The sequence below is a fragment of the Girardinichthys multiradiatus genome, chromosome 6 (genome assembly GCF_021462225.1).
Source record: "Girardinichthys multiradiatus isolate DD_20200921_A chromosome 6, DD_fGirMul_XY1, whole genome shotgun sequence".
NCBI classification, from domain to species: domain Eukaryota; kingdom Metazoa; phylum Chordata; class Actinopteri; order Cyprinodontiformes; family Goodeidae; genus Girardinichthys; species Girardinichthys multiradiatus.
The window spans coordinates 22,355,507-22,480,203 of record NC_061799.1 but is presented as its reverse complement, the minus strand read 5'-3'; the positions used below and the strand labels follow the sequence as shown (position 1 = coordinate 22,480,203).

The 124,697-nt window shown below is 39.5% G+C and overlaps 5 protein-coding genes across 11 annotated transcripts; 3 read left to right on the top strand and 2 right to left on the bottom strand.

The window, feature by feature from the left end:
- Positions 1-4,559: 4,559 nt before the first annotated feature.
- rc3h1b (ring finger and CCCH-type domains 1b) lies at positions 4,560-24,923 on the top strand. Of its 2 annotated transcripts, XM_047368846.1 has the most exons (21): positions 4,560-4,755; positions 6,698-6,733; positions 6,904-7,121; positions 12,189-12,309; positions 13,728-13,967; positions 14,101-14,276; positions 14,482-14,682; positions 14,823-14,955; positions 16,670-16,788; positions 17,183-17,295; positions 17,387-17,629; positions 17,772-17,977; positions 18,179-18,579; positions 18,692-18,850; positions 18,989-19,144; positions 19,407-19,629; positions 20,150-20,240; positions 20,397-20,493; positions 20,764-20,982; positions 21,095-21,198; positions 21,625-24,923. In XM_047368846.1, the coding sequence occupies exons 2-21, from the start codon at positions 6,730-6,732 to the stop codon at positions 21,779-21,781; spliced, it is 3,381 nt and encodes a 1,126-aa protein (XP_047224802.1). In that variant the 5' UTR covers positions 4,560-4,755; positions 6,698-6,729; the 3' UTR covers positions 21,782-24,923. The 2 variants fall into 2 exon arrangements, with proteins under 2 accessions (XP_047224802.1, XP_047224801.1); XM_047368845.1 differs by having other exon boundaries at positions 6,698-7,121.
- A 1,127-nt stretch (positions 24,924-26,050) lies between these two features.
- zgc:110366 (uncharacterized protein LOC550476 homolog) lies at positions 26,051-30,463 on the bottom strand. Of its 2 annotated transcripts, none has more exons than XM_047368362.1 (8): positions 30,312-30,463; positions 30,100-30,197; positions 28,988-29,236; positions 28,715-28,816; positions 28,443-28,534; positions 27,825-28,007; positions 27,685-27,744; positions 26,051-27,103 (listed from the first exon to the last, which is right to left on the bottom strand). In XM_047368362.1, the coding sequence occupies exons 2-8, from the start codon at positions 30,173-30,175 to the stop codon at positions 27,008-27,010; spliced, it is 858 nt and encodes a 285-aa protein (XP_047224318.1). In that variant the 5' UTR covers positions 30,176-30,197; positions 30,312-30,463; the 3' UTR covers positions 26,051-27,007. The 2 variants fall into 2 exon arrangements, with proteins under 2 accessions (XP_047224318.1, XP_047224319.1); XM_047368363.1 differs by having other exon boundaries at positions 30,317-30,458.
- A 30-nt stretch (positions 30,464-30,493) lies between these two features.
- extl2 (exostosin-like glycosyltransferase 2) lies at positions 30,494-36,884 on the top strand. Its single transcript, XM_047368361.1, has 5 exons — positions 30,494-30,630; positions 34,982-35,430; positions 35,722-35,792; positions 35,919-36,034; positions 36,122-36,884. Exons 1-5 carry the CDS (start codon positions 30,626-30,628, stop codon positions 36,522-36,524), a joined length of 1,044 nt encoding a protein of 347 aa, XP_047224317.1. The 5' UTR covers positions 30,494-30,625; the 3' UTR covers positions 36,525-36,884.
- A 1,410-nt stretch (positions 36,885-38,294) lies between these two features.
- On the bottom strand, positions 38,295-46,495 carry parla (presenilin associated, rhomboid-like a). Its single transcript, XM_047368360.1, has 10 exons — positions 46,357-46,495; positions 43,345-43,531; positions 42,956-43,060; positions 42,748-42,880; positions 42,556-42,651; positions 42,297-42,446; positions 39,373-39,443; positions 39,194-39,295; positions 38,833-38,930; positions 38,295-38,574 (listed from the first exon to the last, which is right to left on the bottom strand). Exons 1-10 carry the CDS (start codon positions 46,434-46,436, stop codon positions 38,424-38,426), a joined length of 1,173 nt encoding a protein of 390 aa, XP_047224316.1. The 5' UTR covers positions 46,437-46,495; the 3' UTR covers positions 38,295-38,423.
- Positions 46,496-53,978: 7,483 nt separating this feature from the next.
- Positions 53,979-117,508, top strand: fgf12a (fibroblast growth factor 12a). Of its 5 annotated transcripts, XM_047368750.1 has the most exons (6): positions 71,504-72,624; positions 73,976-74,023; positions 79,173-79,283; positions 95,265-95,368; positions 112,411-112,609; positions 114,808-117,508. In XM_047368750.1, exons 1-6 carry the CDS (start codon positions 72,429-72,431, stop codon positions 114,921-114,923), a joined length of 774 nt encoding a protein of 257 aa, XP_047224706.1. In that variant the 5' UTR covers positions 71,504-72,428; the 3' UTR covers positions 114,924-117,508. The 5 variants fall into 5 exon arrangements, with proteins under 5 accessions (XP_047224709.1, XP_047224708.1, XP_047224707.1 ...); XM_047368753.1 differs by lacking the exons at positions 71,504-72,624; positions 73,976-74,023 and adding an exon at positions 53,979-54,124; XM_047368752.1 differs by lacking the exons at positions 71,504-72,624; positions 73,976-74,023 and adding an exon at positions 64,780-65,398.
- The last annotated feature ends 7,189 nt before the right edge of the window (positions 117,509-124,697 follow it).

Below are 124,697 nucleotides of genomic sequence, written 5' to 3'. Positions count from 1 at the left end.
TGTTCTATAGGAAATGTGTTATTTTTCCTTCTATTGTGAGTTTTTTGTTGTTGTATTTTCTTCATGTTGTGTCTCTATGCATAATAAACAAATTATTCAGTGGGTATTTCAGCAGATAGTCTCTCCTTTTCATTTATCATTATGGGTATCAGTATTTTCTTCTCTTCCATATAATCCTTTTTGTTTCAGAAAAAAAGTAATGGAAATTGGATTTTTGTATTTTTCTTTTTTAATTTGTTCTGGGAGTTAACTGAGGGCAGTTTCAGGGGCCCGTCTAAAAAGTTTTGGAAAAGGGTGGCCAGGAGGAGGTCACATTTAATGTAGAACATTAAAACCAAAGGCAATGTAACATTTCTGGAGTTTTATTATGCTCTGAGCATATACACAGGAAGTCACAATTTGTGCTACAAAGGACCAGAAAAGGGGGGAGCTGATGCAAAACAAAATAAATGTTATAACTGACTCAAATTTGTCTCCACCACGCTTCATATTCAAAGCATATTCAGAGAAAACATATTCTGCATATAAGACTTTTAATTACAGGCATAATGCTGCATTTGACTAATAAGGCATATAGTTTTGTCATGATTAGGTATAGTTTTGCATGAGATTTTGTGCTCTTAATGTATTTGTTACTTGCTTTTCTATTTTATTGAGATTTATTCACTTATCCAACACACCATATTTTATTTCAATGATGTCCTCTTATCCTCCTATTCTTGTTCCTTTGGTTGCTCCCTTCAGGGGTTGTCATCATTTGTCTCCATCTCACTCAATCCCGACTGCATTTCCCTCTGCCATGCCATTCTTCTGCATATACTCCTTCGCTAAATCTATAAACGTTCACTGCATTCTTCCTCTATTCATCCACTATCCCTCCTCTGCACATGTCTAAGCCACCTCCTCGTCTCTCTAACTTTGTCTCTTTTCAACTTAAGCTGTCCCTCTGATGTGCTCATGTCTAATCCTGGCTTTTTTTGGGTCACTCCTAATAAAAAATTTAGCATTTCCAGCTCTGACACTCCCAATTCTGTCTTATGTGTTGTTGTTTGTGGCATCTAGTTCAAAATTTACATCATAGCAAATCTCACTGCCATTTTATAAACCTAACATTTAACTCTTGCAGTTATCCTGTCACAAATCATCCCTGACACCTGTGTCGTTCCATTCCACCCTGCCTTCACTCTCTTCTTCACCACTCTCCATTGCTTTGGATGGTTCGTCTTGGCAACTTTAACTCATCCATGTTTAATAGCACTATCCTTAGAGCTTCCCTGTTCTTCACGTGTCTCCCTCTTCTTCATCCACATGTATTCTTTCTTGCTTCTACTCACTTCCATCCCTCTTCTCTCCTGAGCATACCTCCACCTGCTCAGACTCTCTTCTACCTATTCCCGACTCTAAATACAGATGACAGTGTACTTTGAAAAAAATCTAAGTCCATGGGGCCTACCGCCTGACTCCATCTGTTAACATGTCCGTCACCACTGCAAACTTGAAAAGGGCTCATAGCTGATCCCTGATGTAATCCCACCTCTGCATTGAGCACATCTGTAACTCCTACTGCATACTTCACCACTACCTTGCCTTTAGAAGTCACCTAATTATTAAACAGGGTCTGTATATGTAATTCCATTTCATTAGAAATACAGGTTAAGGCCTCAGAGGTAAAAAAAAACAAAACAATATTCTGACGATCAAGGAACACACCGGACAGGTCAGATGTAAAGTTGTAGAGAATTTAAAAACCTTGATTGGGTTATAAAATATCTTCCAAGCTCTGAACATCTCACAGGGCACTGTCCAAAAATGGAAAGTGTTTGGAATAACTGCAAACCACCAAGAAATGGTTGTCTGCCTAAACTGACAGTACGGGCAAGGATAGCATTATTTGGAGAAGCAGCCAGAAGGTCCATTGTTACTATAGAGGAGAAGCACAGATTCACAGCTCAGGCAGGACAACTATTGGTCATGCATTTCCCAAATATGACCATTATGCAAAAAGATAACCATTGCTGAAAATTGTCCTGTCTGTGGTTTGCCACAATCTATGTGTTGGACACAACAATCATGTGCAAGACGTTACTCTGGTCTGATAAGACCAAAATTTACGTTCCCGGCTTTTATATGAAACACAGTGTTCCAGAAAACCACATCACCCCAATAAAAGTGAAACATGGTTGTGACAGTGTCATCTTGTGGAGATGTTTTTTAGCAAGTGCTGTGAAGTTGGTTGGAGCCTATGGGAAGATGGGTGAAGCTAAGTACAGGGCAAACCTGTTAGGGTTAGGGTTAACCTGAGGTTACAAAGGACTCAAAAAAGGACTGGGATAGATGTTCACCAGCACACAACCATACATAGCCATCCAATGGAATGCTTTGGATCAAAGCACATTCATATAATGTCCAGACATAAATTTAATTGAGAATCTGTGTCAAGACTTGAAAATTGCTCTGAAAATTGCTCTTACAGGGACTCTCCAATCTTATCTTTTCTGTTTGCCGAAGGCAGCAAACAGAGATTTTACCAAGTGTTGACTCATGGTTGATGAGTACAAATCATGCTTTTCAGATTTTTGTTTTTATAAAAGAAAGGTTGAAAACCATATATCAGCTCTCTTCTACCTAACAATGATGCTCTATTTTGTGTTGGTCACATAAAAACAAAATATGCTAAAGTTTGCAGTTGGGTAAATGTTAAAATTGTGAATGAACTGGCTTTTGGGAATCAATGCACATCTCCTGCAAGGCACCAAGGCCAAGTGAAAGCCATTTTTACTTTATCCAAAAACCATAAAAAAAAAAAAAACCTCTCAAACAAACATCACAGCTGTAGTGTTCTTTCTCAGTATGAAAGCATATTACTGCTAATTGACTACCAGCTCTCTTCACATTAACAACTCTTTCCCCTATGGCATGGAAAACAACTTTATTCCTCTACATATCTGCACATCACCTTTGTTCTTTAAAATTAGCACCAGTGGACTTGATCTTAATTTCTCAGGCATCTTATCACTCACAATGATTAAGTACTAACCTGGTTAAAACCTCCCCTGCTCTGTACTATAGACCTCCATAGGCTCTAGAAGTACTCTCAGGGCTGAAGTTAGGATATGGGCCCCTGGGCTATTGCCATTTTTGGTGCCCTCTCCACACCAGTTTTCTTTATGCATACAAATTAGAGTCGATTGATGGTTAAATTCACTATAATCTCAGGGCTTCAAGGTATTGCCTACTTCAAAATGATCCGTCCCTTCATTGTTTACCCGCTTATTCGTGCAAGGTTGCGGGGGGCTACTACCTATCTCCAGCTACCATTGGGTGAGAGGTGGAGTACACTCTGGACAGGTCGTGAGACCGTCAGGGCAGCACAGACAACCATGCATCCTCACACCCATACCTAAGGGTTCCACAGTCCAAAAACGTGGGAGGAAGTTGGAGTACTCGGGGAGAACCCACGCATGCATTAGGAGAACATGCAAACTCTGGGCAGAAAGACCCCTGGCCGGGATTTGAACCTCAGACCTTCTTTTGCAGGGCAACAGTGCTACCAATCCTGCAGTCCACCTCAAAATAATTTTTTTCTGAAAGATTTTTGTATTTCATTGACTCACAAAGTTTTATTTCCTGAAGTGTCTTTGTTCACACTAAAAAACAACTAAAAATGCTATAGAGACTATATCAGACCTACTTTATATGGCGATGTAACAAATTCTGTGAAATACACAAAAAACAAAAAAGGCCTTGCACGTGTACTTAAAGTTGGATGTTGCATGGGGCTGACTGTTAGCATAGATATGGGGCTATAATATTGTTTTGAACTTCACCAGTGTTTGTCTCTTTTTCTTATTGTCTTATTTTTTTCATTTATCAGTACCTAAACTATCACTCTATCAGTCTGTCCTGTCTTCATCCAACTCAGTGTGGTTTGGCTCATCCACAAAACAGGACAGGTCCAGACTGCAACGAATAATCAGGACTGCAGAGAGAATAATCAGGGCTGACCTTCCCTCCATCCAGGACTTATACAGGTCTAGGGTCAGAAAAAGAGCAGCAAAAATCTCTGCAGACCCCACACACCCTGCACATAAACTGTTTAGAGTTTTACCTTCAGGCCGCCGCTACAGAGCACTGTTCACTAAAACCAGCCGCCACAAAGACAGTTTCTTCCCCACAGGCTGTTTCTCTGTTGAACATTTAATAGAGTACCAAACAACAGCATACAGATGTTGCAAATGCACCTTTTTATTCATATATGTGTATATTTGTATATTGTATATATGTATACTCTTTAAGGCAAAAAACAAAAACTAGAAAGCAAAGTGTACCGGAGTCAAATTCCTTGTTTGTATGTACGAACTTGGCACTAAAGCTCATTCTGATTTTACATTTTAATATATTCTTTCATAAAATATTATTTTATTCAACACGGTACAGTTGCATACATTATTAAATATTATTCTGTAATAATACCCTTCCTAGTCGGTCTGGACACCAAATTCTGGAAGGTATCTCAGTCATGTGTTGTGCATGCCCTCCAAAGTCAACAGAGGCCGCTATTTAGACATGGGGTTGCGCGCACACAAGCACACGCACGTACAGACGTCCGGGCCCAGCTAGCTCTAACCGGCTAGCAGGATTGATGACACCTCCCCGAAACCTCGGCAGCAGCGAAGCTGCACAGTCGACATGGCAGGAAAATATCGCAACAGTTCTGTAAAGAAGGATGAAATACTTCCAAGTCATTTGGAATAAGTGAGTAGTAACGATAAATACATTTTTACTATCACATGGGAAACTGCCATCAGTAATTATATTATTAGTTTGAGTGAAGTTAATGACGCATAGCGATGGTTAGTAGCTGACATAAAGATATTTAGCACCAACTAAAAGGAGGAGTTGCTAACGTCTGTTCGTTAGCTTGTTATCCCTCGGTGTTTCTACTAACAGAAGCGTTGGAGTAAGGCCCTCTCAGATCAGATTAACGCTTTTTAATAATGTGAGCTGTAATTATTTTAAAGGTATTATAATGATGCTCCTAATGTACACAGATGCAATCAGATAAAACGTTTTGTTTGTTAGCATCATATGCTAACGTTACATAATATCACTGCAAGTCAAATGGTAGTCTACGACTCGTCTGCTACCTATCGTATTCTTGACCAAATGTATATATTGCAACTAAAGTTCTCAATGGAGCATGGATTTTAAATCCACGATGCTAGTGAGCATTATAACTAAGTTATAGCCAAGTAAACAAGTGCTTAAAATTGTGAAATTGACTGTTGTAAGCCAACGACGTTTATTGTTTAGCTAAGCTAGCCAACTAGCCTCCCATAGCCTACGTTGCTAACAGCTAACCGATCGCTTATGTTACACACAAATTCCAAAACCCAGTGTGTCATGCTCGTCGATAAAATGAAACAGACTGTCAACATTTAAGTCATTGTAATATTACTAATTCCTAATGGCGAGATTTGCCTTCTTGCATTTGGGACTTCGGTGGTGGCTACCTCGGTATCCTTTGTCCATAGTCATAGTAGTTGCAGGCCCCACAGCTGTTGTTTTTCTCGTTCACTTTAGTGTTGCATTTTAAGCATATCTCCTTGTTTTATTTTGCATCTTATTTGTCACGAGTGAGCTGTGATTGCCGGAGAAAAGGCGGTTTTATCACAGTATAAGCTGTGGGCTTTTATTGCCTACTTGTCTAGATGATAATTCTCAGATATGTTCAGGTATTTTAGCGAATTGTTCAAAAAAGTTGTTTTTCAAAGCAAACGATTTCATCTGTAGGAACAATTCATTTACATAAAAATATGTCAGCATAATCTGTTAGTAGAAATTTAAGGTAGCTACAGCATTTTAAAAGCATACATTTAGTGGTCATTTCAGCCTCTAAATTTGAATTCAAAACTGAGAGACTGAGACCAACAATCTAGGAAAAAAATGTTTTTTTTTGACAGGCCATGTAACCTCCAACAACTTTGTTTCTATGGTTAGGCTAAGCATCAGTAAAATTGATTTGTAATAATGTTATTATGTCTAAAAATCACGTGTTACAATGGAATATGACATTCGTAATTAAAAGCAACAGAACTAATTTTCACGTTTATTTATTTATTTTTTCACCATGACGTTTTTCACAATTGTTAGAAACTGCACTTTGTCTGCTAATTAAACATGTGATTTGCTCTTGTATCAAATCAGTTGATTTTCGGAGCACAGGTTCTTGAAAACATGAACTATTAGGCTATTTGGGCGATTAAAAGGGTTCTACTCATATTCCGGATGATTAAACTTGGTTTTGTGACATATGTGAATTTAAAAATAAAAACGAAAGTTCTACTGTGGGTACAACAATGGAAATTTATGAAACTCCAACCCACAACGCCAAAAAAAAAGCAGTTTCTTAGGTTAACTGCACAGACAGTAGCGTGATTACTAGCCTGAACAGCAGCTGCACACTTGCCTACTATAATTTTCATAGAATTTATTTAAACTTTTATTTTACCAGGTAGGGCGATTGAGAACTAGTTCTCATTTACAATGTCAACCTGTGCAAGAGGCAGCAATAAAATACACAATGTTGCATTTCCTTCTTGGTACATTTGGAAACTGTTACACAATTTTGACATGTTTGTAAAATCGTATAATAAAAATTTACAATTTTGTCTTTTTTTCTTTCTCTCTTTTCCAGTATTTGTCACGAGATGTGATCCACCATCCACAATGTGTGAGGATATTTAAGAACGATTTAGTTCGGAAAAAAACAAATCTTGATTCCAGTGGAATCTTCCATATATCTATATATATATATAATTATTATATTTTTTCTTTGTGTTAATTTGTACTTACATTTATATATACACCCATCCCATCAACATATAACCATGCCTGTGCAAGCGCCACAATGGACAGAGTTTCTGCTGTGCCCAATCTGCACGCAGACGTTTGAAGAGACTGTTCGCCGGCCAATCAGCTTGGGCTGTGGACATACTGTGTGCAAGATGTGCCTGAACAAGTTGCACCGCAAGGCCTGTCCCTTTGACCAGACAGCCATCAGCACAGACATCGAGCAGTTACCTGTCAACACAGCCCTGTTGCAGCTGGTGGGAGGCCAGGTAAGACGCGAGTCTGCGTGGATTTGTCATTAATTACGAAATAAACGGAGCAGTTCACATTGCTGGTGCGAAGATCCTGGTAATGTGTGCAGTTGAGGAATGTCTTAAGATACTCTTTTACACAACACTATAATGGCATGGGTATTCCTTTAATGTGTCACAGCACACTCATTAAGATATAAATGAGATTTTCTTGGTTTACTGAGCGCTGGAACAATGGGTGAAATCATATTTCTGTGAGGCAATGTTTGAACGACAGGGCGAGGCACAGCTGATGGTGTTGGTAGAGTGTGTCGTAATGGAAACCGTCAGTGTTACCATAAAACTGAAATTCATATTCTGTAGTCATGGCTGGGAATTCTTCTAGGTTATGCTTAGTGCTAATATCACACCATACCAAACTGGCCAAATAATATTCCCAGTTACATATGTGGAGAAGTTCATAGTACATTTCCTTTACTTTTCCTGTTCAGTTGATGAATATGTTTTGACATAAATCCGTATTTAAACTTATAGTAATTATATTTTAATAAAAGGAATCCAGTGTTTACATTTTCCCCAAGCTGAAGCAGTTGCTTCGTAGCGTTGTTGAATATTACCAAAATAGTAACTTAATTTATAATGGTAACATGTCAGCACAGTCTGAGAAGTTCATTTGAATGTAACATCAGAACCCAATTTTCTAGTAATTTCTGCTTAGTTCATGTACACTCTGCAAAAGAGATGATGCAAAAATGATGTTTCTGTTTTCTAAAACAAAATAGGAAACATCAATGTGCTCCTTTTTCTCTATTGTTTCAGGACAATATGAAATGCAACATTTGTGTGCAACATATTGTTCAAAAAATACAATGCACTCATAAAAGAGACCACGTTCCTCATGAACTTTTATTAGACATGTTTCTTATCAATCTCCTTGTCATGGTTAGGACTGCACCGATAATAAAATGTTAATCTCAGTCACAGTTTTGTCTTTTAACAATTATATAAAAATGATGCATTACTTTATAACATCAGCTTACTCCCACCTGAACACAAGTGAAAGACAATTTATAGTCTCCATAAATCAACCAGAAATTGCGCAGGACTTTCTCGCTGTCTGGTTTTAAATGTTCTTTCCCTTTTTGACCTACTTTCATTTTAGACATTACCCGAGGAGATATTATAGCTGTTCATTTACACACCATTTAAAAAAGCAGTTACAATTTAACAGTCAGATATACGGAAAATATACACACACTGTGAGAAACTAGGAACTGAAACTCTGACCGTGTTCTCACATTTAAACAATTATCACACAAGACAGATGGATTAAAACCTACCTCCTCCCCCGCAGTGTCAGTGCTGGACTAAAAAACACATTAGTAATTATCCAAATATGAGCAGTTATTACATGGATTAATTAAACCTAGGATTTATACTTAAGCTGCAGTTGTTTAAGATAAACCTACTTCATTTTCCTGAAATGTACAAAGCAAATTCAACAAACTTGATTGTTTGTTTTTTTTGTGTATTTGAGTTACTTGACAAAGCCTAAAACGGAACTTGGCGATGGTTAGAATGTTTTTTAAGTCTCTTTCTCCTCATGCTTTCTTGGTGTTGTGTGGCAACATAAAAGAGATGTTTTAACAGCTTGTTTTTTTGTTGTTGCTAATTTTACTCAAAAACAACGACCTGCCTTGACCAATATCAGCACATGCTCCCGTTGATGAGGCGTTATTTTAATAAATGATTAATATTAAACTCTATATATATCTCTGATGGTAAAGTGGTGAGCTATGCCCAGCTTTGTACTGTAGTCAAAGTTAAAAATACACACGTCATTGGATATTTTTTGAATACATTTGGTTATTATATTATAATATTTTTATAATTTAGATCAGTGTCCAAATGAAGTGTGCAGTCCCACTGTTATTTGTTTTCAGATGGCTCAGCAATGAGTTTCTGTCTGATGATGGATAAATGTCATTTCACTCTGACTAGTCTGTCTGGAGTTTGCAGGAGATGTTTTTTTATTTTTTGAATAGGGTCGGCTTCTTACAATTTACACAAAACAATGAACTCATACCTTTCTTTGGAGATTACCATGACTTTCTCTCACTGTCATGTTAATTATTAAAAAAAAAGAGGTTCAGGGGTTTTATCTTTATACTATTTATATTATCTGGTCTATATCGGCTATAAAATCATTTAAATCTCATCCCAAATGTTCAAAAACACACCACAGCTTGCTCCATAGCATATTTATCAAATGAAGATGTTGTAAAACGTATCCAAAAAAAAAAATACTGAGCGAACACCCATATTTTTGGATATGTTGGGCCATAACATTTTATAGGGCTGTACTTTGACTTTTCCTGCCTCACTGTTGTGATACCAAACATTCAGGCTTTCACTTCAACATCGCTAAGCTGTAAATCTCGCTGTATAATGAGGTCCCCTGCTCTGTAGAGTCCTCATGTAAAAATGATGCTGGTTTGTCACTGTATGACCCTGCCGCCCTCCACTACCTCCCTGGTCTTCTACCATACCAGGAACTGGAATTACCAGCACTGCTTTACTGCTATGTGTGCGTCTGGTGCTGCCCACTTCACATCTACCCATCAACTTAACTCTGACGCTACCTCAGCGGTTAACTGTTGGACCCAGCAGCAACGGTTCAACCTCCAACCACCTTGCTGCTTCGTTCATGTCAAATATGACACCAATGTGGGAACAAGGCTTGGTTGGAAAGTGTTTTTTGACCTTGGCTACAGACAAATCTAATGGCCTTTCAATAAGTAGCTCCTCAATCCACTGGGTTTAGGATGCCAGCCCTGGGATAGAGGGGTGCATTATAGAATAGCTAATTAAAAGCATGTTTCCCTAACTGGACTGTGGTTTACCTGCGGTGGTCTGTTAAAGTAGCACATATTTCTATTAGTCTTAATGAGACTTCAGAAAACATAATTTCAGTCAATAAGACCACTTTCATTTTGTATAGTAGCAAGAATTAAGCTCAACAGACTTATGCAATTTATGTGACATTTATGCAGCATTAGAGTAAAACCTTTTTTTGCTAGAATGAATAAATTATTTAATAAAACATTGGGATCTCAGTCATTGATCAGAATCATTGGGGTAACCATTTTGGCCTCATTTTGGCACTTATTGTTTTCTGTTAAACTAAATAAATGTTAATGTTTAGTTGTTGTCACTTGAAGGTGGCAAAACCAATCAGGATTGGGGTAATAAGGTACATCCTTCTAAGGACACATCATATAGTACGACACAGGAATATACACTGCTCAAAAAAATAAAGGGAACACTCAAATAACACATCCTAGATCTGAATGAATGAAATATTCTCATTCAATACTTTGTTCTGTACAAAGTTGAATGTGCTGACAATAAAATCAGACAAAAATCATCAATGGAAATCAAATTTATTAACCAATGAATGCCTGGATTTGGAGTCACACACAAAATTAAAGTGGAAAAACACACTACAGGTTGATCCAACTTTGATGTAATGTCCTTAAAACAAGTCAAAATGAGGCTCAGTATTGTGTGTGGCCTCCACGTGTCTGTATGACCTCCCTACAACTCCTGGGCATGCTCCTGATGAGACAGCAGATGGTCTCCTGAGGGATCTCCTCCAAGACCTGGACTAAAGCATCCGCCAACTCCTGGACAGTCTGTGGTGCAACGTGATGTTGGTGGATGGAGCGAGACATGATGTCCCAGATGTGCTCAATCGGATTCAGGTCTGGGGAACAGGCGGGCCAGTCCATAGCTTCAATGTCTTGATCTTGCAGGAACTGCTGACACACTCCAGCCACATGAGGTCTAGCATTGTCCTGCATTAGGAAGAACCCAGGGCCAACCGCACCAGCATATGGTCTCACAAGGGGTCTGAGGATCTCATCTCGGTACCTAATGGCAGTCAGGCTACCTCTGGCGAGCTCATGGAGGGCCATGCAGCCCTCCAAAGAAATGCCACCCCACACCATTACTGACCCACTGCCAAACCGGTCATGCTGAAGGATGTTGCAGGCAGCAGATCGCTCTCCATGGTGTCTCCAGACTCTGTCACGTCTGTCACATGTGTTCAGTGTGAACCTGCTTTCATCTGTGAAGAGCACAGGGCACCAGTGGTGAATTTACCAATCCTGGTGTTCTCTGGCAAATGCCAAGCGTCCTGCACGGTGTTGGGCTGTGAGCACAACCCCTATTTGTGGACGTCAGGCCCACATACCATCCTCATGGAGTCGGTTTCTAACTGTTTGTGCAGATACATGCACATCTGTGGTCTGCTGGAGGTCATTTTGCAGGGCTCTGGCAGTGCTCCTCCTGTTCCTCCTTGCACAAAGGCGTTAGTAGCGGTCCTGCTGCTGGGTTGTTGCCCTCCTACGGCCTCCTCCACGTCTCCTGGTTTACTGGCCTGTCTCCTGGTAGCGCCTCCAGGCTCTGGACACTACGCTGACAGACACAGCAAACCTTCTTGCCACAGCTCGCATTGATGTGCCATCCTGGATGAGCTGCACTACCTGAGCCACTTGTGTGGGTTGTAGAGTCCATCTCATGCTACCACGAGTGTGAAAGCACCACCAACATTCAAAAGTGACCAAAACATCAGGCAGAAAACATAGGTACTGAGAAGTGGTCTGTGGTCCCCACCTGCAGAACCACTCCTTTATTGAGTGTCTTGCTAATCACCAAAGATTTCCCCCTGTTGTCTATTCCATTTACACAACAGCAGTGAAATTGATTGTCAATCAGTGTTGCTTGGAGTTATAATGTGTTGTTTAAGTGTTCCCTTTATTTTTTTTTGAGCAGTGTATAAAGCTTGTATTATATATACATTTTGTTAGGGTTAGGATTCCTGTAGACTAAAATGTTTCAATAAATTTTTTCTTTTCTTTATTTTTGCCCTGTAAAGATATTTTCTCATTTTCATATATATATACTCAACATTGTGTGTGCACCAAAACATGTGCAACACATAAAACCACTGTGTAGCGAATAAATAAGTTCAGGATGTCTTTGTAGAATTTACTATCATTTTCCTATTTTGTTTTCTTTCAGGTTCCCAAGGCCCAGCCGGTTGCTTTGATTACAAGTCCAGAGGACGCTCAGAACTATGAGGTGGCGAGACAGTGTGTGGAGGAGCTGGCCCTCTACCTCAAACCCCTCAGCAACACCCGAGGTACTTGCTTTATCATTTGATGCCACTGATACCGACCTTCAGCCAAACTTTTTTTGGTCAAAATTGTCAATGCACGGCTTATTTACAAAAGTATCACACCCTAAATCTAAACTTGTAACATTTTTCTGTTTAATATCTAAAATAACAGTTTATTCCAAATGTTAGCTTTTATGTTTAACAAGAATTTATACTAAGGCAAACTTTAGTTCTCATTTGCCTTATAATTATAGACGTGTCGGTATGTCCCAGTATTTAATGGGTACAGACAATTTACATAGCATGTTAAACGGGCTCAAAAAAAGATGTAATAGGCGTTTTTATGCAAGCCTCGAGATGTTTTTATCACAAAACTGACTGCTCGGTCTGAACCACTTATTCATTCATCCACTGGCCCTGTTAATGTTCGACACCAGGTCGATGAATGACCCGCACACCGGACGATTAGACACGCATGCAACAAAAAGCACCGCTGTTTTGGAACCAAACCAAAATTGGCTTTCTTGCATCATAACCTAATATTATTATTTAAATAAAGAAAATAAACGAACCAAAACAACACATTTGTTTGAATTATTAATCAATTTTGTATGACAGCAGTTATAAATGTCAGAAATTACAGGTAAAGTGTTGCTGAGGAGAAATTGTGATGCGTATTAAAGGTAATCAGTGTTTTCCTAGGGAAGCGCATCTTAATGTTTGTTTCTTTTAATAGCAGCAATATAACAATTGATGGCTTTTATCAATTTAACATTAACAACCAATATAAACGCAGCATGATTTTACAGGTATTCAAAATTTTACTTTAACAAACATTTATCTACAAAGTGTGCAGCGCTTCGCCAAACACGATGTTCGAGCTTTTACGGTGGCCGTAGTTACCTGTGGTTCAAGCAGAGCGAGACGGGAGCTAGCTTACAATGAGCACACGCGTTTTTGCTGACTGGGCGGCGTGTTAGAGTGAAACTGCCGTGAGTGATAGAGAGTGCTGAAAATTGTAGACACGTCCATGTCGAGGCAGAAATGGCATAGTGTTGTAAAAAATAACAGAAATAACAAGAGCAATTTGTTTGTTTGTAAAGAAGGACAGTGTAAAGACCTGTTTTGTATAGGAAAGGTAAATGTTGATGACTCCTGCTGTGATCTACAATATATAGAAAATAAATTTGATATAATTATTGACTTGACCCTCTAAGGTGTGTGAAAGTAGTTTGACAGATATGTTAGCTTTATTCTAGCCTATTCCTATTAGTATTATATGGTCTGGCATGTTCTGAGAAAACCACTGTCTAGCATCCCCAAAATTTGGACATTTCATAAAGATGTCTGAAATCTGCAATGTTCTGAGGGAGAGTTGGCCTGGAGTGAAATAAATGTGATTCAGTAGTTTGTAAGATATCTCCCCTTAAATGTCTGTCCAGGTGTGGGTCTGAGCAGCACAGCCCAAAGCATGCTGAGTCGACCCATGCAGAGGAAATTGGTAACTTTGGTTCACTGCCAGCTGGTGGAGGAGGAGGGACGTGTTAGGGCCATGAGAGCTGCCCGCTCTCTTGGCGAGCGAACTGTCACCGAACTCATCCTGCAGCACCAGAATCCACAGCAGCTCTCCTCTAATCTGTGGGCGGCTGTTCGTGCACGGGGTTGTCAGTTTCTTGGCCCAGGTAGGTGCCTGATAAATGTAAAGTGATACCACCACACAGCCAGTAAATTATCCTTGTTGAATGAATATTTCAGGAGCTTTTGACAATCGACTGTTACTTAAAATGGTCATCATTGTGTCTTCTCCTACACCAGCAATGCAGGAGGAAGCCCTCAAGTTGGTTCTTCTTGCTCTGGAGGATGGTTCTGCTTTGTCCAGGAAAGTGCTGGTTCTTTTTGTTGTCCAAAGGCTTGAACCACGCTTCCCTCAGGCCTCTAAAACCAGTATAGGCCATGTGGTGCAGCTCCTTTATAGGGCTTCCTGCTTCAAGGTATGTGTCTGACTATCAGCCTTTGATGTTTTTAGGTCAGCAAGACTTAATCTGGTGCTGCTCAATAGTGGGATTAGTATCTGTGACACTGTATGCACAAATGGGAGTTTTTATTAATTAGTGAAAATTTATTGACAGCATACAGATGCAATTTTAACTGTATTAAATTAGGCATTAAATTATCCTCCCTCTTCTGTGCCTTTAGGTTACCAAACGGGATGAAGATTCCTCCCTCATGCAGCTGAAAGAGGAGTTTCGTACTTACGAGGCTCTGCGGCGGGAGCATGACTCTCAGATCGTTCAGATTGCTATGGAAGGTGGATTACGTATTGCACCTGACCAGTGGTCTTCTCTGTTGTATGGAGATCAGTCTCACAAGTCACATATGCAGTCTATCATAGATAAGGTATGTGACAAAGCAAATTTTTTCTCTATGTCCAGTTTTTATATAAGAAGGCTTATCTGCGTGATGCACAGAAGCCCATTTATTAGGAGATTTCAGCAGACCGTTGTTTCATGTATCTCCTTTGTTTATTTCCAATGTAGCTGCAGACCCCGGCATCTTTTGCTCAAAGTGTACAGGAGCTGACAATTGCACTGCAAAGGACTGGAGACCCAGCCAACCTCAACAGACTACGACCCCATTTAGAACTGTTGGCAAACATCGACCCCAGTCCTGGTAAGAAGCAGGCAAACTTCAACAGTCTTGCTTTTATAAAGATGCAAGGCGGCTGACTAAAGATTCATCAGTTAATGGATGTAGCTCCTTTAGTCGTTTCATCTAGAAAGAAAGAACAGATCAACTCTGAGCCAGTTTTCAAGGTTAGAGTCTGAAAGAGAGCACATAGAGTTAGTCACAGTAAAAGCTCAGTCAATTTCCATGTCTAGGAGAGAGAAAGGCTTAAACACTGAAAGACAGGGCCATGTGGATCATATGTAGAGGGTGAGCATTAAGTTGTTGCCAGCAGAAGCTCGGACGATGCCCCTCTCCAGAAAGGTGTCACAGGTAGACACAGAGTCAGGTCAGGTGTAGCTTCTAGGAAGAGAAAAGAGAGAGAACAAAGTTAAAAGCTGAAATAACAGCAAATAATGCAAAATTGGAGAGTAGTATGAGAATGTAGCGAAGAGGGTGAAAGTGGGCATTATGGCCTCCAGCAGTCTAAGCCTATAGCAGCATAACTACAGAGATAGCTCAGGATAACCTAAGCCACTCTAACTGTAAGCTTTATCAAAAAGGAAAGTTTTAAGCCTAGCCTTAAAAGTAGACAGGGTGTCTGCCTCACGGACTTAAAACTGGGAGCTGGTTCCACAAGAGAGGAGCCTGATAACTAAAGGATCTGCCTCCCATTCTACTTCTAGAGACTCTAGGAACCACCAGTAAACCTGCAGTCTGAGAACAAAGTGCTCTGTTAGGAACATATGGAACAATCAGATCTCTGATGTATGATGGAGCTAGATCATTAAGGGCTTTATATGTGAGGAGGAGAATTTTAAATTATATTCTGGATTTAACAGGGAGCCAATGAAGGGAAGCTAAAGTAGGAGAAATATAATCTCTCTTTTTAATTTTCATCAGAACTCTTGCTGGAGCATTTTGAATCAGCTGAAGGCTTTTAACTGCATTTTGTGGACATCCTGATAGTAAAGAATTACAATAGTCCAGCCTTGAAGTAACAAATGCATGGACTAGTTTTCAGCGTCACTCCTGGATAGGATATTTATAATTTTGGCAATGTTCCGGAGGTGAAAGAAGGAAATCCTACAAACCTGTTTAATATGGGATTTAAATGACATGTCCTGGTCAAAAATAACACCAAGTTGAAGGTTTAGATGAAGCTAATATTTCTGATAACTCAGGAAGCTCCACAGGATCAAAACAGTCCAAACACAAATCAGGTTCTACAGTTATTTCCAATGTTGTCTCACTTGCTGAGGATGAAGTAATCATCTTCGGGAGTATGTCAAAGATTTTCTTTTTAATAGAATCAATTTTACTTAAGAAGAATCCCATAAAGTCATGACTGCTGAGAGCTAAGGGAATGGATGGCTCAACAGAGCTATGACTCGGTGTAAGTTTAGTTAATTGTTACATACCTCTCACTGATGCAAAAAACTTCAAGACGTTCGTAGCAACATCCACACCGAAGAGTGTTTTTGTCCCAGCTGCCTGATAGCTATTATTTGTGGTGGGGTCCGTGATTGGCCGAAAAAGATCAAGTTTACGGTTTCAACCTGGCTTATCATAGGTCAGGGTCCCTTGTGCTGAAAGTCGATTGGTTCAGGTCATCAGCTGAATTTTTTTGAGAGTCCTTGCAGATGACGTGTAATAAGTCTAAATCTACTGAACTCAGGAGTTTTCTCATTATTTTTGGCCCCTTTTTTTTCTTGTTTAGATGCTCCTCCTCCGACATGGGAGCAGCTTGAGAAGGGGTTGGTAGCAGTGAAAACAGTGGTACATGGCCTGGTTGATTTCATTCAACACCACAGCAAGAAAGGAGCCGATCCTCAACAGGTCAGTATTTAGATGGTATTTATAAAGCGCCTCATAGACACAAAGTCACAAAGAGCTATACAACATAAATCACAATTAAGTTCAGTTCAACCTAAAAATAAACAAAAGTCGGAGTTGTTCATCAAATGTTGGAATTATTTATCCTTTCGGTCCTTCCTAATTTTGTTGCCGGTTGGTTTGCTGTCTTGCGTTGTCATATTATCGCATGAACGGCAGAATATTGTACACAAAGCATGGTCTTCTGTTAATCTAACGGCAGTGTTTAAATTGAACTGACCAATAAACTTAGTGTTTCTTGTGCATTGAACGTTTTACCTTTTTCATTTGCTTTAGACATGTATTTGTATGTTGTTGTTCCACAAACATAAAGGTTATGTTCTCCTAATCTCTTCAGCCTCCTCAGCACAGCAAATACAAAACATACATGTGCCGTGACATGAAGCAGAAAGGCGGCTGTCCTCGTGGAGCCAGCTGTACGTTTGCACACTCTCAGGAAGAACTAGAGAAGTGAGTTTAAAATGTTGAAGCTTTATCCACCATCACTGCGGCATTGTTTTTTTTTTTTTGGTCTTTAGTAACGCCTCTTAATGTTTGCCAGGTATCGTAAGATGAATAAGCGTCTGGCCACTCGCCCAGGAGTTGGGGTGGTTTTTACAGACGACGGCCTCACTCCTGATGTAGCAGTGACCCCAAAGCTTTCCCCGGTCACCAATGGCAGCGGTGCCCCAAACTTGCCCCAATTAGTCGCTCGTGGCACCGACACAGTCCCATATGAGCTGTTGTCTAAACCTGTCAAGATGGATGGAGGAAGTCCAAGTGTCCCAGGATCGCCACCTGATGTGTGAGTGCAGTTTCTCACACTAATTTTAGTGTTTACTGGTTACGGTCATTTTATGTATTTGTTGGGTATGTAACCAGAGGAGAAAATGATACATTGTGTAAAACTGGGGAAGAAATACATTTAAAATGCTTCATTCTTTTAGCCTGGACTCCATGCCCAAATCCGGTATACCACTGCCACCTCATGCAATGGTTCACCCCAGGTTGCCATCAGATCACCTCTCGGGGGTTAAGCACATGTCCGGGGTTGCCAGAGGTTCACCAGTCTATTCTCAACCGCAACCCCGTGATGTATATGACATTCGTCCCCCGCCTGCCTCTCAGTATGAGCCGCCTCAGTACCCAGCAAGTAAGAATAAAGTCATTCAAATAATCTTATCAAAGGAAAACATGTTTTTTTTTTTTTTCTTGATAAGATCTGTACATTTACAGCAGCAGTAAAATATCTTTAGAAGCGTAGTGCTTTTTGACTAAAAGGATGGCGGAAAGCTTTATGATGTGAAAGTATCTTAAGTGTTGGTGGCCTTTTTTTTATGTCTATTTTTCCCAGGTTATCCCTACCAACAGCCAACGCAGTATGTTTCTCGAGAATACATCCGTAACCCCCCTCCGCCGAGCGAGTCAGGACCCCCTTACCACGACCCTTACACAGGCTACAGTGCTCCAGAGCGCCCCTACCATTCCCAGCACTCTGGTCCACCTTTTCCCTATACTCACTATGACAGAGGTCACCACGGTGCTTACGGTGCCCCACCACCTCCCCCGCAGACTTATCCAACTCAGAGGGATTCTCTTGTCAAAATGAGTCCGGCTCCCCTTGATGTTCCACCACCCTCAGCAGGACAGGCCAACTCACTCTACTATCAAGAGTCAAGTGCCCGGGATAGATACGCTCCAGATGGTTACTATCAGACGGGTTCCCAGCCTCCCCCTATGAGGACTTATGTCAGGGTATGTCAGTTGTCTTTTTTTAAATTGTTGTGAATATTTTTTGTTTTGAATAGAGGCAGATTAGATGGTTTACAGTTCAGCAGTTGTATTTTTGTATCTGCTGGTTGATTAGGGGTCACCATACAGCAGTTCGCAGACCACCCTAGACTATCTCCATCGACGACGGCAGGAGCTGTTATCTCAGCTGGCAGAAAGGAAGGTGATCTCTCCTCCACCGTTTGCCGCTTCCCCCACTCTTTCACATCCCTTCCCCAACGACTACCCCACTGAGGTTAGTACAATATTATATGTTATACATACACATTAAACTGTTTATTACAAAAAACATTTCATTTTATTTAGTAATGATGCTGGAGGAGATTATTGATAATCAGTGTAGATTCTGTTTAATAACCTTTCTTGTGTGCAGTATGGCGATGAGAGCTCCAAAACAATACTGAAAGGCAGAGAGCCCGACTATGCAGGGCAGTACTCCCCCTGGTCCTGCGAAACCATTGGCTCTTATATTAGCACAAAGGATGCCAAGCCCAAAAATGTGATGGTTCCTGGTGCCATGGAAATGATGGTAAGTTAGATAAGTGACTCCTAGTTATTTCTGATGTAGGTATCAGGGAGGAGGAATGTGGGAAATATGTAAAAGGTTTAGTTTGTGACTAGATTTATTCAGTATATGTTAATTAACTAATATTAACTCAAGCTTTTGTGTTAATAGACTTTGCTTTACACAGTGTATATTCAGCTTATCTTTGCATATGTTATGCCTCATCTGTCCTGCTTGATCTCATGATCCTTTCTTTCCGTGTTCTTCCCCTTTGTCTTTTTGTCAGAACGTGGAGGATAAAGGTCCGAGGGAACCATCAATGGAGGCTCCTCGGAGGGGAACAGAAGTGAAAGATGATGACCCTATTATACCTTTTGGCCCCCAGCCCACTGTGTCGCGCTTCGGCGCCATCTCCCGCACTTCAAAGACAGGCTACCAGACCACTGGCCCAGTGCAAGCTATGGCTTCCACTTCCCAGAACCCCAACTCTAAACACATGACCATGCCAGGTAAGAATCCCATACCTGCAGTTAAATGACTGAAGAACGTTTGTGGTTGGGATTTGCAATCCTTACCTTTTTACTTTGCATTAAAATTTGGACCAATATTAATAACTGTTTATTTCCACCTTGTTGCTGTTTGTGTATCTGTTTCTGGAGAAGGAAGGCGAGGAGGTTTGCCATGTGGTATTTGTTTGGGCATGTGACAGTGATGCCGCACATGATTGGAAGGGTCTTTAACTAAAGCTGAGAAACAATGTTGTTTTTTTTATGGTGTCGAATGGGTAGGGACATATATCTAATATCAATAAATATTGGTTATTGGCGATAAAATGCTAAATATTAGCTTATCTTTGCTTGTAGCCTGGTAATTCATGTTATATCAGATTGTACAGTTGTTTCAAGATAAATGAAGCTATGTGCATCATCCAGCTGAATTTTTGCAGTATGAAATTTTGAATTAAATGCACTGTGTGGTAATGCTCTCCAGTTTCTCATGAAAATATTTGTTCTTTCATTCCTGCTGCAGATTACTCATATGGAAGTCATGGGGGATGGGGCGGGGCTTCGTACCCCTCCCACCAGATTGCCCCCTCCTCTCAGGGACACTTTATTGAGCGGTGAGTCCCTTTTTTTTCTGTTTCTGTAGATTTTTAAATTATTCCAATTATATTAGTTGTGCATTTAGAAAGAAAAAGTTATGAAAGGATTTGTAAAATAAGTTTAAGACTTTGAAATATTATATAGCCATTTTTACTTTATATTCATTTTCACAGCCTTCCCATGACAACCCCAGACAGAGAACAGTTGAAGATTGAGCTGCAGCAGGTCAATCAGCAGATCACCCAACAGACTCAGATGCACAACATAGAGGTATGGAGGATCTATCTGAAGCCGAGACACTGAATGAATCGAAAGTAAATTAAGTTTTAGTTTCTGAAACGTTAAGAAAAATATTTGCACTGCATTTTTGTTACTTTTTATCCCAAAACGGTGTTGAAGAATTAAAGCTTCTAAAATTTCAAGAAGTAATCCAAATATTTCATTTATATATCTCATATCAGGGTTTTTTCTTTTTTTCCTTTTCATCATTTCCCATATTTTCATGTTTCCACACATCTCTTCTCACTCTCGATGCTGCAGGCTGCCAGTAACTCTTTGCTCCTGCAGAGGGAGACTAGTGCATTGGTAGGTCAGCCCCTGCAGCCCATCCAGGGCCAGACAGCACACAGCACACAGCAACCTCAGCCCAAGTGGCCAGCAGGGGGTGCAAGTGTGTCAGCTATCTCCAATGAGCAGTTAAGCTTGGAGCTCCACCAGGTGGAGAGAGAAATAGGCAAGAGGACCCGAGAGATGGCGTTGGTAGGGGACGCTTTTTTTTTGTTTTTTTGGTGTAGTTAAGGCTGTCTTGTATACTACTATAACTAATCACTTTTCTTTGTTTTTTATTTATTTTTTTCCCTCCGCATGCTAGGAAAACCAGATAACTCATGATGTTCAGCAGTACAAAATGCAGCCTGCAGAAAATGGACAGCCAGAACAAGAGACCCAGCTTGAAGAAATGTCTCTGGCTCTTGGGTAAGTAGTAAACGTCCTTGAACTTTACAGAACGCATGTAATCAACTTATTTTTATTAAGTAGCACAATTCTACACGCCACTTTAAGTGCTGCAGTTTCCTACTGCTAAATGGCCCCAGTCAGTTTTTGAAGGTAATTGCTATCCTGTCTGGTTTCTTGCTGGGTGTTCCTCTTTGGGAGCATGACAATATGGGGGTGTAGAAATGGTCTTGTTGTAAAGTTAGGGCAATAAGGAAATAAAGAGACCCTTGAAAAGACAGAAATTTAGATTTTCTCTTTATAAATATTTAGTTCAACCCCCCTTCAAAAAAGTGATGTCTTTTAATATGTCCCTAAACAGAAATGTGTTCATAAAATTTTTTTATTTATTGTATCTTTTCTTCCTTTTATTCTTATATGGGCCTCTTTCTCCACTTTTTAATTCAGCGATGTGTCCAACGGCTCCAGCGGTCTGCAAGAAAGTGCAGTGGGTGGGTCCATGCTGTCTCTGACCAGTAAGACAGCCGCATTGAGCCTGTGTTCTGACCAAGTCATCACCGGTTCAGAGATGCAGAAAAACGGCGTTGTTCATTCCTGCTCTTAGGAAGTACACACTTACTCACACACACACCTACACACAAACACACACAAGATGCTCATTTGAAAAGCATGCACAGGCACACATACACCAATTCTATTTAGAAGATGAGCAGTATCTGCCGTGATGAATTTTCTTTCTTTTTGTTCTGTGAATGAGCTTTTTTATGACTTTCCTTGCCTGGAAACCAGAGCATATAATAACATTTCTTGTGTGTTATTTCTTTTTTTTTTTTTTTGTACTGGTATTTGATTAACAAGGCTCACAATTGATACATCAAGAAGTATAAATGGTGGTGATGATGACAGCATTTGCATATTAATTTGAAATAGATACGACACCTTAAAAGCAACAGTAGCAGCAAATTGATTGCCCTGTCCTAATAACAGGTTCTTTGTTTACCTGCAGAGTCGTACTTATAGTACGTATAGTTGGAACGGTTACATGCAGAGGTGCGCAAGTCAAAAAGCATTTTCTCATCACATACATTTTGAGGAGCTCTTCTCAAAAGTCCTGTAATGTGACAAAACTATAGGAAGGAGCTCAAATGTGTGGCTCGGTGCTCGCCCCCAAAATCGTAACGAGAGGTTGGCCAGATGTGGATGCCTGAGGAGGGAAAGGCAGCATCAAGTTCCACCTGTATTCAGCCAAAATAGATACGTCAGGTGCTTTCAGAAATGCATTACTTCAGGAAGTTAAGATTTTTATTCTTGTATTTTATGAACAACATAATTTCTATTTCATACGTGAAAGCAGTATCTATTTAATGAAAGCATTCTGTTTTAAAGATTGCAGTTGTGTTGATAATGAGATTTCTTTTCGATAAGGGAATATTGGGTGCTTCTCTTGGTTGCGGCGTGACCTTGAAGTGGTTTAATTTCAGCACCCCTTTGCCTGTGTTTCTGAGCACAGTTAGGCCTATCTCGTAATGAAATATGTTATCCTCAGAAGTATTTTTGAGTGCCGCACATTACTTGGCGGAGAGAACATCTTACTACTTCAATAAACGATAAGAACCTTAATTTTTCAAATATTAAAACTACTAAAAAAAAAGTACTTCCCTCATCAGAGCTTCTCCTCTGGCCACACAGAGGCCTCCCCATTGGGATTATCTTGTCATTTGTTCACATAACTTCTATGAAGTTGCCTTCCCTTGTGTTTTTTTTTTTTTTTTTTTTTAGTTTAATTTTGACTGTTTGCTTTACATTGTTACAATTTTGGGGTGGTGCAGCTTACCTCCTGAAACCTTCATAGAGCATTGCTGAAAACGTGTCGTCCTTTCTTTGGAATAGCTGCATTTTGTGCTAATCCCTGGAAAGCCTCCTGTCGTAGTTGGCGAAACGTTTGGAAAATGATGTTTACAGCTTGGAGAATGGCAACGTTAGTTACTGAAACAGAAATCTTCCCCTTTCAAACGGTCTGTCCTCAAGTGTACTTATGACAACCGACCAAAAAGTCGATTTAACATCGGTTTTGCCATTGCATGCCGTCCTCATCACCACCATTACTACTGCTATAGCTCTTTCTTCAGCATATGGACTGTTTACCACTGATTCTCAACACAGAGCGCTCTGCCTTCTGTAAACAATTAGCATGATTTCATGTGCTTGAACGGTTAAAAAGATAGAGACGTTCCGGGTCAAGTTGTTGTATCAAGCCCTCTTTTTGCTTATAAACTGACACTTTGACAAATCCCTGATTACTGATGAATCAGATCAAGGCATAAACACATCTGTGTGCCCTCATCAGGTGTTGTAGGGCAACGCTTTTAATTCGTCAGCACCAGGATAGCAATTTTGTTTATTTCCATCCACACTTAAAGCCTCAGGCTGCTCCTTGCTGCGTTTATTGTTTAGGTACACAGCTCACTTATACATATGAGTATGTATACATACATTAGTATACTAAAGCACTATTAATGTGCCACCTCTTACTCTACTTGCTCAGCATTTATATTAAATGATCTCTACTTAGAATCAGCTTAATGTTGTTTTTGGTTTGTTTTTTTACTTGTTTTTCTGTCCACTGGTTGCCAACACAGACTTTATCCTTTCCCAGACGAAGGACCTCTGTGTGCATTGATGTGTGTTCATTTAATCTTTTGTGTTCAAACAAAGTTGTTCTTTATAGAATATGCTTCCGAAGATGACAAAATCTGTAACTTTGGAAAATTTATATGGAGATGTTTTTTTTTTTTTGTGTGATAGATTGGATTGTAGGAAACGTACCATCATTTTGTTTGTTTTTGGTTCCCCCCCCCTTGTGCTGTACCTGGTAGTGTTGAGATTTTAGAACGGGTTTGTCCCCCCACCTTCACCGCTGCTCCAGTGAAAACAACCAGGACGTTTCTTCTGACAGATAAGCTTTCATTTCCTCTGTAATACTCTTTTTACATTATTTGTTTAAGGAGCATTAGATCTGAAAAATTAACACATCATGATTTAGAGACATACCAATGATCTCTAAATTAGAGTTAAGCCAAAACGACCAAAAAGCTCATTCTGCTTGATGGGTCACTGCAGGTCTGAATGAGCCTAAAACACCTTCTTAGCTTAGTGGAGCGTTTTTGTGCAGTGATTGTATGGGGGGAGTTTACTTTATAGTAAATGGCAAAGATGTTAATTTCAATCTTGTGTGTTTTTGTTTTGAGTGAAACTGCTGCCTACACCTTTTGATGGTAAAACAACCACCCTCACCCTTGACCACTGACCTCTGTTACTGCTGTTCGAGGCTCACATTTTATTCTCAGACTTTGAGGAAATTCACAAATCGTTTTTTTTATATTATTACTCCCTTGTAAAATATCTCTTAAATTAAGGTACAGGTTTGATTTCAGCAAGAAAAACGTTTTTATATGTATATTATACTCCATTAAGGAATGTCTAGAATTATCTTCCTCCAATGTGGATGTAGCCATTATTACGCCATTTTATGACTTTGTAAGAGAATTCACTGTGTGAAAATTGGTTTGCATTTTTGTATAATACAATCTGCTTTCTTTTTTTTTTGTTTGATACAAGAGGGAGCTTAAACTGGATGTTTGAAGAAAGGAAAAAGAACCTGTGAAATTGAGAAAAGAAAATGTAACTTATGAGCAACAGTGATTCTAAACTGAGGGGGAAAGATTAAATGATATTGCTAACTGAGAGTTTTTCTCGTCTTTTTTATTGCCTTATAAAGTTCAAGTTTCTGTTTAAGAGAAGTTGGAGCTTCTCCGATTTCCGGTGATGTTTCTGGTTTCCTGCACAGTGCAACTCGTGTTGAGGAGTGGGCAATCCATACTGACAATTTGGTTTTAAACCTTTTACAGCACACGCCCTATTCTAGATCATTAAACCAGTCACATTAAATAAAGGTCAAGTCTAACTGACTTTCTGGAAACTAAAATATGAAACCGTACCGTTACACGTAATATACTTCAAATTGTTTGCACACACTTTTTAGTCGGCTTTCCTCAATCATTATTCGAAAAGTTACACTGAGCGCCTCGAACAAGGCTTATTTCAGAGCAACCGGAGAGCTGAGTCTGGTGCGTGTTTGCGCACAGGAACAGGTGGCCTAGCCCTGCAAACTTGAACACTTTGGCGTTCCATACTAGCTGGATTATTCATGATGAAAAATATATCTGGTCCTTTAGTTCAGTCAAAATAAAAGTTACTAAACACGTTGAAAAGGTTCTTCAGATCATAACATTGCATCTCAAAGCTGCAGTTCTACATGTAGAAAGAATAAATTGTTGCTGAAAACACCGGGAAAATATCTACTGGTGCCACTAAGACATAGTAGAAAGTGTAAAAGTAAGCCTCCGGATTCTTTTTCATATCTTCTGTGCTGATTCTAAACATACAGCTCTGGGTTGTTTAAAGGTGCAGTATGAGAAATAAAAATCTGATAAATTAATAACAGGTGTACCTTTAACTAGTTAACTGTTTTATTTTTCTGAATAACACGTGATATTAAATAAATTAAACAAGGATACAGGATTACTCAAGGCAATATATTCATACCATATGTATACAGTTATTAATACTAATAACAGAACAAAAGATGACTGTCCAACAAAGGTCCAGGATGAGGCTCTATGTTATGTTTCAAACACCACAACTTGACACCCATTTCTCTCAGAAAGTGTTTAATAGAGCTTAACTCATGGCTCACATCCTCAGTGGAGAACAAAAGGCTGTGTTGTAAATGTTTCATTTATTATTTTTGGCTGGCCAAATTTCTTCATAAGTGGAATGAAAGGCTGAAAAGATACCAGTAAAACAGAAGAGGTTCATGAATGAAGGAACAATTTTAATGAAATGTTTGGAAAGCTCTCCGCATAATTAAATGTGTTTTAAGGATCTTACCGTTTGACTAAGTTTTAAATGAATCAAATTTATACCAATTTCCTTTTTTGAAATGTAACAAATTAAGACCATTGAGCCACAGGAGTTTGTTTAAAAAGGTTATTTACATAGATGAGAAAAGAAGCACATTTATTTGGCCCATAATAAATATCTCTGAGTTTAAGAACACATTTTGTCAGCAAAAAAAACTTCTCAATACAACAAAATCTGTCATTATCTGCAAAATGTTTTTAATCAATCCTAAACTCTGTTTCTCCTTCATTCAGCTTCTAACAAAGATGAGAATAAAAACCCAAGAACAATTATTGTAAACCTTCTTTGTTTGACTCAAAATAATTTACATTCAATCAAAACCTGGCCTAGACATAGAACTGGTACAACATGTCCTATCTTATTTTAACTTTAAATGACTTGGCTGCTGTCCTATGAAAATTAAAATATTTTGGGTCTGGGCTAAAGCCCCCAATGTTTCAAGACCCTAAAAACGCCCCTGTGTCCTTACATTAAATTTAAGCCCATAATTAAGATTTGGTCTAAAATTTTGTTAATTTGGTGACAACAAATATATAATTGTAGATAACCAGCAGGAAATAAAAACATTAAAAAATGCAAGTATATTCATCATCAGTTTTAAATATTAAACCCTTTAAAGCCTATCTTAATTTGGTGCTAAAACTACAAAAATCTGTCAAATCTACGATGATCACACTAAGAGTTACCAGGTGGTTTGTCCGGTGAAGTTACTTGAAAGGACTTCACATCACTGTCTGCCTAAACTTTTGCACATGATACAAAAAAAAAAAAAAAACCCCTCTTCACTCAGCAAATCACAATCAAAGCTATTACCGAGATTTGTTTTCCTTTTGTTTCTCAGCACATTTTATTCCACATTTGTGGGATCCCAAGTTACGTGCCGTCCGTCATGTAAATTTCCTAAAGCGACCATGTCTTCCTCGTCTAGCTGGAACCCAAACACCTGTGTATGAGATGGCAGAAGGTGACTGAGTTAAAAACACATAATCAGACCTAGTTGACTGGTGAGCTGATGCCTCTCTTGGCCAGTTGCCTACAGTTTAAACCAAATAATTACAAACACAAAAAGGTGTGTGAGTAAAATGTGCCACAATTCCAGAAAAGTACTTAGGAGAGCTTGTGGAAGGACACCAACAATATCTGACCCAAGATCTGCAGTTTAAAAGGCAGTCCTAACAAATAGTAAGGAACTTTATGTAAACTTTTGAATTTAGAGAAGCTTAAGAAAATACCTTGCTGATATTTAGTAAATTTGATCATTTTTGCCTGACCAAAAATAGGAAACGTTTAATGTGGTTTAATGTCAGAGTCAGAAGGAAAAAAAAAAGTTTTGCGTTCATTAAATAACGACAGTGAAATGTATGTTATGTGGATATGGTTGAGTAATTTAGAGTCTAGTAAAGAGCCGATCATTTAGAATGTAAAACCCTAGAACTCACATTATCCCTGGCACATCCAACCAATATCTTTCCTCAGTGCATAGACATTTATAAGGCTGAAAAAAAAAAAGGTCTCATTACTCACTTGACAGTTTTCCTGTATCCTGTTCTTTTTGATGGACTTTGGTATAGTGACAACTCCATTCTGAGAAAACATAAAAAAGCTCTGGTTAATAACTTGCAGAAACTCATTAACCATAGCAGCAATGGGACAAATCTGACTACCTGAATGCTCCAACGAATGCAAATCTGAGCTGCTGTTCGTCTGTGTTTTTTTGCTATTTGTTGTACAACAGGATCGCTGAGGACTTGACCCTTAGCCAGGGGACTGTAGCCTTCAAACACTATCCCATCCTTCTGACAGTATTCCATCAAACGATTTGGCTGTTGGAAAGGATGATACTCCACCTAAAAAAGTTAAACAAGCACAGCAATGTTTTAAAGCACGTGCATAGAACATTAATGAAAATTATTTGGGGGAAAGATAATTTTTCAACTTCACTGAACCTGAACAATAAGAGCAATATCGTTCATTACTGTATATATGACAAATGTGTATTAGGCAGAAAAAAATGAAAGAAAATCTATTATCACCATTTTTTTTAAAATATCAATACATCTCATAAATATATAACAGCTATTTATGAAGCAATGTTTCAAACATATGAGGAATAGTAGTCAGTAGCAGGACATTTTAGACACCCAAAATGAGGATCATTTTTCTATTTTAAATACATCTTTTCTGGATCATCTCTAAGATAAGCTTTTCTTCTCTTCCTAGGTTTTGCCCAAACTTCTTGAAAAATAAATATATGTAAATAACTAAAAACATGGGAAAATTACCTGGTTAACATGTGGCACCACATTGCAGTCTTCCTTCAGCTGCTCCAGGTGGCGGACCAGAAAGTTGCTCACCCCAATGGCATGACAAACCCCTGCAATGATGAGTGGATTTTAGCTGTAACACTGGGAAACATCTGGGTTGTGTGAGCACTGTCCTAGCACGAGTCAGAAAATGTTCCAAAAAGAAGACAAATGATAGAAAATCTCAGGATGGCGCAAAGATGAAGAATAGGAGCATAGTTTCTGCAACATGCTGCCTCCAGTGATGTCACCTTCTTTATAGAGATCCTCCAGAGCTCTCCACGTCTCAGCTCTAATCTCTCTGTTAGAACTGCCGACTTTTAATGACTCAGGCCAGTGCATCAGGTACAGATCTGAAAAAGGAGGATACTTGTTATTTAAAACATCCAAGAAGATATCAACTTACATTCAAAGGTAAAAAATAAGGATAATAAAGGAAGTTTTTTAGAGTTGCTCTGTGGCATAGTGACAACTTCAAGACTGTTAAATTTGTTTCACCCAGCTTTATCAATTGCACCTCATACCAAAATATTCAACCCCCATTGCTGTGCAGGAGTCCAGGCAGGCTTTTTTTGCAGCTTTGTATCCATAGTCCCCAGGCCAGAGTTTATTGGTGAGCCACAGATCACTTCGTAGGAGCCCGCTCTCTTTGATAGCTTCGCCCAGCTTCTCCTCACAGCCGTAGTGCTTTGCTGTGTCAAGGTGTCGAATGCCACACTCAGTGAGAGCGTACACAACGGCATCATGGGAGTATCCGCCATTATGAGAAGTACCTGAGACAAAAGCAAATGTTACAATTTAAAAGAATATTATCTCAATTTAAAAAAAACTGCTGTTTTTTTTTCAAAGTGGATGAACTTTAATACACTACTACAATATACTTAAAAAAAACTCAAAGATGGCTAAAGGCTTAAGCACAGTTTAGTACGTAACTTCAAACTATACATATGATGCACAATGTGAAATAGAAAGGGATCTGTGTTGCACCAAGGTTTTGCACCAAGGAAAACTAGTTTCCTCTGATCAGTAGACCAAACATGCATTGTAAGAACTGGAAATAATAGGACAATGAATTTGGGCGATCAGAATGAGACTGATCTCTGAGGTGTTTAAATAAATAAAATAGAATAGAAAAAGAGTGACTTATCCCATTGGCCTACCACAAGTCAGGTAGAAAAAGCACATCCTCTTTGAAAGCTACCTGTATGCAGTTTTTAAGCTAAAAACAAACTAACTTTGTAAGAACCACGTAGCCTACAATGCACCCTTGTTAAAGGTGAAGCATTTACACATACTTTGAACATTTCTTGAAACACCCCAGATTTCATTTTTTCCCCACAAACCTGATACAAACCTACCTCAAAATACAGATTGAACAATTAAGTTTTTCTTTCAGAAATTAGTAAAGCAGACTTCAGATGTGTTTCCAAACATCAGTAAAAACGTAATAAAAGAGAAAAATCTGCTAATGTAAAAGCCTATGTAAAAATCACAATTTTGTATGAAGCCCGATGAGATGATTTATTGGCATTGTAAACAACATATATTTTTCTTTTAACGTTCTAATTTAACCTATTTGTAAATTTTCTTTCCATTTTTGTAATCTTAATAATCACATTCTAAACGTAATACAGACCTAATCCAAGAATTGGGATTTCCAGGGCGTTGGAGAGTTGGACTGTGGCACAGCTCAGGGCTGGGAATAAAGGCATGCTCCTCTACTGGTAAACAATCCTGGATCAGAAAAAAAAGAAGGTGCTAATCTTTAAATTTGACAACTGAGAGCAGCCTGTTTCACTCTTTAAGAGCTCAATTGATTTTAAACACAGGATCATATGATAAACTCACCTGACCTTTGCTTTGTATGCACCTGGGATTTAGGGGTGAAGGAACTTTTTCTATCCAACCAGCAAAATCCAGCCAGATTCACTTCTGGAGTTCTCTTACATTTACTTAGGAAAAAAACCCTTAGATGTTAAAAGACGCGTATTTTGTCCAGTCAGGGCTGAGCTTTAACGTGTAGCTCAACCCTCTTTTCCACATGTCTAGCTCCAAATGCAGGGATTTGTCCACTCCTTTATCAACCCAGCTGGTTACGTCATAGCTACGCAACCAATATGGCGACACAGTAACGCGAACGAGATGATCGCAATGCCAACAAAATGAGGTGAGTAATAAACAAAACACAAGAGTGAGAACGCCTCTATAGTCAAATGTGAAGAAGCTAGGCTGAACGGAAGGAAACATTTGGATCTCAGCATACAAAGTTCGCAGCAGCAGAGATTTCGGACCCCTCAAAAAATAAACGGACCTATCGATTTTTGTGAAGAACGCACGGTGGTGGCCGAGGTCCTTGATTGATTTGACTCATCCTTTAAGAATCTCAGAGTTCATACAAACCATATTATCCCTATATTACCTCCAGTTAGGGAAAAAAATGCCTGAGGTGTGTTTATGTCCTAAAATACAACAAATAACCCTATTCTAAATATATTTAATAGATAATAAAAAAAGTTTTTAGGATTTTTCTGTTGGTAACATTGTACCACAATGGTGCAAAGGTGAAACAAGTTTTCTTGTTTTTCCAATTCAAACCAACAAACATTTGCTGGTGTTTAGCCCTGTCTTTTTCTTTAACATAGAAACTACAGGTCCTTCTCAAAATATTAGCATATTGTGATAAAGTTCATTATTTTCCATAATGTAATGATGAAAATTTAACATTCATATATTTTAGATTCATTGCACACTAACTGAAATATTTCAGGTCTTTTATTGTCTTAATACGGATGATTGTGGCATACAGCTCATGAAAACCCAAAATTCCTATCTCACAAAATTAGCATATCATTAAAAGGGTCTCTAAACGAGCTATGAACCTAATCATCTGAATCAACGAGTTAACTCTAAACACCTGCAAAAGATTCCTGAGGCCTTTAAAATTCCCAGCCTGGTTCATCACTCAAAACCCCAATCATGGGTAAGACTGCCGACCTGACTGCTGTCCAGAAGGCCACTATTGACACCCTCAAGCAAGAGGGTAAGACACAGAAAGAAATTTCTGAATGAATAGGCTGTTCCTAGAGTGCTGTATCAAGGCACCTCAGTGGGAAGTCTGTGGGAAGGAAAAAGTGTGGCAGAAAACGCTGCACAACGAGAAGAGGTGACCGGACCCTGAGGAAGATTGTGGAGAAGGGCCGATTCCAGACCTCGGGGGACCTGCGGAAGCAGTGGACTGAGTCTGGAATAGAAACATCCAGAGCCACCGTGCACAGGTGTGTGCAGGAAATGGGCTACAGGTGCTGCATTCCCCAGGTCAAGCCACTTTTGAACCAGAAACAGCGGCAGAAGCGCCTGACCTGGGCTACAGAGAAGCAGCACTGGACTGTTGTTCAGTGGTCCAAAGTACTTTTTTCGGATGAAAGCAAATTCTGCATGTCATTCAGAAATCAAGGTGCCAGAGTCTGGAGGAAGACTGGGGAGAAGGAAATGCCAAAATGCCAGAAGTCCAGTGTCAAGTACCCACAGTCAGTGATGGTCTGTGGTGCCGTGTCAGCTGCTGGTGTTGGTCCACTGTGTTTTATCAAGGGCAGGGTCAATGCAGCTAGCTATCAGGAGATTTTGGAGCACTTCATGCTTCCATCTGCTGAAAAGCTTTATGGAGATGAAGATTTCATTTTTCAGCTCGACCTGGCACCTGCTCACAGTGCCAAAACCACTGGTAAATTGTTTACTGACCATGGTATCAATGTGTTCAATTGGCCTGCCAACTCTCCTGACCTGAACCCCATAGAGAATCTGTGGGATATTGTGAAGAGAACGTTGAAAGACTCAAGACCCAACACTCTGGATGAGCTAAAGGCTGCTATCGAAGCATCCTGGGCCTCCATAAGACCTCAGCAGTGCCACAGGCTGATTGCCTCCATGCCACGCCGCATTGAAGCAGTCATTTCTGCCAAAGGATTCCCGACCAAGTATTGAGTGCATAACTGTACATGATTATTTGAAGGTTGACGTTTTTTGTATTAAAAACACTTTTCTTTTATTGGTCGGATGAAATATGCTAATTTTGTGAGATAGGAATTTTGGGTTTTCATGAGCTGTATGCCAAAATCATCCGTATTAAGACAATAAAAGACCTGAAATATTTCAGTTAATGTGCAATGAATCTAAAATATATGAATGTTAAATTTTCATCATTACATTATGGAAAATAATGAACTTTATCACAATATGCTAATATTTTGAGAAGGACCTGTACTCCTGGACCACTGCTTCTGTGTTTTTGTATGTGACACAATACCAGTAAAGTTCAGTGTAACAGTAGACTGTGGCCCACGGAGAATAATAATAGCCGAAATTCTACTTTACTGCAACCAACTTCAAAATTATCTTTGTTAAATTGTAAAGATCAGAACAAATGTATGAAGGACTGTATGCCTTTCAACATTAGACAGTACAGACCAAAAGTTTTGGACACACCTTCTCATTCAAAGAGTTGTCTCATGACTATGAATATTGTAGCGTCACACTGAAGGCATCAAAACTATGAATTAACACATGTGGAATTATATACTGAACAAAAAAGTGTGAAACAACTGAAAATATGTCTTATATTCTAGGTTCTTCAAAGTAGCCACCTTTTGCTTTGATTACTGCTCCGCACACTCTTGGCATTCTGTTGATGAGCTTCAAGAGGTAGTCACCTGAAATGGTTTTCACTTCACAGGTGTGCCCTGTCAGGTTTAATAAGTGGGATTTCAAGCCTTATAAATTGGGTTGGGACCATCAGTTGTGTTGTGCAGGAGGTGGATACAGTACACAACTGATAGTCCTACTGAATAGACTGTTAGAATTTGTATTATGGCAAGAAAAAAGCAGCTAAGTAAAGCAAAATGAGTGGCCATCATTACTTTAAGAAATGAAGGTCAGTCAGTCCGAACAATTGGGAAAACTTCGAAAGTATCCCCAAGTGCAGTCGCAAAAACCATCAAGCGCTACAAAGAAACTGGCTCACATGAGGACCGCCCCAGGAAAGGAAGACCAAGAGTCACCTCTGCTGCGGACGATAAGTTCATCCGAGTCACCAGCCTCAGAAATCGCAGGTTAACAGCAGCTCAGATTAGAGAACAGGTCAATGCCACACAGAGTTCTAGCAGCAGACACATCTCTAGAACAACTGTTAAGAGGAGACTGTGTGAATCAGGCCTTCATGGTAAAATAGCTGCTAGGAAACCACTGCTGAGGGCAGGCAACAAGCAGAAGAGACTTGTTTGGGCTAAAGAACACAAGGAATGGACATTAGACCAGTGGAAATCTGTGCTTTGGTCTGATGAGTCCAAGTTTGAGATCTTTGGTTCCAACCACCGTGTCTTTGTGCGGCACAGAAGAGGTGAACGGATGGACTCTACATGCCTGGTTCCCACCGTGAAGCATGGAGGAGGAGGTGTGATGTTGTGGGGGTGCTTTGCTGGTGACATTGTTGGGGATTTATTCAAAATTGAAGGCATACTGAACCAGCATGGCTACCACAGCATCTTGCAGTGGCATGCTATTCCAGCCGGTTTGCATTTAGTTGGACCATCATTTATTTTTCAACAGGACAATGACCCCAAACACACCTCCAGGCTGTGTAAGGGTTATTTGACCAAGAAGGAGAGTGATGGGGTGCTGCGCCAGATGACCTGGCCTCCACAGTCACCGGTCCTGAACCCAATTGAGATGGTTTGGGGTGAGCTGGACCGCAGAGTGAAGGCAAAAGGGCCAACAAGTGCTAAGCATCTCTGGGAACTCCTTCAAGGCTGTTGGAAAACCATTTCAGGTGACTACCTCTTGAAGCTCATCAACAGAATGCCAAGAGTGTGCGGAGCAGTAATCAAAGCAAAAGGTGGCTACTTTGAAGAACCTAGAATATAAGACATATTTTCAGTTGTTTCACACTTTTTTGTTCAGTATATAATTCCACATGTGTTGATTCATAGATTTGATGCCTTCAGTGTGAAGCTACAATATTCATAGTCATGAAAATAAAGAAAACTCTTTGAATGAGAAGGTGTGTCCAAACTTTTGGTCTGTACTGTACATTCCTAAACACACAGTAGGAAAAATAGGAAAAAAAAATAATGCCATGGTCATACCAGAACAGTTCACTCTTGGGTGAAGACAGCGTATGCAGTTTTCAGTAATGGTACGTTGTTGCCTCAGGTCTAAAGTAGTATTTTACCAAGTTTCAATTAGTTAGGTGAGATGGAAAAGGGCCTGAAAATTATGTCTTTAGACTCTCAAAGCTGTTTCCTGTGACAAAGTCCGTTAAAAGGGGTTTCAACATTGCGTCCTGGAAATATGAAGAAATAATGTTATTGGTTCCTTATGGTCTTCTTTTTCAAAATACCTCCGTTTTCAAAGAGATGCTGACAGGCCAAAAACAGGTTTGTTGCTTGAAAGCAACAACTTAACTTCCATTGTTAACAAAGTATTTACTCTGAAAAACTGTCACTTCTGTCTCCTCTTTTTTGCAGGCTTCTGCGTTGCTGCTTTGGGATTCGGCGAAAGTTCCTCATTTTCCCACTTCTGCTGATCCTCTTGGTCGGAGCAGCCTTGACAGCTCTGTTGCCCCCTGCTGAGGACCATGGAGGTGTTGTTGGGGTCCTGGGAGTACTGCGCAGGGCAGCCCCGCAAAAGGGGAATCCTGCTCAGGCTCAACTTGCAGACACCTCAGAGGAGGAGAAGTTTACCATCATCATCCAAACTTACAATCGCACAGACATTTTACTCAAACTCCTGAACCATTATCAGGCTGTGCCTCATCTTCAGATGATCATCATAGTTTGGAACAACATCAGGGAAGAGACACCGGGGAAGCTGTGGGAATCCTTGGGTCCTCATCCAGTCCAGGTTATCTTCAAAGAACAGGCGAGCAACCAAATGCGAAACAGACTCCAGCCCTTCCCTGAGATTGCCACTAATGGTCAGTGCATTTTAAACTTGCACAACGCTCAATATGTAAAAGATTCATAGGTCTTTTTGCTAGAGATGTACCCATCAATAAGCCTCAGAACGGAATGATCAGCTGTTTTTAGGAGATTGGCAGGACAAATACAGAAAATCTAAAGTTTTTCCCTTATTTATTAAATGCTTTAAATCTTAGAACTACCTTCACTTTCAGCCTATTGTCAACAATTTTTAAAGGTATTTTAATGACTCTTATTGTTTTTTTCTCTTTGGATTCCTTCTGATTTTATTTTTCCGAACCATTTAGCTGTCTTAATGCTGGATGATGACACACTCGTTAGTGTTCCTGACGTCACTTTTGCTTTTTCTGTGTGGAAGGTAATAAGTTCCATTGTCAATTATAAAATGAAATGGCATTTTCAGTTTTACCACTGTGGTATTGTGTGATAATTAAACTGCAACTGTTGGTCATATAATCAAGAACTGCATTTTTATATTTTAAAGCAATTTCCAGACCAAATAGTCGGATTTGTCCCACGGAAACACGTCTTCACAGCTGGAGGAGTTTACAGTTACGGCAGCTTTGAGTTGCAGAATCCAGAAGTGGCTGGAGGAGACATGTAATTTGTCCTTGCATTTGTCTTATGTTTGCCTTGTTATTGGCTCCTTGTTTGGTTTGCTCTTATTTTGATAAATTCTGGCTGCAGGTACTCCATGGTTCTAATCGGTGCTGCCTTCTTCCATCAGCGCTACCTACAACTGTTCCAGGATCAGCCTAAACAAGTGCACTCCTTAGTTGATGAGACCCAAAACTGTGATGATATAGCTGTGAACTTTGCTGTTGCTCTGTATTTAAGAAAATACTCAAAGTCCAGCCCAATCCATAAACCTTCTGGGATCTTTGTCAAGCCTGTCGACCTTCGCAACCTTGAGAAAGATGCCAGCAGTGGATATCAGGGAATGTGGCATCGTCCTGAGCACCTTCTCCAGAGATCGTACTGTCTGAACCGGCTGACACAGATTTATGGCTTCATGCCGCTCTGCTACTCCAACCTCATGGTGTCCCAGTTTGGTTTCCCAAGCTATGCAAATCACAAGAGTAGGGGATGAAGATGTAACATGTCGCTGTTTTTGTTTAAAATTAGAGACGAGACTCATGAGGAGTTTGGTAAGTTTGGCTGGTACCATTTCACATGCCAATCAGCTGATGCTTTTAGGCTTGTGTGACGTGAAGGTAATTCCCATCGTAGGTAGACTGTGATGGGAACATAGTCTAGTCAAATGTAAGAATCCATCTTAGATAAGGTTACTTAGTGGATTACAATCAACTGGAGAAAATCTAACAGGATTACTCATAGTATTATTTTAAATCCAATGCATGCTTAGACAATCATTTGTATGGCTCATCTTTTAAACTATTGCATGTAAATTGGTTAAATAAAAGTGATCTTTTCCCTTTTTTAAACACAAGTAGTGAGTAATTTCTAATTTATACATATAAAAGTTAAATCTGAAAACATGTAAATGTAGGTCAAGATCCTAAGAAACACAAGTCCTAAGAGTCCATTAAGGGTTCAAAGAATGTTTCAAAGGAGAAACATATTGGTCAAATCAAAAGATTACTTGAAACCCAAATCTGCCAGGAGTATGAAAAATGTTTGGCTTAACTGTATATCTGGATATGGCAAATATTGTTACGTTAAAAATGTTTAAAACCATCTTCTACTCATAAAGAGTTCTGGTGTGAAGCTTCTGCTCATCCTTAGTTTGGGGCAGGTCACCCACAACATTAGGAAGTTACTGCATGCGTGTTGTGATGCTGGAGATAGTGAAAAGCAAAAATAAATTCTGGTTCACAAAAGAGAAAAACTGGGTTTTATAACTTAGAGGTCCTTTCGTATCAAAGAAAATGTCTGCATACAGTGATGGTAAAAAGAAGGTTTTACCTGTCAAGAACATGCAACCCCTGGCAAATATTATGGAATCGCCAGTCTCAGAGGACGCAGGCTAAAGAGCAGATCTAATTTGATGCAGGTGTTAGTTTTGGGAATTAAATAATCCAGGGGGATTCCATAACTTTTTCTTCTGCTTGAGCTAAAACAGTGACTGTTACTGACAACCCTAATGTTTTTTCTTGATTTCCTTTAATGTTTCTTCAAGCCAGAAAGTTGCCACTTAGAATGACTGTAGTTTTGTGTCATGTCTGTGATCTGCTTTTTTTAAAACAAAATTAAACAACTGAATGAACATCCTCTGAGACTGGTGATTTCATTATTTTTGCCAGGGGTTGTATATGATGTCCCAGTTAGCTCTTAAAATTTAGAACATTGTCCTGTCCTGATCACCAAATGATCCAAAATATATGTACTCATTTTATAATCAAAGAAAATACTAAGACAGTATGCATTATGTGTAGAAAAATGACAGTTAACTCTTACAGTGCAATGGTAGTTTACCCAAAATCAAGCCTTACTTTTGGTCTCTGTCCACAAAATGAAGGTTACTGACGGTAACTGGAAAAACGGAACATATATTGCCTCTAATAAAAGAGATTGCAGAACTTATCAAAGACGATCATCTGAGCAAACAAATCTAAATGTCAGATGTTTCACTGCACTGAGCATCACCAGGTTTGGTGATACATGACAAAAAACGTCATGTAATTTGCTGTTGATCATCTGAGATTATATTTATCTACCTTTTAAAACCCAGCAAAGATCATTTTTATGCTGTAATATGAAAGCCTCAGAATGAAACAGATGCTGGTACCACGCTGTAGTAGAAAAGAAGCTCCCAAAAAACATAATGGCCCCATTAAAGCTCAAGTCTCTGAATATCATTAGGTCAGTTAACTCAGTTAACATGGAACAGAAAACTATATTTTTATATATTTCTATATTTATTCATGAAAAATAACACCCCCCTCCAACAGATAATAAAAACATCTAGGTATTTTCCAACATAACAGGAATCTTTCTTGTAAACGATTCCAGGGATATTTAGGTAGTTTTACTGGTGTCCAGGTCCTCCACCACCTCTGACCCCAGACCCACCGCCGGGCCTAGATCCTCGGCCACCTGGAGAGCGAAGGTCATGCCACAGCTTCACGAGAGGCTTCGTCCTTCTCCAGATTAGTTTGTGACCATAAGTCACGTACCAGCTGTAAGACAGAACAAAGAGGTCAGAAGTGAATGTCCCAGAACAAAGACTGCAGTAGTGGATATCCCTTTAAAAGGACATTTGCATCCATCAAAAGCCATTTTTAAGGATTCCAGCTGACCAGGATACTTCAATAAGAAGAGTAAAACCATTCAGTGAGCTCTTGTTAAGTCTTTCCAGCAGTTGGAAGTTGTGTTTTCAGTCACTTAGCCTGGACATACTTTGAGTAAAGTCTAAACATTAAGGAAAGGGGACTCACACTCCAAAGAGAGCTCCACCAAGATGAGCAGCATGATCAAACAGCCGCCATCCCAACACGAGCCCTGCCATATCCATGGCCACAAGTGCTTTGAGAGCCTGAAGACACCAGGAAGTTTAAATTGTAACCAATGCACTGGAGTGCACCAAAACAACAATCTCTCTGCCGTGCATTCAGTCATGCATACTTACACATTCACACATTCATACACTTGCATGCTTTGTTCATGTACAGATTTACATCTTTATCCTGCAGCAAAACAATATAGGAATGAGAACACATTTAATGCAGGAAATGGCAAACATCCATATGATCAATGTGACAGAGACTTTGATATCCATAGAAACTGTGAAACACGTACATTTCCCGCAGTGAAAGTGATCATAGGAAGGAAGATGATGCCCAGCTTGGCCTCTGGTACTTTTGTACAGACTGCAGCAAGTACTGCCATAACAGCACCTGACTGGGAATCAACCAGAGTCATAGATCACAATCTTTTCACCTTTTACATTAAAATACAGAGTGAAAAACAAAACGTACCGCTCCTAGTGATGGATAGAACCGCCCGGTGGCTGTTTTACAAACATAACTGACCATAGTGGAGATCACACCTGAAATTGATAAAATAAAATAACTTTTTTCCCCTTTATGCCCCAAAGATATAGTTCCAGTCAGAAATGTACATGCAGCCCTTTTGGGATATGCTATTTTAGTTTCAGCATTTTAATGATGCATTTGAACCATTTTTGTTTTTCAGAGTGAGAATGACTACACAACATACAATTTGTGAACTTAGTAGGTTCCAGAGAATCCACCTGCTTTATGAGGCCAAAAAAAAAAAACCTTCTCACAAAATATATATTATACATTTGAGCATTATTTTTTTCAATCAGAAATGGTAGAGTTCATTAAAACAGGTTGGTTTTCTGATTTAGCTTTTTAGCACCGTGAACTAATTTTTAATGTGCTGCGGTTTGGGTGTTAGGGAGGCCATTATAGAAGCTTTATGTAAGCGTCATTCACACATTCAAAAACCAGGTTTGACAAAAACTGTCACCCTCTGTGACCAGAGGCAAGAAATGTCTTAAGAAGTGGGAAGGTGAAAAGCCAGACCTAAGAAGACTGTACCAACTATAGCGCCTGACAGTGGTAGTATTATGCTAAGGGCCTATTTTGATGCAAATGGATGATGTTGATGGAATAATGAAGATGTAGTTCTACCTTAGAATTCATCAACGGCTCCTTAAAGCAACAGCTGCATTTTTAAAACAGACACAATTAGGTGCTTAAACAGGACAGTGATCTGGTTTTGAAATGGATATACCGAAGTTGAACGTTGTACAGGTCCTTCTCAAAATATTAGCATATTGTGATAAAGTTCATTATTTTCCATAATGTCATGATGAAAATTTAACATTCATATATTTTAGATTCATTGCACACTAACTGAAATATTTCAGGTCTTTTATTGTCTTAATACGGATGATTGTGGCATACAGCTCATGAAAACCCAAAATTCCTATCTCACAAAATTAGCATATTTCATCCGACCAATAAAAGAAAAGTGTTTTTAATACAAAAAACGTCAACCTTCAAATAATCATGTACAGTTATGCACTCAATACTTGGTCGGGAATCCTTTTGCAGAAACGACTGCTTCAATGCGGCGTGGCATGGAGGCAATCAGCCTGTGGCACTGCTGAGGTCTTATGAAGGCCCAGGATGCTTCGATAGCAGCCTTTAGCTCATCCAGAGTGTTGGGTCTTGAGTCTCTCAACGTTCTCTTCACAATATCCCACAGATTCTCTATGGAGTTCAGGTCAGGAGAGTTGGCAGGCCAATTGAGCACAGTGATACCATGGTCAGTAAACCATTTACCAGTGGTTTTGGCACTGTGAGCAGGTGCCAGGTCAGTGCTGAAAAATGAAATCTTCATCTCCATAAAGCTTTTCAGCAGATGGAAGCATGAAGTGCTCCAAAATCTCCTGATAGCTAGCTGCATTGACCCTGCCCTTGATAAAACACAGTGGACCAACACCAGCAGCTGACACGGCACCCCAGACCATCACTGACTGTGGGTACTTGACACTGGACTTCTGGCATTTTGGCATTTCCTTCTCCCCAGTCTTCCTCCAGACTCTGGCACCTTGATTTCTGAATGACATGCAGAATTTGCTTTCATCCGAAAAAAGTACTTTGGACCACTGAGCAACAGTCCAGTGCTGCTTCTTTGTAGCCCAGGTCAGGCGCTTCTGCCGCTGTTTCTGGTTCAAAAGTGGCTTGACCTGGGGAATGCGGTACCTGTAGCCCATTTCCTGCACACGCCTGTGCACGGTGGCTCTGGATGTTTCTACTCCAGACTCAGTCCACTGCTTCCGCAGGTCCCCCAAGGTCTGGAATCGGCCCTTCTCCACAATCTTCCTCAGGGTCCGGTCACCTCTTCTCGTTGTGCAGCGTTTTCTGCCACACTTTTTTCTTCCCACAGACTTCCCACTGAGGTGCCTTGATACAGCACTCTAGGAACAGCCTATTCATTCAGAAATGTCTTTCTGTGTCTTACCCTCTTGCTTGAGGGTGTCAATAGTGGCCTTCTGGACAGCAGTCAGGTCGGCAGTCTTACCCATGATTGGGGTTTTGAGTGATGAACCAGGCTGGGAGTTTTAAAGGCCTCAGGAATCTTTTGCAGGTGTTTAGAGTTAACTCGTTGATTCAGATTATTAGGTTCATAGCTCGTTTAGAGACCCTTTTAATGATATGCTAATTTTGTGAGATAGGAATTTTGGGTTTTCACGAGCTGTATGCCAAAATCATCCGTATTAAGACAATAAAATACCTGAAATATTTCAGTTAGTGTGCAATGAATCTAAAATATATGAATGTTAAATTTTCATCATGACATTATGGAAAATAATTAACTTTATCACAATATGCTAATTTTTTGAGAAGGACCTGTATTATCAGACCGGCCAGAAAAAAAGTAATTCTGCCTGTGTTTAAACATTTCAACTCAAATTATTCTAAAACATTCTTAGAATGGATCTTGACTGTCAGACTTATTGTCTTTTCTTATCCAATGTTTAAAACATTGGATAAGAAAAGACAATATTTACACTTTTGTGGCATCTAGTGGCTAAACAATACTGATTGCTGCTGTCTGAGTACACCACATAGTAGCTAGAATAGTAAAACTGATGGAAGATGACAAAAACATAAAAAATGCAAAGCTCCAGGAGATTGTTTGGTTTGTCATGTTTTACAACTATAGAAAGGAATGTGCTACATTGGCTTAATCTAAATCCACTGTACATATAAAGACCTCTGACTTCAGTTTAATCACAAACCTGTTAAAACATAAAAATAATGATTTCCATTTCTGTCAAAAAATGCTAGACTTACCTATTAAATAATACGAGTGGATAAACTTTTCTGCCGTCTGAACCAGTTATTTCCTTTGCTCCACTTACCAGCAGAGAGGTAGACAGCAATAAACTGCTCTTTGCCTAAGAGGGAGACTATGCCAGAGGAAAACATCCATAGGACGTACATGTTGGCCACCATGTGGATAATGGAGTAGTGGCTGAAGGAAGACAGAACCATGGGAAGGCACCGTGTTTCTGTGTAGGAAAAGTAAAGAAAACCGCAAACATTTACATCGCAGAGAAAGAAAAAGAGCTCATTTTTTGTTTCTACATTTGATTTCCCACAACAAGCAACCATACTCACTGGAAGCTGGGTTGGATGTGAAGTACTTAATCATAGTTCTTTGCAATGCCGGGACCCTCCAGCAAAATAGAACTGCAGCGTTTATCGCTATAATACCTGGAAGATATTAAGAAGAAATTGAAGTGTTATTACACATTTGCAAACTCATGTTTCACAATTTGAGACCCAAAATATATCTGCTGTTAAAACTACCAGTAGCAGTTCTCTGTCCCTCCGTGAGGTTGCTCCAGATGTCCTCTACCACTGACATCAGGAGGAGGAGCTGCCGCTGGAAGCTGGACAGTTGGTTCCACCAGTCGTGCCAGTAGGCCATGTCCTGGGAACCCTTGTTAACACAATGAAGGTTGTAAAAAATAATGGTGGTGGCAGACTGAGTAAAACAGTTGCGTAAAATCCTTACCATCACAAGTTTGTCTAACTCCTCCCTATCTTTAGCAGTCTGAACTCTTGCTTTCAGCGTCTCATATTGAAGAATGGCCGCTCCACCGAAGGAACAACCTGCAAACTGGCATGGAGTCAGACAACATTCAACAATCTTCTGTACTAAATATTGTTTTAACAACAATTTACACGAGTTAGCCTTAAAGTCAATATCATCTGATTCCAGTCCTCTGATTTCATGCATCAAATTCTCTCAGACCCCTTTAGGGAATGATCACAGGTAATTTGAGGGTGCCCTGTGTTGTTAACAGAGACAAGCTCTATTGGGTTTAAAGACTTTAAAAAAGGATCCTCTTTACTTATTAGGCTTTATATTCAGATTTTGTTATAATGTGGAAATCAGCATACCCCTACTGTGAACATTAGTGGTCTAAAGAGCGTTGGCTGTCGGACTTTAGGAGGAGGCGGGGGTCCCGGTGTGCCAGCCTCAGGGGGTGATGCTTTGGTTTGTTGCTGGGTGACATTTCCCTTTTTGGTATCTGTCCTTTTAGCTTCCCGACGGAAACCACGCCTCTGTTGCTGATATGGGTTGAGTCTGTCAAAAAACAAAAAACAAACAAACAAACTTGTACCTAATGTGGTACCATGTACCTAATACCTGGTGCCAATATCAAGCCACACCAAAGTTTAAAAAAGTTAAGGTTTCAATATTGCTAAAGATTCTTGCCTCATAATGTTCCTACTGCTCTTGATAAGATGCAGAACAATATGCTTGGGTGACCATCATTTTATGTCTGTGATTTATGGAATAGGTAGTTTAAACAGCCCAACTAAACCAGCTAATACAGGTCCTTCTCAAAATATTAGCATATTGTGATAAAGTTAATTATTTTCCATAATGTCATGATGAAAATTTTACATTCATATATTTTAGATTCATTGCACACTAACTGAAATATTTCAGGTCTTTTATTGTCTTAATACGGATGATTTTGGCATACAGCTCATGAAAACCCAAAATTCCTATCTCACAAAATTAGCATATCATTAAAAGGGTCTCTAAACGAGCTATGAACCTAATCATCTGAATCAACGAGTTAACTCTAAACACCTGCAAAAGATTCCTGAGGCCTTTAAAACTCCCCGCCTGGTTCATCACTCAAAACCCCAATCATGGGTAAGACTGCCGACCTGACTGCTGTCCAGAAGGCCACTATTGACACCCTCAAGCAAGAGGGTAAGACACAGAAAGAAATTTCTGAACGAATAGGCTGTTCCCAGAGTGCTGTATCAAGGCACCTCAGTGGGAAGTCTGTGGGAAGGAAAAAGTGTGACAGAAAACGCTGCACAAGGAGAAGAGGTGACCGGACCCTGAGGAAGATTGTGGAGAAGGGCCGATTCCAGACCTTGGGGGACCTGCGGGAGCAGTGGACTGAGTCTGGAGTAGAAACATCCAGAGCCACCGTGCACAGACGTGTGCAGGAAATGGGCTACAGGTGCCGCATTCCCCAGGTCAAGCCACTTTTGAACCAGAAACAGCGGCAGAAGCGCCTGACCTGGGCTACAGAGAAGCAGCACTGGACTGTTGCTCAGTGGTCCAAAGTACTTTTTCGGATGAAAGCAAATTCTGCATGTCATTCAGAAATCAAGGTGCCAGAGACTGGAGGAAGACTGGGGAGAAGGAAATGCCAAAATGCCAGAAGTCCAGTGTCAGGTACCCACAGTCAGTGATGGTCTGGGGTGCCGTGTCAGCTGCTGGTGTTGGTCCACTGTGTTTTATCAAGGGCAGGGTCAATGCAGCTAACTATCAGGAGATTTTGGAGCACTTCATGCTTCCATCTGCTGAAAAGCTTTATGGAGATGAAGATTTCATTTTTCAGCACGACCTGGCACCTGCTCACAGTACCAAAACCACTGGTAAATGGTTTACTGACCATGGTATCACTGTGCTCAATTGACCTGCCAACTCTCCTGACCTGAACCCCATAGAGAATCTGTGGGATATTGTGAAGAGAACGTTGAGAGACTCAAGACCCAACACTCTGGATGAGCTAAAGGCCGCTATCGAAGCATCCTGGGCCCCCATAAGACCTCAGCAGTGCCACAGGCTGATTGCCTCCATGCCACGCCGCATTGAAGCAGTCATTTCTGCAAAAGGATTCCCGACCAAGTATTGAGTGCATAACTGTACATGATTATTTGAAGGTTGACGTTTTTTGTATTAAAAACACTTTTCTTTTATTGGTCGGATGAAATATGCTAATTTTGTGAGATAGGAATTTTGGGTTTTCATGAGCTGTATGCCAAAATCATCCGTATTAAGACAATAAAAGACCTGAAATATTTCAGTTAGTGTGCAATGAATCTAAAATATATGAATGTTAAATTTTCATCATGACATTATGGAAAATAATGAACTTTATCACAATATGCTAATATTTTGAGAAGGACCTGTATAACTGTGCATTCTGAGCAACAGGCAGTTGATAAAAGTCATTTATAAAGGTTTCCTTTAAAAAAATAACTGTTTTGTTTGGTTGATATACACACACCTAATTTTTTATGTTGTGATGAGGTAAATGCCACAAATATCAGATACTGTTGCTTTTTCCTTTTTAACTCCTACTTCAGGTGTTTAGTTTATTTTTTTGCTTAAATGTTGGTCATCAGTATCAAACCAACAGTAAATAAATATTAAAAATAACATTATTATAACTAAGAATCAACATATTATTTTAGCAGCAGAACAGAACATTGTTGCTTTACTGTTTTAAATAAAAACTACATCATGTGATATATATATATATATATATATATATATAAAACAGAAATGTCTCTATATGGGTGAAATTGTTTAACTTAAAACGACAAAAAAATAGGTCTTGGTGGCAATGAATATTTTCATGTTGGCAACAAGATGTCCACCAGTGCTGTTAATACTAAAAACAGCTTGTCTTGTTAATACCCAGGTTTTGTTATTTGTTGACAGTCCCTAAGCACTCGTTAAACCGCTGGTGTTACGTCGAGTTTTGTTTCTAACCGCTGAATGCGGACTCTGCACTATGTTTATGTACAGAAACAAACAAAACCAACCAACTAGTAAAATTACAGATATCTGAAACCCCATTGGTTACAACCGCGTAAAGCTGGCTAATTTAATGTAGGTTGCATAATATGCAGCGTGTGTGTCGCTCGGCCCATTTAACACGACCTTAAGCGAAAGCAGCTGTAAAGGAATAAGACACTCACAGCACAGGTTTCCCAAACTAAGCAGAGTTAGCTCTGTTTACAATGACAGAGCGGTTAGGTAACTTCACATTACTAGCGAAAAGAAAAACAGAAACACACAGACACGCCTCCTGCCACAGTTACTCTTGTTTAGACAGGCACAGGAAACTGAGCGCCGTTTTTACTGCTCACCTTGAGCATCGGGAAACAGCATTTAGCGATCTAATGAACTCTGCTTTGCCCCATTTTATAATAAATCCTCTGCACGCCATTATTGTTGTGACCTCCTGATCGAAGCCCCGCCCACTGTCAGACTCAAGCTAATGCTGCATTCACGGGCGCTTGTAAAAAAGAAAAAAACTGATGCACCAAGCTCTGGATTTGAAGGGGTTCCATTTATTACAGTTTAGTTTCCTAATTTTAAACTCAGTGCCAACAGTTTAAATATTGGTTTCGTCTTCATTTTGACTGTGTTGCTACCATTATACCATTATAGCTTATTTGTATTTGATATGAGTTTATAGAAAGCAGAATACTGTATGAAATCGCAAATTCCTAAAATTATTGTGATGTAAATCTGCTTGGGTGTGCAGCAGGTTATCCAGCAGTCTTCAGCTTTACAGAGATTTTATTCTCACAAAGAAAACTGTACTCCACTCTAGTGGTGTAATAAAAGTAAAAAAGTAAAAAAGTAAATATCTATGCTCAACATACAGGGGATTTACAATGAAACTGAAACACCTGTCATTTTAGTGTGGGAGGTTTCATGGCTAAATTGGACCAGCCTGGTAGCCAGTCTTCATTGATTGCACATTGCACCAGTAAGAGCAGAGTGTGATGGTTCAATTAGCAGGGTAAGAGCACAGTTTTGCTCAAAATATTGAAATGCACACAACATTATGGGTGACATACCACAGTTCAAAAGAGGACAAATTGTTGGTGCACGTCTTGCTGGCGCATCTGTGACCAAGACAGCAAGTCTTTGTGATGTATCAAGAGCCACGGTATCCAGGGTAATGTCAGCATACCACCAAGAAGGACGAACCACATCCAACAGGATTAACTGTGGATGCAAGAGGAAGCTGTCTGAAAGGGATGATCGGGTGCTAACCCGGATTGTATCCAAAAAACATAAAACCACGGCTGCCCAAATCACGGCAGAATTAAATGTGCACCTCAACTCTCCTGTTTCCACCAGAACTGTCCGTCGGGAGCTCCACAGGGTCAATATACACGGCCGGGCTGCTATAGCCAAACCTTTGGTCACTCATGCCAATGCCAAACGTCGGTTTCAATGGTGCAAGGAGCGCAAATCTTGGGCTGTGGACAATGTGAAACATGTATTGTTCTCTGATGAGTCCACCTTTACTGTTTTCCCCACATCCGGGAGAGTTACGGTGTGGAGAAGCCCCAAAGAAGCATACCACCCAGACTGTTGCATGCCCAGAGTGAAGCATGGGGTTGGATCAGTGATGGTTTGGGCTGCCATATCATGGCATTCCCTTGGCCCAATACTTGTGCTAGATGGGTGCATCACTGCCAAGGACTACCAAACCATTCTTGAGGACCATGTGTATCCAATGGTTCAAACATTGTATCCTGAAGGCGGTGCCGTGTATCAGGATGACAATGCACCAATACACACAGCAAGACTGGTGAAAGATTGGTTTGATGAACATGAAAGTGAAGTTGAACATCTCCCATGGCCTGCACAGTCACCAGATCTAAATATTATTGAGCCACTTTGGGGTGTTTTGGAGGAGCGAGTCAGGAAACGTTTTCCTCCACCAGTATAACGTAGTGACCTGGTCACTATCCTGCAAGAAGAATGGCTTAAAATCCCTCTGACCACTGTGCAGGACTTGTATATGTCATTCCCAAGACGAACTGATGGTGTATTGGCCGCAAAAGGAGGCCCTACACCATACTAATAAATTATTGTGGTGTAAAACCAGGTGTTTCAGTTTCATTGTCCAACCCCTGTATATACCTATAGTTTTCAACACTTGCATTTCTTTTTAAATGTAGCCTCTGTTTCCTATTCTCCTTAACTGCTTGAAAGATAAAATAAACATTTTCACTGGTTGGTTGGTACATTTATCTCAAAAACAGTACAATGCAAGTGTCTGAAAAATCTAACGTTTTTATTCTTTAGGAGAATAAGGAGCTGCACTTGATAACTCTCTCTTTCTGGAAGTTTTTCAGTTTATTTATATTTATTTTGGCAGAATCTTCACAATGTTTTTGTCCTGTTCTTTGTATTTTGTTGTGATAGTAGCTATGTTGCCCAATTTGTGCAAAGAAAGAAATAAAAACTGTGGACAAAATAAGAATAAATTCCAAATGAAAACCATCACAACACTATACCCACAAAAAACCTGAAATGTGTATTATCCATTTGGTAAATATCAGTTGTATGCCACGTATTTTAACAAATAGTTTTTTGAGAGTCCTCTTGCTATAAAACAAATTTAATTAAGTTTGTTCGGCACTAAGTTGTCTAGTATTTGTACACACATGCACTAAGAAATTGTATACTCAAATTAATCATAGTGTAGAGTAAAGTGGACCAAATTGAAAAATAAAATTCTCTGAAAATGGTCAGGCACTAGAATCAACTGAAACTGAGTGAAAAGCAGGCAATGTCCAAAGAAAGGCTTTCAAAGACCTCCAGAAACCCTGATTATTGCTCAAGAAAACTAAAATAAAAATAGAGGCTGGTTCTTTGGAAACATAAGAAAAGCAAATTATGGGATGATTTACCAATTTGTAAGAAAACAATTACTAAGCTGACATAAGTCATACCGTGGTTAAAATTAAAATAAATAAAAACAGTAAACAGACTAAGAAAGATACTGCAAAACCTTAGCTTGCAGAGAACAAATAGTTGTCCTCAAACAGACAAGCCTGACTTTATGGGGTGGTTGTATTAATGCATACCAGTTTAAAAACATAAAGTTATAAAACCACAAAAGTAATGTTATAATGTTCATACAGTTGAAAGTAACTTGAGACAATGAGATTCCAGAGTAACCTTAAGCAATGCAGTGTTGCCCCTCCTCCACCTGTTGCCATTCACCACTGATCAGCTGTTTTCTTACATGTTTTCTTATATATTTATGATGGACTCCAATATTTGTCTGTTAGAAATATTTCAGGTTGCATAACAATACCAAAAATATATAGCCTTGTAACTTATATAGATTCAAAAATATCAGTCATGTCAGTCAGTCAAAGTATTTAAGCAACCGCAGGAACAATTGTTACATTTTGTTTTATTTAAAAGCTGCTAGATTATGATCCATTTTCATTTATTAATTTAAATTGTCTGTTTGTATAAATACTGTGATACAGTGAATCCGTTCTCCATCTTTATAGTATCCAGGCTCCCAGAACATGATATACTAGCTTATTACATGATTAGCATAACATGTTAATGTACTCTAGTTTTGCCTAAAAGTTTTATTAACGTTTACCTGAAAAGGCTTAGTTCTGTAGGATTTCTGCTTGTAAAACTTTTATCAAACCTCTTTTTTAAAATCTTTTAGATGGAGCATGACTGGAAGCATTATTGGATTGTGTAGTGCAAGCAAACACCTCGGGTCTGACCTTTTAAACACATTTAATTATTTCCACTAAGACTTTTCAAAATGCCTTCATCATGACTTGAGTTCTGGTCATATTAGCCTCTTATCCCACAGATAATGTCCCAAAGTGTCAAGATATTAGGGCTTTTTCACATTGCTATGATTGAGGAACTACTCAAGACATCCAAAGGCATCTGTGAAGCTAAAGCCTTCCCATCTGAATGAACATCAACTGAATCAACAGCTGAAGGTTACTCAGACTGGTTGTTGTTATGCAGAGATTTCCCCATTAGCTCATTTGAAAAATCTGATGTAAAAATTGCGTGCCCAGATATGAAATATAATGTAGAAGTGCTATTTTTATAAGCAGAACTAATCAAGAGGCATGGCTAAACCTTCCTGTTTAAACCCCCAAACAATGATGTTGGGGTCTGTAAAAAGATAACATGAAATATTTTATTACTGTTTAAATAAATGATGATGACAATATATATGCAGGCAATGTTGTAACCCTGATGCTGAGGCCAACACCATTGCATATAAGTTTAGCGCCTATTCGATTCTAGTAAAAGTGGCTTTTCATAAAGCCCATCACACACCACTCTACGCTGCCCCTCTATGGTTATCTTACAAAAAAAATTAAAAAATCAAACAAAGGTTGAAAGAGGCTTAGAGTAATCAATCAGAATCCTTCTTACAATACCCAGAGAGAGAGGAGTGGCAGTTGGATGTTTGTAACTGCTGGTTTTGCACATTTGAAGCCCTTTTAAGAAAGTTAATTGTTTCTTTCATTCTTTAAAATATGTGATTAGAACTAACTGATAAGGATAATTAATTTTTCAAACAGACTTTTCAGTAGATAAAAGTTTAATCAACATATGACTAACTGTTTATATATTTTAATAAGTTTAGTGTTGTTTAGTGTCAAATCAAATGTTTTTACATTTTTCCTTTCATGCATATGCAACCTAGTTGCCACATTTAAATCTTAAACATATTGAATCAAAGAACACTGAGTATAAACACACTATCTTACATACAATAATAGCAAATATGTAAATAAATAATACTTTATTCAGTTTCTTATGCAGGTTTGTTCCTACACCTTTTAGAATGGTAGCAGTCTTGGCCAGTAGGTAAACCGTATTGATGGTATTGGGTGTTGCTATTGGCATTTGGACAAATTCCACAAACTTGCTTACTTGCCCACTGACTCCAGAAATAGGTAGGAAAAAGGTGGGATTTGCAGTGAGCAAGCTTCACTGCAGTGTCTGCAGAGCAGGGCTCTCCAGTGCAAAATCTGCATAGCTGTATTGTGTCCACACAGTATTGTTTAGAGAATTGCTGTGACAGAGGTAGAGAAGAATAAAAGAGTAGGAGCAACTCATCTTAACTGAATTAGACAACACATCCTGTTCACACATTTGAATACAATCTAATTTTCACAGTTAAATAGAAAATTATACAGTCAAACAAAAAAGAAAGGGTGGGGGGCATTGCTGTTTCAGGGCAAAGATCCAAAGTACAAAGAAATGAGAGCAATATGCCTTTGCTACTGTATAGACCAAGGGCATGCTGCGAAGTCAGATGATATCCTATGGGTGCAGGTCTAGGGCAAGGGGAGGACACAGATATGTGGGAAAGGAGAGGCTGGATGGATGGGCAGAGCAGAAGGAGTGAGAGTAGTGAGAAGGGACAGGTCAAGTTGGGAAGGCCAGAGGGAACAGATAAGTAAGGGTAAAGATGTGAGGGATTTGGATGGATATAAAAAGATATTGCAGCCTCTGCTTTGAAAACACACTCATAGATAGATCTCTGTCTGATTCTGCAGGACCTTTAAGCATAATTTTTTTTTCAATCAATGCAGTTTACATTTTCCCCCACAGAGGTGTCTTCTTTCAGGTTCCGTCATTGATTCACTGAGAACCGACGCCGGCCTGTGTCAAGAACAAGAAAGGGGGAGGCACACCATTGCCCATGTGATAGGAAGCATGATGCCTGTAATAAGGCCAACTTGTCAGGCGTCTTAGACATCTATTCACCCCAATGCAATCGTATCTATGTGGATTAAATAGAAAGCCAGCCCAAGCATTCTCCTCTTGCATTTGTTCAAAGATTTAGATCTACAGACTCATGAGGCTGAATGTGATTTGGACTAGAGGCTTCTATTTCAGTGCAAAGTCTGAAAACATCTTATACCAGCAGCACACTCTTTTTATACCATCACAGGAAACTCTAGCTGTTGTCATAGCGTCCCATAAGTGTGCTGACGGGGCAGTTTCTAAGACGCTGATCAATGGGCCTGTGAGATAACCACACCACACTTGCTTTCTGTTTTAACCTTCATCCATCATGGTGATCAGTACATGACTGTGATTTTCTTTGGACAGATGTCATAGGCAGATTTCACTCTTGATGTTTGTTTTAAACATGAACACAGAGAAAAGCGATTTTCTAATAGATGTGCGGGTTTACAATAGTTGCATTTACGTAGTGATTCTTAATTTCAAATGAAAAAAGAGGCATTGTGAAGCAAGAGGAGCGCTTGCAATAAATGTGAAAAAAACACACTCTTATAAATGTACTGTATACCTGTGCTGACAAAATTCAATTATGCAACACAAGCAATGTCCCGAAAGCTTTTTGAACAAACTGATTACACAGGTGCAGAACACTTATTTTCAATGTACCCTCACTGTGTATATAGTACACAATATGTATCTGAGATACTCTGCAGCATAATCAAATTACAGGAACAATACAGCATCAAATGCTAAGAACACACTATTGATCTGATGTACATATTAAATATTGATGTCTCAGCATAAAATTATATGTCTTCGCTAAAAAAGCTTGAGAGATTATGTTGTCAGCAAGTTTAACAGTTTTTCACTGGACTCACTGGGGCATCTGGTATACATCATTGCATTTTGGTAGCCGACTAAATGACTAAAATACTTAAAAGTAATTGATAACTTTAATTGTGATACATGTTTTTCAACTATGGTTTTAGGTTCGCCTAAACTGTTTCTCAAGTCAAGAAAACAAGGCTAAATAAGCTTTTTAAGTGAAGTTTGCCAATGATCATCTGGATGATCCAGAGGAGGAATGGGAGGTCATGTGGTCTGATGAGAAAAAAATAGCGCGCTTTGTTTTAAACTCCACTCGCCGTGTTTGGAGGAAGAAGAAGGATGAGTACAACCCCAAGACCACCATCCCTACCGTGAAGCATGGAGGTGGAAACATCATTTTTGGGGATGGTTTTCTGTAAAGGGGACAGGACGACTGCACCGTATTGAGGGGAGGATGGATGGAGCCATGTATTAGAATATCTTAGCCAACAGCCTCCTTCCCTCAGTAAGGGCAATGAAAATGGGTCGTGGCTGGGTCTTCGAGCATGACAACGACCCAAAGCACACAGCCAGGGCAACTAAGGAATGGCTCTGTAAGAAGCATCTCAAGGTTCTGGAGTGGCCTAGCCAGCCTCCAGACCTAAACCCAATCGAAAATCTTTGGAGGGAGCTGAAAGTCCGTATTGCCCAGCGACAGCCCTGGAACTTGAAGGACCTGGAGAAGATGTGTGTGGAGGATTGGTCCAAAATCCCTGCTGCAGTGTGTGCAGACCTCGCCAAGAACTACAGGAAACGTCTGATATCTGTAATTGCAAACGAATCACTAACAGTTGAAGAGTACCTATGATAAAAATTACCTCTACAAGACCTCTACATGCTTTGCAAGTGGGAAATCCTGCAAAATCGGCAGTGTATCAAATACTTGTTCTCCCCCCTGTGTGTATGCGTGTGTGTTTGTGTGTATTACACAAAAACTGTACAACTCCAAACCTGATATATGTAAACCAACAGAGTTAAACACAGGTATAATCACAATCGTACTAGAACATTGCCTTACAGCCGGTCTTGCTTAAAAAAATCCAGGAGAAGTTAACAAACTCAGTTCTCATTAACATAAGGCATACATTAAAGCATAAATCCCCTCTTTTTTTTAGTTTCCATTATTTCTGTAACAAGATGCACCCACTGCAACCCCACAAATTATACACACACAGACACACACACACACACACACACACACAGTCTCTCCCCTCTACATCTTTACCTGAGCCCTCAGTGCATCTCTCTCAGAAACCCTCAGTAGCAGCAGCAGTGAAGGAAGCAGGAGTTCACACAGAGCTGCTCTGCATCAAGTGATACTCCAGCGAGACAAACAGGGAGGTCCCAGATCAGTCCAACTTGGCCGAACATCGCATGAAACAAGCCAATCTGTCTCGGCTGCCCTGTCTGAAGAAGGAGAAGAAGAGAGCCTGTGGTGTTTAACTTCTGCAAAGCGCGGGAACATGAGTGATAAAAACGCCGGTAAGAAACATGCTTGTCTTTATGAATGCATTTTGAGTGAATTTGGAGATGGTTGCAGCAGCTGTTGGGTCTTTGTTTTAAATCTGGGCACACATTTCACTTTATTTAGTTGCAAACAGCAACATACAAGGTGCATTCATTAGACCTGCGCCGATAATTAATATTTTAAAATAGTTATGATCTATACGAATAGAGTACACGCAGTTAGATCAGCAGACTCTTGAATGCTGCAGCGAGGTGCTGCCCCTGGGTCTCTGCTGCTCTCAGCTTTGTCCACCTCCAAAGCAGGTATCCGCACTTACCCAGGTCCGTGTCATATTAACGCATCATGTATGCGTTTTCCCACGTCGCCCTGGAAACCATTCCCGCTTTTGAATGACCACTTCATATTTGAGCTTGTGTTTTACTGCGTTGCTCCCAGGGTGCTTACAACTGTAAACGACTCAGTCTTCCAATGCTCCCTGCCTTTTCTCATACTCTGTCAGTGCCGTCAGCCGATCTGGTGAAAAATGCTGCCTCTCCACTTTTACTGCTGGGATGTGTGTGTGCTGCTGTTCCCAGAGTGGGGCAGCGCGGTGGCTTCAGCAATCAGCAAGCGTGTTGTTGACAAAGCTTTTCAACTCCGCCTGTAATGGCTACAGAAACTGTGATTCGCAGCGACTGAAAGTTTGCTGCATTAGAAAAAAAACCAAAAAAAAACCAAAACAACCTAGATGCTGCAGTATAGATACACAAAAGATACAGCAGTCTTGTTGTGTTAAAATTAATGGATGGGGTCCAAACACAGATCAGACACATTAACAGCACAGTATATTTAGAGAACGGACAGAGTGCCCTTGTTTAAATAGGCTAACCTCTGTCCTGTTTCTACCCTGGATTTACTATAAAGTTGCATTGAAACCTTGTCATTGGAAATAAGGTGACTTTGTGTTTTTCACATTCCATTTCTCTTACATTTCTGCATTACAGGCAATCAGGCTTCTGTAACCCCACCTTGGGACTTCATTCTCATGGTCTTAATCCCAAAGGGATACAAAGCCCTTACCCCAACTGGAATTAGTGTTCCTTCTCAGTTTTTACATCTTTTGCATCGTTTTAATGAGTGGACTGTTGCATTATGGTTCATATTTAACGAAACATTTTGGCCTTACTTGTTAAGCTCTGTGCAACATTGTCATGCAGTCATGTGCAACTTCTTTATATCATATTAAGCACTTTGCAAGGATAGCCTTAGCTTGTCAGCTTCAGTGTCCCTGTTGAGGAAAAGCATCCCTACAGCATGATGCTACTACAATCAAGTGGCACTGTGGGGATGGTGTGTTCAGAGTGTTGTGGAGTGCTAGTTTCCTGCCACACACAGGTTTGGAATGCAGCCATAAAAGTCCAACTTTGGTCTCATCTGACCAGAGCACCTTCTTCCACATGTTTAATGTGTTCCCTATATTGTTAGCTGTGATTGCTAAAGTCTTAGTTCTTTTTTTTAAGTGAGGTTCTGTGAGGTAGGATTTCAATTTCCTTTCCTGTAGTAGGAAGATGTCATATCACAATGTGCTTTATTTAAATTAAACAAGACCCCACAGAGGTGGCTGTTAGTCAGGCACCACCTGTTTTAGTTGACTTTAGCAATTCAAGTCCAAATGAAAATGTTCATATTGGTGGGATACAATGGTATGAATAGCCAACAATATTAAAACACACCATTTGTTGCTGTTTTGTGCAACTGTGTTTCTGTGTGAAGTCATGTTGGTTCAGCCAGTTGGCTGTATGTATCCATCAAATCAGCTGCGACACACCAGTGCACTCTAGCTCTGCCGAGAACAGAGTAAACCTTTAGATTCTGTGTCAGTTATACATCTGCATCAACATGGTATGTTCCTCTGCTTTCCATGTTTTGTAGCTGTTTGGAAATTATCCAGACTGACTGACAATCGGCTGATGATCTGTCTGGTATGCTTCTTGGTCTTAACTGTGCTATTTGTTCACTAATACTGTATACTCTTAAAAACCTCTGAGGCCTTCACAGAACCGCTGTATTTATACTGAGATTGTGTTCTTACTGTTCTGCTGTGTTAGAAGTTTAGGGCATGCTGGTATTGATTTAGTATTTATTTAGTAGTCAGGTTTGTTTGCGATAATAATCATGTTTAAGTTCCCTGATTTATATTTATATCTGGTCTGGGTTTGAGTAATTGTTTGGTACATAACTGATGCCCTGATAGTGGAGGATAAATGCACTTGAGAACTTTTCCCTCATGTAAAAAGGTAAAAACATGAAAAGATAGGAAGCTTGGCTTTAAAGTCTATATGTGAAGAGAAATTTAGAACAGTCTGCGCAGTTAATCCTACTGAAATAATTTAATGGACAGTGTTTTAATTCAGCTAGAATCTTTGTCAGGTCAAAAGTTTGAACATTCAGAGAACACTACCATAAATACACATCCCTCTGGAACAGTACGTATTAGGTGGGGCAATGAGGCAATTAACTTTCAACATCCAAAATGCATCATTAATTAAAAAATGCAATTACAGATCTCATATTAACTTGGAAAAATCAGCAAATATTCTTTGTAAGTACAGTGGCTCTCAAAAGTGTACACACCCCTTTTGAAATGCCAGAATTAGTTATGTAAAAAATAGAATTTCAATCCTTTTTTGACATATAATGCAATATATTGGGAATTTAAGTGAATTACAAACATACTTATTAGAGTGAATATTATTTAAATAATACCAAAACTACAACAAACCTTTCTGCATAAATTACTCATAAACTAACTTGAACTTGTCTGCCATCAATTATAGTGAATCTGATTACCCTGAAATAAAGCTTCTTGGGGCATTTTATTGACATTTGCCCATTTGCATCCTTTAGCTAAAGGTTTCAAATTGTCAAAAGGATCTTATTGTACAAAGTCATGAGAAGGCAACAAAATATTCCACAGCATTGTACATAAAGGCAGTCACAAGGGAATCTGGGACAACGGGGGCATTACAAAAGCTGAACATTTCTCCAAAACCAATTAAAACAGAAGAAAAAACTTGAGCAGGGAGGTTGTGTTCTGCATGTGACAACAATCAACTGTATTCTCCATATGTCTGGACTAAGGAGTAAGGTTGCAAGACAGAATTATTTTCTTCTAAAGAAAACATCCCATCCTTGCTAAAATCTCCCAAAACCTTGTGTGAAAATGTGTCATGGTCTGGTGAAACCTAGCTTGGACAGTTCTATAAAGTATGTCACAAACATAACAATGCAGGTCACTGAAAGAAAACCACCCCCTCTGGGAAGTATGGTAGTATCAGCATCCTGCTCTGATGTTACTTTTTTAGATGGAACTGAGGGTTTTGCTAAGGTGGATAAAGTTTTGAGTAGTTCCAAATACTGTCAACTTTGTCCACAAACCTTCATTTATCCGCAAGAATGTTCAATATTAAGATCGATTTTATTTTAATAACCAGAGTGCATCCAAGTATACATCCAAATCAACAAAACAATGGCTGCATCGAAAGAAAATTCAAGTTCTGGAATAGCCGAACCATAGTTTTGCACTAAATTCAACAGAAAATCCGTGGGGTAACCTAAAGATGGATGTATACAAGAGATGTCCATTCACTCTGAGAGATTTGAAGAACTTTTGCAAGATAGAGTGGATACATATTTTCAAGTCAAGATGTGAAATGTTGATAGACTCCTATAGAGAACTGAATGCTAAAACTGAATCAAAAGGTACTTGTTTAAGGGTGTGCACACTTTTTGCAACTTTTTAAATGTTTTGTCCTTTTACCAGATTAGTTTAGTTGTCAGTCTAAAAATACAGGATAAAGGCTACATGATCTGCAAAACAATATTTCAGATTCATCACAGTTTCATTTGTTACATTACTGGTACAAGCCGGCATTAATACCGTGGTGTGTACGCTTCTGCGGGCCCCTACAGTACAGTGGTGATTCTTTATGCAAATGTATTAAATATATTGCAAAAACAAAGTCCAATGAGTGCAGTGTATTAAAATCCCAAAATAACCCCACATTTAGGAAATAATAAAACAGAAAAATAAGTGAAATTGGGGAGGAGATATTGTTTATATACAATAAACTGTTCTTGTTCTTTGACTGCTAGACACATTGACATGTTATAATGTAGCACAGATATGGAGATTGGAAGTCTAGATGTCCATTTGTAGGTGAAGTTACCCTGACCACATTAATCGCATTCACAATGACCAGGCAAATTATCTATGAAGATGCCATTTTTAATAAAAGACAATAATTGTATGTGTTTGTTTTAAAATATTAATATTGTCATCATTGGAAAAGCCGTTCTTAACAAATGATGATTAGACTTTTTTGAAACCTATGTTCTAGCTAATTTTATTTTTTAACATCACTTTATTTGGTACAAATCAACTGATATGGTTAAATCAACTCTTTTGCAGACCCGAAATCAAAATACAGGGGACAGAGAGATTGAGCATGTAGAAACGTTTTTTTTGTTTGACCCATAATGCAGCGATGATAGATAAAGTATAGGTGCTTGTTGATTTTAGAATGATTAACGCAGTATTTTGGTACACCGTTACAACAAGCTAGTGTTGCTATTCCTACAATAGGTCTATGTAAAGTCGCTTTGCCCCCCCACCCCCAGATAAAAGTGGTGGACTTGCTGTACATCTTTCTCGATCTCTTAAGTCCATCATGCTCATGCCTCTGTCCTAACCATTAACCATTGTATTTGCCCAATGCGTGTCCAATAAGTATATACAAATGCCTCCCAGTTCATTTTGTTTCATTAGTTTATTTACTACATCCACTGGAGAAAGAGGGATGTGGCCTCAGCATTACTTTAACTCAAATGACTCTGAGGAGAAATGCATGCTCATTTACTGTAAATGTCACAAAAACAGAACGCTCTAAACCCAGTTTCTATATTGTGAAAATGGCCTGTCAGCTATGAAAAATATATGTTTTGGTGTACTTTGGTACACAGAGCTGTGTCTAAGATATACTCAGTATATACACAGTTGTTCTGTGATGGCTTCAGAGGTTTGGTAGAGAACATTAGTAAAGTAACATCTAAGTGATGCTAAATAAACATCAGGAATACTAAACAACACAACAGAGAGGTCTGGGATAAAGTCGTGCAGACTTTTAAAGCAGGGTTAGGTAATTAAACACTCCATCTGAAAAGTGAAATAATTTGTTAGAACTGCAAACCTACCAAGACATGTCCATCCAACTAAACTGACAGGCTGAGCAAAGAAAGGATTATTCAGAGAAGCAGCTGGAGGAACTGGATGGATCCACATCTCAGATAGAATCTGTCCACTGGACAAATCTGGCCTTTATGGAAGACTGAGAATAAGATAGCTTAGATTAAATACAATTTGTAACAGGACAAGATGTGAAAAAGTTAAAGGAGTATAAATACTTTTGCAAGACACCCTAAAAAGTTTCAGCATGTCCTCTGGGGAAAAACATATCGGTGTTACAGTTTGAACACATCGTTAACTTTTAAAGAAGCTTTGATTGCATCAGTCTCTGGTTTGCAGTAGTCTGAATGCATACAAATACATTTTAATCATACGTTCACATTCAAACTGACATGCAGTAAGAATATTCTGTTTTCTAGTACTCTTGTGTGCTAGATATTAGGTGAAATTGTTGATTTGTTTTTCTCATCCTCATGCCCCTCTGTGGGCAGCTTTGCTCTTAACACTTACAAACAACTGAGTCATCCATGCACTTGTATTTTTTCACAGTTAGCATCACTTGCTGTCATTTAAATTTAGGACTATAATTCTTTGAGAGATTGCTTCATTTGCTTTTAAATTACATTTACATTTATTGCCTAATTTATATTGTTTTCTTGTTATTTTATAGAAGAATATAGGATGGAAAAAAAACATTACAATATGGTAAATTCGATATCTTTTTACGTAAGTATACTTATGCAGAATATATACCTTTTTACTATTCTGTTCTTCAAAGAGAAACAATGGGAATCTAAAAAGCTCATATTCACTGGGTATATAGTTGTTTGTCTGCGCAGGTAGAGCCTCCAGTTGACTGCTTAAAAGACATGCCTCTTGTAGTTTGGCATCTACAGTTGTAAACAGCATTACTTTAATAAGAATGAGGAATGGTTTACTTTAGTTTTCAAGCCATGACTGTCCTTGTTTTTCACAACCAGAAATATTTACAAACAGCTGAATATGCCTTTTTTTGTTGGTTTGAGGATAGTCCAGCGTTGTCTGTGATTTAATGTTATGGTTGCTGGATTTACAAAGAGTTGTGTCTGTTGTTGGCAACCATCCACCCATTGCAAACTTTACACTTTAGTTCTTTAGTGGAAAATGTACAATATTGCATATAAAAAGGTAAACTTAGCCACACTTTAAACGGTGCTATGTACTTAGAACTCCTTTATCACTTAATGGGTCTCTTTATTTTCATGACTATTTAAATTGTAGATTCTCACCAGAAACAAGAAACCTTTGAATGAACACAGATGGAATTATGTGATAAACAAAAAGTGTGAAATAATAAGATTATTACAAAATAGCAACCCTGTGCTTTGATTACTGCTTTACACCCTTAACATTCTCTCCATGAGCTTCATGAGGTGGTCACCTGAAATGGTTTTCCAAAGAGTCTTGAAAGAACTTCCCAGAGATTCATTGAAAGACGACCAGAGGTAAATATTTCAGTCATTACAGCAAAGGGTTGCTACTTAAAGGATTCTAAAATATAGCGTATTTAAAGTTATTTTACAATTTTTACATAATTGCATATGTGTTCATTCACTGTTTTGTTGCCTTCATTGAAAATCTACATACAACATAAATAGTCATAAACATAAAGAAAACCATTAAATGAGAAAGTGTGTCTAAAACTTTTGACCCATAGTGTAAGTGCAGATGTTCAATGTTAAATAATCTAAAATCTGTTCTGATAATTTTAGAACATCAATACAACTGTGGTAGTCAGCAAGCTTTGTTAAAATGAAAAACAAGCTCTATTTAATAAATAAAAATAACATTTTCAGTTTAAAGATAAATAATATCCTAAATAAAAACCACTTGAGACTGTAGCTCGTGTGCAAATTTTTTATGTTGATGTTTAGTATTTTGTTACAGTACAATACAAAATTAATTTTGATTACGCTTCAAACTAATGCGGTATCGCCTTTCAAGGTGACCATTTTAACCTCCCTGTTGCTAACGTATTTAGGGAGGTGAAATGACTAATGGCTTGTATAGCATCTTTCCAAAGTGTCATTAAGGACAGACCTGAGTTTGCTTGAATGCAGACAGGTTATACAGGTTATACAGCTGAAACAAGATATTTATACATATGCTGTATAGGCAGATAAATATTTTTTTTTTCTCTCATTAAATCAGACTAAGCTTTTCCTGTTTTAGGGCAAGTTAGGATTACAAAAAATATTCCTGTTTGCTGAATGCCAGAGTAATGAAAGAGATATGTTCCAAGACAATGTTTACACACACTAAGATTATTATTTCTTTGTAGTATTTGGGAAAGCCCAGATGATTATGTAATAGGTTTGGAACAATATTTCACAACATTTCAGTTAACTGGGGGCAGACATGTGGATGTATTTTAAGGCAGCACCTTAAACATATTGCTTTCTTGTGTGACATCAAATAAGATCAACCAAGATTTTAGGAGAATTGTGGACCTCCACAAGTCTTCATTAAGGCTCATCCAATGTCCAGATGTTTGAAGGTGCAATGTTTATGTGTTCAAACAATTATATGCAAGTAGTAATATTCAATAAATTAGACACAGAAATAAAAGCTTGAAGACACCTGTCTGTGTATAATTAATCTATATAATGAGCCCCATTTTATGAATTGAGTTACTGAAATAAATGAACTTTTCAATAATCTAATTTATTACATATGAATGTATAAACAAAATGGAAATGCCCAACCATCATACTATTCAGGAAGAATAAGGGTTCTATTTCCCAGAAATGGATGTATTTTGGTTTGGAATGTGGGGATCAACATCTGAACCAATGCAAAATATCTTGGGAAGATCCTGGCTGAAGCAGGTAAAAGGTTGTCATTATTTACAGTAGAATGGGTTGAAAAGCCACTCAGAGAGGAAGAAGGTATTACCCCAAAATTGGCAAAAGATCAGACTAAAGTTTGCAAATGCAGTTTGGGACAAAGACTTTCATTTTTGGAGACATGTCCTGTTGTCTGGTGTGACTAAAATTGTAGTGTTTGGCCATAATGAGCTCTGTTACATTTTGAGGAAAGAAGTGGAATCTTGGAAGCCTGAAAACACCAACCCAGCTGTGAAGTATGAGGGTGGCAGCATCATTGTGGGGGGTGTTTTGCTGAAGCAGAGTCTGTGACTTCACAAAGTAATAGCATCATAAGGAAACAACAATATATGGAATATTATGGCTCAAGACATCAGCCAGGAAGTTAAAACTAAGGCACAAACAGGTGTTACAAATAGACAGTGACCCTAAAAGTACCACCGAATTTCTTACAAAGTGGCTTTAGAACAACATATTCAATGTTCTGGAGTGACCATTATAAGGTGGCCTACAAACCTGACTCAATTACACCAGTTCTGTCAGGAGGAATGGGCCAAAATTCAAGCAAACCATTGTGAGATGCTTGTGGACAGACACCCAAAATCAGAGTTGACACAACTAAAAGGCATTTCTGCTGAATACTACTATAATACCATTTATAAACTTGAAGAAAGAAAAGCAAAACCTAAAAAAAATTATCTTACCCATTTGAATATTTGGATGAGATACAGCTACAACTTTTGTTTTTGAAAAAAGGGTGGGTAGGAGTAGCAAGACAATACTCATTAATGACCAATGTACACTCAGTTTGCAGGTCACATCTTAAGAAGATTAATTATTCTCAATTCAAGGACATAACTGAAAACATGTAATTTTTCTATAACCAATACCTCATACCTTTTTTGGTGTTACATTGTTTAACTCAGCCCTTGTTGATCAGGTATTTTGGATCTAAGAGGATGAAGAACACTGATACTACAATCTTTCTTAAAATTGTCTACAGTTCAAGCTTTCTATTTTTTAAACAGCTTCAAATAAAGATTTTGTTTAGTCTGAAACATTATGTTAAATGCAATAATTGATCACTGTTTCAGCATTCTTTCTGTATTTAGATGCATGTAGACTTTGCTTATTGCTCTCTGCTAAAGCCTGCAAGTAGTGGCTTTGCAGAGGCACGGGGTTTGGATCTGAAGAAAGTGCACCATCAAAATATCTATGAGTCTGGGTAGGGTGCCAGACCGGCACCACACCCTGCCTCACCACAGCCCCTCTATCCTCTGTCTCTGCGCCCAGCTCCTCTTTATTTCTCTCTGACCTCTTATTTGCTTGACTGGTGTTAAAGCATTCTGCTGACCTGATGTGTTCTTTAATGTACATTATATATTATGAACAGTCACAGCATTTTCCCAAGGTATTTTGTGCAACATAATTTGTTGTCCTTGTGCCTGGTGCAATGTTGCACAATAACTAAGTAATGCAATACATACAACTTCAGTAATTCAAAACAGTTTTACAACACATGCTGAATAGGAAGTTGAGCTCTAATACTCGCCAGTACCTAAAAACAGTATTTTCTTATGTTGGCCCCTAACTTTAGACCCATCTCTTGTCTCTGACCCTCAAGCATTTTATGCTGTATCTCCCTCTAGTGGTAAAAATCTCTCCTTGTACCATTGCACCTCAGGATAGTGCTTGTCATCATGGGCCAAAATGCACATCTATATCCTAGAGCTTAAGGTTTTGGTTTTCACACAATATTTAGTTTATTGCTAAGGCTGATTTCACTGCATAAGTCTGCCTTCCTACTGTTTATAGAGCCAATGTTGACAAATAAAGATTCTTCTGTTTGATTCTTGCTTTGTCCTGTTTGCCTAACTTTCTCTTCCACTCTCATTCACTTTTTATAATAAAACATTGATCAGCTTTTTCTGATCTACTCAATATGATTTTTGCCTGAGCTGCACAGTATATCCAATCACAACATCAGTAATCACGGTTTCAATATGTGCAGGATTTCAATATTAAATGAATGCTTGGGCGCAATATTTTCAAGGCGTTGTTTGCTTATAATATCTTGGATGGACTGTATGACATCTGATATAGAGCTGAGTGACCAACATCGTACAGCTCAGGTAGTGACTGGTGGGGACAATGTTTTAAAAGAGGAAAAAAACTGATTGGAGTGAATATAATCACAATATGTTTTCCTAATATCGTGCAGCATCAATTATTGATCATATATGTAGATGTGGAAAAGGTAATACAAACGACATGGTTGAATAGTATTGCAGAACACAACTCAATCGCTGATGGGTGATGATTAACTGAACCTGAAGGACAGTAATGAGGTAACGGCTGGCTCTTTCATAACGCAGCGACAGAGCCGGAAACTTTCTGCTACTATCAAACAATGAGGATGACTTTAAAGCATCTGACTGCGGCTGACGTAGCCTCTGCGTTTTGCTCCCGGCAGATTTGTGAAGAAAAGAGAGAGAGAAAGAGAGAGAGGGAGAGAGAAAATTACTGGATCTCTGGTTTCAACATCTGTGCGGTTCTTCTAAACTGTCAGCTCCGCATTACCTCACTGGTGTCCGGCCTGCCACTTCACCCCTGCAGTTTAACTTTGGCGTGTGTGCCCCCTTTCCTCCCTCTCTCCCTTTCTCCCCTCCTCCACGCAGTCTCTCCCTTCTCCTCTCGCGGTCCTGCTGTCTACGTCCGCTGCTGGAAAAGACGCGGAGGCATAGGATGTGGCTTCAATTAAAAAGAGCACATTGTAACGTCCTTGCGTTGCCTTGCTGTAGCGGAAGAGAAGTGTGAGGACGCGAATGACCGTGGATAGACTGTGGAAGAGTGAGACAGGAATAGAAAGAGAAACGAGAGAGAGAGAAAGAGAAGGAGAACGAGACAGAGACGGGGGGATCACTCAAGATGCCTCGTTTTAGCGTAATTTGTCCCGCAGACTGTGCCCTTCTGGCGTTTTGAGGGGCTGCCGTTAAGCCTACGGAGAGAGGCTGGCTGGCTGGCAACGCTATGCAGCCTGACCCTTCTGTGTTGTGATTGCGCTGTCCGATTGTTTGGATTGAGGAAAGGCTCCCACCAACCCAAATCAATGAGGATTCTGAGGCCATTCCTTCAGAAAGGAGCGCATATGCTGCAGTGTTTCTGTGGACAACGATCGAAATCGACCACTATCACCGACGGTGAGAGACAAACATAGCTTCAACAGCTGCCTTTGTTTTGCATGCTTTCTCTCTTGGGTGACAGAAGGAAAAAGAAAGATGGTTATAGAAAGGAGAAAGGATACGAAAGAGGAAGGAAGGATGGGGATATGTTTCATTAAACACTCGAGTGTTTAACATCCTCCGAGTCTGCAGTAGGGAGAGCCTCATAGAAAGAGCCGTCCTCTCTTCTCCTTGCGCTCCTCGCGTTTGTCCCGACTTTTGTGTGCAGTCTGAGCCGGCCGCAGATGGCTGCTGCAAGTCGGGACCGAGATGACACAAAGAGCTCCATATACTTTATCCCAGCCGCACTATATATTTACTGTGCTCTATCCGAAGTGGGCCAATAAAAAAACAATGCAGGGATCAAGTCATTAAACTTCAGGGGCCAGAAAGCGCTCCTTAGAGGGCCCCAAACACATAGCCGGTTTCAGCACCATGGATAGCGCCAGAGCAGACGCACTCCGGGGCAGTGGTTCAAACTTTTCATGTCAGTTGGTTTTAAACAGCTTATATCAGAACTGAACAATTGGTCAACAAAACATAAAATTCACTCACTCAATTGAAAAAAAAAAATCCCTGTTTTCTGAGTAAATATTATTCAGACTCCAAAATGGCAGAAACAATCCTTGTTCTTTACTTTGACTTGAGTTTTTCAATGCATATCATAAAACAGGCCTACCTTGGACCTGAAGCATTTTTCTTCTAGATGACTTACACAACATATTATACTGCCCCAAACTTACTGACACGCACACACACACACACACACACACACACACACACACACACACACACACACACACACACACACACACACACACACACACACACACACACACACACACACCACTTACCTGTGTTTGGCAAAAAGCCTGAGATCACTCCTATGTCCTTTAGTCATCTCAGAGGCAGCCGACTGCAATGCTACAGTTGTTTACTTGTGACATAACTGTTCCTGTTTTTAAAGGCATCAAAGAGACTGTCTAGTATTTACAGAAAACTGTGCATTGTTTCTCCTCATGCCTCTTCTTGTCCCCTCTCAATTCCTCAGATTCAGGGCAAACAATTAAAAACTCCATTAAGCACAGCTGATTCCTTCGAGGTAGTTTGGACCAAAAGCAGCATGCACACTGGGATCTGCAGGGCTCTGAGTCAAAGCCCTGGTGGTCCTTCTCCTGCATTTCAGCTCACTGTTACCTTACCTGAACCGGATGACCTCAATCAAAACTTCAGTAGTCAGCTCAAAGGTGTTGGGAAAAATGGATACAAAGTTTGAACAGATAAATTTACTTAAAGCTGTCTCAACTGCAAGTAAAAAATATTGTTTAAACTGCATTTATTTATTTTGGCAAATGTGTAGAAGCATTCCAGAAGTACAACCAACAAGGAGTAGGACATTAAAGACTGTAGCTAAATGATTTATTTTCTTGAATTTGAGCTAGGGATTGTTTTGGTACAAGTCAAACCACTGACCTCATAGTGCCTCATAATAATTTGGGAAATGCTTGATAACTAAGCAGTTTTGAGACTCCTGAATAAATAATTGGTACAATAAAGCAGGACTACGCTTGTTTGGAAGAAGATCTGTTAAAAGACATTCTTCTCTGCTAACCCCTCACTGCATTATTTGCTCCCCAGGATATCTTTTTTCAGTACATAATAAGCAGAAGGAAAATAAGAATATTTTTATCAGTTGCACAGTCAGTGCACAATTTTAGCTCCAATGATCTTCCCATTAACTCTGACAAACATCTCAGTTCCCGCTGAAAAAAGTAATCCCCACATCCTGATGCTGTCGCTGCCGTGTTTAACGGTGGTGGTGATGGGTTCAGGGGAATATGCAGTGTTAGTTTTGTGTGTAGGCCAAAAGCATTCAATTTTACCACTCTTTCATATAAATAAGATTTAGATTTAGAGCCCAACTAATATTTGTCTTATCACAGATTCTTCCCTCTGAGCTGTGGCTCTCTGCAGCTCTTCTTGTCCTACCATGGTCCTATGTGCTTCAGTTTAGACATCCATCTTTTGGTTGGTTTGCAGTTGTGTCATATTCTTCCTTTTCAAATGATGGATTGAACAGAGCTCTGTTAGATGTTAGGCTTTGAAAATATTTTTATAACCTAACCCTTATTTAGAGTTCTACACAATGTCATCCCTGCTATATATAGTGTGTTCCTTGGTCTCTATGATGCTATTTTGTTCACTGATGTTCACTAACAAACTTCAGCAGTCTTCATAGGACAACTCTATTTATACTGAGATTAAATTACACACAAGTGGACTCTACCAACTAGATGAAGCAATTGTTTGCTCTGTATTTTATTTAGGGTTATCAGAGTAAAGCAAGGTTAATATATATGCTTGTCAAATGCTTTAGATTTTATTTTTAGCAAGTTCTGGTCACCAAGTTTCATTTGCCTTACACATTACAATTATATGCTAGTTTGTCCTGGTTTATCATCTAAAACCCCAAAACGATACATTGAATTCTGTCGTTGAAACATAATAAAATGTGAAAAAATTTAATTGAAGGTGTCAACTAAAAGGGAAGGCTTACTGGTGGTCAGCAAAATAGAGAAATAAAAAGAAAATCCTGTCAGTGGTTATGCACATTTATGACTGAACTGATTTTTAGCTGGTTGGTTAGTTTTCTGTCTTTTGTACAGTAGTTTAGATGTTTGATTCACCCTTACATTGAGGGATTTTTTTTTTTTTTTGCCACAAACTGCTGGTATTTATGTGATGATTTATATCAATAGTAGAAGTGTGTTGAACAAGCAGTGTGAGCAGTGGGATTGCTTTCATTCTCTCACATTTCAGTACTTCAGCCTCCTACACACTCGGTGAGAAAGTCGAGCAGACATTACGCTATGAAATCTCACTCCAGCTATTGTGAGTCAACAAATCTGTGAGGTATTTCAAGGACACTCAGAACTGACAAACTTAGAAGTTGGAACGTGTACTTTTTTCCTCTTATCATGCTGTGGTTCGTCTTTTTAACCACAAGATGGCAGCAGACGAAAACAAGCGAGTTCGGTTCTTAATGACAGGACTGAAGGTATGCTGAAGCTTTGATCTATTTTATTTCATTCATTTAACTGACAGTCATTAGCTAATAACAAAACCTTAACCGTTTTATACTTTGCACGTTTGAAACAGAGGTTTGTGTAAAAAAAAAAGCAGTTTGACATTTAGAAAATATGTTTCTTTCTGCATTTAGGATGTGCAGAACTGTTTCAATGCTCTTCTGTCAATCTCTCCAGGAAGCAAACACTAATTGTCTGCAGTAGAAGGAGGAAGCTAAGCAGATTCCTGAAATGGGATACTTTATCTTTTCTTGACAAAGATATATGTTCACATTTGTAGCTGCCAGATTTGACAAGGTCCTGCTTATTTCTGAGATGTTCCCTTTGTGCTTCACGCTGCAACCTGTGTGTTCTGTGTATAATGTTGTTGCACAAAGTTGGGAATAATTAATGCTGTGTAGACAATTTGTTACTGATATATTTCTTAATACTGCTGTGGCATAATGATTTCTACCTCTCACCTGCAGCTCAATATAATACAAAGCCTGTTGAAGAGTATTTGTTTACAATCTGACTGAGTCTGAGTCAATTGCTCAGTTTCTGATTAGCCTTTTTTAGACACTTATCTTAGTCTTGGAAAGGAACAAGTTTATCCATGGTGTGTCTTTCTCTGTCTCTTTCTAACTTTTTCTACCTGTCTCCCTTACTATCACTCACATTTTAATAATCAGACAAAAGACTAACCAGGGCTCTAGCTGATCAGATTCACATTCCTTGTCTTCTAAAATATTTTCCCCTGATCTTGCTGTCGGAACAGATGTGGTTTGGATGGAGAATGTCAAAGTCACAGAGAAAGCCTTTAAATGTTTCATGCTGTTTCATCATGGGGATATCGAAGGTTTGCTGACCTCTTGTGTTTTTGTCTTTCTGCAATTTTTGCCTATGTGCAAACACTAATGCAAGATGATGGGCATAAAATCTGACAATTTAGTTTTTAATTTATTTTTATTCCACAGTATTGCATACAAACCTACGTTGACATATACGCACATGTTTGCAGGGGGCTCCTAATGGTGTATGCATGCAGAAAGTAATGTAGTCTTCCCCATGGAAAAACTTTGGTATCGTGTTTGAGATATCCTTAATAAATTGGTGGGTTTGTGTTTGGCATACAGTGTCACAGTACGAAATAGGTATTTAGAGTGCTCTCAGACACATTCACACACATTGAACGTCTTCATGTTTTGTCACATTACAGCTTTGAAGTAAAATAAATGTGATATGTGATTTATATATGTATTTATTTTTACAAAAAAAATTTTTTAATAAAAAATTCTTAAAGGATGATCTACATCTGCATCCGGCCTTCACAACCCGAGTCAGTATTTTGTTGCACCATCTTTTGCTGAAGTTCTTTTCCTCTTTGCAAAAATACCTTAAGCCGAGTCAGACTGGAAGTCTGACAAAAATTCCCAATTGGATTTTGTTCTGCACTTTGACTGGACCACTCCATGTCCAGAATGTGCTTTGCTTGAAACCCTTCCTTTATATCTGTACAGGGTTGTAGTCCTGCTGAAAGGGGAATTTCACCCCAGTCTCAAGTCTTTTGTAGGCCATAGCAATAGCAGGCTTTCTTTCAGGATCATCCTATATTTACCTCCATCTAGCTTCTAAGGCCTTGTTAAATAATCCCCACAGCATCATGCAACCACTACCATGTTTCACAACAGGGATGATGTTTTCAGGGTGAGTTGCAGTGTGACATTTTAAATATCAGCCATAAAGTTCAGTTTTGGACCAGAGCAAAGTCTTTCCTATGTTTGCTGCGGGAAACTTTATATTGCCTCATGGCTGATTTTTTGATTAGTGCTCTCCTTGCCCAGTCTGTTAGTTTAGATGGAAGGCCATGTCTTGGTAGGTCTGCAGTTGTGCCATACTCTTCCCATTTTCGGATGTTGGATTGAAAAGTATTCTGTGAGATGTCCAAAGCTTGGAATATTCTTTAATTTCCTACCCCTGTTTAAAACTACTGCAGAGCTTTATCCCTTCCCCACCTGATGTGTTCCTATGGTCTTTTTAGGGATGCTTGTTCACTGATGTTTTGTAACAAACCTCTCAGCCATTCACAGAACTGCTGTATTGATACATCGATTAAATGACACACAAGTGTACTATGATTACTAATTAGGTGGCACCTGAAGGCATTTGATTTTATTTAGGGATATCAAAGTAAGAGGGATTGAACATGATTGCAAAAAAGATTTCAGATTTTATTTGTAAAAATTAAAACCATCTATACCTTCCCTTCCATATCACAATTATGTACTGTTGTGGAGTGCTCAATTGTATTATTTTTGCAGTTCTAAGTGTGAGAAACTTCAGAGTATGAATACTTTTGAAAGGAACTGTATCACATATCTGAAACATGAAATGTCGTGTGTTATGAACCCAGAGGTGCATAAATATGCATGATGATGTTGGTAACGTTTTGATTTTACATGTGTCAGGACACTTCATTTATTCTTTCTTTTTTTTTGTTTTTTTGTTTAACCGTTTCCATTTATGTGTTTTGTCTTTGCTCTAGTCTTCAGTTGACCATACATGCAGTTTGTTTGCCCAGACCTGTTGCAGGGAGTTTTACAGCCAAACTAAATATGTTTTATACATTGTCTCTTATATAAAATTAAGATCTGAAGTGAATGAGAGTGAAATGGCATTTGCTTTCCTAACAGTGGTGTCACTGTGACATAATCTCAAATTCTATTCTGTGCTTAATAAGGAACCCATTTCGAATCCAAAAGGCACACCTAGTTTTTAACCCCTTTCCTTTTTGTATTTGACCTGAGTTTTAGTCGTACATTTTAATCAAGAGATAATTAATCTATCCCCGTACAACTCCTGTGAATTCCTAATACGAATCTCAATCACGTATGATTGCGTTAAAAGTGTTAGAGAGAGAGAGAGAGAGAGAGAGAGAGAGAGAGAGAGAGAGAGAGAGAGAGAGAGAGAGAGTTAGAGAAAGAGAGAGAGAGAAGAAAGGAAAGAGAGAAAGCGAGACAGAAAAGGGGGAGACTGTAGACCATTCAGTCCCGCGATGTAACGCACAGACTGCGTTCATTCGGGACGCACTGGGGAAAAAAACTCCTTTATTATTTGTGCGCTACAACAAAAAGCACTTTGCTTCAACTAATTGTTGCTCTTCAGACACACATCGCTCCCCACTGGCTTCATTTCCAGCGCTGCAGCATCCTTGCAGAGTAAAGCCCCTGCTACCGATTCCATTTTTTTTTTCGCCAAGACTGCGTTTAGAGGTGCCATCGACGGAACCGAGGGCTGGGCTCACATATGTGGGCTCCTGTCTGAACCAGCGGCGGACGGTGTCATTGTTCAATGTGCATTGAGGTAACGATGTGAAACAACAAGCAAAGGAAGTTAGGGCCGCTTTGTTTCTCTTTTTGCACGCAGAGGCGCGCATTACTCGGGTTTAGGTGGACACGCATAATTAAAGAGGCATCAGGGATCCTTAGGACGGACTGCTGTGCAGAGGAAGATTCGTGCTCGTCGGACGCGGCTCTGTTCACCTGGAATACCTGAAGCTCTCCAATGACAACTCAGCTGCACCGACCGCCGAACACTGTTGCATGTTTTAACGACTCATATTTCGGTCCCCAGCGGCCCTACCCGTAGGTTTATGTTGCGGGTTCGTTAACTGCTGATTTTAAGCTCCCCTTCGGATGCGATCGGAACTCAGAACAGTTGCATGCAACTGTCTCCTCAAAGACGATGCATGACATGCAACGATGCGCGGGACTCACATAATGTTCTAATCGGGATGACATTTAGTTAAAACTCTCGGCGGACCGAGACCCAGAACTGACGTTTTTGTCCCGTGTGCTTGTGTACCACGCAAGGGGAGCGCATCGAGATCCGACCTCTGACGGCGGCGACTATAGACTCCCTCTTTGCAGTTCGGGTTCGGGCAGATGGCTGCTATCGCCAGCTCCCTGATCCGGCAGAAACGCCAGGCGAGGGAATCCAACAGCGACCGCGTCTCTACTTCAAAACGTCGCCCCAGCCCCAGCAAAGACCCCCGCTCTCTCTGCGAGAGACATTTCTTAGGGGTCTTCAGCAAAGTCCGTTTCTGCAGCGGCAAGAAAAGACCCGTTCGGCGGCGACCAGGTCAGTGAGGACGATTTAATTTTTTTCTCTTACAGATGTGTGTTGTGTGTATGTAGGGAAATAACGCCCTCCAACCCCCACCCCCATCCAGACCCCTTGCGCAACCCGCCCATCGTTGGCTCTTTGAGTTGCAGAAACATTATACTGCAGTCAGGGGCTTTAATCTGAGAAGGTGAATTTTTCGCTTGAAAAATCCACCTGCTCCTTTATTGTAGGCCCCCTTGTTATACGTCGGTTCTTCCTGTACATAAAGCACAGGATCTGTTTGAATGCAAAGCAAATGCTGTCTCCTGTGACGTTATTCCTTTAGTTATTCAACTCCATCACGAATAATCAATTTTCTTTAAATAAATTGCTGTTAAACACAATAGATTCCAAACAAAACGGTTTTGTTCCCTCAGACATATAGACTAATAGGCCCCCACCCAGTCTCTTGCACCCCACCCTGCCCCATTCCAAACCCAAATACAAAGGCAAATTGAATATACAAAAAAAAAAAAAAAAAAACTGCTGTAAATGGCCTACTTTAATATTAATGTAGATTGGGGGATAGAGGGGACATAAACTGCACTGCAGTGCACCAAGACTCTTTTGAGATTAAATGTTTTTAATGGTAAATGTTTATTGCAGAGGGAGCTCTACTGCAGCGAAGAGAGGAATAGCCCTCTGCCACTGAGATCCATATTGACGTACTCATCGCTTCTCTTCTCCCACCAAACTTAGAGGTCCAGCCTTCTCCCTTTGATTAGTCTTGTTCTGCCGTGCGTGGTGCACAGATAACAGCCCAGTTGTGCCAGACACTCCCACCTCCTCTTTCCAATCCCCTCTGCTCCCTAGCCCCTTACCCCCCCATCCAAGTAGTTTTGTTGTGTGATGAACGACTGCCCAGTCCACTCAGAGTCCCGCAGACAAACTGATGAGGGAAGAGACGGACAGACAAACATTTCTAAGGCAGAATTAGGGAATGACATAGGCAGTCAATCCCTCTCCCTCCCCTTACAGCCACACAGTCCTAAAATATGTTGTCTTGCAATTCAGCAAACAATAGTTTTAACGCCGCCAAAGAGCCACAAATTTCTTAAATATTAGTAACTACTGAAAATAAATTAGTCGTGCTTCTAGTTATCATTAAGCTGCTAGGTAATTCTTGTGATCTGAAATTTGGCCTGACATTAGGGAGGCTGGAAAGGCAAAGATGCTGTGTTTCTGATGTTTGATTATCCTTACATTTGCACTGATGCATTGCCATATATTTACCTATAAATAACAGATACACTGGAAAACTGATGAATTCTGCCTGTTTAAAAGACTGTTGTTTTTCCTTTTATTTCCCCTTCCCCCCCTTCGTAAGATGCACCCTTGAAACCTCCACAGGTGTCCCATAAGGGCTGCAGGCTAGGTCAGTAGCTCAGCCTCCATCCGTGTTTGCTGTGTTTTCCTTGTCTCCACTCCATCTCGCGCCCATGTCGACAACCTCCTCGGCCAGGGAGGGGGGGTGGGTGGTTAGGGGTTGAGTGTCTGTGAGAGGAAACAAACGGGGAATGGAAGGGCTGGGGGCCTCAACACCTGTCTGACAGCCGACGACCCTCTCCCTCGCTGATTTTCTTCTACTTCATTCTTCTCTCTGTGTGGCTTTTTTCTTCAGTTTTTAAGCTTAATTTCTAACCTTTTCCCCTAACCTGTACCAGCTCAAGCTCTACTCAAGCAGGTCGTCTGTTGTTCTCTCTCTCCTTCTGCCTCCCCTCATTTCCTTTCAGTCTCATGCTCTCTGTCTGTCAGTCTTTATGATCGTCCCTTGTTGTGTGTCTGTAAATATGTGTTGATTAGAACTGTGTAAGTGGAGTACAGGCTGACATTGTGTTTATATTAGTGTACATTACTATGATGTGTCTTTTCTTGTCAAATATGATATCAGAGCAGGTGATCATTCACCATTCCATGGTCATGATGCCATTTGTCAGTGTACCTGAATGTTTTTGTCCTTCTGTAATGGTATCAAGTAAATTTATTGTCGTTCTATTGGTCCATACACTCATACAATGATCTCAAGTTTGTTGTCATTGGAAGTCATTTTTAATGCACAAACACAGGCTGCAGGAATCTGTTTGCACCTGCATACACACCCTGACACACATATGCACAGTACACCTACTCTCTGCTAAATGAGTGGAACTGATGAGCCGTCAGCAATTGCAGGGGGCTGCACTGTTGCTGTAATTTATGGAAGTGTAGTTATCACATGTGATTTACTGATATGTACACTCCCATGTGCTTAACACACACATAAACACACACACTCATTCTCCTCAACCTGCCCATGATGGATGATGAAGGGCCTGTCCTAGGAATTGATGGCCATAACCCAGGGGTAGGTGAGCTGGGAATTGATGGTCAGGGATGATGTATAGTTGAGCAGACATGAACTCACTCTTGCTCTGGTTCACTACTTGGCTAACTATTTTGGCTTGCTCCGCTCTCCATTCACTTGTCCCTTTTTTACAATATGAATAAATCTCACACACTTGTAATTATTAGAGCAATCAGCTTTGGAGCAGATCCCATCTGTTATTGCTGTTGAATTAGGATTGGCTTAAAACCGTCTTTCTGTCTCAAGATTGCAAGTCTCAAAATGTTTTTTTTTGCTAAATCATTAATGATACTTTGTGTCTGGCCAGGCTGAAATTAATTGCATGTCCTCCAACTCTTGTGACCTTGGAGGACAGTCTGGCTCCCAAATATCTGTTAATTCCTACCACATTCTTGATTTACCAGGAAGGAGAAAATACATGCACAAAGCAGGGACTTTGTGACATAGTGTCAGATATATGGCACAACATAAAGTGTGATTCTCTACAGTAACCCTTATATAAATATAACTACACACTGATGCGCTGCTGGCTGGATTCAAGTAATTTTAAGCTTGATCAGCCCTGAACATTGATAAGCCAGTTTGAAACTAAAAACTAACAAACAAACAAATCCAATCTTTCTTTTGATCAGTGAACAATACGTAAGCACTACTAGGTCCAATAATATGTAGCTGCTTACACTCAACACCACTCTAAGCACTAAAAGCTATGACCTCTGAAAAAATTATATTATGAAAAAGTTCAATATTTTTTGTCACTCATTTCAGAATGTTAAACTCATATATAGATTCATTACACATAGACTGAAAATGTTCAAGTCAAGTAAGTTTGATGATCACATCCTAATCACCTAATTAACTCAAAACACCTGCAAAAGTTTCCCGAGCCATCTATCAGTCCGGTTCAGTAGGCGACACAATCATGGGGAAGACTGATGACTTGACAGATGTCCAGAAGACAGTTATCCACACCCTTCACAAGGCAGGTAAGCCAGAGAGGGTCATTGCTAATAAAGTTGGTTGTTCACAGAGTTCTGTATCCAGGCATATTAATAAAAGGTTGAGTGGAAGGTAAAAGATGCACCAGCAGCAGAATTAAGCCTTGAGAAGATAGTCAAGCAAAATTTATTCAAGAATTTAGGGTAGCTTCAAAAGGAGTTGACTAAGGCTGGAGTCAGTGCATCAAGAGCCACTTCGCACAGACAAATCCTGCAATGAGTTACAAATATTGTAATTCTCGTGTCAAGCCACCTCCTGAACCAGAGATGATGTCAGAAGCATCTCACCCAGACTAAGAAGAACAAGAGCTAGACTGTTGCTCAAAATCCTGTTTTCAGATGAAAGTAAAGTTTGTATTACATTTGTAAATCAACGTCCCACCGTCTGAAGGAAAAGTGGAGAGACACAATCCAAGTTGCTTGAAGTCCAGTTTGAAGGATCCTCAGTCAGTGATAGTTTGGGGGGCAATGTCATCTGATGGTGCTGGTCCACTGTGTTTTCTGAAGCCAACAATCAATGCAGGCATCTACCAGGAAGTAAGCACTTTGTGCTTCTGTCTACTGACAAGCTTTATGGAGATGCTAATTTCATTTTTCAGCAGGACTGCCCACACTGCAGAAGGTTCATGAGAGACAGAAGGAAGATGAGAGACACCAGACCTAACAATGCAGATGACCTGAATGCAACCTGGGCTTCAATTATACCTCAGAAGTACCACTGGCTGATCACCTTATGCCACGCTGCATGGATGCAGTAATTCATGCAAAAGAAGCCCCAACCAGCTATTGCGTGAATAGAAACGTACATACTTTTCAGAAGCCTGACATATCTGCTTAAAATTTCCTTTTGTTTATTGTAATATATAATGTAATGTGTGGATAAACTGAATTTTCGGTTTTCATTATCTGTAAACAATAATCATCAAAATTCCAAGAAATAAAGGCTTGAAATATTTCACCCTGTGTGTAATGAATGGATATAAGTTTCACTTTCTAAAATGAGTGACAAAAAATATTTAACTTTTTCACGATATTTAAATTTTTGGATGGTACCTGTATTCCCCACAGTCTGTAGCTTTTTCTGGTTCATGAATGGCATTACTTCAAGTTGGTACATGCAAAAACAAAAACATGTTCTCTTTGGGTCCATGACAGAAAAAAAGAATAATAAACAATATATACCAGAACTAAACTCAATTATATCTTTATTCTAACAATGATTCTTAGTCATACATCTCATGCAGTTGAAAACTAACATAGGTATGAGAAATTATTTTGTGGGTTGAGCAGCAGAATTGAGTTCTTGCCCAATCTTCCCTCCCAATGCAGAACAGCTTTTGGTGGAGGCACTGTGATGATGTGTGGCTGCATCTCCCTTACTATTCACTAACATATGATGCTAAAGACAGTTTGAAATTGTAACCATGTTATGGTTAGTATCTTCCATTTCTTAAAGAAAATTCAGTTGGTCAATATCCAGAGATCAGACACAAAATTCTGATCAGTTCATCTCTAACGCACTGCCTACGCGCACTGCCCATTTTTAGGTTATCATTACCAAAAAAAAAAAAAAAAAAAACACTGAAATAATCTTAAAAAATTTAACAAACAACATAATTTTCCCACACACTGCCCTGCGAGGAGCCAAAATCTCTGCTCTATACCACTGGTTTTATCTATCTATGTTTTACTTTAACATACAAATCAAAAGTTCTTGAACAGGGAACAGACTGCAGGCTGTACACTTTCTCCTGGATAAGGATAGCTTTCTACATCTGTACTATAGTTTTTCTTGGGATTGCTAGGGGCCTCGAGGCTTTTGTTGCTCTGAGCTAATTTTGATCTCCACCTGCTCACTTCAAATGTGGAGAGCTCTGAGCAGCAATCTGATGAATTGCCAGACGTCCAACCATTCAAAGATAGAGGTTGGTTCAGGGTCATTGTAATGTTAGGAAAGAAAATAAACTGAAAAAAACCAGCTTTATTAACATCAAGAAATACTGGTGTATTCATCCAGTCGATGCAAGCAATCTACCTGTAAAAATTAGATGATTAGAGAATTATTTTTAAATGTCCAAATAATATAAAGCAGCCACTTTTATGCATTAGATGCATTAAACCAAGGAAAAAACAAGTGCATTTTGATCGATTTTCTCTTGTTGTTAAAGTGCCTGTGCAGCCATTTATATTTTTATTATAAGTGATGCAGCAGATTCAACAGCTGGTAAGACTGAAATGAATGTCCTGAAATGTTTAGTGTTAGTTACTTTTACATATGAAAGCTGTGGAGGCTGGATTGTGAGGTTAAGTCATTTATTCAGTCATGGTGAGATAAACCTTGGAGTGATTGGCCGTCTTTCTTCAGGTTAAAAAAATATAATATAGTTTTCCTAAAATGTATTTACAGAAAAATCTATTTTTTGATGTTAAACAATAAATTATTTAAACCCCTGGTATAGAAAAGTCTTGAAATAATGAAATGTTAATTTATTGTAATTCCACAACAACAATTGTAAAACCCAACCTTTGATTTAGGTACATCATTTAGTGTGGAAAAAATCTAATCAAATCAGTGCAACTGAAGCATTTTTGTACATTACATTTTAAGAAAAAAAAGCTACTTGCATAGAGTTGCCTCTATCTACAGTCAGAGCAACAATTAGAAATTTTAAAACAAATCTGTGATTAACAAGGCTGGACAAGGCCACAGATTTGGTTTCTCGCCATGCACAATTTGGGCGATGGTCGGGAAGGTTAAAACAATCTTGCTGTTAGGAGAGCAACATTTTGGGATCAGCAAGTCTCCTAAAAAACACACTTTAAAGCTTTTGCACACATTCATCAGGGGTTCCATTAATAGTGGGGGTGCTGCGTAGAGGTAATAAAAAACTATGAATATCTTAAATGGGATAAAATCACGGTTGCCTTAACACTCTATCTTCCACAGCCAGTGTTGTTGATGATACTCAGGTTTCTCTTTGTAATTCATTTGTAACGATTTCAGCATTGCAAGTAGATTAGAAATAGCTTTGTCTGTGAAAGTGTTGTGAGTAAAATGTTTTTCATAATCATGCGACTCTGTTCTGACATGTTCTTGTTGGGGATGCTGCGGTGGCTTTGCTGTTGTGGTTGTGTATGTGTGCTGTGTGTTGCCTGTGTGCGTGCATGTTTGTATGTTTCAGAGCCACAGCTGAAAGGCATCGTGACACGACTGTTCAGCCAGCAGGGATTCTACCTGCAGATGCAGCCGGATGGGACCATCGACGGCAGCAAGGACGAGAACAGCGACAACAGTGAGTGAAGCATTTGAAGGCTGCAGCTCCCAAATGTTTTAACAGTTGTGAGTCAGCCAGTTATATAATGTTTTGCCACATTTTATGTACTTAAACATAATTGTTATGTAAGTCATACATGTAAGACAGCTTAACATGCTCCAAAATTAGTTTAGGACTTTTCTAAAATGAATTTTCTCTACTGAAATGACCTGTTTTGAAGGGAATTGTTCAGTCATGTTCACAGTGCAGCATGCCCTCATTCCTGCATCTGGTTATGCAATCACAGGAGAAGAAATGTGTCAAATGGTTATTCAATGGTTTGAGAGCTTTCCCTTTATTTTGACAAAAATGTGCTTTTCACAGTTATAATAATTCAAATATTTCTTCTGATTCCTTAATAATTTGTGTTTTGCTTTAGGCACTATTGTAAGTGTCACATTGTGTTAGTTGTTTGAGCTTCAAACCATTTAAGATAGTTAAATGTACATTTTTTGAAACCATTGTACCTTCACTCTTTTATTTCTTGCCACAAAGATCCTTTCTGGAACCACCCTGTGTTCTAAGACCAAATGCCTTTCCGTAATGATCCATGTAAGAAAATGTGTCCTAGGTATAGTCAGTCTGAAGCTATGACACCGTTTGCCTTTACGGGAGCAAAAAACCGATAAAAAATTAGTTTAGCTTTTTGTTTTCTACCTTAAATTCCTTGCTTTTTCTTTGAAAAGACCTTCCCATGTAGTACTGGGGAAGAAATATATATCAGCAGAGAACGGTCATCAAAGCGATAATGATGACACTACCAGTCTGGACTGAAGCCAGTCAGGAAACTAATCATGACCTTTCTTCTCTAAAAGATCCTGCCAATCTTGAAGGAAGCTGCAGCCAAAACTGCAGGATGTCGGCAGTCATGCGGTGAAAAAAACGACCTCTCCTCATCAAATGTCACTTTATATTTTACGATGAGGAAGCTTGTGGAGTTAAAACTACTAACGGCACAAACGAAAGGTCTTCCTACCAAAGAGGATTACAGCATAAGAAGGGAGCAAAATCGACATAATGCATTTCATCTGTGCAGGTGAAGCACTTCTTTATCGTTATTTTAGGTACCTCTATTGTATTCTAGAGATCACGGCTGGTGCAGGATTTTATTGTATTGTAGAGGGTTTCCCCACCTCGAGGTAATCCTTTAGTTAAGCAGTCCCACTGGCCCTGGCTGGAGGAATGCAGTGAATAATTCAGCCATAGCAAACTAAAAATACCACCTTCTCCGTTTGTGCCCAATGAATAATTCTCTATATGAGATGCCTCAAGCTCAGGCACAGTCTGAAGGAAGACAAGGAGCAGCAGAAAGTCGGAGGTGTTGCAAGAGAAATTTGAAGTATTTTCAGTGGAATATACAAACACAAAAAGCAAAATGGATAATAGATAAAGCATTGTAGAGTGATTTAGAAAGCTAGAAATGGAGCAGGGAGATTTAGTATGTAGCTCTTTACAGGGAACCATTGATTGCTGGGGTGGATTATTAGAATAATAGATCACCCCCACCCTTGAACCACGTCACCTTCTGACCTGCTGCATTCTCAGCACTGGCAGATGGAATACAGTAATTTATTTCCAGACAGAGGCTTGTTGAAACTGATGAAACTGAAATGCTTTGCATAACATGAGCTCAGACCGAACCCAATTTATTTTTTGATTATTATTTGATTATATTCCTGTAATGGATGGTTGTGCTGAGAAAAGCACAAAACTATTTGTTGTGACACACAACCTCCCAAACAATCTCACTCACTAGCATGGCAAGTGGGGCAGGTGGTGGATGGAGGATAATTTTTTCAAATGTGCATGTCATATGGATATGTGCATTTAGATTGATACTATTTTCAATGTGGTTTCTGGATGAAAAGCTGAGAAAACCCAATTATATATAACCTTTTCTTCCATGTATTCATTTTTTTAACCACCAAAATGGCAATAAATTATTAAGTCATTAAACCATAATGCCTTCCAAAAATACTGATACCTCTTGAACGTTTTTGCATTAAAACCAGAAACTTTTTGTATTTTATCGGAACTTTGTGTGATGGACCATAATGAACATAAAATAGTGAATAAATGTGAAGTGGAAGGTAATGGGTACCAAATTCTGATTTACTCTGATACCCCTAAACCAATCTCGTTCAAGGTGAAAGAACTAATGGAGTAGTTTTAGTAGGGTTAGGTTATAAAATACCATCTAAGCCGTGAACATCTCACGGAGCACTGTTCGGTCCATCAGCCGAAAATGGAAAGTGTATGACACAACTGTAAACCTACTAAAACATGGTCATCCACCGAAAGCATTTCAGAGGATATAGCAAAGACATGGAAGTTCTGGTCAGATGAGACCAAAACTAGATTGTTTGACCTACGTGGAGAAGGCTATGTGTGTATGAATACAAATACAATACATCGCCCTAAATATACCATCCCCTCAGTGGTGGGATAGTTTTAGCACCATGCTGTGGGGTTGCTTTTCTTCAACAGGGACAGAGAAGCAGGTCACAGTTGATGGGCAGATGGATGAGGCTGAATCTTATGAGGCTCGTTGAGTTTTGAAAAAAACTACGCATTTGTTTATGTGAGACAGACCACAAAGCTACTTCTCTCTGTCAGGAATTTATTGAAGACTCTGGATTTGGAATAGCTGAGACCAAAGCATGTTCATGTGTTACAATGGCCTAGTCAAAGTCCAAATTTAAATTCAATTAAGAATCTGTGCCAAGACATGAGCGTTGGTGTTCAAAGAGCCTCTTGATGCAATCTGAGTTTAAGCTGTTTTGTCAAAGAGAATAGGGGACATTTTCAGTCTCTTGGTATGTACAGCTGGAAGATATAACCTTAAATATTTGCAGCTGCATATTAGGGAAGAGTTTGGAAACCATGTATCATTTTCTTTTCAGTTCACAATTATGCCCTTCTTTGAATTGGTCTATCACATAAGATCCCATGAAAATACATAAAAGTGTGTGACTGACAAATTTGAAAATGTTCAAGGGTCATGAATTCTTTTGCAAGGCACTGTATTTAGATAACGTTCATTATTTTCCATAATGTCATGATGAAAATTTAACATTCATATATTTTAGATTCATTGCACACTAACTGAAATATTTCAGGTCTTTTATTGTCTTAATACGGATGATTTTGGCATACAGCTCATGAAAACCCAAAATTCCTATCTCACAAAATTAGCATATTTCATCCGACCAATAAAAGAAAAGTGTTTTTAATACAAAAAACGTCAACTTTCAAATAATCATGTACAGTTATGCACTCAATACTTGGTCGGGAATCCTTTTGCAGAAATGACTGCTTCAATGCGGCGTGGCATGGAGGCAATCAGCCTGTGGCATTGCTGAGGTCATTATGGAGGCCCAGGATGCTTCAATAGCGGCCTTTAGCTCATCCAGAGTGTTGGGTCTTGAGTCTTTCAACGTTCTCTTCACAATATCCCACAGATTCTCTATGGGGTTCAGGTCAGTGGTTTTGGCACTGTGAGCAGGTGCCAGGTCGTGCTGAAAAATGAAATCTTCATCTCCATAAAGCTTTTCAGCAGATGGAAGCATGAAGTGCTCCAAAATCTCCTGATAGCTAGCTGCATTGACCCTCCCCTTGATAAAACACAGTGGACCAACACCAGCAGCTGACACGGCACCCCAGACCATCACTGACTGTGGGTACTTGACACTGGACTTCTGGCATTTTGGCATTTCCTTCTCCCCAGTCTTCCTCCAGACTCTGGCACCTTGATTTCCGAATGACATGCAGAATTTGCTTTCATCCGAAAAAAGTACTTTGGACCACTGAGCAACAGTCCAGTGCTGCTTCTCTGTAGCCCAGGTCAGGCGCTTCTGCCGCTGTTTCTGGTACAAAAGTGGCTTGACCTGGGGAATGCGGCACCTGTAGCCCATTTCCTGCACACGCCTGTGCACAATGGCTCTGGATGTTTCTACTCCATACTCAGTCCACTGCTTCCGCAGGTCCCCCAAGGTCTGGAATCGGCCCTTCTCCACAATCTTCCTCAGGGTCCGATCACCTCTTCTCGTTGTGCAGCGTTTTCTACCACACTTTTTCCTTCCCACAGACTTCCCACTGAGGTGCCTTGATACAGCACTCTGGGAAAAGCCTATTCGTTCAGAAATTTCTTTTTGTGTCTTAACCTCTTGCTTGAGGGTGTCAATAGTGGCCTTCTGGACAGCAGTCAGGTCGGTAGTCTTACCCATGATTGGGGTTTTGAGTGATGAACCAGGCTGGGAGTTTTAAAGGCCTCAGGAATCTTTTGCAGGTGTGAGGGTGTCAATAGTGGCCTTCTGGACAGCAGTCAGGTCGGTAGTCTTACCCATGATTGGGGTTTTGAGTGATGAACCAGGCTGGGAGTTTTAAAGGCCTCAGGAATCTTTTGCAGGTGTTTAGAGTTAACTCGTTGATTCAGATGATTAGGTTCATAGCTCGTTTAGAGACCTTTTTAATGATATGCTAATTTTGTGAGATAGGAATTTTGGGTTTTCATGAGCTGTATGCCAAAATCATCCGTATTAAGACAATAAAAGACCTGAAATATTTCAGTTAGTGTGCATTGAATCTAAAATACAGGTCCTTCTCAAAATATTAGCATATTGTGATAAAGTTCATTATTTTCCATAATGTCATGATGAAAATTTAACATTCATATATTTTAGATTCATTGCACACTAACTGAAATATTTCAGGTCTTTTATTGTCTTAATACGGATGATTTTGGCATACAGCTCATGAAAACCCAAAATTCCTATCTCACAAAATTAGCATATTTCATCCGACCAATGAAAGAAAAGTGTTTTTAATACAAAAAACGTCAACCTTCAAATAATCATGTACAGTTATGCACTCAATACTTAGTCGGGAATCCTTTGGCAGAAATGACTGCTTCAATGCGGCGTGGCATGGAGGCAATCAGCCTGTGGCACTGCTGAGGTCTTATGGAGGCCCAGGATGCTTTGATAGCGGCCTTTAGCTCATCCAGAGTGTTGGGTCTTGAGTCTCTCAACGTTCTCTTCACAATATCCCACAGATTCTCTATGGGGTTCAGGTCAGGAGAGTTGGCAGGCCAATTGAGCACAGTGATACCATGGTCAGTAAACCATTTACCAGTGGTTTTGGCACTGTGAGCAGGTGCCAGGTCGTGCTGAAAAATGAAATCTTCATCTCCATAAAGCTTTTCAGCAGATGGAAGCATGAAGTGCTCCAAAATCTCCTGATAGCTAGCTGCATTGACCCTGCCCTTGATAAAACACAGTGGACCAACACCAGCAGCTGACACGGCACCCCAGACCATCACTGACTGTGGGTACTTGACACTGGACTTCTGGCATTTTGGCATTTCCTTCTCCCCAGTCTTCCTCCAGACTGTGGCACCTTGATTTCCGAATGACATGCAGAATTTGCTTTCATCCAAAAAAAAGTACTTTGGACCACTGAGCAACAGTCCAGTGCTGCTTCTCTGTAGCCTAGGTCAGACGCTTCTGCTGCTGTTTCTGGTTCAAAAGTGACTTGACCTGGGGAATGCGGCACCTGTAGCCCATTTCCTGCACACGCCTGTGCACGGTGGCTCTGGATGTTTCTACTCCAGACTCAGTCCACTGCTTCCGCAGGTCCCCCAAGGTCTGGAATCGGCCCTTCTCCACAATCTTCCTCAGGGTCCGGTCACCTCTTCTCGTTGTGCAGCGTTTTCTGCCACACTTTTTCCTTCCCACAGACTTCCCACTGAGGTGCCTTGATATAGCACTCTGGGAACAGCCTATTCGTTCAGAAATTTCTTTCTGTGTCTTACCTTCTTGCTTGAGGGTGTCAATAGTGGCCTTCTGGACAGCAGTCAGGTTGGCAGTCTTACCCATGATTGGGGTTTTGAGTGATGAACCAGGCTGGGAGTTTTAAAGGCCTCAGGAATCTTTTACAGGTGTTTAGAGTTAACTCGTTGATTCAGATGATTAGGTTCATAGCTCGTTTAGAGACCCTTTTAATGATATGCTAATTTTGTGAGATAGGAATTTTGGGTTTTCATGAGCTGTATGCCAAAATCATCCGTATTAAGACAATAAAAGACCTGAAATATTTCAGTTAGTGTGCAATGAATCTAAAATATATGAATGTTAAATTTTCATCATTACATTATGGAAAATAATGAACTTTATCACAATATGCTAATATTTTGAGAAGGACCTGTATATGAATGTTAAATTTTCATCATGACATTATGGAAAATAATGAACTTTATCACAATATGCTAATATTTTGAGAAGGACCTGTATATATATATATATATAAATATATATATATATATATATATATATATAAATATATATATATATATATATATATGCAAAGGTATGCACCAAACTGAGTGCAATAGCTCTAAAACATGATTAATTAAATGAACAGCCGTGTTCAAATTTGAACAGTGAATAATCAGTCACTCGTACTCAGTAATTAACTGCACACTCTAAGACTCTTGAAAGATACCGCTGGTAATGAGATACCTGCGGTCTTAGTCCTTAACTCTCCAAATAGCACTGATGACCAAAAACCTTTTTGTAACATGCCATACCCAGCAGCCTTTCAACATCAAGTCTCAGAGCAGCAGTAAAACAAGCCTATAAAATACTCTCAACAAAAATAAAAGTAACCTCGTATCTGAATTGAAGAGTGTGTAAATAAAGAAATCCCTAAAGAAAGTCTTACCTAACCTTAAGTTATTTCTTTACCATTACTCCTCAACCAATACTTTCACCTTAATCCATATTGTTTGTCAATTAACCTAAATTTATTTGATTGTTTGCCAGCTGTTTATGAGTTTCTATGTTGTTAAAAGGGGAGCACGGGCTCAGTAATCACCGATAAGGCTTGCTTGTCTCTACTATCGACAGACACAATCTTTCATCTTACTGATAGTATCTTGATTTGGCATTTTGTGCCAACTCGTGTTAATATAATTTCAATTAAAGCCAGCATCAGTTGGTACCGCACTCCTGCCATCAACAAACAGGCCCACCTTATAAACCCTTAAAGAACCAAGAGGTTTCACCCATTTCCAACATAATAGAGTTTTTCAGCAGTATGCCATGGAAACAACATTAAAACTCCGGTACACACTTTTCTGGAACTTTCAAAATAAATTGCATTTAACTGACTTCCAGCAACTGAGGAAAGGGGGATAGCAGCAGACTTCCCACGATGCTACTGTCTGAATAAGAGCGCCCTCTCTCCAACAAGCCGATCTCTTCCACTGTTCCTCTTTGCGGGACTGGGATAGGAGAGGCAGCGCGGTAATGTCTCTTTACTGGTAAACAGACAGAAACTCTTCAACTGGATCCAAGAGTGTCATAAGATCACGCGATCATATGCACAAGTTAAGTATGAGTGAATAACTGTTTGTGTACCCAGAATTCATTCATGAAAATGGGAATTAAGGTACACGCCTGGCTTGACTTTCTCTCTGAGGCCTGCAGAAGCAAATGGTGTCCCAGAGACGTTCCTGCAGAGATGTTGTCTCTACAAGCCGAGTGAAGCGGTTTTCCTTGCCTGAGAGGAGGATGAACGAGTAGCCGCATTACGGCAGTTAACGTGCAGTGTGGTCAGCGGACAGAACAAGCCGTCTTCCAGCCACTGCTCCAGTGATTAGCTGGAAGCTAACCCTTTGTTCACAGAGCTCTCTTCAATCTTCATCGTTGTTTGGACAACGTTCCTCACCACAGTTCATACGAGGTTAGGTTTGGGCAGAGCAGAGAAATAGAATGATTTAGATTGAAATGATCTAAATGTTTTTCATTTTATGAAGTTTGGTTTTGTTTGTGTTGAACTCAGCTATCTTGGTGCTAGCAGAATATCTGCAGCACAGATGTTCAGTTTTGTGTTCTTTGTCTGTGTGTTTTTAAAGTTAAGACAAACTTTATTTAAAGGGGGGATTTTAACAGAGAAGATTGATCCTAACGTGCCGTCCGCGCTTATGCATTTTAACCCTTTTATTGACGGTATTTTCAAAGGTGTGTGTTTGATTCTGGTGCTAAGCTATCAGCGTCTTTGTTAGGTTCAACTGCTAACAGGTAAGGACAGTGCCTGCTGCCAAATAATATTTACCCAGAAAGGTTTAGTTTTCAATCCAGTAAATAATGTGTCCCTAACATCATTTTACTAAATCTGATAACTAAGTAAACACCATTAAGCCCCATTTCTCCAAAAAGATTTGGCTCTTTCCAAAATACGTCCTTAAATGTTTTACCATTCCCTTAATAATATTTATTTAAATATTATTTTAATAAATGAAGACAGCTAATTAGACACCATTGAGAAATGGTCAATGGTTTGTTTTGTTCAGCAGATCATTATTTAAAACATTATTTTATTAAAATAATGTTTTATTTGATCTTGCATTGTGAATGGTTGTCTAAGTTGGTTCTAAGACTAACTTAACTTCATTTCCAGATTCTTCAAGATAATCCTTGGTTCTCAAACATAAACATTGCATGGTAATGTTGCATCACTCTTTTGGTCATGATTTTCAATCATCTCTCACCAACTTGTTTATATTGTACATAGCCCATTAGTCTTCCTTATTCTTTATTTCTGCTTGGTAGTTTAGTTGGATTGTTTTAGCATAGTAAAGGGTTTATTGATTGAAATATGTTTGACTTTGAGTTGACTTATTTTTGTTAATAATAATAATTTTGTTAATAAATTCTTGTATTTTAAGAAATTGTCATTCGATGTGTGTGCAGAGTTTATGCTGTTCAATAATGTCAGAACTCGTCTCACCTTTCTATTTTGTCCTAATACCATCGCCTTACTGGGCTGGTATTCATAGGACAACCCTTAACAGACCGAAATATTATTTGATAAAATATTAATATTAAATATTAAATAATATTCTCAGATTCATAATCCCAACATTGGCGTCCCTGGGTGGGCATTATCATGAACAGCTTGCACTGTACATAAATAAGAATGAATAAACCACAACTGCACATTATTGATAGCTTAAAACCAGCTGTCACTGGTCACAATATGACTCAAAACATCAGAGTTCTAACATCAGATGTCACTGATTATATTTAAGAGAACATTATAACTCATGACATTCCAGGAGTTCACAATTTTAGACTTTCGTCAAATTAATAACTCCAGTATCTTCGTGCTAGTAACAATCAATCCTGTTACATAGGTAAAATTTTAGATGTTTTGACTCAGTCTGGTTTCTTCTGTGTAAGCAATGACTTGAGACTTGATTTAACTTCAGTTAACCTCACTGTCCAGACAGTTGCTGCACATCTGTATCCAGAGGCTGTGTTTTGTGTAAGACCACATTCTGAAACTGAATTAACTTTGCAGTTAATTTTAGTATCTGACCTAATTTCGATGCATGTATCCATTCAGGAACTTTAGATATGTTTTATGTTTTGAAAGAACAGGATTTATTGCCAGATTAAATCCCAAATTTAATCTAATCCACCCTGCCATAAAGGGGGGTGAACCAAAAGCCAAATTGCAATTATTACCCTTAGGAGGTGTAGCAATTTTCTTTTTCCTTTGCATTTTTAAACAAAATTCCCTTAAAGGTTAAGAACAGTGTCTAATCAATAGTTCTCCCAAAGAAAGGTAAAACAATTTATGCTAAAATCACAAAATATCCTTAGAGAAAGGAGTAGCATTGTAATACTTGGAGCATAGTGTTGTCATAAGTCACAGGTTGATTGATCAACTGGCGCACCCATTTTACAATCAAATGTTTCTATTATATGTATAGTCAGATATACATACAGGTCCTTCTCAAAATATTAGCATATTGTGATAAAGTTCATTATTTTCCATAATGTAATGATGAAAATTTAACATTCATATATTTTAGATTCATTGCACACTAACTGAAATATTTCAGGTCTTTTATTGTCTTAATACGGATGATTTTGGCATACAGCTCATAAAAACCCAAAATTCCTATCTCACAAAATTAGCATATCATTAAAAGGGTCTCTAAACGAGCTATGAACCTAATCATCTGAATCAACGAGTTAACTCTAAACACCTGCAAAAGATTCCTGAGGCCTTTAAAACTCCCAGCCTGGTTCATCACTCAAAACCCCAATCATGGGTAAGACTGCCGACCTGACTGCTGTCCAGAAGGCCACTATTGACACCCTCAAGCAAGAGGGTAAGACACAGAGAGAAATTTCTGAACAAATAGGCTGTTCCCAGAGTGCTGTATCAAGGCACCTCAGTGGGAAGTCTGTGGGAAGGAAAAAGTGTGGCAGAAAACGCTGCACAACGAGAAGAGGTGACCGGACCCTGAGGAAGATTGTGGAGAAGGGCCGATTCCAGACCTTGGGGGACCTGCGGAAGCAGTGGACTGAGTCTGGAGTAGAAACATCCAGAGCCACCGTGCACAGGCGTGTGAAGGAAATGGGCTACAGGTGCCGCATTCCCCAGGTCAAGCCACTTTTGAACCAGAAACAGCGGCAGAAGCGCCTGACCAGGGCTACAGAGAAGCAGCACTGGACTGTAGCTCAGTGGTCCAAAGTACTTTTTTCGGATGAAATCAAATTCTGCATGTCATTTGGAAATCAAGGTGCCAGAGTCTGGAGGAAGACTGGAGAGAAGGAAATGCCAAAATGCCAGAAGTCCAGTGTCAAGTACCCACAGTCAGTGATGGTCTGGGGTGCCGTGTCAGCTGCTGGTGTTGGTCCACTGTGTTTTATCAAGGGCAGGGTCAATGCAGCTAGCTATCAGGAGATTTTGGAGCACTTCATGCTTCCATCTGCTGAAAAGCTTTATGGAGATGAAGATTTCATTTTTCAGCACGACCTGGCACCTGCTCACAGTGCCAAAACCACTGGTAAATGGTTTACTGACCATGGTATCACTGTGTTCAATTGGCCTGCCAACTCTCTTGACCTGAACCCCATAGAGAATCTGTGGGATATTGTGAAGTGAACGTTGAGAGACTCAAGACCCAACACTCTGGATGAGCTAAAGGCCGCTATCAAAGCATCCTGGGCCTCCATAAGACCTCAGCAGTGCCACAGGCTGATTGCCTCCATGCCACGCCGCATTGAAGCAGTCATTTCTGCAAAAGGATTCCTGACCAAGTATTGAGTGCATAACTGTACATGATTATTTGAAGGTTGACGTGTTTTGTATTAAAAACACTTTTCTTTTATTGGTCGGATGAAATATGCTAATTTTGTGAGATAGGAATTTTGGGTTTTCATGAGCTGTATGCCAAAATCACCCGTATTAAGACAATAAAAGACCTAAAATATTTCAGTTAGTGTTCAATGAATCTAAAATATATGAATGTTAAATTTTCATCATGACATTATGGAAAATAATGAACTTTATCACAATATGCTAATATTTTGAGAAGGTATATAGCTGTATATAGCTGGACATACATTTCTTAGATGTTGTTGCTTTTAGCAATATTCTCATAACTTTGTTGTTGTTTTGTAGTGTCTGCCAGAATGATGGAAACAAACTCCATTATGAATTCAGCAGACGTGGAGATGCAGAAAGTGGTGGTTGCTGATCTCATCTGTTTGTCTCCAGATTAGCGGGATGCTTTAAATCAGTTTGACCTTGCCACATGTGATGAGAGGATTCAGGAGTTGGTAAACTTTATGAAGTATCTGACTGTAGAGGCTCTGATTTCAGATGTTCTTTGTCAGCTTACCTTGTTGTATCAGCAGAAATCACCCAATTGGCTGCTCCTTCCACCCAATTGGACCACTTGAGCACGTGTGATTCCTGCTGTGCTGGCAGCCTTCACATCAAATATAATGTTCACAGCCTAACTGCAGGATTTGCTTCAAGAAGATTACCGTTCTGTTGGCATATTTGCTGTTTTCAAAGATTTTTACTTTACTGATGTGTTTCAATCTGTTTTATCTCCTGTTTTTTTTATAACAGAAGATCCCCATCAATCTCTTAAAGGCTTCCCATGCCACCCAGACCTCTCTCTTTTGTCAGGGAGGGTATTAAAGAAAAAGAATCACCTTCAGGATAGTCATCAGATACTCTTTAGAGGAGACGGTGCCACTGTAATAATGAAATCCATTAACGGCTGAAAATAGAAAAGCCGTACCTTTGACCAGATGACAATTCTTGTCAATTCAATAGGTGACAAATTAGTGCAAGAACAATGAACTAAAACTATAGTAGAATAGTCCTGTGGCGTGCTGTATTTTATGCCTTCTCAAGCTAGACTAGGTTGGGAATGGTGCCCTTGACAAGCTCTGCCAGTCATTTAAAGACCTAATGGTTATGGAAAGTACAAATGAAAATAAAAAAAATTATCTGGAAGCTGGGAAATGAAATTGAAAGTTGCACTCTGCTGATTTATAGGCTTTTTATGAATGGACAGTGTGCATCTATGCTCCAGTGGCCGAAGAACAGCCTTAAACCATTGGCAGGTAAAAGCAGCATGTCGATATTTATTGACTGAAATTGAATCAACTTAGAGGACTGACCTGTGTTGGCACATCTCGGCTTTTTCCTGCCAGTTTTATCTGATAGTGCCCACCGGCACTTGCAGAGCAATCATTCCAGCAGTGTATGGAATTCTCTGTAGGTAAAGTGTGTCCCACACCCTCACCAGGCCAATGTCCATCAAAGTCATGGTTCAGACAGGAGGACAAATAGGGGTGAAGAATGACAATCAACATCCTGCTCCTACATCAAAATACTGTTTGAACAGTTTTTTAAACCACTGTGGTTCTTAACCATCAGACGTGTCTAGCTGTTAATTTAAAGGTTCCCTGCTTTAAACATAAGACACTTAGCCCTCATGGATTAGTTAACGCTCTACATTATTTGAGTAAAAACAGGATGACAGTGGTGGGATGGGGTCCGTCAGAACAATCTAATTGAAATCCTACTCTACACAAACAAAAAGTTAGATTACCTGTTAGATGAAACATTTGCTGACAAAGTTAAAGGGAAGACATGGGAAAGTTGTTTAAAGATGGTTAAAATAAATCTTTTGAGATTGTCCAAAGAGTCCAGGCTCTTGTGCTGTCTTCTCTTTAGCCCATTTTGAAGGTTTTGTATAGAATTTGGGTCTAGGGACTGAGATGTTGTTGGTACGAGGTTGGTATTGCATCTGGCGAACCATGTTTGTTTTAATTTCCTATATCCTTGATTATTATCTTGTTGAAAGACCCAGTGACATCCCATTTTCCATTTTTTGACATAGGCCACCCGATCTTTATTTCAAATGTCCTGGTATTTCAGAGAGTTCAAGGTGCTATGCACTCAAACAAGGTTCACATGACCTTTTGATAAGAAACAGGCCCACAGTTTTACAGCTCCTCAGCCATCCTTTATACAGGGTATGAGGTGCTTTTCCACATATTCATCATTTGTTTCACGCCAAACTCGTCTGGAGCGTTTGTTGCTGTAAATCTCAACATTAGTGTAATCTCAACTCAACTTTACTTCTATAGCACTTTAAAATACAACTCAGTTGGCCAAAGTGCTTTACACACCCTAAAGAGCTAAAAAAGAAACAAAATTTAACTTACAATAAAACAAATAAAAGCAGTAAAACAAAATCAGAATAAAACATGTAAAATAGAAAGCCAGTCAGTCAGTCATTTTCTACCATTTATCCCATAGTGGGCCACAGGGGAGCTGGTGCCTATCTCCAGCTGTCTATGGGCGAGAGGCAGGGTACACCCTGGACAGATCGCCAGTCCATCGCAGGGCAACACACAAACAACCATGCACACACTCATTCATCTAAGGTCAATTTAGAGTGACCAATTAACCTAACAGACATGTCTTTGGACTGTGGGAGGAAGCCGGAGTACCCGGTGAGAACCCACGCATGCACGGGGAGAACATGCAAACTCCATACAGAAAGACCCCAGGCCGGGAATCAAACCCAGGACTTTCTTGCTGCAAGGCAACAGTGCTACCAACTGCGCCACCGTGCAGCCCGTAAAATAGAAAGCAGATACATAAAAGCAAACAACAACACCTAGAAATGCCAACATTTCAAACCGGTTTAAATGCCAGAGCGTCAATAATTTGCTGCTAAAACAGGAGAACTGTGATCTCATTTTGTAAAACCAGTTAAAAGATGAGCAGCAGCATTTTGGACCAACTGTAGAGGAGCCGCAAAATTGTATAATTGTATAAAATAAACAAGTTGTAATTAAAGCATGGATTAAAATCTCAAAATGATGCCATGACAGAAATTGTTTAACTTTGGCCAACTGTCTCAGTTGGAAAAAGCTGGACCTGATTTAATCTGAGCATCAATCTTAAGATCACTGTCCAGTCTTACGACCAGGTCTGTAGCTGTCTGTGTCAGAAACAGATACTTTATATTCCAGAGTTCAAAACAATGCAGAAGGACCAAGGTAAACACTGATGTTGAAGACATTACTGGGCCCAAACAACATGACCTCAGTTTTTCTGGGCCCAAACAACATGACCTCGGTTTTTTTATCGTTCAGGTGTAAGAAATGCATTGACATCCAGGACGTGATCTGCAATGCATTTAAGTAGTTGGTTCGTAGAGTAACCATTTTCCTTTTTTAGTGACGTAAAAATCTGACTGTCATCCGCATAAAAATGAAAACGTTATACCAGGTTTTTGGAGAATTGACCCTAATGGAAGTAGGTAAAGGAAGAAGAGAAGGGGGCATAAATAGAGCATTGAGGAACACCACATGAGTTTTCCCATCTGACAAAATCATATGGTTCCAGTCAAGGCCCATTTTTGCTCAATGTTAAATATGCAAACACATACAGGCAGAATCTTTTGTCCATCTTGTGCCTTCATTTTCTGCTTATTTTAGTCAGTCATCAGGGAGCAAGTGGATGGATAGCCAAATCCTATAAATGGAGCAATACCATGGGTATTTGTGGGGACATTGTGGTATAGTATAGCTCACATGGGGATAGGTGAATGGAAGGAAGATGATGATGAAGACGATGATAAAATGAACTTTTTTTTTCTCCATCAGTGTGCCAGAATGTGTTCAAAGGGGGGAAGGCACCAACATTGTCTATTGCGGGGTCTCTTCTTATGCCTCTTTCTTAGAATATACATTATTACGATTTCCTCCTTCACCGTCACTATGTGTGCAATTTTCTAAAGGTTTTCCCTAAATTTGGAAATTAAGTCAGAACCTCGCTCTACTGCCTAACAACGAAGTTAATAAACGCATTGAAAGCATGAGGGCAATAATTTTAAGACGACTTCAGAATCGGGTAGGCTTATTTATGTGGATAAACGTGAGTGTAAATGAGCCTTCAAAAGTCCCATTAGGATTCTACATGTTTACAGTGTAATGGTGTAATACAAAATGGATTATTTGGTTAAAAACAGCTTTTCCTTAAAATGGGATTATCTTTCCTTAATTAATATAATTACTTAAATAAATAAAGGGTCGATTTTTTCTAAATTTTCTATTGTGGAATTATGCTACTGCAGCAAAATAATAATTTATTTTAAGGCCTATTACACATTTTTACAAGGGGTGTAAACATGTTCATCCACATCTGTAATATTTTAAAAATAATTTTATAGTCCTTAGGTATCTTTGCTGTGCAGTGTAATTAACCTGAGCCACCCATACTGAACCACGGTTGACTGTAATGTTCCCTAAAGACCTCTCTTTCTTTATGTGATCGAGATGCCCTACGGTTGTAATTGTTCTTCTATAAGTTAGCTGTCACCGGGCAGTTTCAGATTCCTGCTTTAGACCCAGTGCTTCACTGTGAAGTGTGGTTGTGTTTCTATTATCCGTTTTAATTTATTGCTGACAGATAGCCAAAAAGCACAAATCAAAGCTTGTACAGTCTACAAGAGTTAAATGCAAACTCTATTGTCCTGTTTTGTCCTTTTGTATCTGATGTCTCTACTTTGTCTCTGCCTCTTTGTGCCTCCCTGCCTTGGCTTGAATCTGCTCCATCCTGCAGCCCTGTTTAATCTTATTCCTGTGGGTCTGAGAGTGGTGGCCATCCAAGGGGTGAAGAGCGGCTTCTACATCGCCATGAATGGCGAGGGCATGCTCTACAGCTCGGTAAGCTCCAGTTGGGCTGTTGGGTTGGGCAAATCTCTTTGTCATTGTCACATGTAATTATTCACTTACACATGTTGTCTATTGTTCTGGTGGTTGTCTGTTTTATTATTCCATTGCAGTAAATACATAGCTTATTCAAAGCTTTTTTATCTCTGCTCAGTTCAGTAGCTTCTCTCAGATGTGGTTTTGTGTTGCTTTGCAGCACCTACTCCCCCAGTGTCTTTGAAGAAGCATGGCACATGTTTTGCATTTAATTTACTGTTACGTTTTGCACTCCCTTTCTAAAACGGATTTTATTTTCTTGCACCAGCTGCTTATAAAACTTTCCCTTACTCTGCAACTCATTAATAAACACAGCACCCTCCATGATTATTGCCCCCCTGGAAAATGTGTGTAAAAAGCCTTTAAAAAATAAATCTTTTACTGAAGTAAACTAATCTCAAACTGGAAAGATACAAAAATCCAACATTATCTATCTATCTATCTATCTATCTATCTATCTATCTATCTATCTATCTATCTATCTATCTATCTATCTATCTATCTATCTATCTATCTATCTATCTATCTATCTATCTATCTATCTATCTATCTATCTATCTATCTATCTATCTATCTATCTATCTGTCTGTCTGTCTGTCTGTCTGTCTGTCTGTCTGTCTGTCTGTCTGTCTGTCTGTCTGTCTGTCTGTCTGTCTGTCTGTCTGTCTGTCTGTCTGTCTGTCTGTCTGTCTGTCTGTCTATCTATCTACATTGCTAAAAAAAACTATAAAGGGAACACTTTGAATACTTTGTTCTGTACAAAGTTGAATGTGCTGACAACAAAATCACACAAAAATCATCAATGGAAATAAAAATGTATTAACCAATGGAGGCCTGGATTTGGAGTCACACACAAAATTAAAGTGGAAAAACACACTACTGGCTGATCCAACTTTGATGTAATGTCCTTAAAACAAGTCAAAATGAGGCTCAGTATTGTGTGTGGCCTCCACGTTCCTGTATGACCTCCCTACAATGCCTGGGCATGCTCCTGATGAGACGGCGGATGGTCTACTGAGGGATCTCATCCCAGACCTGGACTAAAGCCAACTCCTGGACAGTCTGTGGTGCAATGTGACGTTGGTGGATGGAGCGAAACATGATGTCCCAGATGTGCTCAATCGGATTCAGGTCTGGGGAATGGGGGGGCCAGTCCATAGCTTCAATGTCTTCATCTTGCAGGAACTGCTGACACAGGTGCAAGTGTGTGATAGAGAAATGATAAATCCCTGGAAGTCTTTAGTAACTGGTGTAACTGAGGGGCAAGGTCTGTTACGATTGTATTGTATTAGTTTATGTTCACTGGTTCTCTTCTCTCATACATTTCCATAAAAAAAAATAAAAAAAAACAGTTAGTTTTGATTAATATCAACCTGTCAAGAGACCACAGGTGGAAATTAGCATCTTTTGCTATAACCTGGCACCATGCATATTTCCTGTTTTTAGGTCAATGTATTGCTGTGCACTGTCCCTGTACAAATAAAGGAAATCATCATCATCATCATCATCACTCCAGCCAAATGAGGTCTAGCATTGTCCTGCATTAGGAGGAACCCAGGGCCAACTGCACCAGCATATGGTCGGAGAAGTTGTCTGTGTTCCCCATCTGTACAACCACTCCTTTATTGAGTGTGTCTTGCTAATCGCCAAAGATTTCCCCCTGTTGTCTATTCCATTTGTACAACAGCTGTGAAATTGATTGTCAATCAGTGTTGCTTCCTAAGTGGACAGTTTGATTTCACAGAAGTTTGATTTACTTGAAGTTATATTGTGTTGTTTAAGTGTTCTCTTTATTTTGTTAAAATAAATTTTAATCTTATTTTATTTAATTCATTTCAAGATTTATTTAATTTACTTAAAGATTTATTTATTTATTTCATAATGCCGTTTTATTTTATGACACTTTTATTGTGTAAAGCTACTTTACGTATTTTAATAACTTTTACTTTTTAACCCCGTTTTTCATTTTAATCTCTTTTTATTTCATGTTCTTATATTCAAATGAGGGGGCGGGGTTTTATCTTTGGGGCGGCGCTGGGACAGCAGGGCCGAGCTCAATTCGTGGCAGTGGCCGGATGGCTCCGTCCCCTGGCTCCGGCAGTAAAAGCCTGCCACGTCGGTTGCCGCTGTTTCTGTGGAAACCAATGCTGATTATCAGTAAACGGGATGCCATTATTGTTATAGGCTGTTACTTTTAAATGAGGATGTCTTTATTGGTTTTTATTTAATAAACAGCATTAGACCCATAACATAAGGTGGCTGTATTTACTTGAGATGGGAAATAAATAGCACTATGTGTGTGTATGACGTGCTGAAAGGATGACGAAGACTTATTGCACAAACAGCTTCCACAAAAACAGCGGCAAGCGCCGTGGCAGGCTTTTACAGCCGGTCTGGCACCTTCTGGCATCCTCGCGGAATCCGCTGGCTCCCTCCGGCATGCTGTGGCAGTTCCGGTGGCAGCTCCAGACCTCTCTTTTCTCTGCCGGTCACAGCCACGAATTGAGCTCAGTCCTGCTGTCCCAGCGCCGCCCCACAGATAAAACTCCGCTCCCTCATTTGAATATATGAACATGAAATAAAAAGAGCTTAAAAGGAAAAACGGGGTTAAAAAGTAAAAGTCACTGAAATATGTAAAGTAGTTTTACACAATAAAAGTGTCACAAAATCAAAACTACATTATGAAATAAATAAATAAATTTTAAGTAAATTAAATAAATCTTTAAGTAAATTAAATCTTGAAATGAATTAAATAAAATAAGATAAAAATTAATTTTAACATAATTATTTTGTTTTATTTCATGTGGATGTTTATTTATATCATGGAATATTTATTAATAATTTATCAATAGCAGTATTTATTTATTTAATTTTGAATGAAACGGCTCTCCATAACACCCACATTCCACCACACAGAGCAGTCACAAAGCTCACATTTAGAGGGAAAATGCTGCAGTTTTTATTTGAGAAAGGTTTGGTCACTTGCATCTAAAGGCTTTTTAAAACCTTTGAATACTGTGATACTGATAACTGGCCATGCCAAGTTAGGCATTACATATTACTCAGATGGACTTTGAAACTGGAGTGAAATATCACAAGCACATATCGAACAGTGTGGATCGTATAATCACAATCAGGGATGGAACTGGTCATTGATGTTTAAAGGGAGGAATATAATGTGTGCATGCAGGCAGGCAGGGATAAGGATATAAAAATATCTCAGCTCTCATCAGTTAAACCTGTAATGTGTTTTTTAATCTAAATAAAGGTATTATTATTGAGCGGACAAGAAGACTGGAAGGATGTCTTACTTGAAGACCTCTGTTGAGCGGCTTGGTCATGATTGTCTGAATGCCGCTCATCCATCATGAATGAAAAGCTAGAGTTGGAGTTCCCAAACTGTCCATCAAAGCTTTTCTACTCATAAATACTTGAAGGACCCAGTGAAGTTCTTTTCTATCTTGTTGCCTCCCTGGATTATTTGACAAGGCAAAAGCTTTACTGAGACATGAAAATCAAAAGTGGTTGAAAAAGTATATATTTTTTAAGTTTCTAAGTCTTACAAATTTATTTAAAATTTAGGTAATTTATTCATGACAAGATTTCTTGACTTTGTAAAACTTCAGCACAACCTGACACATGTATAAGCCAGCTTTAAGCTCGCGGAAGGTCATTCAGCGAATGCTGTAATGACTCACCCATGGATGGACTCATTCATAACTACAAGCTCATAAACAAACTCACAATTCACAGCCTCACTATAATGCCTACAATAAAACCCCAACACCCACCCATCTAAGCCTAATTAAAGTTTAATCACGACTGGATGGAGAGAGATTTTTCATTACATAAACTGATTCTAAGTTAGGAGATGCTGTATGATCTCCAACAGAGTTCATTGCTTTATGAAATCATCATTTGGATGTGAGTCAAAGGGTTATTATTAATAATTACTAGCAGTAAAGGACCCTACTGTCAAACTGCAGCTTTCAGTTGAAAATTTAAAAAATATTTTTATGCAGAAGAGCATGGTTTTGACCTTTGGAAAGAAAGGACAGTTTTGCACCAAGAGTCCAACTTGATCCACACACTGGCCAAACACATGCAGAACAGTGTCTAAAAATGCAAAGCATGGGGAAATTACCTTTAATGTCCATTATGTGGGTGGTAGTATGGATCATTTAGGGGCAATCAAAACAGATGGGTGCAGAATGCTCATAAACAAGCTAAATTATGATGCAAACCAGGAGTAAAAGCTTCCCGCTTTTTCAGTTATTCCAATTATTTACCTGTGAAATGTTCCAATGTGTGACTTGGAACAACTGTTGAAAGTCTCTGATGAGGCCAGTAAAGAGAAGCATTTCTGCTCCATTTTCACACATAATGAGCACCCTCATGGTACAGCTGCATCATTCACTTTAATTCTAGATCTTTTGTCCCTGTTTGTCCCTGTCTTTATTGTTTTTCCTTCATTTGAACTGTTCTTATTTAAACTTGTCAGTTTACTTCCTTTTCTTTAAGGTTGCCAGACCTCTATTTTCTCTGTCTAAACTTTAAATGTTCCCCACTGCCTCTTAATGCTGTCTTGTTTTCTCATTATCCTGTTGTAAAGCACTGAGGTGCAGCTCTTCTCACTCTCTTGTCCTTAGGGAAATATATACAAAGGGGAAACTTCCCTTTTATACACTCCCTTCCTTTCATTTTGCTTTCTCTACTTCTTTGCTTTTTGTTCTTATTAAAAATTGGAAAGTCTGCTTCCATTCTTGCTGTTAGGTTGCAACTTCAAGCAATATTTCAGCCTTTTAATCCAAGTGTTATGTATGTGGCTAATTGTTAAACTTCGCTTTACAATTGTTACTGATCAGTTAAATGGGTTGCACACAGTAAAACTAGTGGGTGGCTCACTTCTTTGTACAGTATTTGGAGTGCAGAACGTGCTGTGAGGGCTGTTGCTCATTGAACACTGGGGGTGAGTTGGGTGAAAATGTGAAGTGTTAAGCAATGAAGTGCGTGGGGACTGAGCATCTACAATGAAGAGTTTTCTTACATTATTTATAATACACAATATGACCTACTTTACTGCACAGCAGTTACCACTGTTCCTTCTCAGTGTGCCTCATCTATCTATCTATCTATCTATCTATCTATCTATCTATCTATCTATCTATCTATCTATCTATCTATCTATCTATCTATCTATCTATCTATCTATCTATCTATCTATCTATCTATCTATCTATCTATCTATCTATCTATCTATCTATCTATCTATCTATCTATCTATCTATCTATCTATCTATCTATCTATCTATCTATCTATCTATCTATCTATCTATCTATCTATCTATCTATCTATCTATCTATCTATCTATCTATCTATCTATCTATCTATCTATCTATCTATCTCTATCTATCTATCTATCTATCTATCTATCTATCTATCTATCTATCTATCTATCTATCTATCTATCTCTCTTTCTCTCTCTCTCTCTCTCTCTCTCTCTCTCTCTGTCTGTCTGTCTGGACTACAGCTGTGATTTCCCAACCCTACTCTACAGTTTGGGTACAAAAATCACTGTCCTGTGTGTGAGGCACCAATACGAGGTTAATTAGTTTAATGTTCTGTCAGCATCTCCCCTTTATATATATATATATATATATATATATATTATATATATATATATATATATATATATATATATATATATATATATATATATATATATATATATATAGTAATGTGTAAAAGTTATAGGCAGGTGTGAAAAAATGCTGTAAACAAAGAATACTTTCAGAAAACCATATGTTAATCATTTATTTTCATTAATCAACTAAAATCAGTGGGGAAACAAAAGAAAAAACTAAATCAAATAAATATTTGGTGTGACCACCCTTTGCCTTCAAAATAGCGTCAATTCTTCTAGGTACACTTGCACACAGTCTTTTAAGGAACTCGGCTGGTAGGTTGTTCTAAACATCTTGGAGAACTAACCACAGATTTTCTGTGGATGTAGGCTTTCTCTCATCCTTCTGTCTCTTCATGTAATCCCAGACACACTCTATGATGTTGAGATCAGGGTCAGTGATGGTATGGCCCCCATCACTTCCAGAATCTTGTTCTTTACACTGAAGATATTTCTTGATGACTTTGGCTGTTTGTTTGTGTTCACTCACTTAACATTTTGTAAACTGATAAAAATAAACAATCATTATTTATATTTCTGAAAGCATTCTTTGTTTACAGCATTTTTTCACACCTGCCTAAAACCTTTGCACAGTACTGTATATATATGAAGGTGAGAGATTATTGAGATTTCCAATTGTCTGCTCTCCTGCTGACTGATGAGATATTTCTGGCATGACCCATGGCAGAATTCAACTTTTAGGTAAAACAGGGCGATCTTGCTTCTACATCCTGTTATCTGCTGAATGCATCTCCTTCTTGTGTCAGCCTTGTAGCTTCTTGCATCTTTTATTGTACCTCAAACATCTCATGTATACTGACGACAACTGAGTCTTCTTCACTCAGTCACAATGTCCGCACAGAATAATGTTGTCAGCACAGATTGGTATGACTTATGTAAAGTGTGCTCACTGATTCACAAAAGAAAAGATATTAATTTGCTGCCAGTTGACCACTGATTTTGTCAAGCGATAAATTGTCAGATTCTGGTCCTCTGACTGTTTTTTTTTTTAGATGTCATTTATAAGTCTCACACTGGTTAGCATGTTTTCACTTTTGGTGGAGTAGGAAAATGTGGGGTCTGTTTGAAAAATGTATTCAACTGAAAGTTAATGTGGTGTTTAAGGTACATAACATTTTATGGCTTAAAAAGAAAATATATACAGAACAATCCAATACACCTAAGCTAAAACTGTATTTGACACTACAGTTGGCAGTGTTAGAAACCAGAGCAACAGGACCTGCTGCTGCTGATGATTCTTGACATTGATTTGGTACTTATGAAATTTAAGATGTCGATAAAACCCAGTCTTCTTTATGTGATCTTGTGATTGATCTAATATGTTTTTTTTGCTTGGCAGGTTGTCACTGGTCTTTTTTTTTAACTTGGAATAACATTTCACATGAGTATGTTGGAGTCATCCATTTTGGTCGCACAGTTGAACATGCACAGCTCAACAAAATCACAGCTCTGACGTCACCCGGGATTGTAAAACCCGCAGAAAATAAAGTTTCGTTGCCATTTCCAGCACACAGGGCGACACAGGGGAGGCGCATATCTGGAGAGACAAAAGCTTGCAGGCGAACTTTTTCGCCACAAGGCTATTCCTGGAAGAGCTTGAAAGCTGGAAATCTGTCTGATACAAGAAGGTCAGAAGATTCATATGCCAATCGAAGACCATGCCGACACCCGCGCAGGTGATAAACCCACAGATGTTTAATTTCCAAGGAGATGAGTTTCCTCCTTGTTGATTCAGTCGACTAAACGGTTCATATTTTCCCCTCCTGGACGGATGAGAAGTTTACCGTTTTTTTGTCTTGAGGTGATCACGGACGCGTGATCCCCCCTCCCTCATTTTTCTTCAGATCTGACCCAACCGATGGAGAGAGGAAATTAATGTCAAAGTAATTTCGTTCTTTTTATATTAAATTGGATAGGTGCATTTAGAAGTCTGGGTAGGATGAGGCAGAGTTAAGGTGATTTAGAATCACCTGTAGTTAATCTAAGGTATCAACTTGTTGCATGCAATACTGATTGAAGTGTTTTATGTTGAGCTGTGTTTTGATTTGCTGTGCAAGCGCTGCTGAATCGTGCATGTTCATGTTTTGTCCGGCTGATCCCAAATCAGATAAGAGTTAGAAGTTGGACTCTTAAAAATGTTTCATTCAAAGCATCTGGGCCTCGCCTGACTACTCCTTTGTTCCAGTTTTATTACTGGAGCTTTTCCACTGAGTTCCCATCTCAGAGTTTTATGACTCTTTGTTCAAGATTTGGGGCAATCAGCTGCTAGAGGCTAAAGGGGCATGGCCCCACCGTTTTACCAGCTGATTGCTGACATCAGCACACCAGGAGGATTTCTCTTTCCATTTTACCCAAATTGCACATTTTGTCCATAGAACTGCTGGTTTGATCTTCATAGACACTAAATGTGCATATATTTTTCTTTTATTATTATTTTTAGGTAGTCATTTTTATCCCCTTTGTGTAGAATAGTGCTTGTTAGTTAGGTGAAGGTTTTTGGACCAGAATAATGGTATATCAGAATTATTTGGCTTCAATAAATCTTCATATACAGGTCCTTCTCAAAATATTAGCATATTGTGATAAAGTTCATTATTTTCCATAATGTCATGATGAAAATTTAACATGCATATATTTTAGATTCATGGCACACTAACTGAAATATTTCAGGTCTTTTATTGTCTTAATATGGATGATTTTGGCATCCATATTAAGATATTAGCCTCCCTGCTAAGGCCTACGCTAGGGTATTGGAGAGGAGAGTCCGGCCGATAGTCGAACCTCAGCTTCAGGAGGAGCAGTGTGGTTTTCGTCCTGGCCGTGGAACACCGGACCAGCTCTATACCCTCTGCAGGGTACTCGAGGGTTCATGGGAGTTTGCCCCAACGGTCCACATGTGTTTTGTGGACCTGGAGAAACCATTCGACTATGTCCCTCGTGATGCCCTGTGGGGGGTGATCCAGGAGTATGGAACCTTTATTATGGGCCATCCGGTCTCTGTACAAGTGGAGCAGGAGTTTGCTCCGCATTGCTGGCACAATTTTGACCATGTGCATGTTGAACTCCGGCAGGGCTGCCCTTTGTCACCGGTCCTGTTCATAACTTTCATGGACAGGATTTCTAGGCGCAGCCAAGGGCGGCAGGCGGTCTGGTTTATGGACCAGTGGATTTCGTCTCCTCTTTTTGCGGATGACGTGGTCCTGCTGGCCCCCTCTAGCCAAGACCTACAGCATGGGCTGGGGTGGTTCACAACCGAGTGAGGCGGCAGGGATGAAGATCAGCTCCTCCAAGTCCGAGGCCATGGTTCTCAACCGGAAAAGGGTGGCTTGTCCTCTTCAGGTTGAAGGGGAGTTCCTGCCTCAAGTGGAGGAGTTCAAGTATCTCGGGGTTCTGTTCACGAGTGAGGGACAAAAGGAGCGGGAGACCGATAAACGGATTGGTGCGGCTGCCGCAGTAATGGGGGCACTGTGCCGGTCCGTTGTGGTGAAGAGAGAGCTGACCGAAAAGCGAAGTTCTTGATTTACCGGTCGGTCTACATTGCAACCCTCACCTATGGCCATGAACTTTGGGTCATGACCGAAAGAACGAGATCCCGGATACAAGCGGCTGAAATGAGCTTCCTCCGTAGTGTTGCCGGGCACTCCCTTAGAGATAGGGTGAGGAGCTCGGCCATCCGGGAGGGGCTCGGAGTAGAGCCGCTGCTCCTCCACATCGAGAGGAGCCAGCTGAGGTGGCTTGGGCATCTATACCTCCTAGGCGCCTTCCTCAGGAGGTGTTCCAGGCACTTTCCACCAGGAGGAGGCCCAGGGGACAGCCCAGGACACGCTAGAGGGACTATGTCTCTCGGCTGGCCTGGGAACGCCTCGGGCTTCCCCCGGCAGAGCTGGAGGAGGTGTCTGGGGAGAGGGACGTCTGGGTGTCTCTGCTGAGTCTGCTGCCCCCGGGACCCGGTCCCGGATAAAGCAGAGGATGACGAGTGCGAGTACGAGTACAAGTAATGATGAATAGCTAATTGTAATTATTAAAGATCTTTGAGCCCAAAATCACAACACCAGAGGACATCTCTGATTTCTATTCGTAAATAATGATTTTTGGTTAGGAAATACATTTTTTTCAAATTATGATTTTAAATTATGATTCTTGATAATCCTTACAAGTAATAACTATTCTGCAGGTGTTGTATAAAAAAAGTACAGTACATGCAGAGTTTGCTTAAAAATACTTCTATACCCAGAACAAAAATCAGCATATCTGCAATTAGATTCCTGTCCCGAACGGAAGCATGTTACCCTTAAAATGTGCCATTTTACCTTTCTTCTGTGATAAGATAGAGTAAACTTGTCAGTATGCATTTACAGGTCCTTCTCAAAATATTAGCATATTGTGATAAAGTTTATTATTTTCCATAATGTCATGATGAAAATTTAACATTCATATATTTTAGATTCATTGCACACTAACTGAAATATTTCAGGTCTTTTATTGTCTTAATACGGATGATTGTGGCATACAGCTCATGAAAACCCAAAATTCCTATCTCACAAAATTAGCATATTTCATCCGACCAATAAAAGAAAAGTGTTTTTAATATAAAAAACGTAAACCTTCAAATAATCATGTACAGTTATGCACTCAATACTTGGTCAGGAATCCTTTTGCAGAAATGACTGCTTCAATGCGGCGTGGCATGGAGGCAATCAGCCTGTGGCACTGCTGAGGTCTTATGGAGGCCCAGGATGCTTCGATAGCGGCCTTTAGCTCATCCAGAGTGTTGGGTCTTGAGTCTTTCAACGTTCTCTTCACAATATCCCACAGATTCTCTATGGGGTTCAGGTCAGGAGAGTTGGCAGGCCAATTGAGCACAGTGATACCATGGTCAGTAAACCATTTACCAGTGGTTTTGGCACTGTGAGCAGGTGCCAGGTCGTGCTGAAAAATGAAATCTTCATCTCCATAAAGCTTTTCAGCAGATGGAAGCATGAAGTGCTCCAAAATCTCCTGATAGCTAGCTGCATTGACCCTGCCCTTGATAAAACACAGTGGACCAACACCAGCAGCTGACACGGCACCCCAGACCATCACTGACTGTAGGGTACTTGACACTGGACTTCTGGCATTTTGGCATTTCCTTCTCCCCAGTCTTCCTCCAGACTCTGGCACCTTGATTTCCGAATGACATGCAGAATTTGCTTTCATCCGAAAAAAGTACTTTGGACCACTGAGCAACAGTCCAGTGCTGCTTCTCTGTAGCCCAGGTCATGCGCTTCTGCCGCTGTTTCTGGTTCAAAAGTGGCTTGACCTGGGGAATGCGACACCTGTAGCCCATTTCCTGCACACGCCTGTGCACAGTGGCTCTGGATGTTTCTACTCCAGACTTAGTCCACTGCTTCCGCAGGTCCCCCAAGGTCTGGAATCGGCCCTTCTCCACAATCTTCCTTAGGGTCCGGTCACCTCTTCTCGTTGTGCAGCGTTTTCTGCCACACTTTTTCCTTCCCACAGACTTCCCACTGAGGTGCCTTGATACAGCACTCTGGGAACAGCCTATTCGTTCAGAAATTTCTTTCTGTGTCTTACCCTCTTGCTTGAGGGTGTCAATAGTGGCCTTCTGGACAGCAGTCAGGTTGGCAGTCTTACCCATGATTGGGGTTTTGAATGATGAACCAGGCTGGGAGTTTTAAAGGCCTCAGGAATCTTTTGCAGGTGTTTAGAGTTAACTCGTTGATTCAGATGATTAGGTTCATAGCTTGTTTAGAGACCCTTTTAATGATATGCTAATTTTGTGAGATAGGAATTTTGGGTTTTCATGAGCTATTTGCCAAAATCATCCGTATTAAGACAATAAAAGACCTGAAATATTTCAGTTAGTGTGCAATGAATCTAAAATATATGAATGTTAAATTTTCATCATGACATTATGGAAAATAATGAACTTTATCACAATATGCTAATATTTTGAGAATGACTTGTATTAATACTAGTCATGCTGTAGAGATATAAATCCCCAGAATCTCACTATAGCCACGACTTTGTGGAATCATCATAACATAATGTTTATTTGGCAGAAGATCTTCCTGACATCTTTAAAATATGCAGTGTTTAAAAAGTATTCTGTTCTAAAACTGCTTATTTAAAAAAATGTCCTGTGATGGACTGGTGACTTGTGGAAGCTGGGGCCAGCCTCTTGCCCAATGACCCCTGAAGATACCCGCCTTCGACCGGAGTGTAGACAATAGATGGATGGATAGATGCCAGCCTAGCCAAGCCAACTTAATAAACACTTTCAAACAGCACAGCTGACCAAAGTGCTGAACAAATATCACACATAAGAATTAAAACAAATACAAAAAAAAAAACTTAAAAGATGCTATAAAACAACTCGAACAAGTAAAATGACCACTCTCAAGCTAATAAAGAAAATATGAGATCGGAGCACATTTAAAACCTCCCCAGTGAAGAGGCCTGTCTGATGTGCGCTGGCAGTGAATTCCAAAACCTTGGAGCTGCCACAGAAAAAAGCTCTGTCCCGTCTGAGCTTCCGCTGTGTCCTCAGCACATCCAGGAGAAGCCAGTCCGCTGACCTGAGCGAATAGGAGGGGCGATGTAATTGTAAAAGCTCAGTGAGGTAGCTGGGCAAAGACCATTTTAAAAACCTAAAAACAAATCAAATCAAATCAAAATATACCCAAATATGAACAGGCAGTCAGCACATTGAGGCTAAAACAAGAGTTATGTGTTCTCTCTTTTGTACAAGTTAAAAGATGTGCACCTGCATTTTGCACCAGCTGGGGACAAGACAGGGATGTCTGTGAGGCACCATAGTAAATAGAGTTACAGTAATCATTGCATGTTATTAAAAATGTGTGAATTATTGTTTCAAAATCCTTTTTTAAGAAGAACAGTTGTTTCTTTTGCCAGTTGTCTCAGTTGATAAAAACTGGATTTCACCACTGAACTGATCCGCCTATCAAGATTAAAATCACTGTCCAGTTTCATCCCAAGGTTCGTAATGGTAGGTTTTATGTACTGAGCCAGAGGGCCAAGCTCTACAGAGGATGGTCAGTCATCTGCATAAAAATGAAAGGCACGTTGTTGCTTCCGAAAAAACAGGAACCCAAGGGAAGCAGATACGTGGGAAAAAAACATAGGGCCAAGAACTGAGCCCTGTGGGACCCCACAGTAAAGGGAAATGGCAAAGTTTTAAAATTGCCCAGGTTGACACAAAGGGCCTCATCTTCAAAGGTCCCAAATAGCACGTGCTAATTTGTGTGTATTATAAATAAATTGCATGTGCAATAAGTGGGCGTGTTGCGTGCGATCTTCAAAGATATTGTGCTTTGAAGGTGCAGACTGCCCAATTTAAATGAGGAAATTGTGTGGGCTACTTTAGCATCTTTCACAGCTGACTAATAATGACGCCAACAGTCCTTTACATTTTGAAACTTATCCTTCTTCCACTTCTTTCTGCTCCTCAACACTCATGTTTAATCATACAAGATGATTAATCAAGCCATGACTCAGACTTAGTTTTCTTCTTAGATAATTTACTTTGTCCTTGAAGGAATAAGCAGTTCCAGCCAGAAAAATGTTAATCAAGGGTCATTAAACTTAAACAGAACGGTTTGAAGAACTATAGATTTGGTTTTGGCTTCGATTGTGTTAATGTGCCACAAACACACTTTTTCCAAACGTTTTCCCCGTTGGGATGGTTGCCATCTGATGACATCACAAGGGACAACTCCTGTGAGCTGTCCAATCTTGACTTGGTAGAGTCTCGGACAGACGGAGAAACACACAGAATCAGCACCAAGAAGCTCCAGTCAAAACTGGAGTCCAAAAACAAGCCTTTGGCCCAAATTGGGTTACCAGAGAGAGGCCACGTAACAGTTTGATTTCGGACCAAAGTAAGGAGTCCTCTTATCAGTTTTATTGTGGCGGTTCATTTGGTGGCCAAGTTGACACACCAAAAGAGACCTTACTTGGAGTTCATTTCTCCTTTTTTTCCTTCTAGCAAAAGTCTTTCTTAGACTTAAGTCAGGTAAAAGAAATCCTAACTTTAAGTCAAATCTTTGCATTTAAGTTTTAAAAAGTGACCCTTTTATACCTTTTTGATTAATGTACACATTTAATTAATTCCGATCCATAATTTCAATTTTCTTTCAATTGTTTCTTTTAATTTATCCTAAAGCAGTAGTTAGAGGTGCCAGTCTATATTTTGTAGGGTTTGGAGGTACTGCAGGGGGCTATTAAAATGTTTGGTTAATTAGACTTTTTTCATTTTTTCTTTTTTCAAAGTTATGTCTTTAAACACACATTAAAATGAATCCAACATGTTGTAGTAAACTGATGAATGGAGGCATAAAGAATGTATTTCATTCAGAAATGTACACATACATTAGGCACGCCAGCTAAACTCTGCTTCACTCACATTCTGACCTTCTGTGCAATCTGCAAACAAAGAGAAGCACACACCCCTATCCATACTAGTCAAAACAAGGTCCCCCGGTGTTGTTATATATATATATATATATTGCTCTGTCCCTTCATCAGTTAGGGGGTCCCAGACTAACAAATGCTGAAGAACCCTGTTATAGAGGATTCTGAAGCCTGTCAACAAAGACAAATGTCTGATTATGAAGGTACAGTATTATTAATAATGTGTATGTGTGTGCTGAAGAAAAAACAAAAACAACAGCTTGCTGCCATGTAATGCATCACAGCAAAACCTCTACCTGCCTCAACACATATGTTCACACTCTAACTCCGGCAGTCAGACAGGCGCAATGTGACCTCTGAAGTTCCACCGGTGTGAAATGTCTGCTGGTTGACAGCAGACATTTCGCAGCAGGTTTAGATTAACTGAACCACAAGGTCTTTGCAGAGCTTGTCCTCCCTCCTGCTGACCAGTGAGACATTTCCACACTTTTGACCATGTGCCTGAGTTATTCACCTTAGCTGCTAAGCATAGCTGTTTTTCTCTAATGAGACTCAAATGGGTAATTTTTTTAAAAACAGCTTGCAATGAGAAATAAGACACATGCATATAACCTGCTGACTGAGGTTTTTTTTTGTACGATAGTATTACTGAGCAGAAATTGAGATCTTATAAAAAATACAACCCGTGTTTTCTAATTAACTATTGCACCTCAATACATGTGCTGGCTGTATTCATTTATCATCTATGTGGCAGTTTCAGCTATAACCTTATACTTGTCCTGCAATTTGAATCTTTTACTAAAAGTGAGCCAATCTGCAAACAACTCTTTGGTTTAAACATTTTTTTCCCCTGCACCTCTCAGTGCAGTATTATGCAAAAGCATTTATACCCCTAGAACATTTTCACATTTTGTTTCAAACACTAATTACTTAAACACTAACTAAAATAAAATAAATTAAAATAAAAAACCTAAGGCTCAGCAGCAAACCTACCAAGATATTGTTATCCACTTAAACTGACAGGCAAGACAAAGAGAGGCTGAATGAAGTGCAGCAGCCAACAGGCCCATGGCAACTTGGGAAGAGGTGTAGAGTTCTACAGTTCAATTAGGTGTATCCGTCCACAAGACAACTATATCACAAATCCTGCTCCAGGAAGAAAGAACATTGTTAACTTAAGACATCGCACATAACGTTTGTTACAATACAATATACGGAACCCAGCAACCACAGAAAACATCCCCACAGCATGCTCCAAAAATTAACTCAGGAGTGTTAAAGATAAATGGATACCACACTTTTAAGATTTTTATTCAAACAGTTTGAAAACCATGCATTATTTCAATTTCACTTCATAATTGTGCTCTACTTTGTGTTGGTCTATCACATAAAATCTCTATAAAGCACATTGTAATTTATGATTTTCAAGTGATAAACTGTGAAAAAAATTTCAAGGATTATGAACACTTTGCAAGGCACACAAGGCACACAACATAGTAGGAAAGCTAACGTACTCACTATAGCCAACTGACCAATTATCTGCTTCTCAATGACAATGAATCCCACCCAGTGTGCATCAAATTAACATGCAATAGCCCACTTACAGTGTCAAGAAAGTTTTTGATGATGTTAATTCAGATTCAGCTGACTGACTCTTAACCTGGTCAACTGAGGTTTTGGTATTGGTTGGGCTTTCAGAAAAATATAATATATAGAACTGAAATTTGTAACCTAGGTTGTAATCTATTTATCCCTAGAAAAAACATTAAATTTTGTCTTATGAGAATAACATGGTCTAAATTTGAGAACATAAGATGTAGACTTGTATTTGGTACTGATCATTTTACAATATACAGATTTATGTGTTTCCAGACTGAGTTGGATCATAGATGCCCAGTCACCTCCAGCAGGAAGCAGAATTGGGCTGTCAGTCAAACAGACAACCGTGAAAGGGCACAGAGCCCTGAAGGATATATTAATAAATAAAATACAGCTCAGGGGTAAACACACTCTCTCTCTCACACACACACGCAATGCAAAGTCTGCCAAAACTGAGATGCTCCAACATCCTCTAAACCAGCTGTTGTGCATCAGCCGCCTCTATAATCGACAGACACATTTCCCTTCCTTTAAAAGTGATTGGGGTTTGTTTATGATCCTGCCTCATTCTTTTAGAAGCCACTGAGAGGGGCGTACAAGCAGGGACGAGGACTAAAGATGAGAAGCTTGGAACTCACTTTGTCAGCATTCATTAATCATCACACTTAGCTCAGTAAACATAGATTTAGTTTGAGATAAGTGAAGAAACAAACTTTAAATAAAATGGTACCATTACCCTAATTAAAATTTTATAAATGACCAAGTTTACCAGTGTCTTGGATTGGTGATGGATTTAGAGGGTCAAATGCATTGTTTCTTTCACTCTTTCACTGTCATGATTGTGATCTAGTGGTGCATTCTGTTCTGACACTTTCTCCGATACCAGGTCCTTTTCATTTTCACTGTCCCCTTGACTTGCAGCCGTGCAATGAAATCACAAGATAAAAATCTTCTGCTGTTTGCTAATTTTCACATAACACTGTAATTCTCATTATCTCTCAGTTGAGTTTATCTGTTGATGCAAATAACGTTTTTGAACTGACATTGGCAATGTCCACATGCAGGTCTTAAATGCAGACATAGACAGTGTGAAATAAACGGATCTTCTTTTAATAAGTGCATTCCGTCTTTAAGGCTTCTAATTATCTTCGCCCACTGATTTGATATTGATGTGAATGCAAATAGCTTTCTGTGTGAGCTGATGTACAAGTATTTCTTCTCTATGCTCTCTTTGTATCTGAGTGGTTGATTTTTCTTCTGCAGGAGGTGTTCACACCAGAGTGCAGGTTTAAGGAGTCAGTTTTTGAAAACTACTATGTGATCTACTCGTCCACTGTATACCGGCAACAGGAGTCAGGCAGAGCATGGTTCCTTGGCCTCACAAAGGAGGGGCAAGTCATGAAAGGCAATCGGGTCAAGAAAACTAAGCCCTCATCTCACTTTGTGCCCAGGCCTATTGAAGGTATGAACATTTTTAAAGCTATCTTTTAAATATTTGGCAAGTTCTGAAGCTTTGTTCAGTCATATAACAATAGCAACTATTTGACTAAACTCTCCCAAAGGTTTTTTGGGGCATAATAGGACATTTCATGCATTTCATGCAGCTTGAATATAAAAAAAACTTGATGCTAAATTTCTCTATTTGCATTTGCACTGCGAACAGGATACTAGGGTGACATAATGTGGGCCTTTGAGTTGTTACATCAAGGAAAAAGGCATCATACTTTTTTTCTGAAATGATTAAATGAGTTGGGACTTTACTTCTGTTTCAATAAAGTTTATGTGCCTAACTTTATATTATGTTTTCTCATCCAGCAGGGCGGCACTTCAATATTTGCCTGCAAATAGTGTATTAAAAATACACTGATGTTTGATCTCTAGCCCACTTCAAATGAGGGTTTTAAACTGAACGTGTGTTGTAGGTAAACAGAGATGGGCAAAGGGGGTTCAGATGCCAAACAAAGATTTTAAACTACTTTTTATGTTTATTTTTACAGACAGATCATTATCAAAGTTCACAAACTGTTTTATTTCAGATGCCAAAAAACAGTGAAACAACCCTTGGCCATATTGCCAAATCAAAAGCTAAAGTGTCCTATTATTTAATCTTTTCTATAAATATATATATAGTAAACCCCATCTACTATATTGAAATTTTCAAGATAAATGTTTTGAATTCAAATGTCCAGAATGTTATAAAAACTTGAAACAAATTAGAAATTTTGATCTGGTAAACTTTAGATTTTTGAAATGGAAAGTCCATTGGAACCCTGTACAATCAAAAGATCTTAACAGAATCATGACATTTTTAAATTTCTCTCCTTTTTTTATGAAAGTTCATAGTTTTGTGTTATTCACCGTGAAACCTATTACATGCTGTCTTGACCTTTAATGTTGGTCTCATCGTAACCATACTCTCTTGATTTTGATTCTGAAATTGAATTAACATTTTTTATTTATTATTTGACCTAATATATTGGAAAATCTTTCATTTTGGAGAAATAGTGTAAAGAACCACATGTGAGAAATTAATGTGATTAAATTCCTGCCAAAAAAATGAAAATTTGAGAATTGTTTTGCTGAGTTAAAATTACTTAAGTATTAAACACTTACTTTGTTTATTGAATTAGTATAAAAGTGAATGATATTTGCAGTTTTTTCCCATCAAAGCTGTTCTGGAGCTAAATTAATGCAATCACTTGTTTATTAGCACCTCTTACTTCTGTTTTCATCTGCGAAGCACCACGGGATGTCAGCAGGCTATCTCAGGTAGAAAACAGTGGTCTTTCCATGCATTATCTTCCCATCAGCAACATACTCCATGCTGCTCACAGACATCTTTGCTAGTCCAAGATAAACAGCTAGTTTTGTTAAAAGCTGAAGACTATAAATCAGTTAAAATGTTACCACTGGTTCTAGTCTAGCTTCCACATGAATAAAAAGTTGTATGAGAACTGCAAAAAGGCAAGCCCATTATCTTCCTGCTGTTTTTGTCATTTTTTCAAATATGACTCATTGTGAATTTTCAACTGCAGTTTGTAGCAGGGTTTATAAATGGACTTTAGAACTTAACACTCTTCAGTCTTTTAGTCTCACCATCAGGTGTTTCAAAGTGTGTAATAGCATAAGTCCAGTTTTTGAACAAATGACAGACCTTCCAGTTGGCATTTTAGGTAGGATTCACACAAACACATGTTTAAAATAGATTACAAGCTATATGCTTGCAGTGATTTTATGGAAATCCCATTGCTTATTCATAACTTAACAAATTTTACAGATTTAAAGGTCTTAAAATTTGACCTTATCATGAAATTAAAAACTATATTGAGAAAAAAAAAAAACAGATTCAATAATCAGCTTTAAGACAGAATGGTCATGTTAGCTGTTTTGACACAGACTTACTAAATGTTATCAGCTGTTTGTGTTCCTGTCGGAGGATCACTCTTATCAAAAGAACTCGTCAAGCAGTGTGATAAGAAAAGTGCTGACCGTGTCCTCATTCTCTTGTCTTTTCCCTCTCAGCCTGGTATAATTGTCCCAGCCTCACACCTGACCTTATCTGCACGCCCATCTCTTAAATTTACTCTCCGCCGTTCCCTTCTGATCACCTCCTATCTTTGTCCTTTTCCTTCCCCCCTTGTGTTTGCAATGCTGTCACAGTTTGTATGTACCGGGAGCCATCGCTGCATGAGATAGAGGAGAAGCACCGCTCCAGGAAGAGCTCAGGGACTCCCACCATGAACGGAGGGAAAGCTGTCAATCAAGACTCCACATAGCACCAGCTACAAGGACTTCCAGCAGGGGGGGGGGGGGGTTCAATTTCAATTTCACAGTTTTCAATTTCACAACTCCCCCTGAGATTTCTGCACCTCCATACTCTTTTTAAATAAAATGAGGGCGTGGGACAATTCCAAGGAGCTAATACTGTACAACCAAGACAACAAAAACAAAACTGAACTCTTGCCTGTGAAAACGTTTTAGATATCTATATATATATTTACATATATATATTCTTGACCAACATTTTATGCAAAACTGAGAAATAGGCTGTGAAAACAAAGGAATTGTGGTCTCTCTTCACATATATACAAACATCTGTCATTTCTATGTTATGTTGTGAAAAACAAGCTTTAATACATGTTCATTTAATTCAAGACCTTTTTCCTAAACTTTATTGGAATTTTTATGCTTTACTGTATTATTGTTGGAAAGCAAATCCTAAGTCATTATCATTATTACCATCATTACTAATTTACTGAGCCCAATTACTATGAGGGTAATAGTGGTTCAGATTTGTTGACTTTTCAGTTATGAGTTTTTTATCTTACTAGATAATCTCAAATGAAGGTCGAAGGTCAAGGCTGAAAGTTACTACTGGTTGGATGTAATTTACTCAGGTGTGTCCTGTAAGTTAGACCAATGTGACTCATAGGGAATTACCTTCCCTGTGTTATCCTGCTGTAGCAGGACAGAACTACATCAAGCAATATCATAAAGGGCAAACTGGAATGTTAATAATAGTAAACTGACAACACATTGCTGCAGCTTTTGTGTGCAAATGAATGACAAAGAAAGTTGCATAGGTAGGTAAACGTAAGAATAGGAAAATACTATCTTGCTACAGTTTTAATATGATAGCAGAAATTGTTCGTTTGCAAAGACGTGCAAACTTTACAAAATTAAACATTAATGATTTTTCTCCAAAGTCGCCCTGTGATGGACTGGCGACCTGTCCAGGGTGTATCCCGCCTCTCGCCCATAGACTGCTGGAGATAGGCACCAGCTCCCCCGCGACCCACTATGGAATAAGCGGTAGAAAATGACTGACTGACTGACTGATTTTTCTCCAAAAGCTGAAGGGCCGGTAATGACCAACATCAGTACATTGAGCCATTGCTGCTAAAGGTGACTTTACACTTGCACCTCAAGAGATGCTGTTAGCTGTATCAAATTTTAAAATAGAACTCTATATTAAGAACTATATGAGCAAATCAAGAAGTGCTCTTTGACTGAAGACGTGTTGTTATTTTAGAATGAAAGAGAAGCTGAATTTTGTGTAGCAGGCTTAGTGGTGAATTAGTTAACTTTCAAGAATTTTAAGTTTCACAACCACTTTTACATTTATTATGAAATTTTTGGGAGATGTTTTAGCACTGACGGACAGGATGCCTGACTGTTCAATAAATCACTGATCTGTCATGCTACTATTTCAATTATAATTGCTGTCCCATCACAGTGAAAGCTGAAGGTTTCATTGTGCAACCGCCCATGTAATGAGCCATTTGCTGTATTATGAAGAGTTTATTTTTCACAAATCTACATTCTTACAGGGCTGTTTAGACTTGGTGATTTGACTGGTACACTTCATAGTGTGTACCCTGCTATACTCATTCGTAGCCTCCTCTTTAGTTTATCTATCTCAGGAAGTTTCACAGCTGTTTCAGTGATGGAGTGGGACTTAAAAGATGGCGGCTTATGGTCCAGACCTCATTGCACAAAGCCTGGTGTTTTGTCATGGAGGTTGACAGTGCACAGCTTAACCTAGCCATTTTAGAAAGGCTGGAAAGAGAAAACTGACAATGACAAAGCATGACCATCGCATGACTGTAAAAGTCTCTTTAAGTTTGAGGTGAAAATAAAAAATAAAAAAGTTGACTTTGAGGAGCATATGTTCAAACATTTTATATGCAACTGTTTCAGTATTTTGGTGAGGGTTTAAACTTGGGTGGAAACCCTTGGTTGCCATGTTGGTAGTTTGTACAGTTAATAGCACACGTTCAGCTACACAGAGCAAATGGCAGTGGGTGTATCGACATGGATCTGGGAGGGTCTTCGACTTGGAACCCAGGCCCACAGCTGATATCTGCAAGAGCTAATGGTAGATTAGTTCAAATTCCACTTCATCTCCTGCAGTACTGCATTACTGTGAATCGTACATTATAATTAATGTGACACTGAAAGTCAAAAGGCAAGACCAGCATATATGTATCTTTTTACAGACGTTTATATTGTGTAAATGAGATATTTGTGGAGTTAAAGCCGTGCATGAAACTGGATATCTACATTGTCAGCCGACAGCAGAATGGACAGATTTTGGAAATGAATGAAATGAGTAAGGCGGCAAAAAACAGCAAAGCACTTTTTTGTGGGTTTATTGATGTATGATAAGTGGGGCAAATGCTGTGGTTTTTGAAATATTGAATATAATTTCATATTTTTATGTTTGCAGATGATATCACTGCATTCAAACACACTCATGTATGCATTATGAATTGTGAGATAATAAAAAATATGCATTGATTATCAAATTCAGAATGAAGTTAGTGATTGTTTAAGAATAAAGATTATGTTATCAAAAAAATCCCCTCTGAGTGATTGTTTCAGTGAGTTATTGATTAAACATAACTGTAGTTTTTATACCTTCTACACACCCCGTCTGTTTCCAAAGTTCTCGGGCCTAAAATGTGCAGTTAGACACAAAACTCCACCCATCTCCAAGGGAAGTGTGACTTTTGAGATCGGCTGCACAGCTTTCCATCGCTTCTCAGTGCTAAACTGGAACACAAGCTAGTATGGCAAGACATTATTGTCACTGAAAAGATGATAAAGCACATGGCCAGACACTTCAAAGGTAATACAGAAACAGACAGACCAAGGTGAGAAAAACACTTGACTGGCAGTTTAATTCCATATTTCACTTGTCTGCACCTCAGCAAGTACAGATGGTACAGATCAATCTTTTAGACAAACTTTTATCACAAATCATGCACTGACCTTGCTCAGGTTGGGAAAACATCACTACGCAGACAGAGTAACATAACAGCCAACCAGCCAGGTAATTGCACCAGTCAAAAGCAAGCTGTAGTTCCTCCATCACGTACATGCTCCACAAACCCTGGGCTTCACTTTTGATTTATTCCTAGGTTTTGTTTTGGATTTCAGAGGCTCATGATGAAAAATTCACTTTATATGGTTTAAGATCAACCAATTTGACACTGTTAATGTCATAACAGGCTGGAGTTTTGTAGGACCATTGTGCAGACAGGCGCGTGGGAGCGGCATGGTAAGAAACGTTCAATTACAGAACTTGTAACTGACAGCATAGGAGGTAGGACAGGTAAACCAATAGAGAAGCCGGACCTAGAAGTAACCAGGAAGATCCAGTTCCCAGCAATGAACACCAGAGTATAAATACAGAGGTGGTGTGGGAAATGACCAATGTAATAGAAGGGCTAATCAGGTGAAATGTGGAGCAGCTGGTGGCAGTGAGAATATATAGCAACTAAAGGAAGAAGGCTAATTAAAACAGATGAATGGGAACACAGAGAAGTCCAGGAAACATAAATATCTAAACACTAGAATAACCATAAACCTAATCTAATATGAATGAACTAATGAAAAAAAGCAGCTAAAAAACAGGAAAGTGCAGAAAAACAGACAATATTGTGCTTTTATTGACAGAAAAGAAACTGGAATTGTCCTCTTTTGGTTTGAAAAATAAAGAACACCAGTATTAAGTCCAAATTCCGGGAAACAAAAGAGAAATCAAATTAATATTAACCTGGTATTTAGATGTCTAACCACTGATCAGGAAAACCTTTAAATATCTGAACCATGAATTAATGTACAAGGACAGGTTTTTGCTTTATGTTGCTTGTGACTTCACACATTAAAATACACTGCTCAAAAAATAATGGAAACACTCTAATAACACATCCTAGACCTGAATGAATGAAATATTCTCATTGAATACTTTGTTCTGTACAAAGTTGAATGTGCTGACAATAAAATCAGACAAAATTCATCAATGGAAATCAAATTTGTTAACCAATGGAGGCCTGGATTTGGAGTCACACACAAAATTAAAGTGGAAAAACCCACTACAGGCTGATCCAACTTTGATGTAATGTCCTTAAAACAAGTCAAAATGAGGCTCAGTATTGTGTTTGGCCTCCACGTTCCTGTATGACCTCCCTACAACGCCTGGGCATGCTCCTGATGAGACGAAGGATGGTCTCCTGAGGGATCTCCTCCCAGACCTGGACTAAAGCATCCGCCAACTCCTGGACAGTCTGTGGTGCAACGTGATGTTGGTGGATGGAGCGAGACATGATGTCCCAGATGTGCTCAATCGGATTCAGGTCTGGGGAACGGGCGGGCCAGTCCATAGCTTCAATGTCTTGATCTTGCAGGAACTGCTGACACACTCCAGCCACATGAGGTCTAGCCTTGTCCTGCATTAGGAGGAACCCAGGGCCAACCGCACCAGCATATGGTCTCACAAGGGGTCTGAGGATCTCATCTCGGTACCTAATGGCAGTCAGGCTACCTCTGGCGAGCACATGGAGGGCCATGCAGCCCTCCAAAGAAATGCCACCCCACAACATTACTGACCCAGTGCCAAACCGATCATGCTGAAGGATGTTGCAGGCAGTAGATTGCTCTCCACGGTGTCTCCAGACTCTGTCACGTCTGTCACATGTGCTCAGTGTGAACCTGCTTTCATCTGTGAAGAACACAGGGCGCCAGTGGTGAATTTGCCAATCCTGGTGTTCTCTGGCAAATGCCAAGCGTCCTGCACGGTGTTGGGCTGTGAGCACAACCCCCATTTGTGGACGTTGGGCCCTCATACCATCCTCATGGAGTTGGTTTCTAACTGTTTGTGCAGACACATGCACATTTGTGGCCTGCAGGAGGTCATTTTGCAGGGCTCTGGCAGTGCTCCTCCTGTTCCTCCTTGCAGAAAGGGGGAGATAGCGGTCCTGCTGCTAGGTTGTTGCTCTCCTACGGCCTCCTCCACGTCTCCTGGTGTACTGGCCTGTCTCCTGGTAGCGCCTCCAGGCTCTGTATTGATGTGCCATCCTGGATGAGCTGCACTACCTGAGTCACTTGTGTGGGTTGTAGAGTCCGTCTCATGCTACCATGAGTGTGAAAGCACCACCAACATTAAAAAGTGACCAAAACATCAGCCAGAAAGCATAAGTACTGAGAAGTGGTCTGTGGTCCCCACCTGCAGAACCACTCCTTTATTGAGTGTGTCTTGCTAATCGCCAAAGATTTCCCCCTGTTGTCTATTACATTTGCACAACAGCAGTGAAATTGATTGTCAATCAGTGTTGCTTCCTAAGTGGACAGTTTGATTTGACAGAAGTTTGATTTACTTGGAGTTATATTGTGTTATTTAAGAGTTCCCTTTATTTTTTTGAACAGTGCATTTATATATATATATATATATCAAGCGGAACATTTTAGCGTAAACCGTAACGCTCCTCTTGTGATAGTACATCTATTGGGCTTCTTCTTGGCACTCAGACAACAATTCTGAGTGCTACTCTGCCACACAGGACATGTTGAAAAAAAAGAAAAAAAAAAGAATCCAGTGATTTGCAAACATAAATAAATAATCCAAAATAAAATATCTAAAAACAAAATCAACTACAAACAAATACAAAAACTGATTGGTGTCATCATAAATTAATAAGACAATATTATTTTTGTTGGTATTGAAATTTACAATTAAATTTTTTTACACATCATAGAGTAAAACATAAGTCTTTTGTTGCATCTATTACTAAATATATTCTAAGTTACTTGTTTAAAACAGCACAATCAACAGACAGTACTGTATTCTAAATTACTTGGAGTGGCAATTAATAACTATGAATAAACATATAATGCAGAATTTAATAATTATGAATTAAAGTGTATTTGAAGGGGAAGCAACATGATAAACTACACAGAAGATACTGAGAAACCTTTAGCAGTTTCTTTGCTGCTTACATCTGTCAGCGTTCTTGTTCACCTAGTCTCTATCTCATTGAGAGTAGACATTGTCTGCCAGGTTGTAGGCTTGTACTCTTCTCTGGTCTGTGCTGTGACCGAGGAAACTCCAAAATAGAAAAGAGCACACACACACACTTGCACACACACACTCCTGCTGTTCTGCACCACAGTCAATGTGCAGGAGAGAATACAAGAGACGTCCAAAAAGCCTGGGGAACATTCATCCTCCTCCTCCTCCATATTATCCTTGCAGAAGACACGAAAGGTCTGTTTCCATGACAACAGAGTATTAAGGGGGAAGGATCACCATCCCAAAATGACACACTGGATTTAAGGGCTAGTGAGAAGATAAATCATACAAATTGTATTTGCAGTGATATTTTCCTTCTTGGTGCAAAAACTATGGATGCTGTGCAAAATAATAAAGTATTTGTGTTTAAGGGCTAATACACTGCTCAAAAAAAATAAGAAAAGGGAACACTTAAACAACATAATATAACTCCAAGTAAATCAAACTTCTGTCAAATCAAACTGTCCACTTAGGAAGCAACACTGATTAACAATCAACTTCACATGATGTTGTGCAAATGGAATAGACAACAGGGGGAAATCTTTGGTGATTAGCAAGACACACTCAATAAAGGAGTGGTTCTGCAGGTGGGAACCACAGACCACTTCTCAGTACCTATGCTTTCTGGCTGATGTTTTGGTCACTTTTTAATGTTGGTGGTGCTTTCACACTCATGGTAGCATGAGACAGACTCTACAACCCACACAAGTGACTCAGGTAGTGCAGCTCATCCAGGATGGCACATCAATACAGAGCCTGGTGGCGCTACCAGGAGACAGGCCAGTACACCAGGAGACGTGGAGGAGGCCGTAGGAGGGCAACAACCCAGCAGCAGGACTGCTACCTCCCCCAATCTGCAAGGAGGAACAGGAAGAGCACTGCCAGAGCCCTGCAAAATGACCTCCTGCAGTCTACAAATGTGCATGTGTCTGCACAAACAGTTAGAAACCGACTCCATGAGGATGGTATGAGGGCCAGACGTCCACAAATGGGGGTTGTGCTCACAGCCCAACACCGTGCAGGACGCTTGGCATTTGCCAGAGAACACCAGGATTGGCAAATTCGCCACTGGCGCCCTGTGCTCTTCACAAATGAAAGCAGGTTCACACTGAGCACATGTGACAGACGTGACAGAGTCTGGAGACACCATGGAGAGTGATCTGCTGCCTGCAACATCCTTCAGCATGATCGGTTTGGCAGTGGGTCAGTAATGGGGTGGGGTGGCATTTCTTTGGAGGCCTGCATGGCCCTCCATGTGCTCGCCAGAGGTAGCCTGACTGCCATTAGGTACCGAGATGAGATCCTCAGACCCCTTGTGAAACCATATGCTGGTGCGGTTGGCCCTGGGTTCCTCCTAATGCAGGACAATGCTAGATCTCATGTGGCTGGAGTGTGTCAGCAGTTCCTGCAAGATTAAGACATTGAATCTATGGACTGGCCCGCCCGTTTCCCAGACCTGAATCCGATTGAGCACATCTGGGACCTCATGTCTTGTCCATCCACCAACGTCACGTTGCACCACAGACTGTCCAGGAGTTGGCGGATGCTTTAGTCCAGGTCTGGGAGGAGATCCCTCAGGAGACCATCTGCTGTCTCATCAGGAACATGCCCAGGCGTTGTAGAGAGGTCATACAGGCACGTGGAGGCCACACACAATACTGAGCCTCATTTTGACTTGTTTTAAGGACAATACATCAAAGTTGGATCAGCCTGTAGTGGGCTTTTCCACATTAATTTTGCGTGTGACTCCAAATCCAGGCCTCCATTGGTTAATAAATTTGATTTCCATTGATGATTTTTGCATGATTTTGTTGTCAGCACATTCAACTTTGTACAGAACACAGTATTCAATGAGAATATTTCATTCATTCAGATCTAGGATGTGTTATTTGAGTGTTCCCTTTATTTTTTTTATTTTTTTGAGCAGTGTATATATATATATATATATATATATAAACTTTATTAGAAACTGCTTTGGGATCATTTCAATTTCAATGGACACAGAGACAGAAAGGAAATGGAGAAAAGAAGCAAGAAAGAGAGAGAGGTTGGGCAAAAAGGAAAAAGGGAGAGAAGAGAAATGAATAGAGGATAGAAAGAAGGATGAAGAGAATATAAGATAACAACCTAGAAGACCTTCTACACCTACAGAAACATATATAACAACAGCAATAATTACCAAAAATGTGCAGTACCAATGAATGCAAGATGTATTTGGTGGTAACTGCAGCTCAATATTGAACATTTGTGTATCTGTTAACACTTGCTAACAAGCATGCTCACCCACAGGTATTTGAATAAACAAACACCTGTGGGTGAGCATGCTTGTGTATCTAACGTTTCTCCATGTAAATATGCAATGGCGGGTGTGAGGAGCTACAGACCTGCCCCCTGGACCCGAGAAGGCCCCACAGAGCACGAGAACCCCAGGATGACCACTGCCGGGACTACCGGAACTCCTCAGAGAAGAGCAGAAGTGAGTCCCAAGGAAATCATTGGATTCTTGCGTTCCAATCACTTCCATGTCCACAGTGTGGATAAAATCAGACACCTAGCCATGCAGACTGCTTCTGGAAACAGCTGTGAAAGATGGGGTTGCTCTCAGCTTTTTCACCAAAACCCCATCTACTAGTTGGCTTAGTGGCCCATGTTATGTAAACCTATGGATATGGTTCTCAAAGCCTACAATAAGGTTAGGAAATAATAATTTCTTCATTCATTCATCTTCTGTACCGCTTATTCCATAGTGGGGAGCTGAGCTAGTGCCTATCTCCAGCAGTCTATGGGCGAGAGGCAGGGTACACCCTGGACAGGTTACCAGTTCATCGGAAGGCAAGACAGAGATATACAGGACAAACAACCATGCATACATCATTCACACCTAAGGGCAATTTAGAGAGACTAATTAACCTAACAGACATGTTTTTGGACTGTGGGAGCAACCCGGAGTACCCGGTAAGAACCCACGCATGCACGGGGAGAACATGCAAACTCTATGCAGAAAGACCGGGAGTTGAACCCAAACACCACCGTGCAGCCCTTCTGGATGTTGGCTTAGTGGCCCATGTTATTTCAACCTATGAAAAATTGTATGGGATTCTGAAAGTCTACAATAAGGTTAGGAAATCATAATTTCTTCTGCATAATAAATAACTTGTGGCTGATTAGGCCTCAAATTCTGGAAAAGGAAAAATAAATAATGAAGAAACTTTGTCTTTTACCCCCGTTGTACCCTCTGTTTAGCAATTTCAAACTTGTTAGCTTGTAAGCTTATGACATTACTTCAGTATTATCAAAGACTACGGTGGCCGTGGGGTGCAAAACACTTTTACAAGTACCGAAACAAATTTACATTTCAGAAAACAAATTTACATTTCAGAAAACACTTTTACATGTCAGAAAACAAATTTACATTTCAGAAAACAAATTTACATTTCAGAAAACACTTTTACATGTCAGAAAACAAATTTACATTTCAGAAAACAAATTTACATTTCAGAAAACAAATTTACATTTCAGAAAACACTTTTATATTTCAGAAAACACTTTTACATTTCAGAAAACAAATTTACATTTCAGAAAACAAATTTACATTTCAGAAAACACATTTACATTTCAGAAAACACTTTTACATTTCAGAAAACAAATTTACATTTCAGAAAACAATTTAACAAGATGCAAAACAAATTTACATTTC

Bases quoted from the DNA above. Each gene is read 5' to 3' on its own strand.
- rc3h1b (XM_047368845.1), top strand. From the start codon at position 6,891: ATGCCTGTGCAAGCGCCACAATGGACAGAGTTTCTGCTGTGCCCAATC. The intron at 12,310-13,727 runs GTACTTGCTTTA...ATGTCTGTCCAG, and splicing joins ACCCCTCAGCAACACCCGAG to GTGTGGGTCTGAGCAGCACA. The intron at 20,494-20,763 runs GTATGGAGGATC...TCGATGCTGCAG, and splicing joins CTCAGATGCACAACATAGAG to GCTGCCAGTAACTCTTTGCT.
- zgc:110366 (XM_047368362.1), bottom strand. From the start codon at position 30,175: ATGCCTTTATTCCCAGCCCTGAGCTGTGCCACAGTCCAACTCTCCAAC. The intron at 28,535-28,714 runs GTGACATCACTG...TCATCATTGCAG, and splicing joins GGAGGATCTCTATAAAGAAG to GGGTTTGTCATGCCATTGGG. The intron at 28,008-28,442 runs GTAATTTTCCCA...TAACTTTTTTAG, and splicing joins TGGTGCCACATGTTAACCAG to GTGGAGTATCATCCTTTCCA.
- extl2 (XM_047368361.1), top strand. The intron at 35,431-35,721 runs GTCAGTGCATTT...CGAACCATTTAG, and splicing joins CCCTGAGATTGCCACTAATG to CTGTCTTAATGCTGGATGAT. The intron at 36,035-36,121 runs GTAATTTGTCCT...TTCTGGCTGCAG, and splicing joins GAAGTGGCTGGAGGAGACAT to GTACTCCATGGTTCTAATCG.
- parla (XM_047368360.1), bottom strand. From the start codon at position 46,436: ATGGCGTGCAGAGGATTTATTATAAAATGGGGCAAAGCAGAGTTCATT. The intron at 42,881-42,955 runs GTAAGGATTTTA...TGTGTTAACAAG, and splicing joins AGTTAGACAAACTTGTGATG to GGTTCCCAGGACATGGCCTA. The intron at 42,652-42,747 runs GTAGTTTTAACA...AATATCTTCCAG, and splicing joins GGGACAGAGAACTGCTACTG to GTATTATAGCGATAAACGCT.
- fgf12a (XM_047368750.1), top strand. From the start codon at position 72,429: ATGGCTGCTATCGCCAGCTCCCTGATCCGGCAGAAACGCCAGGCGAGG. The intron at 74,024-79,172 runs GTCAGTAGCTCA...TGTATGTTTCAG, and splicing joins CCATAAGGGCTGCAGGCTAG to AGCCACAGCTGAAAGGCATC. The intron at 79,284-95,264 runs GTGAGTGAAGCA...TCCATCCTGCAG, and splicing joins GGACGAGAACAGCGACAACA to CCCTGTTTAATCTTATTCCT.